At 46.6% G+C, this 142,116-nt stretch overlaps 2 protein-coding genes across 2 annotated transcripts; one reads left to right on the top strand and one right to left on the bottom strand.

The window, feature by feature from the left end:
* Positions 1–43,806: 43,806 nt before the first annotated feature.
* BMP2K (BMP2 inducible kinase) lies at positions 43,807–88,804 on the top strand. Its single transcript, XM_086611705.1, has 16 exons — positions 43,807–43,960; positions 55,800–55,918; positions 57,148–57,253; positions 58,945–59,087; positions 59,315–59,436; positions 60,465–60,546; positions 61,061–61,193; positions 63,771–63,874; positions 65,989–66,068; positions 67,680–67,840; positions 69,086–69,264; positions 70,246–70,341; positions 71,107–71,294; positions 72,476–72,633; positions 76,915–77,028; positions 86,433–88,804. The coding sequence occupies exons 1-16, from the start codon at positions 43,807–43,809 to the stop codon at positions 87,860–87,862; spliced, it is 3,369 nt and encodes a 1,122-aa protein (XP_086467831.1). The 3' UTR covers positions 87,863–88,804.
* A 7,549-nt stretch (positions 88,805–96,353) lies between these two features.
* PAQR3 (progestin and adipoQ receptor family member 3) lies at positions 96,354–100,679 on the bottom strand. The gene is made up of 6 exons (XM_086611566.1): positions 100,495–100,679; positions 100,254–100,416; positions 99,049–99,204; positions 98,138–98,335; positions 96,865–96,955; positions 96,354–96,544 (listed from the first exon to the last, which is right to left on the bottom strand). The coding sequence occupies exons 1-6, from the start codon at positions 100,677–100,679 to the stop codon at positions 96,402–96,404; spliced, it is 936 nt and encodes a 311-aa protein (XP_086467692.1). The 3' UTR covers positions 96,354–96,401.
* Between the last annotated feature and the right edge of the window lie 41,437 nt (positions 100,680–142,116).

Genomic DNA, 142,116 nt, shown 5'->3' with positions numbered 1-142,116 from the left:
AGAACAGCGCTTATTGATTCTCATCCTGTCGTTCATTGACAGGAAGTACCCAGGAATGCTTGGAAAAAGGCTGTGCCTGAAAGGCTAAATGTCTGTAATGATTTTAATACACAGAAGGAAGGAGTTGTGTGGTTGTGACCATGCCAAGGCGTTAGTGATATGTGTCTTACCTCGTCTGTCATCGCAACCCGACGTTTGAGGATTGCTCTTACTTCTAGACCCTTGCCACTTGCCACTTGTTGCTCATTCTTTTGATCTCCTAAGCCCTAAAAAGGCAGGAGATCTGCACCCGCTCTACTTACACATGCACTAAAACAAGGTAAGAAAAATGAATGGTACTTTATTTCTAAATGCAAATGTCCACCCTAGTTCATTGTAATCCAATTAATCCATTTTATCTCAGCACCTTTATGTCAGAAGACCCTTTCTGAGTGTCCTGGAGAAACCAATCTGCTGGTGAATGGTCAGCTGAGGCTTTCGAGGCTGCTGCTGTACAGCATCCCCCTGTATAGCATCCTGAGGGCCAAACGGAGACTGGAAACGATGCTGCCTGATGTAGCCGATCTCATCATCAGACAAGCTGCTTCCAAAGAGGTGGAAGAGCACATGCCACTGAGGGACTATGACTGTGCCCATCTACTTCTAGAAACCACCTGAACTGACACGCACATACTGCGCACGTGGAATGAAAGCGTGTGTGCTTGGGGCTTGTTGTCAGGAGGCCACTTCCTCGCTCCAGCTGCTGGTGCAGTGGTAGCACAAGCTACCGTGAGCTGCAGCCCTCTCTTTGGGGAACGGCGCAACAGTCCGTACGCTGCAGAACATGAGCTTTAGGTCGCTGAATCAGCAGAAAGCTGGTTTTCTTTCACCTCTCTAGCTGCACGATGTTTCACAGAAAAATGTTTTTAAGACAGCACTGAAGCATTTCCTCTTGGACCGGAGCTTCCTGTTTTGCCTACGTGGTCCATCTCCGTGCTTCGCACTGCCCCCTCCTTTCCCCTCCGTGTCTGGAATGGCTCTGACTTTTTGCACCTGTAGTGTCAACGTGCTGAGCGCGTGAAGAGAATTGCAACTCCCCCTCCACCATCTGAAAAATAACCCTCTCAAACACTGAATTCTCTGCGTGGCTGAATATCAAGGTGGTTTCAAAGGATGAAAATAAAATTTTTCTGTAGCTTCCAGCAGATTTTATACTTTCATCGCCAAGCTATTTTTTCCAGTTAGTCGATTCGATAAGGGAAATGCATGGTTGTAATGAGGCCTCGCTGGGACTCACAGGTGTTCGTGTCTCGGTGCAGGTGTACAGAGAGACACCGAGTTCAGAAAGCACGGCACATCCTTCCCCCTTGCTTAAGGGGTGGTTCGTAATGGGTGACTGGGCTTTTAGAATAATAAAGTTTGCGCACCACTGGATAACAGGCTAACTGGTGCGAGCAGGAGACTGCCACCAGCTCTGCCACCTGAGGTTGTGCGGATCACTTTGTTCAGCCCTGCCCTGCCCAGAGAGGATATCAAGCCCTTAGAAGGGAAGGTTATGTTACAGTTACGAAGTGACTCCGCTGCTCTGATTGACTCTATGGCTCGAGAGTGGTGGCTACCTAAGGGATGGAGCCCCAACTGAGGAATTGCTTAACTTTGGCTACAGTCGCCTGCGCTTTAGTCCAAGCACCCTGCCAAAGGCTTTGTAGCCTGTAAAAATATGATGAAAGAAAGTGATTTTGTGCTCAGAGCCAAGAAAGGAAAGAAGCTGGGACTACCAGTTATAGGTGTGCTGCACTAAGTGGAGCTCAGCGATGTGATGCACTTGAGATCTGGTTTACGTTATTTAAAAAACGCTTTTCCTCAGAGATGGAGTCTGTGAGGAACCGACTGTGGAAAAGGCACTATTTGGTTTTAGGGTTCAAATGGGATGTGTAAAGGTTTCTGCTCCTTTTCACCCAGCATGCTGAACAAACAGCCAATATTACTGTAATTCCCAGCATAATCGTGCGAATGCCGCTTTAATGCCTGTCTCCCTCCAGAGCAAGGATGGGTCAGGACCCCGGATCTGACCCGCGAACAGTATAAAGAAGCAAAGCAAAGTAAGCAGCTTCCTTGCTCTTTACTTTCTTTGCGGTGAGTCGGCTCAAGGGAGATCATGTCTATTTGTGACTTCATGCTCTTCTCCTGTAAGGTATTGTGTAACTCCTCATTGCACGTAGATGTGAGCTTGTGCAGTGCCTTCAGACTGGGCATCGTAGCACGGACGCTTGCGGCAGTTGGTTCTGAACCGGTGTGTTCGCTGGCCTGTGCTTTGGTTGTGTTTGTCACTGGAAATCGCTCCATCGACACCTGAAACGGTGTGAGCAAGAGCGCCTCAGTGCCGTAATCCTAAGGATCCTGTGTTCATTCTAGGGGCAAATCCAATCAGGGCTGCTGGTTTCCTTACTGCTGGTAGCTGGTCCTGCTATCCTTTCAGCAGAGCCTGCAGGAGGCATTTGTGTTTATTCCTGAACCGGAGAGATTTTGCTTAACTGACCTGTACCGAGTGCTTGGGAACTGCTGGACATGGCGCCGACGCAGGTGAAGGCTGCTTGTGAGCTGCGTTTTGGTTTTCCTGAAGGGAAGAGGAATGAACAGAAAACCCCAGAGAACATGTATACTAGAACAGATGTTGGCTCGGGCTGTACTACGGCCCTGAATTAGGCAGTGAATCTGTCTGGGGGAGCATTGCACCAGAGACTGGTGAGATGACACCCAAGCCACGGGGTGGGGTGACGTGTCTCGGAGCAGGGTGGCCGTTAATGCCGATAAGCGATTATGGCACGCCGTTCCCTCCAGCGCTCTAGCTAGTGCTTCTGCTGGAACTTATCTCTGGCAGAAGGACAGCTAGACTGCACTTAACACAAGGTAGAGTTTTCCCTGAAGGACTTATGTAAGTAGGGAGTGAATGACTTCTACTTCAAAGAAACAGTGCTGCAGGGACGAAGCTAAAGGAGCTCAGAGAGGCAATCGCACCTTTGATGTATCCTTATCTTATCAGAGTATGCAGATACAAGGCCTCTGTAGAGGCTGGCCAAGTGGCAAGTTGTTGGCTGTGTAAAGACGGAGCTGACGGGTCTTAGTTCCTCAAGGTGAGCTAGTCCTGAAGGACTTTAATCCTGGAGCTTAGTTCCTCAAGGTGAGCTAGTCCTGGAGGACTTTAATCCTGGAGCATTAAAAACCGAAATGACATTGCAAACTATGAACTGTAACTCCCTCCCATAAAGCAGCAGACGTAAGTAGATGGGGCAAAGGCCTGGGCTGAGACACACGCAGCGTGTTGCACCCCCGGGGATATTTCAAGCCCTCCCAGCATCTCAAGCTCGAGATCACCATCTCCAACCCCAGATGGCTGCTCTTTGTAAACAAGATCCTGATCCACTTGCTTCACCTATTACAGAAGAGCCAGCTCTGTGGCTGCCTGCCAACCAGGAGTCTGGATTGCACTTCGCTGGAATAGAGCAAACCACTGTTTAATTTCCAGTATAGGGGGGCTTCCCCAACGCACTTGCCCGTGAATCTGTTTGCTTGTTTCAGCTGTCCAGGGGAGAAGTGGTTAATGGGGAGATAATCACTGGAAGACTTGAAGGCTTTACTCTGTTTTGTTTTGTTTTCCTCTTTTATCTGCTTAGCAGCTGAACCAGGAGGTTCTGACTACCTTTGTGACTTTGTGATGCTGCCACCCTTAATCTGTTACAGGCTGTATCTGTGCCACCCTGGGGATGGCTGTTTTTCCACGAGACAGAACAGCATCACTTGTGGACATGTGTTACAGTGCTCTTCTTCCGGTATCCTAAGATCGTAGTGATTTCTTTCCGTGATGTCAGGGAGAATGTTTCCTCTGAGAAAACAAGTCTCTTCTTCTTTGGCCTGCTAAATCCTCAGCAGTGCTTCTGATACACAAGAGCCACTGGGCACACTGTGCACCAATGCCTAGTGCCTGCTTGGATGCCCTGGGCATGTGCAAAGAAGGTCTGTTGCCACGCTGAGCCTCTGCGTGGCCAGCAGCTTGCAGAGGACAAGCAGGCTGCCCAGCACTGATGCTGGGAGCAGAGTCTGGATATCCTGTGCGAAGGGCGGTGGGAAGTGACAGAGACCACTGGCTCTCGCCCTCCTCCGCGCCAGGGTTGCTTTACAGCAGCAATTTTTTGCCCGTCTCTTCAGTTTACCTGCTATAGGCTCGGGGTGAGCAGAATCTCCAGTAGCTAAGCTCTGCAGGCTCCGCTTTCTACCAGAAAGGAAATTTCAGCTGTGCAGAGACTGTTGTCTCATGACGTGTGTCACAGCTCTGGTGAGTCTTCATCTATAGATGATCAATACTCCAATGTCAGACCTGTACCGTGTCAACAGCAACTTCGGGAGTGGTACTTGACCAAGGAAGGGACATATCTCATTAGTCCTCTGATGAAATTAGTTTTGAAGCGACAGTAGTAGAATCTTTTTTTTTTATGATCAAGGAAAAGCAATGCATTGTTGAAATTAATTTTACTCAATTTAAATGCTCAAGCTAAATCTCAAATAGAGAAACACATAAAATTGTCCTTTCCTTTTTTTTTTTTTTTTTCCAAAAAGGGAAAAGCCCACAAAAAGATACCTCATCTAGGTTAAGACATTTCCCAGGAAGAGACCTGGCACACATCTGAAGCTACTTTCTGAGCAAGTGACTCTGAGCAGAGGAATGGGCGTTGTGCCTTACTGACACAGAATTAATAATTTTGGGAAATACCATTCAGAGCTGGGCAGCCTGATTCGGGAGACGCTATCATTTGCCCTCAGACCTCCTACTTGAGCAAAAATGGATGACTGAGCAGAGCACTTCTGAACAGAGAACGTCCTGGTTATCTATGTTCTTTCAGATCAGCTTAATTTTCCAAGTGCCCTCCAAAGATAGCCCGAGTGACTCTTGAGCCAATTGTGTGCTCGACTCTTGAGCACACAGTGCTTTCTCTAGGTGCCTCAGCCTTCGACAGCTGAACTGGACCGGCAGCTATCAGCTCTTGTGGGCGTTGTGTTCTTGGCTAATCGCTAAGCCCAAGCACTCAAGGTTACATGGGGAGTCCAGAGCAGAGGGAAAGGCCTGCTAGCTGCTGCAGTGCAAGGTACGGAATGCCTGCCTCAGAGCCTCTAATTTTAATGCCTCTAGTCGTAAGGGAAAAGGTCTTCCCTTCCAGTTTGCTGAAGCGGAGAGCCCAGTATAGGCCGAATTAATGGCATGGCGCTCGAATGGTTAACAGCTTTGTTTTTCCATCTGCATGGGAAAATGACTGTTCCTCTAAAGCTATTGCTCTGTGCAACAGGCTGCTGTCCTTCCTGACTCTCTGCATCCGGCGGTAACTTCCTCCCTGCAGATAAAGTGAAGTTTATCTGTGCAATTCTCAGTGACTGGAGGAACAAGCAAGAGGGGCAGTCATGAGATGTGCTGGCATGAGCTGGCCTCCCAAAACTGAAGTTGAGTGTGCCTTCCCTCACCAGTCCCCACAAGAACAGACAGAGGGTCCTTCTACAGGGAAAGGCTCCGAGAACTCACACAGAAGGTTGTCATGCAAACCAGTGTCAAAATGCGTATTAAATGCGGTGCAGTGGAAATGTTACCACTGCTGTCTCAGTTTGTGTACTGGTGGTGGGGTTAATAAATGAAGAACTTGGGGGCTCTTGTTATCTTGGGATTTTGTGGCAAGTTTTATAGTCCTTAAAACGCACTGCTGTAACCACATATAGAAGCACAAATTCTTTGTACATGAACTGTGCACTTAGCTTCTAGTCCTACCCTTTGACCAGGAGTCAAAGGTCAGGGTTCTGGATGATGGTACAAGTTCAGCTTTAAATTACGCTCTGAAAGACGTCCCTGTGTGTTTGTGGCTATTTGGAGACGTTGCAGCACTAAGTGCATAACATTGGCTCTTACTTACAGAAAGGAAAAAACTGAAAAGGAAACCAGATTCAAAATGCTTTCAAACATAAGTAAGATTTTTTTGAAAATGGATTTTAGAATCACTTTGCTCTGGTAGTGGCATGGGCTGTCTGAACCCTCAGGACTCTGGATCTGCCCTTGGCAGATCCATATAGCTGGAACCAGTTGCCAGTCCTGTGCACTTAGGTCTCCACCTCCCATACAAAAAGAAATTATTGTCTGTAGTGACAGTCCGTGTCCTAGCATTTTGGCCAATGCTTTTGTTTTTGTTGCAGTTACAAGGCCTGAGCCCTACAGTGGGCAATGGGAAGAGGCGCGTTGTTTAGTACCCCCTTCAGATCACAGTTGTGGGGTACCTGGATTAACGCTGTCCTCGCTGCCGTCCCATTCTCTACAAACGGGAACTGGGTGGAATTCAGAGTCTTCAAAGGAGAACACACAGTGGTTCATAGGAAAAGTGCCCAAGATAGGGAAGAGGTTCTGAAACCACCGTCTTGACAGAACAGTGAAGCTAACAAGCACCTGCTTCGATGGACTTCATACGATACTGATGTCTTTAGAAACAGGACTTTAGGCCTCAGTAAGGCAGGAATTCCAGTTTGGTTCTGTATTCCTAGGGCCATTGGGTTCTCTCTGCAAACCTATAACAAATCTTGTGTCACTTAACACCAATCTGATTCTGCCATCTCTTCTCTGTCAAGACTATCAGCTTCTTCAGACAGATATTTCTTCTGCTGTGATAGAGCCTTAATGTCCTTTTAAAGTAGTAAGTTGTCTTAAAAAAGGTAATGTAATTTACTTGACGGAAAGAGGGTGTAAATCAGACAGTGGCATTGTGGCATTACTTTTCTATTTCTGCCTAACAGAAAATGAATGGCTTTGTTCTGACGACAGAGCACTCTCATACCGATTTTCTGAGACCGGCATTAAGAGTTGTACATGACATTTGGTGTTGTACAGTGCATGATCAGTACCTGCTGCACCAGGTGCTATACGAGGCAAAAAAACAATTAGGTAGTAAACAGCTCTGAGGTTGCTGTGGCTGCGCTGCAACACCATTGAATGTCCGTGGTTCTCTAGTGTCTGACAAGCCGAGGGCGCTTTAGAGGGGACTACGAGAGGGTCTCTCTCTTCACCGCTCCTGATAACAACAAAAGTGCAGGACCTGAATGTCTGCGAGACACCTGTCAGGTGTGAGCTCACCTTTCAAGCCACGCTTCACGAGGATCTTACCTCTGCTGGCAGTCGAGGTAGGGACTTGGGTTAGGGCGGTGTCGATGCAAAGCGGGCAGCTCGTCCTTGTTCTTTTTGTCCCTGAGTACGCTGGATTCGTAAGTTATTGAAGAGGAAGGGGGAGGAGGTAAGAAATGAGAACAGCTCTAACCAGCTGGAACTAGATCTCTCCGAGCTGGACAGTTACAATTTGTCAAACAGAAACAATGCCTAACTGTTTGCCTTGCGAGTAAACAGGACCGGAACAAAGCCTCGGCTGTATGTGTGCGTGCTTGTGAACCTCCTTGCACGCACTTTACGGCTGTCCACGAGCCAGTCAGTGCGTGGCTGGTATCTTTAGCCAAAGACAAAAGGAGAGGGCAGGGCAGGCAGCGACAGGCAAACACGACCCTACGCACCGGGAGACCCGTGGTTTATCTGTGCTGGGCCTACGGTGTGCCTCTGGTGCGTCTGAAAGATGGCTGTATGCACTTCCAACGTTAGTAACAGCAGAGCTGGCAAGCAAGTTCAGATGAATCAGGATCAGCTACGATGATCGCATAGAGCTCTACAACACGACAGCTGCCCTAGTGATGCTCATGAGCATTGCTAATTTAGTTACCAAGGTGGTCATTGGGGCTGTGACCCAATGGTGACAGAGGGTGCCATCAGCAGCTTGGTGCTGCTCATGCACCTTTATTCTGCGTGCACCGCAGCACTGCTCAGCTGCCCACTATCTCCCGTAGCGGGCTGGGGAGTGACTTTGCTGCCTGAGTAGTCTGAAATTCTGATTTTGTACAAAGGAACCTCTCAACCATTCATCTTTGGTTAGTAGGGCACAGAGCCGGGGTTGCTGATAGCGAATCCACTCCTCTGCTTCATCGCTCTGGGCTCACAACACGGCTATTCTGTTCCGATTGTGAAATCTGGAAGCAGTGAGGTTGATGCCTTATTTTCCAATGTTGTTTTCAAATGTGGAGTCTCGAAACAGTAACGATATGTAACTCGTTTGTCACTGCTCCTAGTGAAGGGAGGGAAGAATGAGGGGAATGTGTCCCATGGTGCCAGAGCAAATTGGAAACAGAACAGTGAAGTTCTGGTGAAATGAAATAAATTAGTCTAATTACTCTGCCCACTTAATTTAAATTATTTTATTTGTCTCAGTTTGTCTAGGTGAAATGACATGAGCGGGGAAGAGCTGATGTGTGTCTAGGAAAACTATGGAAAACTATGACATTCTGGAAAACTATGACATTAGGGAGAGAAAAGAGGTGATCACGGAGCGGTGAAGGGTATAAGAGGGAACAGGAATGCTGGAACGACAGAAGGAAGTATTGAGAGTGACGGAGATTGGACGCTCAGTTTAGTTTACTTGCAGACAGTGAAGGATTTCTCATTCAGGGAAAGACACAAAGACTCAACGCTTCAGTCTGGAATAATACGTAAAGGAGTTGCCCTCCCCAGGGGTGCAGGGACAGCCTGCGTGACTGAGTCCCTGCAAACGGAGCATTAAAATCCCCACTTGTTTTCTGTCTGCTTCCCGAGATCCTTGAGGAAGCCGAAGCACTACGTTCTCCAGCTGTGCCTTAGCTACACCATTCTCTTAGAGCCCTTCAGCACTGAGGTCTCTACTATGACAGTAGTCTCCTCCTCAGCTGCCACCTTTCACTTTGTTCTGACCGTAGAAAACGATGCCAAACGGCAGCACAGGCTGATCCTTGGCTCACAGTACTTGGCAAACCAAGCCTCGAACTGATTAGCCTTTAACTTCACTTATCTGCTTAACAGCCCAGCTCTCTGAAGTAAGAGATTGGCACTGGCGCCGGCGGGCTCGGGAAGGTGGCACTGTATGGGCTCGTAGCGACTCTACATCCATAAGGTTTCCCCAGGGTTATTAGGAAAACACTTCACGAAAGCTGAAGAAGGAACGGCTCGGTTTCTGACATGCAAGGGACTACGCTTGCCAAGACCCAAAGGCGAGTGAGGTTTTTGAAGCCCTGTATGATGAAACGAAAGCCCGGGAACATTTAAATAGCCAAAGGTATGCTTTAATGGGTTATACAAAATTCCCAGCACAAACGAGGCCAATGGATTTTGTGTGCACTAACCAGGCGCCCAAGTTTAGCATCTTCGGCTTCAGGAGACGCAGCCACGGTCCTCACACAGTTAATGAGCAGTCTTTCACCCATCTGACACACGTCCTTCCCGGTGTACTTCACTAATTTCCCCTTAGGTCTGCCCTGTCCTTTAAGGCACTTGCACTCCTTTTCCAGCCTGTGTGTTGCAAGCCTGGAGTTGTGCGGTTTGGGGATTTTGCTGGGTCGATCACTGTAGAAAAAGCAAAAAGCTTTTGAAACTAAAAGAGGTAATTGTGTCAGAACTGAGAAAGAGGGCATTGCCAGGCTCCTGCCATCGAGGGGAGCAAGAGCAGGACGAGGGAGGAGGGGGACACGGAGAGAGAGCACAATGGCAGTTGGTGGCGAGTCCTCATGCGGAGTAAGACTGTCTCCTGGCAACGTGCAGCGATCGGTGGACGGAGCGAAAGCAGCCTGAATGAGGCGCCGGGGTCCATTTCGAGTGTTTTGGAGAAATGTGCTGTTCACTTATTGCAGACCTGCCTAGTATATTAACAACACTGCCTTCTGATGTAATCCTCGCTGCTACAGGAGCGCTGACAAGAAGTGTATGCAGGGCACAGATCTGCCCACAGAGGAGTTGGGCAGCGATTTGGCTTGGCCCTCTTCTAGACCCGTTCCTTGGCCGTGGCATTTTGTTGCCAAGCGTTTGGTTGCCCTGCCAACTTTTCAGCATTAAATCATAATCTAAGCACAGCAGGAGGCCAAAAGCCTTTTCAGGTCTAGCTCCTGTTCCCTCCACGTTGATCATATAACTGGTCGTGTGAGCAGGATGGGCTGGACGCTCCGATGGCTTGTCAGCAACAGCCCAGATGAATAATTACCAGCGGGGAAATGACAGTTCCCTTTGGAAATGGGTACAGAAGTTAATGGGAGTTATGCCTGGGAGATTTCTGGCTTTCCAGCTCTGCCACCTGGCTGAAATCAAGCCCTCTCCGTCACTCGGCTCGCAGCGCTCCACTGCCGTGAGCTGCTGTGCAGTGCCAGGGGAACACCGTGCGCACAGCCTGCTCGGGTGCTGAGCCAGGAAAGGCTTCCGCCCTCCAGGCTCGCTGCGTTCATTAACGCCTGCTGCCATTAAGCTACTGCACAGATCCCCTCCTTGTAAGACTGTTTCTGAACTATTAAAGATTGTCAGGATCGAGGTCTTAAATCAAGAAATACTGTCGATAACGACGTGTATTAGATCATTAAAATGTTGGAATTTCTTGAGTGCACAGTTCATGTGTGTTTTCCTTCCACAACAGGTCAACGAAGAGGCACATAGTGATGCTGAAACAGCTTAAAATGAAGAATCTGTTCTGGGAATGACAGAACTGAAAGGATGGTTAGAAAACCTATGAGCTCTGTTTTAGCCGGACAGCATGTCCTGTCATTCCTATCGTACGAAGGTAATTGAGCGTATATCTGGATATAACTCGGAGCTCGTAAGAGCAGGCTGCTGAGTAAATGAGGAGTAAATCAGGGAGTGGAATCAGAGCAATTCTGGTGAAAAAGCACTTGGTTAAAAGTAAGGCTGTGTTTCGCAGAGAAGAGACGGGACTCGAGTTCTCCCTCCCAACTACTTTTTTAAACTGTCTTGCAGCAGAAGGGTTTTTGTTTGTTCCTTTAATGAAACGGAATATCCACAGCTTGGAAATTAACAGGTGCATCAAAACTCTGGTCAAAAAAATAGGAAAGAATTTTTAAATGAGCTGCGTCAGAAGAAACAATTTGACTGGCCCTGTCGAAGCCTTAGCATTCCCATCCAGGGTGTCAGGCATCACTGGGGAGCACTGCATAAGAAGTTGGTATTTTTGAAATGCTTCTAATCTCACCCTTAATTTTGGTGGGGACTTTCTTGCATTTCAAAAGTGAATGGAAGATTTATTTGCCTCCCTCTGGTATCATACCATTGACATGAAGAGCATTCCAACAATCCAATTACATTAGATTTTTAATTTCTATGTAGGGATTCCTGTGAGTCAAATATGACTTGGGCTGTACTTTACCTGCAGGGTGGGGCGAAAGCAGAGCAGCTCTGCTTGCTATTTTCCTGTTTACCGCAACGTTGTTCAGTAACGATCGATGTGATCTCTGTGTCAGTCTGCCCTAGATTTTACCTGATTTTCCACTTAAATTACTTTGCTAAAACTTTATTTGGAACTGAAGATAGTGCTGGGTAATGCCTATGTGAGAAAGAGCAAGAGTTGTCCTGGCATTCAAGAGACTTTCTTCTCAGTCCCAAGGGAGATGCGCTCTCGGGGAGCTGAGAGCCTGCTAATGCTGTTGAACCAAACACAAAAAGTTGATGCCGTCTTAAGTCTGTGAATGACAGAGAGAAATCTGAATCCTACAGGTCAGGGGTCCCGAGTAAGTTTTTGTGTGCTCGCTGAGTTTTTCTCATTCAGAGAGCACATGCGTGTATCGCAGTCCAATCGATGGTATTTGTTCCCAACACGGGCTGTATGCCATACACCTGACTTCCCACTGCACCTCGTGCTGTTCTTTCAACCTGCTCAAAGAGGGGGCACAAAGCACTCGGACTGCTTTGGGCTCCTCTTGTGCTACAGTAAAGCCAAATGACTTTCACTGGCATGATCTGGCATGTGGGAAAGCAATGGAGAACTGGCCCTTGTGCTGCAGGGAATAATGATCTTTTCTTTTGCTGCCTTGTCTGAAATGCCATCTTAGATGTAAATAGAGAACGAGAGAAAGAAAAGGACTAGTAAATACGTAGGACAGAAGGGTTAAGTGTCAGATGTTACCACTCTGATCCAGATAAATTTTCATGTCTCTCTGCGCTGGTACAAACAACTACACAAAGAACAAGACACATGAGCAGGGGACAAACCTGTTAGACACAGACACTCAGGGAAGCCTACTATTTAAGGTCAAATGCAGACTGATAACTTTTGGACCTGGCCTGCTGCCTTGGCTCAACAAATCCACACCACGTTTACAGTGAACACAGTACGGAACTTGCTCTCACTCTCCAGTTCTGCTCAAGAATACACCAGCAACTGCCGCCTTCAAATACCGAACTGCACTGCAGGCACCACATGAAAGGGAGCCTAACACTGCTGCTTTTCTAAATGGCACCTTTTATTTAAAGTAGTGGTAAATGAAAGGGCTCCGTTTGTCCTAAAATGGAAATAATCGGGAGTCGTGCAAAATGTAAGATCCTCTGAAGGACATAATTCCAACACTAGCAGACGAAATGGGGAGTTTTCTTAAGAACAAATACTGTGGTAGTTAACAAGAGCTCTGGTTGTGAACCAAGACCCGTTGTATATCAATGTAGAATAAAGACAGCACTTTGAGTGTCCAAATCCTGGGTTTTTCTGAAGCTAAAAATACCTATTCAAAAGTTCCAAAGATGCTCCCACTTAAAAACACATGTTCTTAAAGAAAGTACTACTTATGTGGTGGATGTTAACTGTAAAGGCACATGTTGGGAAGCTCTGATTTCACGCTCTCTAGATAAGTATAGTTCAGCAGCTTGGACATGGTTTGTTCTTTTCAAAACCAGAAACAGTCTGGTGAAGCATAAGTAGTAAAAGGTTTTGGTATTTTGATCATAATTGCAAGGGAAAGCTTGCATGCTAGTTGTATGTGTATTTTCATCTAGGATGTACAAAGGTTCTCGAGCAAAATAGTAATTTCAGTTTGTATTCCACCTGTACTTTTACACCGTTAATCTTGACATACCTCAATGAATACTGAATTATTAGCATCTTGGATGTATTTTAATAAAGCCATTTAATAATTAAATGTTTTTAATTATGTGAATTAAGGGGGACTTTGACTTCAAATGCTTTATGTCATAATTGCCAGCCCTGGCGTATCATTGAGCAGTCCTCCAGTGCTTGGTTCTTTCTTACAGACTAACCTTCCCTGTCAATACGCTGATAGGAAAGTCATGTTTACCGTGTTAGAAAGAACGAGGTGAAACGGTTCAGAAATGTGGCTGACGCTTTCCTTCAGGGCTGAGAAATCAGAAGAGCCCTAGAGGGGAAAATAAAAGAATTTTTATTAATGCTGCCTGACTGATGTCTTCAATGGCTGCACTCTGAGAGGCTGATATTGGCAGCACACGAATGCGAGGCCATGGAAGAGACTGCTTGGAGTTTTGCCACTGCTTTTGGCATAGCAGAGTCAGGCCTTGGCGGTGGCTGACTCTTCAGGACAAGGTTTCCTAGTAATTGACTTTGTTAATTACCCTTCAGCTGTTGTGCAACATACTATGGTACTGAAACACAGTGAGAAATCAGAGGAAACACCTGTAACAGCACTGGGTAACCACCGCCTGGACTGGTGCACGTACATGGAGATCACACATGACACTGCACTCTTCTTCATTTTCGTGGTGTCCAGGAGATGGTTCGTGCAGCTCCTAAAGCCAGAGGGCAGTCTGGCTTCCGGGGAGCCCTTATAGGCAACCGGATGGGCAAACACGCTGTACCAGCCGTGATCCTGTAGAGCTCCCAGTCTAAAGCGGCACAAGGAACACGCTCAATTACTCAGTTTCTGATCGGTCAGGCGCACGGCTGGCAGCGTGAGGGTATGCTCACTTGCCGACCAGTGTCCCGTCTTCTAGTCAGTGCTACTTCTTCCAGTCGGGGTTCCCATGAGCTTAAACAGAAATGCTGCAATGAAGCCGTAGAGACTGTGGAGATGGCGGTGTGGGGGTTTTCTTACTGTACAAAAAAAGAAATGTCTCCAAGCAAAAATTCTGTCAGAGGAGAAAAGGAAGCGAGAAGTAGATTGCCTTTACGCAGCAGCTCTGTTGCTGTGTTTTGCAGAGATGTTGGCATGATTACAGAAGCGTAAGGAGGATCAAAGAGGCAGTCCTGCAGACGACAGCAGCTCTTGCCAAATCCTACTCCTTCACAGCCTTTGCTTCAGGGAACTCTGCTAACAGTGCTAAAGCTCTCCTCTGATCAGGTGTGGGTTAAAGGAAAACTTGTCTTGCAGGCTCCACACTGGAAATGCAAGAGCCTTCTTTGCCTGTGGAGTGGGGTCTTTGCCTTAAAGGTTATACCCTTTTGTACACCTGACTACAGGGACAATTTAAACTGACTTTCCTGGAGGATTAGGGCTCCCAGACTCAGGACCTTCAGGAGGAACAGGATGACAAGCAAGAGGCTACTCGAGGCAGAACTATCCCGCGGGACTGGGCTATTTGAATGGTTGGTCTCTGGTAATCCATCACTACAGCTAGCTTCAAGACAGACTCTTGTATCTCACGGGGGCAGAGCCAGGCAGAACTGCCACAAGCTTCAGCTAGAAGAAGTTATCATAATCCTTGGCGTGTCAATCAAGGCGTAAACAGAAATGCCATGTCAGTAAGGAATCATAATCTCCATCATGTGGAGATGGGATGATTTTTGTTTTGTCAGGCCACACGGCTGAAAAAGAACTGTCTCTAGCTGGGTACAAAGTGCTCACTGTACATTGCGCTCCAGAGGGTTTTTTTTGGAAAGCAGCTGTTGGAAACGTGCACTCATTTTGTGTGTATGTGCTTCCCGCTGTCTTTGTAGCAGCTGTCTGTAAGGCTGTCAGCAGGCACCACGCACTGCCTGGCCACAGAATGCTAAAGAGGGGCAACCTCTAGAGCAGGAACAGAAACACTGAAAGCCACCAACGGATTCTTAGCGAAACTCACTTAGCAAAGAGGAAGCTATCCTTGGGCAAGGCTCTGTCAGCCGAGCCAGGAAACAAGTCTGGTTTTCAGCCCTTGCATAATGCTGGGTGCCGCTTGACCTGGTGGATTTAGATGGGAGTGGGAGGACAAGGAGTAGGCCTGGTAGTGTTGCTGGTCTCGGTTCTAGGTGAGAGATGATATACAGCAGGTTGCGTCTTTATTATGTAAACTAGTATCACTGGACAGGCAATACTCCAACGGTAAGGCACACAACCATTTATTCCCGTCTGACACAGAAGCAGTAAATTGCAAAACCAAGGCAGGTGCCAAGGATTGTATGGGATATCTAACCTGTCAGACCCTCAGAAGTCCGCTGGGGCTTGTGGGGTAGGTGGCGTGGTGATGAAGTAGTTAAGTCCTCAGGGAAGGAGAGAGGGAGCACTGAGAAAAGGGACTGACTGGATAATACAAAATAACCTATAATGAATATGCTTGCTCTTGAGCCAGGGGAAAGGAGGCGGAAGGGAGAGGCTGGACTAGTTCAGGTAAAGGGGGAGTACGGATTATGGGGCTGGTCAAGAACTGCGTTCTAAAAACACACTCGCACCCTTGTTTTCACTTGTAGAAGAAAGGAGGAATTGAAGCTGCTCGCCATTCGAGGTGTTTCTTCTAGACTACGAGACAAGTCTCGAAGGAATCCCACAGCTCATTCTGTTTCTCCTCTTACCCCAGAGCAGGATTAACTACACTTGTTTGTCTAACCCGTTTTGAAAACCTCGCTGTGCAGGAAACATCACCATCTCCCCAGGCGACTCATTCAATACTTAGTTGTCCTTGCAGCTACAAAATTTGTCCGTGGTGTTTAACCTACATTTCATTTGGTATAACGTCGGTGCACCTTTATCTGCCCTGATCAAGGGGAACATGGCTGCACAGGCTGCCCCCTTCCCATTTGCCATTTTTGTAAATAATAGGCCATGTGCTAACTCTGTCTTTGCTTTTCTAGACTAAACCACTCCTTCCGCTTGGTATTTACTCACAGGCCTTGTGGTTTCCAGACTCCTGATGGTTCTCACCGACGTTCTGCTGAGTTGATCCTGTTTGCCCACACCTTGTTTGGAAGCGCGGTATGCCACTTGGACACAGCACTCCTGCGGATATGGAATAAAAGGGAAGGGTTACTTCACATCTCTCGCATCCTCGGTTCTTGTTTAACACAGCCCTACCCAGCGCTTGCCCCTTGTCAAAACCACACGAGGCAGCTGCCTTGGATCCAGTCTGTGATCTGCTGTGACCCCTCGAGTCCTCCCTGCGGAGCAGTGGAGCGACTGCTTGGCCCCTTGTCCCGCTCCAGCGCAGTCAGCACTTTGCTCTGGTTCGTACTTTGCTGTACTCTTGTTTACCAAGTCACGCTTAAATCTAGTTCTGCTCTTCTGTGGCACGTGCAGGCCACCTGGCTTAGTGTCAGGTTTTAAAGGCATGATCTCTTTTTTTTTTTAAATTTTTCATTACAAGTATCACCCAGATTTTCTGTGGAAATATTTAACAGCACTGGGGTAGGACAATACCCCTCTGGAAACTTGCAAAATACATTTTTCCATCTGGACAGTGGATTATTAATAAGTAGAGTTTTCTAGCAGTTTTTGCACTTCTATTAAAATGTTTTCCTGTATACTGTATCTTCTCCTTGTTTAGAACTTGAGACAGCCAGGTCCCGGGCCGGAAAGGGAATGCTGCCCTGTCCTCACTTATCTGTACCCCCTCTATGGAGTTCCCAGGATATGATTCACAGCAGCTGTTGCTTTGCAGGCAGCGCTGTGCTGACTGACCCTCCCGTGCCTACAGACTTTGGCTTGTCGGGATTTTCCCAAGGGGCAAAAAGCAGGAAAACAGTTGTCTGGGGAGCTGTGGCTCTCTTAGTTGTTCATATCCCAACTAAACCTGATGGCTATTTGTGGGGGTAGGAAAAGGCACTTCTCGGGCCGCAGCGCACATACGCTGACGAGTAGTTGGGAACGCTGTTGTGCAATAGGAGCACCAATCCTTAAAGGTGGATTTGTTACAATGCAGCGTACCGGGCCGACCTGCTCTTCCTTCTCGAGAGATACGAGTTAGTACAGATGTTGCAGCACTTCTTGCTGGACTGTGATACTGGTATTGTTACTTCTCTTAAGCTTAAAACAAAACCACTGTATGACTGCCCAAACTACACGGGAAGACGGCGCTTTGCAGCATTTCTCAGCAGCTGGATCTGAGACCAGTTTCTTTTTGCGGTTGCTGAGTAATGGGTTCGGCATTTCACAGAACCCTTGGAGCTTTTCTTAGCCACTGTCTCAGTCTTCTCCAGAAACAATTTTCTCTCTCGCAGCAGTCTGTCAATGAGGAAGGCGACCTTATGTGACTGGTGAAGTGGAGCCCCATGCCAGACCCCGTTGTCACTGGAGCGGATCCGGGTGAGAAAAGGGAACATGTTGCTTTCAGAAGAAACCCAGTGCCTTGTACAGATCATTTATCACAGAAAGCTGTATTACCAAGGCCGGAGCCTGTCTATCTAGCGTGGCTGTGTGGGGAAGGAGTTAGATTTTTTACCCTCTACCTGTGCCCACAGAGCAGTGAGGAGGGACTTTAGGCTTGTTTTATCTTACGTAGTAGGAGCGATATTCACATCTGCACCTACAAACGCACCGGTACCGGGCTCATTGCTGGGAGGCACCCCTTCTCTGGAGCTTCCCAATGCTTTGATCACGGATACTTGGGGTCAGGTGGGGGAAACATGTAACAAAACTAATATGTAGGGATGAGCATGTTCCTCAGCTGCATGTTCATCTCCTGCTTCTGGCTCAAGGGCTACGTGTTGTGCGTTTCCCTTCTCTCCCTTCCCTTAACTCTGATGCAGAGATGTGGCACAGGACTGATGCAGAGATGTGGATTGCGGTCACTTGCCAGGTCTGGCCGTATGTTGGCGGTGTGACAGGCAGCTCTAGACTCTGTGAGACCTCAGGACCCTGTCCAGGTCCAGAAGAGTTACAAGGTGGTTAGGGGCTTGACTGACTAGTTTTCTTAGAGGGAAAAAGACCTCTTTTTTTAAACCTAAGAGGTTTAAAAAAAAACCCTCTTGCAGGCATCACGTATATGTCCTTCAGTTTCATTTCAGTAAGACCTTTTCTGTGTTTTTCAGAGAAGCAGTGCTAGACTTTCCAGGAGACCTTGCCCTAGCCGTGTTTATCAAGCTTAGGGCATATAACACCAGAACTTTCCCTTTACGTGCTTCGCAGAACCAGGAACCCTTGTTCAACCTCACGCTGAACGCCAGGTAGGTTGGCCCTAACCCCCTACCCCCCCTACCCCCTTGTGCTCATAAAGGTGAATGTGAGAGGTGTGTGACACAAGCAGCGCTAAATACGAACATGCATTAAAAAAGCAGCACAACTGAGAGCTGACTCTGCTGAGGGGGATGCTTTTGACCTTCCTCTGTATCACACTGCGGAGGAAAAGTCTGCTCCGGAGCTCTGGAGCTGAGGGGCCGGGTGCATCCTCCCTCTTGCCCTGCCTTCCCTCTCCTATCTGAAGTGTGTGCTTGTCTAGTCAAATGAACTTACAGGCAAGCCATAAAGAAGGGAAGATAACTATGAGTTCCTGGCCTTTTGTTCATTTCCCACTCCAGTGAGGAGGTGGTTGACCTTAAACCTCGTCAGAATTAGCGCTGTGGTTTGGAAATCGCTTTAGGATCTTCTAAAGTAGAGAGTCAAAAATCCAAATAAAATAGATATTTTGACAGCAACACATTACTTTCAGTCTCGTAGGAAAGCGATCATCCGTTATGCCTCTGTTAGGTCTTTCCTTTATGTGATGCCCTTGGAACTTTCCACCTGTAAGGCTGATAATAATCTTGATGGTTGTCTGCACACACCCGAGATAATGCAGGAGGGAGTCTCCTAGATGATTGCCATGTCCAAGACAAAAGGCATCTGCCTCCCAGGGAACCGTCCTTTAATTGGAAGGCAGTCACCTATATTACCTAGAGTGACTGCTACTGCCTGCTCTTTCTGGCAGTAGATGATCTCACGCAGCTTTCACTTCAATTTCTGGAGGATTTTGTGCTTTACAGGGGAAAAAATATCCTTTGTTATGTCAGCAGAAGAATGTGAAGCTACTGAGAGGTGTGGCAGGTGGGTATTATTGACTCTGTTGCTGTAAACCACAAATCTCATGTGAGCTGTTCCTTGTTTGAAGTAGCAGCTCTGGAAATCTCATGATTAAAGGAGATTTTTTTCTGGGGAATTTTAAACAGGCCTCTTTCATGACGGTGAAGAGAAGCTGAAAAAGTGAATCCTAAAAGCACAAAACTTGGTAATCTAAGAAATATTCCTGCTTGAAAAAAGAAAAAACAGTACGATATGGGTGACAGTTGGGACTCTACGGCTTAACGAGTACTTGAATACACGATCTGGCTACTTAAAGCACATTTAGAATCATAGAATCATAGAATGGTTTGGGTTGGAAGGGACCTCAAAGATCATCCAGTTCCAACCCCCCTGCCATGGGCAGGGACACCCACCACTGCACCAGGTTGCCCAAAGCCTCATCCAACCTGGCCTGGAACACTCCCAGGGATGGGGCAGCCACAGCTTCTCTGGGCAACCTGTGCCAGTGCCTCACCACCGTCTGAGTGAAAAATTTCTTCCTTATTTCCAATCTAAATCTCCCCTTTTTCAATTTAAAGCCATTGCCCCTTGTCCTATCACTACACACCCTTGGAAAAGCCCCTCTCCAGCTTTCCTGTAGCCCCCTTTAATTACTGGAAGGCTGCAATAAGATCACCTCGGAGCCTTCTCTTCTCCAGGATGAATTATTTGAGTTATTGATGTGAGGATGTGGGCATCTCGGAATGGGAGGAATAGGCTACTGGTGTAATGCTAACTAAGTCCTCTCCTAGGATTCGCCATTTGCCCTCCGACCAGTCTCTGAGTGTGCAGCCCGGCCAAGAGAGCACACCTTACTCTTCGTATTCAAGGATTATGGCCTTGGGAAATGTCAAGAGACCTGAAAAAAAAAACGTTTTGCCGAGAGTCTCTTCTAGTAGGTAGCAGTCAGGATGTAGAAATCTGCACGTTAAGGCAGAGAGACAACTAACTAGTTAAGAGAGTCAGTAACATCAAGGCTTTTGGATGTAGGGTAAATGATTTCCTGATAATTGGTTTTTTTTTTTTAATGAAACGAGGTAGCTCCTGAAGTATTTACATACCCCTTGCTTAAGAAGTCACCAGAGTATAGCGAATTTAACCATCTGTTGGTTGTAACATTTCTGCTCTGCTACAGCCATCGATGCAGAAAAAGTCCGTCCCTTAGGAACGCTTGGCCGAGGCTGGGCCCGGAGCTGAGTTATTGCTCCATGACAGTGCTCCTCTCTGTCCCACAGTTGCTTCCAGCTGTTCCTTGAACAGAAGGAATTCGATGCCTTTTCTAAGCTGACGGGCAGCCGGGGTGGCCAAAGAACATCTCTGTCAAAACAAGCCTAAGACCCCACCATGTTTGTTTTCTTATTCGCAGTGGGGAGTTTTGCGCTGCCCTTTGCTGAACAGTTTCTCAAAAAGCCTATCTTTAGTCAAGCACTTCCAGTAGAAAATTTTGAAATGCAGTCACAGTCCTAAAAAAGACTGTTTAAAAAAAAAGAGGGGGACCCCACGCAGAATTGAAGCGTTGAGCAGTTCTCTGGGTATCTCCCGCAGGCAGACCCCAGCAGCTCAACAACAAAAAGTTTTCTTTTCTTTCTTTACCTGTCAGCGTTGCCATGTGGAAGCTGATGTTTCAACTAGGTCTTCATGCACACAGCCGGAAGAGAGAGAGAAAAAAAATCTTTCTGCATTAATTAGCATCTCTCACAGGTGAGATGACAGTGGAATAAAATTCTGCATGCTGTGAATAACAGTACCGCAAGCCATTCCTTGGCAATGCGAGATGAAAAACGTCTCGCTCCTGTTACTAGGTTTGTGCTTCAGCTCCAAGAGGAGGAGAGAAGCAGGAGACTCTCCTTTTGATCAGTCAGTGGCTGCGGACGCTTGCAGAAAAGAAGCAAAAATAAACAGATAACTTTATGCACCGACTCACTCTGCAGGGTGAAGCTTCCACTCCAAATTGTGTGGGGAACTCAGGAACAGATTTTCTTTGGAAGCAGGTGTTAGACTGAAGCTCGAGTCCGTGGCCTAAATAGTTTTTTAATGAGTTACGCACATTACAACGTGACATGAACAGCTGACGATTTTCTGACTGGGACCGAACCCTTTTGCCTCCCACATGTTGTAGTTCTAGAAGTTACTCCTGATAAAGTAATTGCTCAAACTTAAAACTTGCTTCCAAAACCGTACACCACGTGCAAACTGCTTCAGGACGTGAATCTGACTGTCCCCTCTGGAGTCAATCTAAAATAAAATTTCCCCATGGAATTAGTGTCTGTTGCGTTTTAATGCTTTTATTTACTCCAATGTGGACTCGATTACTGACGGAGGTGAAACATATTAATTGTTTATGGACATCTTTCCTTCTGACAGATCACTAGAAAAAGCCTCAAAAGAAATGAGTCTGGCCCTCTTTCTTTTAGTGTCTTTAAGCTCAGGCAGAAAGCAAATATTTTTATTCTTGTGACAAGTTACAAAACAATTGTGAATCTTTGCAGGAGATCAAACACTGGGACTAGACCGTTATTTACAAAAGAGACTGTGATTGCCTGTCACCAGTTTGTCATTGCAGCACCGCTCTGGCCGACCTTCGGTTTATCTTCTGTCCAAACGCGACACATCGGTGTGTCCTGCTCGGCTGCCCATTCACATTTGCACGCGTTCTATAGCAATTAGCTGCTTCTCTCTTTTCTCTCTCCCTTCCCCCTTTCTTTCCTTTCCATGTTAAGCTTCTTGAGTCATCTGCTTCCTGTCCAAAACTCACAGAGAAAACTTTTGCAAAGTGCTCAAACAGAAACAGGTATCTAAAAACAGGTCTGTTACCTTCCCAGAGGTTACAGCTTTAAGCATACAAAACTTCCAAATTAGCTGATCAGATGGAACATTGCTATTTTTTGACTGCTTTTGCTGTGTGTCAAGTCTTGACACGGAGCCAGTCTGAATTGGCAGCAGATCTCTGGAATAAGCCATGGGGAAAGCAGCAAAACACAGTCATTTATCTTTGAAACAAAAGCACTGAAGACGGAATGTCTGATTCTCCTCTCATTTAAAGCAGGCACAACGCCTCTGAAACGGAGAACAGAACTGCAGGAGGGAAGAAACGAGCACTGTACGCTTCGGCAAAAGGGAAACGGCAATTTCGTAAGACAGAGAAAGATCCACTGCTTCACTAAGGGGAATGGTGTAAAACAAACCCTTACATCCCTTAGAAAGCTTGTTTAGATCGATTTGGGGTTTTAAGGTGCACGCTCCTTACACTGCTGGTGTAATTTCACGATCAGTGAGAGCTTCCCTAGATTTTTGATGGTGACACTGACAGAGTTTGGTTAATGCTGTTCAACTCTCTTGATAACAGGATTTCTTGTCTTATGAAGTGACAGACTTCAAGAATTTGCAGAATGGTGTTTATACTTTTTGCGAATGAGTTTCAATCAGCTTTTCACCTCTTCTATCCTAATAGCAATCCAGAGCAACCATGGACCTTGCTGGCTTGGTGCTGGTGTGAGATCAGAGCTGGTGCTTAAAACTGTCCTGTGTTCAGACGGGCGCTATTTTGAAACGAGTCGATCGTGACTGCTAGTACGTACAACGCGGAAGCGAGAAAACGCTGAGGAAGTAAAATGAGCTGTTGAATGACACAGATCTCATCAGATCTTAAAGGGGAACTCCAAGGTTTCAAAAGAGCTGTTTTGAGCAGCTGACGACTCAGGGTTAACACCGGCGATGCGCAAGTCATCTAATACAGGCTAACTTAAAGATGGATCCTACACTTACTCAACTCGTTATCACACGCAACTCCAACCCAAGTCAGTAAAAGGGACTTGGGAGGCACCTGTCACTTTCTTTTTACAAAGAGGAAGGGAAGGAAGGGGATTTTTCCAGCATCATCCAGCAAGTTAGCGGCGGAGCCCAGGCAACCTCAGTACTGCACACGCTGCTCACATGGGCACAGTCTGAGTGTGAGCACCCGGGTGACCTCAGTGCTGTGTCTCAGTGACCTCAGTACAGCACACGCTGCTCACACACGTGCAGTCTGAGTGTGAGCACACGCCGTGCGGTTTGCAGGATTGGTTTGTTTCAGCTTCTGTGGTCACCTCGTTATGTCAGAAATGTAGCTTTTCTCTGTGTGTTTACACACGTAGGTGTGTTGATGTACACACACAAGTAAGCTGAGTATCAGAGGAAAGGACACACCCACAGGCAATTCGAGACGAATGAAAGCAGAGCCAAATTTTTAGTTCAAATATGCCATGTATGTTAGACTAAAAATATCACATATTAATGAAGAGTCTTAAAGCAACTCTTGACTTTTTTGAGGCTTTAGTGTGATTTTTCTGTCTAGAGTTAAGTGATACAGGCGATAGAACTCTGCTGACAATGCTGTATGTCCTACTTAAAAAGAGAAGAACATAAAAACCTTTTTTTTGTTTTGTAGCTAGCAGGGGATATGTTGATGGTCTGTTCCTAAGTGCCCCGAACTGTGCTAAAGCCCGGCTAAACAATCCTCTCGTCACTTTCAGCACGGTCACTTTATCAAGTAGATGGGAGCCAATATGACACAAAGTCCAACCACTAACAGGCGAACTATGCTTTCCAGTGGATAATGGTTTTGCTCATCTCTAGCATAAAGAAACTGTGAGTTTTTTCCTCCTCTTAATCGTCTTTTTTACGAAAATGCAGCTACACCAACTACGAAATGGGCCCTGTGCTAAGTGCTGTACAAAGAAACGGAGAAAAACAACACTGCAAAATGGGCACAAGTTAAACCAGAGCTTTTAAAACACAAATTAAGCCAGGAAGGTAGCGCCAACACAATTTTTGCTATCACCTAATTAAGTTTTCTTCAGCTCTACGATCGGGTCGAGAAGAGGCTCTGCTACCGGGGAAGGAAAGTGCTGTAAGCTGAAGGGAAGGAAGTAGGACGAAAAAGGCAGAGGAGAAGACAGAGGTGGATTATGTTGTGCACCGCTATTAGATTATTTACGCTAAGGGATAAGATAAAAGGGTTATTTAAAAAAGAAAACTTCCAAGATGGATTTTTTCTTTTAAAGCATTTCCAGAATAATTTTAAAGAAAATGTGGCTTGTCAACCAAACCGGGAGCTGTGTAGTTCCCTGGGAGAAAATCTGGTCCTACCAAAGAGAAGAGGAGTTTTGCTCTGTCTTGTCTACGTGGCAGGCACGTGCGTAAGCCTCTTCCGGAGGTAGCTAAGCCACCGCAGCTTCTCCGGTGGAGGTTCTTGGGTTGGGAATCACTGTCAGCTTTGTCCAGCAGCTCAGTTCCCAGCGCAATTACCTGGCCAGTTCAACCAGCCTGGGTGAAGGATGGGATTTCACACGGTGAGAATGAAATCTGGGGTGGGAAAGCCAGATACAACTATACCTTAACATGGTGTTGCCTTCGGCAGTTTGGGCACTGTTAGGCTTAGGTTGCAGTTTGGAAATGCCTACTCGAGCCCGCAGTTTGAAGCGCTGACTAAGCTGGGAAATCAGCTCGCTACTCTCTATTTATACTCCGTGCCTTGCGGTATTCACAACTAAGAAGTTGAGAACTAAAAAAGAATAAAAAAAGGGTCACATGCTTTAGACCTTTCGTTTCAGAGATGCAACATAAACAGATGTATATGAGTTGATATATGTTTCCTTAAGTGAGTAAATTTCTACCGTTTTTGGCTTTTGGGGAGGGGAGCAGGGAACGCTCTTTGCCTGAGGAACTGTCTGTGGCTTTTTGCGCTTTCAGTCTTGAACAAATTTCTTATTTACAACGTAAAAATAATAATGAAGTTGCACATTTTTTATTTTGACACATGAAGGCGAAAAACATTGTGCTTTACATTAGTAGGCCGAGATGATAACATGCTTCTGTTGTCTGGGCTCTTTTCTAGTTCAGGTTACAGAAAGTCTTTTGCACGGTGTTGGGTGCGTTGCAAAGCTCTGTTCCGGACTTATCTCTGTTCCCATAACAGCGTCAGCAAAGGCTGAGAGGAATTTTCGCCATGTCTAGACAGTGGTGTAAGACATAATGTTGGCATGTGCCAGGACAACCTTTCATTTGGAAACGAGGTCAGTGAGTGCTTCTGGCATCGCTACAGATAATTATGTATCTGAAAGGTGACAGCAATATCAATGGACAAAAATTTTTTACATGAAGTGTGTTCAATATGAAAATGTAATTTAGCTACCTATTTATTTGGTATACTCGGTTCTCCTTCCAGGGAAAAAAAGAAAAATGGCCTTCTCTAACTCTGCAATGCGACTAGAACCTAATTTCCATGCCAGTCGGGCAACTGAGTGATATCGCAGACAAGAGAAAACGGAGTATGTTTTCTGTAAGGAATATCTGGCACGCAAAACAGAAAAACCTCTGTTTGAAAATCTGGCAGCTCACCGTAAGGCGTCTTAAAACACACGAGCGAGCACATCAGCAACTTCCTGCTGCTGGCAGCGCTGATCAAGCGTATCCGAACAGTATGGAGAGATAATGCAAAGCCCATCTGGAAAGCACGCGACGGCCTCTTCAGAAGCACTTTGCCTTGGAACAAATCACAGCCTATCGCTCTCAAAAAGCAGAGGACTATGAGAGCAAACTGTCTTCAGAGATTCTGTTCCTGTGGCAAGAGACAGGAGATCATCTGCTCCTACTAAAATCACTGTACTCTTCTTTATATTTGCAGATTTTGTGGTGGCGAAGTAAATTGATGCACAGAATTCTTTTTATTTTTCAGCCTAGACAGCCGGATCACAGCCTTCTTAGCCTCGTGTCCCTGCAGGTTGTCTGCAAAAGCAAGAAGAGCACCCGGGTCTCCTCGGCGCGAGTCCCACGCACGCTGCGCGGCACCACGCGCTCCTCTACCGTGCACTTCCCGCGCACTGCTCAGCGGGTGAATACGCGCGTCTCGTCTCTGCAGCCCGTATTCTTCACGGAACAGAAGTCTAGTGATCGCGCGCGTGAAAAGAGTACAGTCTGAAAGGAGCTTGCAAATAATTTTTTTTCTGATGCAGATCTGTCAGAGAACTCGTGATCAAGGGAGGAACTGAAAGCAGCGCTCCCTGAAGGGACAGAAAAGCTGTGACATCTGAAAGATCCTTTCAGGAGCAGTTACCGCATTGGAGACGTGCAGAGCAGCGTTCCCTACGTTTGACAGCTACTCTGCATTTATAGCCCTACCAAAGACTTTTTTTGGTAACTTCGTTACCAGAATGAAAGGTTCGGTTTTGGCACCACTGCCGCTTGTTTGGTCCTTCTTGTTGAGACCCAATTCTGAGTTACTCTCACAGAAGCAAGAAGTGAACATGATGAAGTGCTGAGGCTCAGTCGAGCTTCCTTTCTGAGGCCTGCAGTGCTGCTGCAGTTCTGCAAGACCGTGTTTACGCTGATTTGAACCTTGTTGCAGAATTTTAATTGGCCTGGGGAGTCATTAACTGAGGGCAAATAAAAAAAGACACCATGCTTGACTGACCCCCGTTAACAGACAAAGTCTTTGTAGGATCCCTCTTAGCACTGCTGCAGCATCTGATACGGTGGCAAATGATTGTCCAGGTCCTGTGGCTTTGGCTTCTAAGGTGCACCTCAATTTGCTTTTGCTGCTGCCATCTGCAACGTGAATCCCTCGGGAGAGAGGAGCCGAGAGGAGTTAAACAGGAACTGCAGAGTAGGGCCAGAGAAGCAAAAGAGAGAGTCAAGATGAAGAGGTGGAAGTGGAAGGCAAAGTGTAAAATCTAGGAGCGCGAAGGAAGAAGAGTAACATGCAAACAACTGAAGAGAAGCATGACATGGAAAAGAGTTGGATCGAGTCTTATAACAATCAAGAAGGTACAGCTGAGAAAGAGCAATGGAGGAGGAGGGAGTGACAATGGATGGGTTTTTCTCTTTGGAACGCTTCTGTGATGAGTTATCCTAAATATTCTCTTAAGGGAGACAGGAAAGGAACAGGAGGCCATGGTTCTATAGGAAGACAGGAGGTTCGCTTTGCTGTCCCCTTTATGCACTTCTGACCTCCCATCTCTTCCCCACGCCCCGTTATAAGTGTTCTAATTATTATCAGACTGGTTGCCCTACCCATGGAGAGATTTCACCCCTCCTCCTTAATGCTACAAGTCATTTTCCCCTTCTTGGCAAAACCCTCCTGTCTGCGCTCGTAATTGTGTCTGTGTCGTTATGGACAAGGGTCTTTTCATTCCAGGGCTCAGTGAGCTATTTTGGCCAAGCACACTGAATGAAGCATTTATTGCTTTCCCTCTAATGCAGTTTCCTTTTACAGGACACTCCATTTTTAAAAAGCTGAGATTAAATAACCCAGGAAACGTTGGACCAAAATATTACAGAAGAGATTGCTTGTCATCGCATATAAAATATTCCATGGTGCTATCCCATGAGGGACACTGATACTCTTGCTGAGTCTGAGGTAGATGAGGTTCAAGAGACATACACATTAAAACACACCACTTAAAATAAAACAAACGTGTCGAGATGAAAAGGCAGCGTAGAAGGAATCCAGTTCTGGAAAGGACTTTGGAGTGCAGAGAACGGTTTGGTTCATCTCAGTGGGAACAAACGACTTCTATGTGTGCATTTTTTTTAAAGCCTTTGAAATCAGGTTATTTTGGGAAGTATCTATTTAGAGAGATCTGTGTAGGCTAAATAAACTCCCTTATTAAATTTGTAATAGCTTCACTGGGTCTCGATCTTGTGGTGCAAAACACATGCCTTCCTCCTGGTAAGTTTCTAAAGAAACAGAGGCACCAGAAATTGATAGGGCAACACAACTCACTGGACGTTACCAATTAAACCAGAGAGACTGGGTCTTTGGTCTCCTCCTGGCTCGCACCGTGTCCAGCTGGAGCACCTCATCTGTACAGGGACTGAGCCAGTCACTGGCTCTGTCCTGTTCTACGTGCCCTGCTGAAAGCTTGCTGCATTTCAGCCCCGTGGAGTCTTCTACAGGCAATGGTACCAGAGTGCTTTTGGGCACCAGTGGTGGACGCAGGCACGAGGCCAGTTAGTTTGAAACCTGCTACTGCTGTAGTGTCAAGTTTTTTTAAGAAAACTGTGTTACATGAAAATCAACTCCTTCAAGAACTTATCTGCAGGCGTGTTTTGTAACACGGTTGCTCCCTCTCCGCCCAACCTGAGTCTAGGGAATCGTGTTCAGGCTTGCACCAGCACGCCGATTGTCTCACAAGCACAACTACGCTATTGCTTTCCCAGATGGAGTTCACTGGCAAGCCGGGCAGAAAGATGTGCCTCAAGAGTCAGAACTGGAAGCAGGATTCATATGTTAATGTCGAATTTGGAAATAACCAGGTAGATACACTGCTGGTGCAAACATACACAGCTGTGTTCTACAGCCTCACGTCGGTCTACGGCACTGTGTGGATTTAATTAGTGTCATTAGAGAGAGGTGAGAAATGATGTAAAACTCATGCCAGCAGTGTTTTGAAGGCTGCAGTAAGTGTGCCATCACTGGGGTGGAAACGACCTGCCGCAGGGAAGGTACTCAGGTTTTATCTCTGGCTATCTTAATATGGTTCTCCCAGGAGGAGGTCATCTGGATTTGTTGCTTGTTTCAAAAAGCAGTACCGACCTTGACGTAGGATCCAGGCTTCGGAGCACACGGCAGCATGCTTTGGCTGGGAGGGGACGCCTTTGGCTGCCTTTGTCACTCCCAGCACCCCGAAACGCGTAGGGACTGCTTGTCGCTGTCTTCTGCTGAGCACTGGTTTCCTAAAAGTACTGCAAAGCCAGGGAGCAGCCGTATCGTCCCTGTGAGACAGTGCAGCAGGAACGCCCTCCCCCCATTTCCTTCTTTTATCCCACAGTTTTAGTGCACGTAACTTGGACGGAATTCTCAGAAGAAATGAGATGAAGTTGTGGAATTAGTAGTTCTGATAACCCCATGATCTTCTTTACTTTCAACAGCAGGGCTGCTGTCTTCCTACATTCATTTAGAGAATGACTCAAGGAGCTGTGTGCTTTCCCAAAACGAGAAATTATGCTCCTTCTTCAAAAGAGTTCACCAAACGACAGCAAAGGTAGCAAGATGGAAGCTGCAGGAGAGAGAAAAATAAACCGATAATATCGGACCGGTTAACAGCGAACTGGACTCTGGCTCTAAGACTGATTGGAGTATGGAAAGGGTGGGGTTCTTCCATGCACATACAGCGCGTTTCATTCCCCTTTATGTGTTCAAGGAGCTCCTCCTATTAGAGCTAACGTAATACTTGTGGAAACCTGAGCACTTTGCACCTCCTGTATTTGGGGAATGAGGAGAGAAAGAGCATCGAAATTTTTTAACCTCCCTGTTTCTCATATGAAGTCTGGTAATTTTTTCACCCTTTACGTTGCGGGGAAACATCATGTTAGAAGATACTAAGAATCCTTCAGTCTGCAAACAGTAGCGAGTCTCTCTCTTTAACGTGTCTGCGCAAAATTAATTTTTGCAAATTGAAAGCATGAATGTACGTCAACACAAATCTCACAGTAGCGTTAAAGGCAAATAAAGCCTTATCTTTTAAAAAGCAAACTAATGAAGAAAATCTTTACCAACTTTATCCAGCTCTGCTCAATTGGTAGGCACTAACAAAGGTTTTATTTTCTTTTCGGAAGAAATGCTTGCTGGGGAATGAAGAAAACACTGTGCTGTGGGAAGGATAAACTAAGACAGCTGTTTAAATCGCTTACTGTAGTATTAAGCTGTTCTTTGTACTTTTGTTTTATTGTTTGTGCATTTTTTTTCTGTTGTTGCCTAACATTGACCGGTGTATGAGGTTACGAAACAAATGGCTGCAATTATATTTGTGAATATGGCTTAATTCTCCACTTGAGCAGGCAGCGGAAGAAATGAAGAAGTTTGAGATGCACTGCCTGGTTTAATTCCTGTAAGCTTGCCTGGGCAAAGGGAACTTTGCTGCTTAGGACAGCGATCATGGAAACGAAAAACAGTGTAACAGAAGCCAGTTTGTGCGTTGATACCAGCCGAGAGAGACACCAGAGCCATCAGTCTTCATTGTTCAAAGTACAAATGGTTCACAGGAGGCCAAGTAGTAATTTCTGTCTTAAAGTAATGCTGCACATTTGCCTGCCTTATGCAGACTTGAAACCTTCTTTTAACTTTCTGTCAGTTAAAAGCAGACACTTAGATGAGCTGTTGCAGAGCTAAATGACACAATAACGGTCACTGAGTTTGAGGGTAAGGATGGCTCAAGCTCAACCTCTCCTGAACCCCCGCCCTCCGAAAAAGAACTGATTCAGTACAGACATTCACTCTGGGAATCACGATAGTCAGCAGTGAAATTCCCACTGGGTCTTGCAGCAAAAATGTAATTATATATGCCGCCCGGGGGAGGAAAGCTTAGGGAATGGTAATGGCAAGCTGAGTCTGCCACCTTAAGCCTGTTCTTCTGTGCGTTAGAGTGTCTTTAATAATGTGACATATTTTTTCTCATCTAAAATATATTGGGCAATTTATTCTACACTTTTAGATATGCTGTGTGTTCTGGACTTCAAAGAACATCAAGACATTCTTTATCTACTTCATCAATGACAGGGCAAGCTTGTATCCCGCTTTTAATGATGCCGCACACGCGTTTTTCCAGAGACAAAGCACGTTTGGGGAAGAACTGCGGAGCACAGCTCAGCAGAAGATTCATGCTCCCATCAGATTAGGGTTTTGTGGTGGTTTTTTATCAGGCTGGTACTCTGTGTAGCATGATTTTTACCTTCTCACAGGCTTTAGCTGCAGGGATGGGTGTACTATGTGCTCCGGCCCTCAGGGTGGGGAGGGCCCCACGGTTGCATTCGTTTCTCACTCATCACCCTGGTTCTGTCTCCTTCGGTGCCTTTCGGAACGCCCAGGCTTGGCATTTGCGTGTCGGAGCATTTCAATACCTGCGGATGTGTGCGACCAGCAGAGCGGATGGGACACACCAGAGGATAAGCTGAACCCCAGAAAGGGTATAAGCTGCCGCTGAAGGATATACTCGCTCTACTTTCTGTGCCTAAATGGTGCTGGTGAATACAAACACCAGTTTGGTACTGTGGTAAGAGCCTATGATGAAACTGGTGGGCAAACGCTTCTTTCTGCACTTTTGCAGAAAACGGTGCAACCCCTCTCGGCCTTCTGTCGCTGGGAGCGGCGTTAGTGTTTCTGAAAGGCAAACCCACATTTATGGGTTCGTTTGTCTCCAAGTTGTGCAACTTACCCCATTTCAGATGAGGAACGAATTCATTTGATAACGGAACGTAGCTCTGAGCCTCAGACTCAGGTGAGAAAACCTGAGCTGCACTTCACTGTCCTCGACCGTTTTCTGTCATGCAGGTTTTTAGTGTGTCTTGGTATTGATTTCTGTCCTAAACAGGCACGTGTCCCACGTGGATATGGAAATGTTCAAGCTGTTGACTTGTATTATGTTTCCCCCTTTCTCAAAAAGCTGAGTTAGTACCCTGGCACAAATGACAAGTTAGCTCCTCACAACTAACTTTGTATTACACAAAAGTTACATAGCACTAAAAGAAGGAATTTATTTCTTCTTCTCTGGAAAAAGAGGCGACTTGCAAATCCCTGTATTGATATCTAAAATGTACAAAACATCCCACTTTGTTCCTTTAGCATTCGTGAATGGATTTTGCAAGGATAAAGGCCTGGATCCCATTTTTGTAGACTACTCAGAAGTTACATCACGAGGCTGCGACTTTTGCCACACAGTTCTTAAAACAAGAGCATCATAACGTGCTTGTCTGGTAGACACAGGCGTCTTCGGAAGAAGGCCTATGCTAAGGCAATCTAGGCTGTGTGTCCTTCCGTGTCCTAAAGCATTTTATGTAGGAAAGCATAGTGTCCACAAATGGAAGCAGAAGTTGTCATCTCAGCAGCAGCTAAGGCTGACAGAAGCCCAACTAGATATTTCTGTATCTTACCTAAGGAATGATGTATTTCCAACGTAATATATACTAGGGAAAGGGAACTTCCACAATGCAACGTGCCAAATGCAACACTTGCGTGTCCAGCGTTAGTCCTGGTCCAAGCAATACCTGAAGAAGTGAAGATGATCCCAGCAAGAGTGATTCCCTACAGTGTTGCCTGCACTTAGGAGCCGTGTCACTGCATGTGCTCCACGTGGAAATCCTATTACAGCTCAGTCACGTTAGCAGGCTCGGAGAGAACCACAATCAAGGCTGAAAGGCTGTTCACACCCGAGCCCTGGACAGGTGTCCATTTTAATAAAGGACATGTCAAAGGCACGAGAGGGAAAATGTGCTCAACTGCCCTCTGCGCTTTAGCACCGTGTCCCTTGTGATCTTTAACTATAAACTTCTTCCTCGTGATCTTTAACTACCAAACTTCTCCCAGCTTCTGACTGCTGAGAGAGCAGTGCAGTTTCTCGAGCTGTTTCGTGGGTCTAGACATTTAAGCGTGGTTGCAACCGCCAGTAAGCACCTCTTTGTGATGGAGAAAAGCAGGAGGATACGTAGGAAGGTTCTGCTTTCCTAAATCACAGCTCATGTTTTTCATTGCCAGAGGACTCAAAGTTATTAACCAAAAAGTAAGGTGTCTGGCTTCATAAGAACAGCGGGGCTTGGAAATGCGTTTGGAAACGACAGTTACCGAATCAATGAATCTAAACTAAACGACACACAACTACAACATTTCCTCTCGTTTCTCAAACTGTATCTAATGTAAGAAAGGCAGGAAAACAGTTAACGCTGTTTCCCTTGATAGAAGATAAATCCCCTCAAGAGGTTTTGCTTTTAAATAAATGGACCATTTTTTGGAAGAATGTTTACATCTCATTGCTGTTTAAAAATTCTGTTACACGCAGATATGTGTTGTGTAGATAATGAGCTGTTTAGGTAAATTAGAATGTTTATACAACAACATTAGAATATATTGTTGTATGAAGAATGATTTGGTAACTGACAGTGATTCGTCGAGGCTTTGAAAGTGAACCGCATCAGTTGCTAAAAAGGAGAAAATAAATAGTATAGATGGAAATAATGAAGACACTTTTTTCATTACCTGGAACGAAGTGCTGAAGTTAATAGAGTTCATTAATGACTGAATAATTTATCAAGCTGCTTGAGGTGATTGCGACTCTTCTGACTATGAAAATAGATGTCTCCTTTGCATACACTTAAACTTTCATCTCCATAGCCTTAGTTGCAAAGAGTTCTACAGGTTAGTCCGGTATTATATACATCCATAATATTATTTCTATGTATATTTATGGATTTCTGCTGTTGTATATTTGTATTTTTACCAGAAGCAGTTTAAACTGTTCGCTTTTGGGTTTATTCGGCTGTCTTATTTTTGGAATACAAACACAGAGCATGCTAAACAAATACTCATATTATTCATTGTTTTGTAGACCAGTACCAGGGTCATACCATCATTTTATATACCATAACCAGCGTTAACAGCATTGCCCAATCCAATCTTTACTAATTTTCCTCACATAGGCTTTTCCTGGGGCTCCTTACAGTAATGCTCACAGATATTAGCTATAGAAATAGTTGCCTCAGATTCGGATGTGGTCCTTGGCAGAATCATTTTCTAGGAATTTGAGTTTGACATAGGGCAGGAGAGCTACAACTACACAGGAACGCTGTGCTACTCCGGGTATACCCACTGCTCACAGGGATCAGGGGGAAAGGATCCCTTTGATCACAGAAGAATTGCTTGAGCGAGAGTTTGAATAAAGACTTTGCCTCGACTGATTTAATTAAATCAGTTTAGAAGGTGCTTGAGCACTGAGCGTGCTGCACGGATTTAATTAAGCTCATATCTAAACCAGTGCTGCTGCACTGGATCGAGCGTGAGCCCCAGATTCCAATCACTACAAGCAGTGGCAAGCGTTCGAAACGTCAGCTCACGTGTCGCGTGTTTCTGTCGCTGCTGGATGTTGCTGTCAAACCTGGACTCGGCACAGCGCACAGCTGGGCTGTCCCTACGGCCAAAATGAAAGACAAAGACAATGCCAAGAGTTTCCCCTCGCTCCCCCAAGACAAACGGCTGTGCCAAGCCTTCATCCTTTCTCTCCTAAGTGCCTCTCCGTGCCGATGCTTCTCTGATGGCGCACGTGCGTAGGCATGCCGTCGATCCCGAATCAGCTCCGCTTCCTTGTGCACCAGCTCACCGTTCGTGTCGATGAGAAGGGGAACTGCAGCCCAATGGAAGCTACTTTTGCCAAAACTAAACTCAGTGTGGAAGACACAGCATTCCCTTTACGTCCCAGCTGGAGCATACAACGATAGATGATAATCACAACTAACGTCCTGGGCTAGTTGGCATCTTCTTGTCTGATCCCGTGTTTTCATGAATGGTCAGAAGTTCACAGCCTTTTAACCGTGGACAAAATGATCTAGAGATGATGCAGCATCTCCATGAGGCAAGAGGTCGGGAATAGAGATGTCACAGGAACGGTCATGACGCTAAGCAGCTTTTGACAATTCTGTCTGCAAGATGAAGAGGACTGAAAAAATACGTGGAATTTAAATGCTAAAAACCTGTGCGTGGTGTGTTTCAAGGTCTAGAGGTGAGCAGGAATTGCTCACGAATGAGAAATTGCTCGCTGCTGGAGAGCCAGGCTCTGGTGGTTGCAGTCTAAAGTGCTCATGGCTTTTTGTTTCTTTCTGCTTTTGTCAGCAATAACTGTGTTTACGTGGGCAGTGCCCGGGTTTTTTTCACGGCTCGTCGGATTGCTTTTACTCATCTTCTCCCAAGGACGCTGCTGCGAGCCTTAATTTGTCACCCTTTGTAAAGATGAAAAGCGTTACGGTGATTTGGTGACACTCTAATTAAACAATAATGACTAGGTGTAGGCATTTCCTAGAGACTAATAAAAAGCTGGAAGGAAGTGATGGGCCAAGATCCTGCAGAAAAATTGTTATCGCAATCGTGAGCTGAGGAAAAACATGGGAAAAAAATGCGGACAGGATTTTTTTAACGGATTACACGATTTTATTGGCATTGGAAAGCCAACGCATGCTCTGAAAAGAACGTATGTCCTGAAAGCTTGTCAGATTGTTTCAATCATCTTTCAACTTCCTAGCCAGCTTAGAAAGTGAACTTGAAAAACATTTTATAGTTTTGTTGGGTTTAGCTCACAGTCCCTCCTTCCATACACGTCCTGTCAGAAATCTTTATTTATGGGCCTGTGTTGGTATTTCTGCCACACAAGTCGTTTTTCCTGCTAACATTAAATAGTTTGCATGTGTTTGAAAGCTAACCTACACTACTTTACAGACATTTCCATAAAAACTGGAATAATTTCCTCAGTCAAGTCGACATTTCCGCAGTCTGAAGGCTCGTTCCAACCAAGCACGAAGGAACACGAGAGCAAACGAGAGCAGCCAGCACGTTGCAGGCTGGAGCCGTTGATTTGGAAGTTCTGTGACATCTTTGTCAGATATCACGTTAAACTGGATTGAGTTAAACGTTTCCTTGTCCTGCGTGCGTGTTGGAGTACAGAGTTTAGAACCACCTACTCAGGATTATCACGTGTATCTACAACTCGACTTTAATCTTTTGTGAACTGATAATTGTCTATTTACCCTCTAAAACAAACCCAAATGAAACGTTGAAAAGTTTAAAGCTTCTGCAACCTTTTTGATTGCGGTGCTGCGTTTCATGACTTTTCTGTCACTTCCTAACTCTAGGAATTATAGCAAAGGTTCTTGTGCTGTTTAGTTTAAATTTTCTCTCCTGTAAATTAAGACAAATTATTCTTGTCTTCCTAGTAGTAAATAATGAGAAACATCGATCAACTTATTGTAACTAACGACGTTTCCGTTCCAGAAAATTAACTTGCTCTTTTCTCCTCTTCTCCAGAGAAATATGACTTGGTTAACATTTCTTCAGAGGACATCTTTTCCAAACTTCTTTTATTTGCTGCATTTCTCTGATCTAATTGATGTAAAATAACTGGTGTCAATGTGAAGTACACAAAACGGGACGTGGTACTTTGGATGAAGCCTCAGCAGTTTGATCCCCTTCATGTCCTACAGACACCATTTCTTTTGCTATGTGCTGGGCGGAGTTTTTTTGCCTTTGTCTCTCTACTGCAAATGGCTGTTTAGACCCAGAGCTGCTGTAGCCCTCAGACCCTTTTCGACAGACGTGCTGCCTTGTCAGATACTTCTAATTCTGTACTTAAGAATATTTTTTTTCCTCTACTCTTAGCTGTAGCATTTGTTGAATCTTACCGGGTAATTTTCAGATCATTTCTTTATTGCTAAAGTTCCCTCTGATTTTGGGTTCTCCCCTCCAAATTACTTTCAGCTCCTTTCAGGTACTGAGTCATCCCAACAGTTTGGCAGTGTGCACTCCTCCGCTACCCAGGCTATCCAGTGATCTTTAATAAAATCTGTTCCTCCGGAGACTACCCCAGTGCCCAGATCACAGTCAAACGAGGCAACGGTAGCCCTAACATGAGATCTTCCACAGATTTACATAATCCTTTAAAGTGTTTCCATTTCAGATTTTTATATCATTTCCTTACTACGCTGCCCATCTTTCCACTGCATCGGAAGATTCTGCTGCAAAGTCTGTCATGTACTTTTCAGAAGCTATCAGGTGTCCTGCAGTCTTTTATCCCTTGACCTACTATTCCAAGATCTCATCCACAAGTATCATGATACTTTATAAAGTTTTCTGAAGTCCCTCACCTGTGCTTTGCCACTCCTCGTCCTTTCTTTACATGGTGAACTCCAGTGGTTCGTGATCACTTTCATTCAATACACTTCACTCTTTTAGATTTACAGCTCCTTTCAATGTACTATTCAAAACCAGATCCAACATAGTTCTTTCCCTAATAACTTCCAAACCAGAAGGTTATTTCTGTCCCGTGCCACAGACTTACCTACCCTATTTAACACGTGCTCGGGCGACAGTCGTTAGGATATGCAATAACTCTGCCTACATCTCTGCGTAGTGGAACAACCGACAGCCTGTCGCAGGAAAGGCTACTGCAAGATGATGAACAATTATCACAATATTTCTGTACCTACTAGACCTGGCACAAATCTGCAGCAATTCTCTTTTCTCCATCTTTCCCGCCACTTCTGTTGTGGCATCTAACCTCAATTACGCTAACGGCAGGTAAAATTCTTCCCGTTCCTTAGCCTGGACGCAAACGCTGTTGGCCAAGCAACTCACAGAAGTCTTCATGATTTTTCTAACAAAACCAAAGTAAAACTCGAGTTCATAGCTCCGTGGTGTGTGATGTGTACTTCCAGGTAACAGCTTGTGAGGGGAAGGAACCTGTCTGCAAAATTAAACGATTTATAAGCAATAGAACTGTATTTATACGTGGGCTTTTAAAGGTACGAGTCAGGCGGCAATGACGTCGGTAGTCACTGCAGTTACACCATTTCAACGTTCCAGTGTGCATCAGCACAAAGACTGGTCAGTTGTGACCCCAAAGGCATTCTTTCTGCCCGGGTTCTCAGTTCCAAGGATTTCTTTCCCTCCCTTCAACCTATAAGACTATATAAAGAAGTAAGTATTTTTAGAGTAAGGACTATAAGGAATATTTTTTGCATGGCTTTTCCATGACTTTTTACTGCTACAAGTAATTTTGGTGTGTACTGATGCCTCTGGGGGTTCTCAGTGGCGCTTGGATTTATTTTTGCACTGTAAATTAACGTATTTTCATCTCAGAGGTACTTAAATGAAGGATGCCATATTCTAATTGGTATGCTGCTGAAATTAAGATGCCATTCAGACTCGCCATTTGTGCTCGACCTTCAACTTCTGTCCTTGAAGCAGAGAGGAGTATCACTGTTGGAATTTGGGCATTGTAGCTGTCTTGTAACAAAGTTTAGCTTTCAGGAAGCAAACCTTGTGCCATCAGCCCGATCTCCGTGTACTATGAGTGGGCCCTTTGTAAACCATGTACCACGGTTGAAGAATTGCCGAGAAGGGTCATGTGTTCTAGTCACAAGCCTAACTTTTCCAAGGAAGAAGAAATCTAAGACTTATTCATTAAATAAGTTAAGATGATAGCATTTCTTCGAAAGGCCTCACAGAGTATGCTTCATTCCTCTAAGAGAAACTTCTCAGGTGTCTTTAGGACTGCAACAGTCAGATGTTAAAGCAAGGGTGAAATTAGGTTTTCTTTGTAAGAGAGAATGAAATCACCTCCACTTCTGGTGAGCCGGGAATAACCAGAAACCTGGACAATAGAAGGTGGGGAAGAGTTCAAGAGGTCAAAGACGGATCTAAGAAGGCTCTTAGAAAGTGAGCAGGAGTATGTCACCCTACGAAACAAAGCAAGAGTCCTGATCATCAGGACAAACACAGGAGACTGTTCTCCTCCAGAAAAGAAACAGATTATTACTAATGCGAAGCAATTTACCAGGTCAAGATGCAAACAATTTCGAACCGGTTGTAACCTCTTTACTATTTCCTCCAGGATTTCTACCCAGGACTCTTACAAACACCTCTGCCTTTAGGATTTCCCTGCTTTCTGTCGCTCTTTCGAACCGCCCAAGGGTTGTGGCATCAACAAGCACTTTATCTCTGGTTTGGTCCCAGCGCCGGCCGTAGTACAAACGACTGAATCTCACGTGGCAATAAAAGACTCTTGATCTCAGCGTCAATGAGAATGGCACTGGGTGTCACCAGACCTGATGTCAGCCATTTGTACCTTCAATATTTTCACCAGCTTCCTCCTCTGTTTCCATTTTCATGTCAGAAATCGGTGACTTAGTTGTTTTCCACAGCTCCTCTTGTTTCTCCCCTGATTAGAACAGCTGACAGAAACTGAAATGAATGAAAACGTGTCTGTTCACAAGGTCAATGCAAAGCCTCCACTGCTGCTCAGATCTTCAAGACCAGAGGAGACATCAGAGAATGCACCGGCTCTCTCCCCGAGCTGTGCCATCCCTCTGCATCAAGTGATTTCTATCTTTTTCTTTGGTTTGGTTTTTATTTTTTTCCCCCATGTCAACATATTTTCTATGCCAACATGTTTCACAACATACCAAAATCTTTCTGCTCTTTTGTACATATAATTAAGCAAACAAAAAAAGGCTTTCATTACTGCTACTGCCTCCGTGACGTGGAGCTGGGAGATGACTTGATCCTAGGAAAAAGCAAAACCAAACCCAAACCAGTTGTCTCCTGAGGTTTTCTTAACTTTTAGCTCATCATGGACATTTTGTCTGGTTTTAGTAACTGTGTCTAAAACAGACTCCGTCAGGGTCAGCAGTACGAAATGATGAAACAGTATTTATTACAATATGGAGGTTGTGTAGCTACTTCTCTGTGTAAAATGATGTTTCTCACAGTTCCCACGGGACTCGAAGGAAAATAAACATGCAACAATGAGGCGATAAGAAGGGAAAAAGAATTAAAAGTGCTTATTGGGGAAACATTCTCTCTGGCAGTGCTTTGTTCACACTGACTGAATTATTACAAAATAGAAACTAACTCTCAGATACCCGAATAAGGACAAAAAAAATCTTCTGCAGTAATTGCTGAACACTTGAGAGTAGAAAGACACAGATCTGTGTGTTTTAAATGAAGGTGAAGAAGAATGAAGTGACACTTCAAAAAAAAAAAAAAAAGTTTTAATATGTAAAGAATATATTTCTAGAAAACCAGAAATTATTCTTCTTTTGTTTCTAACGCTCAGCTTGGGTAATTAGAAAAATTTCAAAAAACCCACTCACAAAGTTTTCGACTTCTGTTTTGCCTTAATAGCCACTTTCTGTAAGGAATATCTAACATTTTTGCAGGCAGCTGTTTTATTCTCAGGGGACTGATTTAAACCCAATGTTTTGAATTGTGCGGAGCACAGAGTTATGAGCAGGGAGGGACGTAAGGAGAGGAATGCTTCAGAAACAGGAACCAAGGCAAAAGGCGTTTGAAGTGTTCAGCAATTTAGAGAGGATTAAATAATCGCGTTTCCAACTCCAGGCGCACGTGAAATACCTGATGATTCTTCGTTTTCAAGGAGTGTTCTCACCCAGAGCTTTCCCCCATAAATCTTCATAGCATTTCACAATGGAGTAAATAATCCTTACTCTGATTTTACAGATGGGAAAACTCTTCACATACGGAGGTGAAGCAGCATCCTTAAAGCTGCCTTATCCTGATTTTATAGGATAAGGAAACTTTTTGTACGCTGAGGTGAGGCAGCACGCCCAAGGCTGTCGAGCAGCACAGAGTCAGGAGGGGGACTGAGATTTCCAGCACTCTGAAAGCCACGGACATGTTATTGGACACAAGATGTGACTTTTGCTATCTTGCCACTGAGAATATAGACACTGTTGTATTAAAAGAAATCTCCAGAGATTCCCTTTTGTGACTGTAACTGTGAGAGGAGTTTCAAGGTGCGTATTATGTGCTGAATAAATGCAATTAGTTGAATAATTTACATCCTGTTATAGATCTGCCATTATGCAATTGTTAAAAAAAGGAAGAAGGTATCAGCATTTCAGACGCCAGGCAACAAAAGGAAGGAGGAAGCCAGAGGCACCAATTTTGTGATGGAGACATACACAGCATGTGACCGGGACTTTTTTGCTTCCTCTCCTGTTTTCAGGCAGTGAAAGTTCAGTCTGACTCTGCAGTCATAAAAAGCAGAAGCTGACCTGTACTGCTTTTGGTTTTGACACTGAAAACTGAGTATCTCCTACGAATTCGCGATTCATCCAGCCAAAGGTGTAAGAAAAAAACATTATATAGCAATCTCCCTCCGCCCAGTAATGATAAGTGGTATCTCAGCTTCGGTGCAGCCCATGAGCTAAGATCCCCCATCTTCTCCCCCTCTGTAGCTGGAATTTCCTCACTTCAGGATTCGCACTTCTGATTCTCTGCTCTTTGTCACTGGATTTTTCTTCAGATCGCCTACTATTTGACATCAGCTGGAAAGTAACTGTGCTTGTGGGTACTTTCGAGGTTTTAAAACTTCTTTTCTGTTTTTGTTGTGTTTTTTTAAGTAGTGCAAAGACCTTTCTGATCTGCTTGTCACACTGCCAAGCATGCGTTGCATTAAATAGCTTGGGTTTACTGCACACATTTCAGACGCAGGAGGCCAAAGCATCCCTGCCCTGCCTGAGCCAAACGACGGGTTTCATTCCAGTAAGGGAAAGCAAAGTTTACTTTGGGTTTCACACTCTGAGTGAAAGTTGTCTTACGACTCTTCCTTTCCGGAAATTAATATATCTTCTAGAAATGTCAAAACGTCGTTCTGCTCAGGTGAGGAATTAAATCAAAGCCAGCGGGCCTGTGTGAATACTCAAAATTATCACTCAGCTACCTGCTTGGAGGATCGGGCCCATTTTTTTAAGTGACCTGTCAAAACAATCTCTAATATTGAACTTCCTTGATCTATACTTCATGAAAAGGAACCATTAACACGAAACCTCCTCACAACATGCTGGCTTCTTACAAAAACAGGCTGTCTGGGTGCCGAGTGTGCGATTAAATGGGTTGTGGAATGCCGAAAGGTGGCTGAGGCACTGCTCTTGGAGAGACTGCACGGTTCTGCGGTCACCCACGTGTCTCTGACCACAACTCGCTGAGCACCACCGCTGCACTTATTTGCTGGTGATACCTCGTAGGTGACCTCTGCGTCCTCTAGTATGTCAAGACGCAGATTAGTGGCGTTAATCCCAGCATAACAAGAGCGCTCGCTTTGTCCAGCCTATAAATAACTCCAGCAACAATTCTCTCTCTCACTTGAAAAAGAACGAAAATACACGGGCAGGAACAGGGCTGCGCAAAGCAAATGAACACTAACCAGCTAACGTAAAAGCCAAGCCCACCCTCTCGCAGTGACTTTTAGAAAATACATTATTTTTACTGAGGACGAGCAAAATCGTATTACTCACTGGCACTAAACTTATGTGCTTTTAACCGAGCTGGATTTTCCCTCAAAGCCATCATTAAAAGAGTATATCTAAGCAGCACAGGAATCTATCATGGTGAGAATGCCCTCGTTAGCGAAACGCCATTCTTCTCACAGTGTACTCTTTTCATCTGCAGTCAAAATAGCTTTCTCTTCTAAGGAAACCTGTGAATTTGAGCGTCTATATGCTGCTGAAAAATTCATCTCCACTTACTGAAAGGACGGCAACGATTCCAGAAAGGGGACTACTAACGCAAACAGCCGTATCGGTGCTCTCAATGTATGACAAGTTCAACAGAGGAATATTGTAATTTTGGTACCAGCTAAGAGTACAGCAATACGGTTAAGTCAAAACTAATTTGGATATTGAAATGTTACCCCGAAGGTTTAAGCTTCTGACTTCTCAAGAGGTTTTACCTAACCGATGCCTGCAACTGATGTCCATCCAAAATGTAGACGTTCAGTGTGAAAGGCTGTGCTGTTAAATTCCCACTACAGATGCCAAAAATGCAGCTTCACTCATTCATATGAGGAGCCGGCAGGAGATCCCACACAAGTGTTGGGTTTATTATGTGATTTTACTTGGTAAGGAGAAAAAAAATGCACGAGGACCTCATTTGGATTTGCACGGGGAGGGACTATGGAAGGAGAACAGGCTTGGAAAGCAGTTACCTTTCAATGACTCTAAACTCTCACCATTTTTGGACACCTAGATTCACCCTTTGAGTACAGCAACTGTACGTCATTGGCATTTTGGACGGTCTGACATTGAGTTTCAGTCTGAATGTGCGTTTGAATTAGAAATATGAGATAAATGGTTTGGAAGTGTAGGGTGTTCCCCAAGTTTTATTTCCGGGGAACCGTGTCAAATATTGCCTCAAACCGCCAGACGTGTCACGTGGCAGCAGGGTGACGGTAACGTACCTCACGGGTAGCGCCCGCGCCTTCGCGGCCGGGCTGACGCTGCAGCGAGCGGCTGCGGCACGCGGGGGCCCTTCACCAACCATTCCCCAATTCCCAGATCCTTGTGAATTTCGCAGGGGAAGCCAAGCTGGCGCTGGAACATTCCCAGGCTGGCTGTCGGTGTCCGTGTCGGTTTCACAGGGCGAAACTGACCGCCGGGGCCGGCTCTGCCCGGTCAGTTACCTCACGACCTGTGCTCGGCGCGCGAGCGGACACCCACCTCGGGGGTTTACGCTGCTACCTCAGCGCTCTGGAGTTCTTTCCTCGGCGGGAAGCACCCGGCAGACCGCGGCCGCCCTCCAGCAACCCGCGGCCGCCCTTCCCCGCCGCCGCCGCCGCCCTCCCGGGGCACCTCCCGCCCGCCGGCCGGTGTTTGCACCGGGCGCCCCGCGCGCTCCCCTCAGCGCCTCAGCGCGGCCGCCAACCGCCGCCGCGCGCGCACGGCCCGCGCCCCCTCCCGTCCCGCGCCAGCTCCACGTGCTCGCCCCGAGCCAACAACCTCACTTCCGGCCGGGCGGGCGTGTGTGCGCGCGCGAGTGAAGGAGCCGGGTCTGCGCATGCGCGGGCGCCGCCGCGCACTGGCGGGGCGGTTTTTCCGGGCGGCGCGCGCTTCCCCGCTCCCTCCCCGCCCGCCTCCCCCGTCCCGGCAGCCGCGGGGCTGCGGCGGGGCAGCGCCCGCCTCCTCCTTCCTCCTCCTCCTCCTCCTTCTCCTCCTCGCAGAGCCGGCGGCTGGTGAGGAGACGCGGGGCGGGGGCCGCGGCCGGCATGTGAACCGAGGCAGCCCCTTCCCCGCTCGGCAGCGGCCGCCCCTCGCCTCCGGGGCCGGGCAGCTCCTTCCTCGGCCGCGCGGGGCCGAGCAGCCGCCTGCGCCCGGCGAGCGTCCCGCGGCCCCGGCGGGGCCCCGCTCGCCATGAAGAAGTTTTCTCGGATGCCCAAGTCCGAGGGGAGCGGCGGCGGCGGCGGCGGGGCGGTGTGCGGGGGCGGCGGGGGAAGCGGCGTCGCCCTGGGCAAAGTGTTCGCCGTCGGGCGCTACCAGGTCACCCCCGAGGAGCTGCTGGCGGAAGGTAACGGCGAGGGGGGCGCGGGCCGTGCTCGGTGCCCGGGGCGCAGGGCGGGAGCGGCGGAGGCCGAGCGCGGCCGCGGGGCGAGGCGGAGGCTCCCCCCGGTGCTCCGCTCCCCGCCGGGACGGCCCCCCCCCCCCCCGCCGTCGCGCTCTCGCTGTCCCCGGAGAGCTGCTTACCCGCCGTAAGCTGGTTACGGGGGTTGGGGGGGTGTTTTGGTGCGGTTGCCGGTTGGTGCCTGGGGTTGTTGGGTGGCTGAGGGAGTTTTCCTGGCGAGCTATCGTGACAGAAGCGATACGAGCAGTGCGAGGGAGCGGCGGGTAGTTAGCGGGGCCGGCGGTCGTGCGGCCGGTAACCGCCGCCTCGGAACGGGCGGGTTAATCCTGCAGGAGGCTTTTGCCGGCTAATCTGGAAAAAGAAAAAAAACCCGCAACATAAAACCGATGATGTTCCCGGCTGGAATGCAGCCGGTTCCTGGCGGCGTCACGAGTGAAGTTGCCGTGCTCCCAACTTGTGCCGTAGGGAATCGCTGTCTTCCCGTTGGCGCGGGGAGCTCGAGCTGGAATTACCGTCGCTTACTTACACTCCATGTCGCCGGAGCTCCGTTGGGCCTTCGGGACGAGTTCCCTGAATCCAGGTAGTCACGGAATTGCTGGAACTGCGGCTTGAACAGGCGCTGATCTGCGGCGCGGTGGGAACGGCCACTTTGGAGTTTTCTCGGCGTGTAAGTGCGGTGTTGGTCTCTCCTCGCTGGTGGCAGCCCATGTTGTGTGTCAGGTGTAATTGGCTGCTCAGGTTGCTGAGCAGGGGGCTCTTTCTGTGCACTCGGTGGCTAATGAATTTTGCGGCACTACAACACGCTGCTTAGGATGTTGTGGGTAAAATAATTGGTCGGTTTTATGTCCGTGTGTTGCTTAGACTATGTGTAAGTGTCCTAGTAAAGTTTAATTTTCTTGTGTGTGTTTCTTGGTGAAGATGGAACATGTGGTTTTAACGAGTCCATGCAGATACTATAGCTATTGAAAATAAAAGCCTATAGGTGATACTTAATTTTTCATTGCTATGTGGAAAATGTTTAGTAGAGGGGGAAATTGGAAATAGAACAGGATGTGTTGTCTTTGGCTTATGAAAATGAGCTCAGGTGTTAGCCAGCTGCACACCTGGTTTCCTCAAGAGTGAGTGGTCCTTGCAGAGAGCTCCTTCAGAGTTCTTGTGCCCTGATGGAGGTTGTTTCTCTGCAGGACTGGTTACAGGTCAGAGAGTTCTTAAAATTGTGGACATGGACTCCTGAACTAAGTTAGGAGGTAACACCAGCACTGTGTGTAGAGGAGAGAAGGAAAATGGCACGGTGCTTGGGTCAGTTCAGCATGTTATTCAAGGTTTTCTCATAATGTGCTTTTTAAAAAGTCACTTCAGCTCACAGTTTTTTTCTCTTCTTTCTGTAGCTTGCAGAAACAAATTCGTAGCCCTCAAGCGCTTGGGGGCAGCGGGAGTATGAGTTGTAACAGTTGAGTGTTGCACAAATTGGCTTCTGCTACTTTTGAGACTGAAATTGGAACTTTTCTACAGCTTTTTTGTAGTGTCTGAAATAGGGGTGCCTAGAACTGTCTTTGGAGCTGATAAAATGGTGAGTTGGGAGCTTTGTGGTGCTGAGGGTTCTGGTGCTGTATCTTAGGAACCTGTTTTTCTACGTGACCTTGTTTCTAGGTCTGGAGAGGCAGAGAACAAGTCATGGAAGTGGTGATTACTTGTAAGCTAATTAGTTAATGTTTGTGTAACACATGATGCTTGATTCATTTATTTAAGATGATGGTGTAAAGCATAGTTTTCTGTGAAGAGGGACATCTTGATAGGGAGGACAAATGAAAACCTGGAGTCTTCCTTTTATAAAGTGGAAATTAATTCTCTATTTCTTGATAATTTATCTCACATGACAACTGCTTGGAGTCATTACTGACAGACTAGTGAAGGAATGAGCTTTTCCAAGCTCTGCCATCCTACCTGAATCGAGTCTGCAGTCTTTGCAACTACTTGATTACTTTAATTATTCAGCTGGTCTTTTATTTTCACAGTTTCAGTGAAGGCCTGAGTAAATGAGCACCTTAATGGAGAGGAATCCAAGTTCTTTTTTGTGAGAACTTGTGCTGTGCATTTGTAGATTGTCATGCTCTTAGTTTTTAGTGCAGGTGGTTTTTCTTGGAGGTTTTTCTGTAATTAATTGTTTAAGGGATGAAGTGGAGTCTTAAAATTTAATCATCACAGCTGTGGTAAAGGTTGAATTACTTAGTGTCTGGAAAGGAGGCCTACTAAGTTTTTCTTATATCAGTCCTAAAATTAGGGTAGTCTTTAAACATTTGTTCTGGGTGGTTTTTTTCCTTAAGTGTTTTAGTAATAGCAGTTGAATTAGTAATCAAAACAGACAAGCTTTCTGATGTGCATAAGATTTTTCTCGCTCTTCTCGATGCTTTGTTAAGCCCGGTTTCAATTACCCTTTCATAGATTGATTTTTAGGTATTTGGAGTAAGTTATCTTGGGGATTAGCAGCTCTGGCAGCTGCTCTAAGTTCTTAAGTGTGCTGCTGGACAGTGTACACTGCTTTCTCTGGTGGGTTCTTTGCTGTGCTTGGTTCTGAAGAGACAGATGACAAGAAGGCCATGGCCATGGATCTGTTAAATTTACTGCTTTGTGTGGTGTGGACCGACTTTTGAACCCTGAGATGCTGACTGTACAGTGAGAGGGCTTGGTTTTGTGGCAGGTGTTAGGAGTACAGCTGGTGCAGGATGGCTTGTGACCATGTGACATGGCAATGGCCTCGTACGTACAAGCTGACGTGCTCGTTACTGGTTTTCTTCATTAGTTGGGTGGTTATGTAGCATGTGACTTGATGCTCTTGGCAGTAACTACAGTTTTATTGTCAGTTGGAATCTAGTTGTGTAGTGCAGGTGGATTATGAGCGGGTCGGCTGTCAAATTCCAAACTGTCTCAGACAGTTTTACTTTGCTAATATTTGAGTAGAAAAAATGGCGTGTTCGAGTTGAAAAGATGCAGGAAGAAAGAAGCAGCATGAGTACTTGACACTTTCTGATTTTCATTTTGGATGAGTATGATGTAATAACGTGAAGCTCTTCTGCAGTCCCGAAAATAGGCAGGTCTTGAAGCTGCTTGAAGTGTAGCTTCACAATGGCGGGTGGAGAAATGCTGAACTGAGTTTTGAACTGTGAGTAATGAAAGATTGGGAGCCTGTGCTGTAGTGCTTGGGATGGATCCTGGGTCTCGTCAAGCCTCAGGAGACAGCTGACAACTTGAAACAATAGTGTTGTTTTGCCTGTTAGAGGATGGGGCTGTGTTCTGTGTCATGAAAAAGAGAACGCACCATGAAGCAGTTTCAATTTTACATCCATATGCAGGTGAAAAATATCTTTTCATGTAGTGCAGCACAAAATGAATGCTTCAACTTCAGCTTTGTTCATCAGGTGACTAGTGCACTGGCTGAAATTTGGTGGTACTTGGTGACAAGAGTCATCTTCGCTGCATTCTCCAGAGCTGTCGTGTGCCTCTTCTACACAGATGGAGACATCCACAGGTTAGGAAACATCTGTAGGCTGACCAAGGTGTCTGTGGTACAGCTAAGATGGAGTTCAGCTCCTCAGGACACGTGGTCTAACACTCTGTGACTGTGGAGTTGCTAGTGTGCCTGTTCTCTAAGGACACTGGTTTCTGCAATGCATTGTACATGAACGTGTAGTGTTATGCCACTGTTAACTGCTCATAATACTTTCATTCTATCTCAAGAACATTATCAATTTCACTTCTGTGTGCCCAGAAGTAGTGAAATACTGAGCAAGGACTTTGGAATTGAGTAATTCTGAAGTAAGTCTTTGGGACAGCGGCCAAGAGTCAGAGGGCTATATAGGAGAAGCAACTTGATTTGTCATTTTATCCCATTAATACGATGTACAAACTCAAGCCATCTTTCCTTTGCCAGGTTTTTGCAGAAGGCAGATGTAAGAAATGTCCGTGCCATCTGCTTCCTTTTTTTCCTGTGGGTGTGTTAGGGTAAAGCGTGCTGATATGACAGCAGCCCTAAAAGGGTGCAGGTGTGTTCACTGTGAAACTCCTGGACACACTGGAAGGGTGAGGCAGCATAGAATGGTACAGGATATATTAGCTTTGTCTGTGAAAGACTTAGCCTGGCCTTAAAAGCTGTGCAGGACCTTCCTTTGGGTGTGTGGGTTTCCTTGGTTCAGCTGAAATGTCATGTTTTTCTTGGTTTATTAGACCTCAGTAGTTTGCATGTCAACATAGAATAGAAAAACTTTGTTGGCTAATGAAAATAGGATTGGTTTTCAGGCAGGTGCTAACTAGAAATGGATGATTCTGGGAAGAGTGTGTTATTTCTCTGGGGTTTTGTTGGTGTAATATCAAAGCTGTCAGTCATTAACTAATATGTTGTCCGTATGGAAGTGTTGGTGCAGTTCTGTGCCCAGTGAGCTGAAGGTGGTGCCAGAGGTGGAGCTCTGGGTCTGCAGGGCAGCCTAATGACAGCCTGGCTTGCCTTTTGTAGCTGGGAAGAAAGAACATGCTTTAATAGAAACACATGTTAACTGTGTGTGCTTAGACATCTTTCTAGCTGTAAATGTTGGTTTGTTTTAGCTGTAAATGTGCGCACGCGTGCTGCCTGGTGAGTGTCTCAGCTCTTGCTAAACAGATGTCACTTGGGTTCAGAGGGAGAGCGTTGGAGGTCATCAGTTAGGTTGTGCTTCTTGTCTCTGCCATTGTTTTGGTTTACATTGTTCATTTTGAAGTCTTTAATCTCAAAAGGGGTTAATTTTTTTAACCTTGGGTGATAAATTACTTGTGGCTGATTTTTTGGCTCCGTAACAGTCTAGATGAGTAGGTTACCACAGTGGAATGAGTTGCTGTTTGTAGGCAGAGCTGTGTTAGCTGACACTATGAATGCTCCGTGCCTGCCAAAATGCCGGGTGTAAGAGTGTCAGGTAGCAGGTGGTTCTAGGAAACAGATTTTATTCGCTATTTGGGATGTGATCCATCACCTAGTTGTAACTTGATTGCTTGAGGTGCTGTCCTTTTGCTGAGAAAAGTTTGCTGGACAAGTTGAGAAGCTTTCTAGTGGAAAGTTGGGCAGGAAGCACATCCTGCATAAAGACATCACCTTGGTTAGATCGTGAGTAACGTGATAGGTGTAGTGTGCTGAAGTTTGGGAGACGAGAGGTGCAATGGCACAGTGAAAGGGAATAGAATTAGCTCCTCAGCCCTAGGTTACACAGCATAACCTCTTACACGAATGTTTAGTCGACAGTATTGACCTTGACTAGGAAGAACACAGTGTTGAGGTTGGTTGTAGGGTTCTGATGTGTGTTTGTATTTGTTCTTGAGTCTGACTGTTTGCAAAGAGAAGCATCAGTGATGTGAAACTGTCTCTCGGAGAAAAATCTTGCTTGCTCCTGCGAACAGCTGTCACTCTTGACAAGTGTTTCTTGGCTTCGGAAGTGTGAATTGTCTTTATTGACCTTGTATGTTTTTTCTTTAATTACAGAACTGGTTTATGCCAGTTAGAGAGATTCTAAAAATGCTAAGTTAGGGATGCAGTTGTGAGTATTGTTATGTACTGTGGATGGGAAACTAAACAGCAATACTCGACAGAAGTTTGTAGGCTCGTGCAAGGGAAACTCACTTAAAAAACGCTGTCCTGCTCTACAAAGAGAAAGAGTGTCTGTTGAGGTGTACTGGGATGTGGGAGAAGTTCATTTGCCAAGGGAGTAAGTATTTAAAGAAAATAAATGACTTGGTTGCGTTACTGTACATCTGAAAAGTAGAAATCACTCCAAGATTCTTGCATTGTTGGGAAATAGTGTTTTTCCCAGGCTGGAAGATGGTTCCATGAGCACTGAACTAGAAGATGCAGAGCTGAAGACTGTTTTGGTTTTGTTAGTGATGTGCCTGTGAACTAGTTGTTGTACTGGTTTTGTACGGTAAACTCCATAAGGTAACTCTGACAACTCTGCCTTGTCATAGTGTTTCCTGGGAGCAGACAGGATTAGTGTATCAAAATGTAAGTATCTGCACTGTTTCTGTAAGAGAAAAGCTGCTGTTCTTTTTGTTAGAAGATCTATAGTACCCTTCACTCTCTTCATTAAAACTTCTGTTTTTAATAATTCCAGTAGCAAGTGTCTGCATGACAGCGTGGCCCTACGACTTTAAGAGCTGGCTTTGTGAATGAAGCCCAGTGAGTTGTGACTCGTTGCCAAATTTCACCATTATTTTCTACTTTCAGTTTCTCTTACTCTAAGTAGTGGACCAGTTTAATACTCTGAAGTAATTTCTGTTTCAACGTGATTTGAGTATCTGGAGGTGACAAGAGGTTGATGTTTTGATCTTCACAATCAGTTGGTGGTCTATTAGTCACGTTTGGTGCTCTCTTTCTTATTGAGAGAAGGTTAAGTATGAGTTGATTTAACTACGAGCATCTGTAAAAATACAGTTGTAGAGGTAAATGTTTATTTTTTCCAGTGAGTAGCAAGAGGAGGTGATAATCTGACACATGTAAGTAGTACAGTGGTGGTGCCTAATACGTGGGCAGCTTGAATAAAAATTCAAATGTAGGCAGGTTTTAAATATTTTTTTCTAACAAGAGTATGGGGTCAAGAAGGCATCAGTTTTGTCCTAAGAAATACAATGTTTGATTTGTGGTGCATAAGATGTGTTACATACAGGGTGCATCAAATTCTTGCCTTTTTTTTTTTTAAGAGCATGTGTTAAATCAACTGTTCAGTCCGTGTGGTTTTGTCTTCCTGAGACTTGATAGAAGATTGCATGGATTGTAGATGGGTCTGTTTCAGTAGCTGTGTTCAATTCAAATAGTTTTCAAGTTTACCTGCATTACTAAATTGGAGTGGTGAGGTTTTTATTTTGTTTCTCTAGAAGCAAAATCGCTCAGGCAGGCAGAAGATGGCACAGAAGTAGTGTTGTCATTGTGGCAGCCAAGTGTGGATAGCAAGTCACCTGGATGCTCTGAGAATCGGGTAGGGTGAGTAGTAGGATTTTCTCGAATGCAGGATGCTCAACTTTGTTCCTTTTGCTGTTGGCTAGATCAAACTGAGCATCTCAGTGGGCCAGCTGTCAGACAGAAGAGGCTTCAATCTGGAGCTGCAGCATTAGCACCTCAGTTGGGACATTGCATGTAGTTGGTTTGTTGACAATCCAGAATAGTGTTGCTAGACTAGCTGACTAGAACAGGTTTGTTGTATACAGAAAAAGAAAATTCTGAAGTCATTATCGCCTCATTAAATTATATTTTTAAAAATGTGATTATTAGGGGAGTGACTGAATAGATGTCTGTTATAAGTCTTTTCATGCATGGGAGAACTTGACCCGAGCTTCTCTGGGATGTTCTCACAAAGAAGTCAGGCTGCCAACTGCAGCAAGAAAAATTCTATCTTCTGGACTCTGTGGAGGCTTGCAGGTTAAAAGGCCAGTTAACAGTTTCTTAGTTTCTTGCCCTCACACAAATAACACGAATGAGCCTAAGGCAAGCATGTGTCTTAGAAGTTGTTTTTCTTGACAGAGGGGCACGTCCTGATGGAGGAGTGGAGAGCTGAGGCTTTACAAAGGATAGCATATCCAAAATTTAGAGAACTTCACCCAGAGAGCTGAATTGTCTGTCTCTTGGCTCTTCCAGGCTTCCTTACTGGTCCTTACAGGCCAGGAGGGAATGGCAGCCTCATCAGAGGTGATGGCTAAAAATTCCCGTTAGGGCTTTTTGATGAATAGTAACCTCAGTGTGAGGAAAAATTGTCGAGGTCTGTGCTGTAGGAACACTTCTTGGGATTTAAGAGGAGAAAAAAAAGCCAGTTTGGGACTGATATTTTTGATGTTCTTCTGTGTTCCACCCCCTCGTCTGTCTTACCTATTGTGCATCTTAATGTGATTTCCTTGATTTCTGGGTAGGTTCGTGTAGCACTTAAATTTGCTTAGAGTTCATTTTTTGCCCTGTAACGGGAGTCTGGGGTCTGTGTTGAGAGAAGATATGTTGAAGTCTCTAAAGTATGTGAACTTTGCCAGGCTTGCAGCTTTACTACTGCTTCGTGATAAAAAACTCTGGTGCTTTTTTGCCTCGCTGGTGTCTGTGGGTTCTGGTAATGGTTGCACGCAGGCTTTTGGCCTTTGCCTGCTCTCCTTTGGCACATAACTGCTTCTCCCTTTCCCTTTAAGATCACCGCATGAATTTTTTTTTCCCACGTTTGGTGCCTGGGAACGTCTGGTGCACAGGGATTACGAAATGAGAAAAATTTTGACAAAAATCTGTAGCAGACCTTAATTCCATCTTTCCCAGAGCACCTGAGTATCCTCAAGTGTCTCAGATGCCCCGAGTAGTCTTAAGTGAAAGCTTTTTGCTAAGTTGGACTGCAGTTAGTGCTAGGAGAAAGGAAGAGTGAGAGTGCTGCTCATGGGCCGGGTGGCCGGTGCGATGAGCGGAAGGAGGTGTGCAGAGTGGAGGTGCTCCTGGTGGGGTGGGCAGCCAGGTCCTGCTGGTGTGCCATGGACAGCTGCTGTTCTCACAGCGCTGCCTTCCGAGCAGATGCTGGTTTGGAGAAAGTACTGCTTCTTGTCTGAGCTCCCCCTGACACTCAGATGGTTCCACAGTGGGAATTTGTGTGGGCAATGGGAAAAGGAGCAGTGGTATGTCCCTTGGAATGCATTGTCTGCGCGCTTAAAATAACGTGGAGGACGATTGAACTCCAAAACGTGTGTGTGTAGAGATGGATTATTTTAAAAGTAAAGAGCTATTTCTGCTCTTGTTTTTGGGAATGCTGAGCTCTTGAGTGTGCAGGCAACATCTGCCGAGTGCTTCTCTGGATGGAGCTGCGTCTCAGAGCCTTGTGTTCCTGACGGAGACTTGGGGGATATGCTGTACTAAAAATACACACGTGTGTGTGCACACGAGGGCATGTATATAAAAATATATCAAAATGTCAATAGGTATACATGTGATTCGTGTTGTTGATTGCTGCCTTTACTCAGGAGGAAGGCCACTTTGCAGCGCTTTCTGGCCAGAGGGCTTGCACCCGTGTTCCCGTGTCTGTTGGCAGCTGTACGGCTGGGGTGGTGGGACAGATGGTGTCCAGGACCTTCCCGGAGCTGGAATGCTCGTGCTGGGCTTGGGGCTAGTGGTGACTGCTGCACTGTGGTCTTAAATGTGTTAGTGGCAGTTTTTAGATGGTATCTAAAGTGGTTTACTGACAAGTAATCTGGAAGAGTGGTGAGGTTCGTCTGTGTTGCCAAACCTGTTGACAGCCTGAGCACGTGTGCAATTTGCTGGGTTATTACGTTTGGTCACTGAAACCCTTTCTGTCAGTTTTTGAAGAAAGATATTGTAATTTTTGATGCTGTCATAATAAGGCCACCCGAAGTTGTGTTCGTTGTTGATGGAAAGGCCTCAAAGTTGGCAAAGCTGTTGCTTGTTTCCCAGTAGGTGATCCTTGTGTGCTACTCGGAGCCCGCATGACCTGTCTGGGGCCCAAATGCAGCGTGTTGGGGTCCTTCCCGTGGGGAGGTGCTCGTGGGATGCTGGGGGGCAGCTGTGACATGGCTGTGTAAGGAATTGAAGGTGGCAACCAGAATTGTCACGATAGGTGGTAAAGAAAGGAAGTGTGTAGAGAAGATAGTGGCTGAACATCTTGAACTTCCTTGCTGTCTTCTGTGTGGTAGTTTTCTTTTAAGATTTTTTGGGTGCTTCGTGTTTTGGAAAATTGAGTGGTTTTTTTGTGTTCACTGATAATGACATAATAAAAATGTATTTCAGCTTCTTAAAACCTTGGTGAAATGCCAGCCTCGATGCTGACGGGCATCGGAGGCGTCGTTCTGTTGGGTCTGCAATCCTGAGTCTCTGGGCAGGCAATTAGTGGTTATTTCTGATTGAGTTTCTGTACAGGACAAGCCATGTATGTGCCCTCCTCCTTCCCGTCGAGGACAGCAGTGTTCAGTAAGAGTTTCCGTCAGCATTAGCAGCACTGATGATGGCTTGCTTCGGGGCTTTCCGTGAGAAGTTTAACATCAGAAATGCCTTAAAAGGTTTAAAGTTTAATGGGTCAGGGTTTTGCTGCATAAAGATTTCTGAAACATTGGTGGCTATTAATTTTGCTGTAAATGTATTCGAGTTTTGGTCAGAGTTATGACTCTTGGAAAGGACTTTTATAGCAGTGACATTTACTGACGGCAAACCATTCAAGGTCACGGATCTACGCCTTGGGAAAATGGGCAGTAAGGCTGTTTTTATGGCTCTTGCAGGGCTCAAGTCTTAGCTAATATTGCCACCTAATGGCAAGAAGAGCAGTTGTCTGAGTGTTTCGGGTTTTTTCACTACTTTGTTCTGTTTGGTTTTACCCTGTCATGTCTCTTGTGGTTATGTAAAAACAATTGTCAGCGAAATTTGAAATCTGGCTTTTAGTTTTTGTTCTTCTGCTAGTCATAGAGATCTACGGCTATGAATGTGGTTAAAAAGATGACGAGTGGTATTTGTCTTAGAATGGTTCGACTTTGGTGCTTTACCTGAGCATTGCTTTATGGTTTTGGTCAAGTCTTGGTTCTTAAAAAAGAAGCATCTTTTTATTGAGAGGGTAGTAGGACAAATCTTCCACTAAGGAAGGTCTGCACATCACTCTGAATGTGGTTCTCCAGGCTGGTGTGAGGGGAGACCTGTAGGGTCATTTCAGCCCCAGCTGGAGTTTGGCGTGAGAGCTTGACTAACTTAAGAGCAAGCGTCGTGTTAATGTTTTGTGAAGGCCATGTGTAAGCTCAGTTTACTATGATACTTGAGTGTTGAGACTGTTGTATGAAAATGGGCAGTCATGCTGTTGTGAGAGCATAGTGTCTCATTTGGCTCATGAGGTAGGCTTCCAAAGGCTGCGGGAACGGGGTGCGTGTGAACCTGGAGGTGATGCGCAGGTGATCTGCCTGAGGCCCTGAGCCGTGGTTAGGACTGAGAGGGGTGTTTTTGGTTTGTCTGAGCCTTTGCAAGTACTTTCTGTGTAGGCTGTTTGACTTGGTTCTGTGCGTAACGTGTGTCTGCATGATTCTTCTCTCCCAACGAAGGGAAGAGCAACCACCTCATACCGGGAACTTGGCAGGTGGCTCAAGTCCCTGGCGTACAGTTCATGCCACTGTTGGACTAAGAATGCTCCTGAAGGGTCTAATTGTGGGAAAATGCTTGTTTCTTAACTCTGTATTTGTTATGGGTTTAAGTAAAACCACCACTTGTAAGAGAAAGAGTTGATAGGTTTCACAGTCAGTGATTGCAGGGAGGTTCTACCTGTCTTTAGGCTGTGCTGAAAAGCTGCAAGACTTCCTCAGTATCTCTCAAGAGTTTCTCTTTCCTTAGTATTTTAATTTTGAGGTTTTAAAATGTAGATTTAGGGAATGAATATTAACCTTTATCAAGTATTGAGGGCTTTAGAAATGGTAACCATCTGGAGAACACTTGCACTTCGTTTCAGGTTTCTGGATGACTCTGAAACTACCTCAGGGTTGGTAATGGAATACATAGAGTTCTCAGTAGGCTTTAGAAATTTATTTGAATGTGAAAATACTTTTCAAACGTTTTCATTGCATGTTGTAACAAAAAAGTAAGATCATTATGTTTTTGTCAAGAATATTTCATCTTTGTGAAGTGCATTGAGGTAGCAAATCTTGATAACTTTTTACATGTTTGTTACTTCTCACTCAATGACTGACACTTCTCACTCATTTATGACAGTGTAGTGTTGTTGGCTGGAGGAATAACAAAACCTCAAGTAGCTTCATTTGCTTGTCGTTGTTTTTGCAGGTGGCTTCTCCACTGTGTTTTTGGTACGTACCCACGGTGGGATACGCTGTGCGCTGAAACGGATGTACGTTAATAATGTGCCAGATCTCAACATATGCAAGAGAGAAATCACAATAATGGTAAGAAACCTGTTAGTTGTGACACACAAAATGCCTCTTCAATGGCAATCGCTTTGACACCACCTTTTCTTTTGGCCTTGCCGTTCTGATTTTGTACAGTTAGTTTCCGAAACTAACGCTGAGTTTACGGTTGGTGTGTGATGAACTTGTAAAGCAATTATGAAAAAATGTTTGATACCACAGTCAATTTGATGGGTATGTCTGGTTCCCAGTCAAAAGAAACTTCTAGTTCCACAGCGGTAATTTAAATTCTGCAGGCCTCTGTGGGATACAGCTCTGTGAGCCGAATGGTGCCGCTGGTGGCTTCCCCGAGTATAGTCACCTTGAGTAGAGGTATGTGTGTTCTTGGAGTTGCAGTCCAGTGTTGAGGTAACTGGTATGAGTGTGTCCGAACTCGGCTGCATCATCAGAATTTCTGCTGGTTTTCAGCAGGTGACCAGCAAGTAAGGAGAAGGTAGAAGGTTTAGTCAGACACATTTGGGTTGGTGACAGGGGGAAAAAAAATTAAGTACTTGCCGACTGGGCAAGTGAAAATAAGTTAGATAGCCTCCCAGCAGACGCTGTGATAACTTCCTCAGTCTGTTATACTCACAGCAGCACGGATTTAATTACCTGATAGAAGAGCTACTTCTATGTTACCCTTACGTTATCTTATAGGCAGCATCTCTGTAGTACGGACAACAACACTTGTGTAGTCAGATGTGAAATAAGCATTGCCTAATTCCACATGTAGAATGGTTCTTAAGTTGTTTTTCCTTGGGGACACCTCCAGTTGCTTGTGTGTAATATCTTTGTAGACTACAACATTTGTGGCTTTTTTTTCCAGCTACTTTTTTAACTAACCGAGAGACTGTTTTTGAGTTTAGCTTATGATGGACACGAGTAGCTTGACTCTTCCGTGTCTCCTATAAATTAAGACTCTAGCTAGTACTACTTGACAGCGTTGTTTTAGAATGCAACAGTTTGGATGTGTTTGCACTGTCCAACAGGTAGGATGTAGATGTTCTTCTCTGAGTAGTCATTGCGTTGCTTGATACGTAGCAGTCGCTGTGACATGGCTGGTGGTGATGAGCTCATGTTGGGTGTTTGTGGTACTTGATCAGGAATGGTGGATGTGGGACAGAGGCTGACTTAACCTGAAATCATAAGTGGTTGTCTGAAAACTTGTACTATGTTTTATTGGTTTAACTTTTTCTGTGCTGAAATGTGATGTGCTTTTTCTTTTTCAGAAAGAGTTATCTGGGCACAAGAACATCGTGAGCTATTTGGATTGCGCTGTTAACTCCATCAGTGATAATGTTTGGGAGGTACTCATTCTCATGGAATACTGTCGAGGTAAGAGACAACTCGGAGGTTTGCAGAGGAAATGCAGGGAAAATGTTTGTATTGATCACGTGGGATTTTTCCTTAATAGAAGAAGGTTAACATGTATATCTCACAACTGGAATTCCAGTAGTTGTTATTTTTCTGTTCACATTGTTGCTGTTGAGACACTGAGCTGTTGAACAGTGAGAAAATGTACAAGTGAGTTTCACATGGCTTTGTAATTTAAGTATGATTAGAAACAGGGAAGTTATTTGTAGAAGTAGCGAGTGAAATTGTTCTGCTCTGCTGTCTGTGTTAATCAGCGCGTAGCCAAAACATAATTCAATCGGAAAGATTGGCAAGCTTCTCCCTGCTGCTGTCCCTCTGCTATTTTGGTGTTGGAGAACTATATTAAAGGTGCTTTATTCTTGTCTGACAGGTGACTTGTTATAAAAGAGCGTAGGATACTTAGTGTTGATAGTGCGGGCCGAAAAAAATAGACTTGTGGTCCTGCTTTCTACTCTAACTTGGTTTCAAATGTTATGTAAAACCAGGTAGTTGGTAGATGATTTTTTCCCCACCTCACGTATGCATGGAAATAAACTTGACATTGAGTTCAACTTCTGAAGCTTATTTAAAATTTGGGTTAACTAGGCAGTGACTTTGTAATACGAAATGGTGGGGAACCCCGGTAGGTGATGACATCAGAACATGTGCTTCAAGTACCGAGTAAATACTTTGAGAGCGGAAAGAAAAGCCACCCCATTGTCCATCCTGCTGGAGGAATACTTTGACTTGAGATGTGCATCAGTTTTACTTGCAGTAAAAGCTGCCAACATTACAGCTTGTGTGATCTGTACGGTAAGGAGCCTAAGGCAGTCGTGATGTATGTTTTGGGGAAACAAGTAAGGAGATGATTGGAAAATTTTTGGTTCTCTACCCTGCTTGTATGGGTCTATTGCTGTACCTTTGAGAGCTCAGTGCTGACTTGTTATTGGTAGCACTCTTCTCTTAATTATAATGGTGAATAGCTGTGTGGATCTCAACTCTCAGATGTCTTGACCATGGTAGGCTGATCCTTTTCAGAGTATCCTTGGTTCAGTGGAATGCTCACCGAGGCCTTGCAGATACTGAGGCTTGCTTAGTCTGTTAGTGATAAGTGAGCATTGTGGCAGGAAGAGCCTGGTGTTTTCTGGGGTAACTACATGAAGAAACAGGGCAATAATGATTACTGATCTTAGAAAGGAACCCATGAAAAGGTTAAGTGAGACCTTTCACAAAGAGTGGGTTCAGGGCGCTGCTTTTTCTTTTTTTCCCCACTTGTCTTCCAGAAAGACTGAGAGAGGGTGTCTAGAATATGAATTGAATCTAGAATACAAATGGAATTGAACTGGCTTGACTGATGGGTTTTGGCTATGGATCTAAAGGCAAGAGATGAGTTTGAGCTAACACCTTTGTGTGATGGATGCTTCCTTGCGTTTGTGACAGTCTCAAACTGGTTTCAGTCACAGGGAATTTTTTTGCATTTGAGAAAGTCATTTTTCTGTGCAGGACGATACAAGGGTGTGCAGTTGGAAAACCAGGTTTGTTTTATTTAAATACAGTGACTGTGATAATCTTGCATCTTGTTTGTTTACTTTTTGCATATCAAGAAGTATTTACTTTGTACACGATATTAATAACTAAAGAAAAAATAACAAAATACTTTGTTGTTTCTTTAGCTGGGCAAGTTGTTAATCAGATGAATCAGCGGCTGCAGACAGGCTTTACCGAGTCAGAAATAATGAGAATATTTTGTGATACCTGTGAAGCTGTTGCCCGGTTGCATCAGTGCAAAACACCTATAGTTCACCGGGATCTAAAGGTATGAACTTCATAAAAAGGAACATTTGGGTTAAAATCAGTCATTTAATTAGTCAGGATTGAGAATATAGGAGGTATTTCACTAAGACTGACTTGTAGTTAGGGAAGCACCTACTGATTTTTCTGTCAACTTCACTGTTGGTGTGTGCGAATGCATAGTAACAGGAAACTTGGAAATTAGTGCCAATATTTTCATCTAATGCTTCTGTGTGGTGATTTCCTTTCAAGGTGGAGAACATTCTGTTAAACGACAGCGGCAGCTACGTTCTCTGTGATTTCGGCAGCGCTACTAACAAGTATCTTAACCCTCAAAAAGATGGTGTGAATGTGGTCGAAGAAGAAATTAAAAAGTAAGTTCACTTGGAAGTGGCCTATCGTAAGTAAGGATTGTGCTGCTGGGAAACTCCATGGATCATTGTGCAGTGTGCTTGTATCTTAGGAATATGAATTTAGTTTAATGATTGAATTTGAACTAATGTTGGCATAAATATAGTAGAACACTGGAACTGTTTGGTAACGTAGGTTTCTGCGACCTATTCACACTCTTGTATTAGCAAAACTGAGACTCTTGAAAAGAAACCTGTTGAGGAAAAGCATGTTGTTCTCAAATAAAATGTTCAAAGGTACATCTGGCTACTGGCTGTTTTAGGAGTTTGAACTTGTAAGATTCTACTGTTTTAATACAGCTAATGGTATCAGAGGAAGAGAACTGATGAAAATGAACATTGGAATGGATTTATGTAGAGTCTTACTTGTAGATTAAGGTCCATGTTTGTTCTCCTAAGACTGATCAGAAAAATATTTTGACTTGTATTACAGCTGTGCTCTTGAAAACATCTTATTAGTTTGATTTTGCCTCTTCAGGCAAGCTGCTCCAGAGGAATAAAGAGACTACTTGTTCTCAAGTTACAAAGTGATACAGGTGTTTGGTATTTTTTCCAGCTCTGACAAGTACTTGGACTACCAGTTTAGTAATTATTTTGAGATGTTAGCTTTTTTCCAAGTCCACATTCTGTATGTTTCAATATGCAATAGGCAATACTGTGGTAGGAGTCCTAAGTTACATCTGTCAAATGACTGGTTATTGCCATGTTTCAGCCAAGTGACTCTTGCAAAAGTACATATGCTGGGGAAATAACATTAAAAGCAAATTTTCCCTGACTTGATATTTTTTCTGGTGTGTGGTAATTTTATGTGGCTACGCCAGATAGTCTCTGTGATGATGCAAATACAGTAAATAACAAGCATAGCATGAGACAATGCCAGGTGGGTATCTGAAACTCGGGTGTGAATGATGTGCGCGTGGCAGATGCAGGGAAACGCGCTTTGGTTTGAGGCACGCTTACCATCCATGTCCTCTTGGATTATATCCTGCCAGGTATACAACACTGTCATACAGAGCTCCCGAAATGATCAATCTTTATGGAGGAAGACCAATTACTACGAAGGCAGATATCTGGGTGAGCAAAAAATCGGGTATTAAGAAATAGTGGAACAAATTAAGAGGTGGAGGGGGATAAGTGAAAAGCAGCGTTGAATAAGAAGAGCTAATTTTTTAAAAGTGAAATATGTCAAGTAGCAGAGTATGGTAATCTTTGGTAGTTATGTCTTCTGTAAATGAAATTAATGCCATGGGTGAGGACCATTTTGAGTTAAGAGGGGCATGATGTAGAATTTTTCCTTTTTTGTCAGCTCAGATTGCTGCTTGATAGTCACCAGTGACTTTTTGTGGAAACCCGTTCGCAGCGTGGTAAGGACAGGCGTCTTAGGTGATGTGCAGTGAGGTAACTGAAGATTAAATTCAGCAGAAATGCTGCTGGTATCTGTGGGTGATAGGGTGATGTGACTGCAGCTCTTGGGGTATGTGTAAGCATCAGCTGTAGCTGGGATGCGATTTGTTTCTCGTTGGTGCCGCTTGGTTGTGCACGAGGTGTCCTCTCATCCCTTCACGGTGCCTCTGTTTGTGTTTTACAGGCACTTGGCTGCTTGCTGTATAAACTTTGTTTCTTCTCACTTCCCTTTGGAGAAAGTCAAGTTGCTATTTGCGACGGAAGCTTTACCATCCCGGACAATTCCCGGTACTCTCATAGTATACACTGTTTGATGAGTAAGTGTCTGGGCAGCGCGGCAAGTCTTTGTCTTGGTAAAGCAAATAAAACACAGAAGACGCCTCCAGTGTAAACGAGCGACTCGGATGGGAGGTGCAGACTGGCTGGCTTCTCGAGTGACCGATGGGAGTTGCTCCTGGCTAGGGTTTGTCTTGCAGCTCCTGCACTTGCCCTGAAAGCAGGCTTGCTCGTCCCTTGGCTCCACAGAGGACTGTGCCACAGGGTACAGTACTGAGGTGCCAGTCTCGAGAGGAGTTTGAGAAACCTCGAGTAATACTTTTTGAGGTGGTGCCAAAAGTGAGCCAGGTGCAAACAAGTCTTTCTGTTGGACAGCTGACATGTTAAAACTGGCTGCTGTCTTCTGGGCATTTAGGGGGTGAGTGGATGATCACTTCAGAACTGAAAGGGAATAAAACACTGCAGAGATCGGCCAGATGAAATTGTACCTCTCAATGCAGAAGAGTTTTGTTGGAGATGAAACAAGTTTTTGGTTTTGGAGTTGCTGGTTTATTTGCGAGGCATGGATGGTTTTTTTTCCCCCTCCTTAGGTGGCCATAAGGCACAGAGGGACGAGGGAAATGAGGAGAGTAGCTCTTCTTTGATTCGTAGTTTCTTTTTGCTCTTAAGTGTGCATGTTCTGTACTATGTCAAACCTTTAATAGTGTTTTCTATCCAAGTTGGCTGAGTTGTGCTTCAATGAATTTGAAGTGCCACTTTAGCTCAGAAACATAGGTGTGCTGGTATGAGTTGCTCTGGGGAGAATTTTAGAGTAGTTTGGTGGTTTACAACAGAAGGAAAATCTGCTCAAGTTGACACATCCCAGAGTGTCAGAGACGAACTCTGACGGAAGTTGGAAAGCACAAAGAGAATGAAGGAAAACTTGGGACAACAAGAAGCTCTGAGTGTAGCGCTTAGTCTGTTCTCCAAGTACACGGGTACAGGAGCCAGTGGTTGCAGTAATAATGAGTATTTTCGGTTGTCTTTGTTTTCAGCTTAGAGCAGGTTAACTCAAAAGAGTACAACTCCCGATACAGAAAATTCAGCAACCTTGAATAGGAGCTCTTGTAACTCATTACTGAGTTACCTTTGTGTTGATCATGTAGTTTATGCTTTTATATAATAGGCAATATCAAATCCAAACCCCTTTTTTAACCACGCATTCCTAATTGGGAAATAGCAGTTACCACGGTAAGCATTTACCTTCTGCAAATGCTTAACTGACAAAATGAGATTAATTTTAAGTGATTTTGAAGTTCTCTGTGGCAGAGGGCTGCTTTTGGAACAGTGCAGGTTTTAATTCTGCCTCCTTAAACGTATGAATGCTGATTTTTTTTCAATTTTTTTAAGATGGACTGAACTGCTGTGCCTATATGAGTGTTATTGGCATGCAATAGATGTGAGTGGTGAAGGGCTTCTTCCATTCTTTCCATGTGGATGGAAGCAAAAAAAACCTGCAGTTGGTCATAAGTATTTCACGGGCTTCTGGCTTCGTCTTGGCTCTTATGTGAGATGAGGATGAGGAGCAACAAGCTGAACATTCTCTACCTCCTAAGTCTGATATTTCTTTGTCAAGTGGCAGGAGTCGCTTTATAACTGTTACGTTTCCACTACATGGTGCTGTCACTGTTAGTTTGTCTGCTTTATTTTTTGAAACCCATGAAAAATAAAACTTACTGTGAACTATATTGTCCACGAAATAACAGAATTGAGTAAAATTCTAAGACCTGTCTTAAAATTATCTTTTTTCAATTACTTGTTCAATCTTCATTTTTTTTGCAAGACCTTGTTTAAGATAGGCTGTACTACTGAACAGTTTTCAGAATGTAGCTCAGTTTTCCTGTAAAAATTTGTAACTTAAATTTTCATATTTTGTTCATTGTGTTGGTAGCTGAAAGTATTTTTAGAGGCTTAGCGTGTTCAGAAAATATATTTCCCCGTTGAGTTAGGGTCTTAGGTAGTTTAGGCTTAAGTTTGCTGATAATGTACTCCCTATCGTATTGTAAATAATATAAAGAAACTTGTATTTGCTTGAAAAACATCAAACCTAATTTGGGAAGCTCATGTTTGAGAGGGACATCATAAAGATTGTGTTTTGTCTTTTTATCCATGGAAGTACATAAGTAATTTTTTTAGCATACAAAAGTGTGCATAGCCAACAAAAACCTGCAAGACAAAACATGATGGAGGACCTTAGCCTGATGCACCCAGATAGATCTGTGAATCTTTCCTTAGCAACTTTAGTATTAACCTTAGAAAACTCGAGCACTATGAGTTGGTTTTATGTTGTTTCTCTCTAAAGTTATTAATTACTACTTGAGTTGAGCTACCCTTTGCACAGCTGTGTCAAAATATCAAAGATCATATGTCTTATCAAATTATATTTGATCCTAGAAATTATTTGACTTGACAAAAAGTATTAAAAAGCCCTCCCAAAACCAGCATAACAATAAAAATGACTTATTCTGGGGTGGGCTCATCTGACAGAGCTGTTGAATTTCCTCCTGGTGGTAGCACGCTGTGTCAACAGGCTTTTTGCCATCCAGCAGTGGTGACTTACTTCTCATGGCTTTCTGCAGGATATATGCTTGAACCCGATCAAGAACAGAGACCTGATATCTTTCAAGTGTCTTACTTCGCCTTTAAACTTGCCAAAAAGGATTGTCCAGTGTCTAATATTAATGTAAGTAGTCTTTAATTTTTTCTGTGTTTTTAGTATATTTTGTAGGGAGCATTGGGAAAAAGCTCTCAAATCATCTGAGAAAGATTTTCAGTTGCTTCATAAACCTGTTCCTAAATTTAAAACACAGAGCGGCGTACGCTTCAGTTGGCTATTTCGTATGTGCAGTATTAGCTCCCTACACAAAATATTAGTTAATTTTGAGGGCGTAGCTTCATCAAATACATTTATACTGCACCAGTAACTGACTTGTGGTTTGAACCCTTACTAATCCCTTGTGTCTCGTAGAAATAATAGGAAATATACCACAGAAGGTAACCTTGTCAATGGAAGGTTTAATGTCTTAACTGTAGTGTTGATAGCATTTATGTGTTTTTCTGGGTAAACCCTTCTTTAATCATCCTTAGCAATTAGGTGAATTCATTGGAAGAACTTTTGTGAACTGAAAGGCAAACAGCATAGTGCCTCGTTTAGCTGGCAGCCCTTCCCTTACTTGTGATGTGAGTTTGAGCTTTGTTTGAAAGTCCAAACTTTCTTGCAAAGATCATCTCATTCGTAGAGTTAATTCCTGTGCAGTGGCATTTGAGGGCTCAAGATAGGTGTCGGAAAAATCCATCTCAGAACTCGTCTTGGAACTAATGTCAGTTGTAGTAAGTTCAGCCCTTGGAGGCAGACAAGTCAACTTAGTGAGATCCCTTTGAATTCCTTCGTCATTGACCTTTGTAGAAGAAGGTTCTCAGTGAATGTGAGTGTTGCTTTTTGGAAACTTCAGTTAAAAAAAACCCGAGAAAACCTTGAAGATATTAATAGTTTGTAGGTAAAGGCTGAGTTTGAAGTTTTGCGTTATGCTGTTGCAGTGTGTGATTAGGAGGTGGCGATGATGATAGTTCAGAATAGTTGAAGCTGGAATACAAGCAAGTATTTAACTTGTTCTTGACATAATATAATTTGAGAATTTAGAATATGACTCATTGAAGGAGTAGTATCACCTCAGGTGACTTGGCAATATGTCTGTTTGTTGGATTTTTTTTATTTTCCCCTGCGGATAGGAAATGCCTGTTTACTTGGCCCTTTTCTCCATGACACACAGAGAAAAGAAGTGCCTGGAGTATTCTTGAAAAGCGAAGCTGTTCCACGTGTGGTTTTCTGGAGTGTTACGACAGCTCTAAGAGCAGCAGTGGTACCTGTTGCTGTTGGTTTTCTCTGGTAGCGCTTACCTCTCCAGCACCCACGTGTGTCTTAAAAGAGAGGCAGCACCAAAAAGTGCACATGGACACCCCTGGCCCTCTCACTCGACCTTTTGTGACAATTGAAGAAGGACCATTATGGGTTAGAAGAGAGGCTGGCTGGGTCCAGTGTGCTGTCTTTGACAGCAGCTCATTTGTCAGGGCTAAGCTGGAAGTGTTGTTAAACTCTTGACTTATTCCGGTGCTGGTGGTGGTCTTCAGAAGCAGGATTTGATAACTGGTGACTCTGTTTCTCCTCCTTGTGACCAGAGTTAGATGCGTGTTCTTGACTGTGCGTAAGGAGGTAGTACATGCGTAATGAGAGATAATATTCCTTCTCCCTGCCCCAAAACGGCCCATTTCCTTGGTTAAATGTGATTTAGCTGAAATGTACTTCACTAACAAAGTTGACTGTGATGGGGATAAGTTGAAGGACCATACAGGCTTAGATGCTGCTTGGTTTTCTGGAAGTTTTATTGTGGTGGAGGAGCTGAGTGGACTAAAAACCTACTGTTTCATCTGCAGGTTAGGCTTGCTTTTAGCTCTTAAACCTAAGGCTGAAATAAGTCTCTGTTCTGCACAGTTAGTTACAAGAAGACATCTGGAGAGAGTGTTTTACTTCGTCATTGGTAGTTGCAAGTGTGTAGGTGAAGTGAGGTAGTCGGCAGAACAGTCAGACCAGTAATATTTTTGTTTTACTTGAGTACCAGATAAGAGAACATAGAGATACTGTTAAGCTAAAATAATTTTATCTACAGCCATGTGAGCGATTTCTGAATTGAAGCCTTGTAACATGAACAACTTGAACCCGAGTATTCTCCTTCAATATGTAATGGTTTTTTTCTTTCAGGATTTTGTTTTTTTAATTTATTAAAATTTATTTTTCCCAAGAATTCTCCTGTCCCTTCAACTCTTCCTGAACCCATGACAGCTAGTGAGGCAGCTGCTAGAAAAAGCCAAATAAAAGCAAGGTGAGCAGCAGATGTGGCTTTAATTTTTTTTGTTCGTGTTGTTAAGCTACATGTTTGTCTGAAACTTGTTTCCATGTGCTTGTTAATAAAAGAATAAGTATCTTTGTAGCAGAGGTCATTAGAATCGATAAACTGCACTTGTAAGAAATTTTGGACTCTACCCCATGGCTTTTTTCACTGTATTGAGAATCCATGGAGAGCCTGTTGTGTGGCGCAGTACGTACGTGCTCGCAGTGTGTTTGAGCTCCCTCATTTCCTCCTAATGTGAGGAGTGAATTTGGAAATAAAAGGTGTTCAGTGACAGGTGAGGATAACGTGGTACAGGTAAAATTTTCTTAGGAGTTTTACTTAAACGTTCAAATCAAAGCTGATGGAAGGTAAGTGGATTTTGTTCTCAGAAAAATTTCTGTTTCTATACCAAAATACTCCTGTTTTGTACTTGTTAATAAAAATAAACCCAAAAGCTCAGGAATTCCTTTTCAAGCCATTTACTTTTGCTGTGGTATTTATTGTAGGCTTAATACTAATGCTGGAAGAAACCTTTCCACTTCTACTCCTTGTTAGTGGAAATGGTTTGGGTTTTGAATCTGCGGGCACTTGGGATGTAGGTACTTTGGTGTCCAGCTGTGATTATCAGCTCTACTTAAACTCTGAATTTGGCCTGTTGTGAGTGAGAAGCAGATGAAGGGCTCCCCTGAGCTGTGTCTGAGCAACATGGATGTGTCTGTGCCCTTTTAATGTAATGTCATCATCTGAAGGTGGTTCATGGTGCTGGCTCCGCTGTCAGTACCGTGCGGCGGAGTGCAGGTGTAGGGTGGTTATGGAGTAATGTTTTCAACTCCAACATAACCTACTAGATGATAGTATGAGGATTCATATTTCTTCCTAAATAAGGTTCTCCTGATGACCTTAAGCAGGTTATGGCAGCTGGTGTCTTGATGCAATCTGGTAGGCAATAGTATGAGGTGTTAAGTGCTGGAGCTGAGATGGTGAAGTAGTGTTTTTAAGCAGTTGGACAGGTTAAAAAAATGTTTGTACTGTAATCTGATAAAGGATTAAAGCTCAAAAGCACTTCTGTTTTGAACACGTTCATTACCTTGGTGGACTTTTACACAGCTCTCAAGTACTGTAGGGAAGACACAAATATTTTAAGCGGTTTATGGATGATATAATGGCTAAACCCCTAACAAAAAGTATCAACTAGTGAACAGGTAAAACTTTTATTTATCCTATTTTCTGAATGTGTGTACAAGAATAGTATTTCTGGCCATGGGCTTGCTGAGCGAAGAGCTGCACGTGATGTTCACTCACTACGGTGAACTGAGGAAAGTTTGTACAGAGAAATTGCACCAAGTGCATCGTCTCTTGGGGAGTAATACTGGTGTGCAGCTCCTGGTTAATGGTGTGCTGCAGCAGCTGTCTGTCCTCTGGCTGCACGGGGTGGTGAGTGGAATTTTAGCAAGTGGTTGTTGAAGTATTAAAACTCAATTTAGATACAGAGCAGCACATGATTAAGACATAATTGAGCCATTAAGAGAAAAACTGTGTCTAATTTGAAGATGAAACTGTCTTTTTTTATCGAGTATCTCAATGGAAAACTTGCCGTTTCAGAATTACAGATACTGTTGGACCAACAGAAACCTCAATTGCACCACGACAAAGACCAAAGGCCAACTCAAGCACTGCCACCTCGAGTGTGCTGACGATCCAGAGCTCAGCAACTCCTGTCAAAGTGCAAGTTCCTGGTGACTTCGGTAATCGTGGGCAAAAAGGTAATATAACAAAGTCTACGGATGGGCCAAAATAAATCAAGAATGAGTTTTGTCTTTTTCTTTGTTGCTTTAGTGGGGATAACATTTAAACCCCAAATTAATATGCTTTTCCTATGCCAAAACCCAAATATTCATCCTTTCCAAATATGCAAGTAATAAGTTTGACGACAAAAACTAAACGCAAATGATTGAGAAGTGAAGGTGATTTTTTTTTTTTGCTTAACACTGAGTTTGAACTTTACCACTGTGGACTGAGAGAAGTGCATGCTCAGTTTTGTCATAAAAATAGTACACTAAAAGCACTCAACTCTGTGGTAACCAACTGCTTTCTTTGTAGCAGGAGAAATATTTTCCTTGTACCTTAACAAGTCTTGAGATATGGACAATGTGTTGTTAATATTTGTAGGCTGGAAGTATGTAAAAATTTCATGTCTCTAAGGATTGACTGATGTGTTTCATGTTGGTTTGTGGGTGCAATGGAGAGGCAGCAGAGGAGTAATTAAAGGAGACTCAAATGAAATGGGTTTTCAAGAAATACTCTGAGTTTTTGTTTATTTTGTTGGGAAGGAGTTATAACTCAGATCAAGATTTAAGTAGTTTTTGTTCATATCTTGAATACTTTTAGTTGTACTTTGTGATGTTGTGTGTCCATTGCAGTCCAGGAAGAGTAGCCACAGGGATTGCTTTGGGAAATCCTCCAGTCAAAAGACCACTGAGAATGTTTGTGTCGCAGCTGTAAACAACTTTTACTAGACAGGATCTAAATGACATCCGACTTGGAAAGCTTTTCCTCTTAGGACAAGGAACAGGTTGTTCCTGGGCACTTCAGAAAATAAATACAACATGCAAAAGAGATTGATTTATGTTAGTAGCTGCTTGCTTGAAAGGCTGCAAAAACAATTGAATGGCAAAATTGATCAGGTGTTGTGTTTAAGGGAATTTAACAAGTGAGCCAATAGTTCCTTTAAAAAAAAAATAAATAGTAAGGCAGGAGTCTTGCACCCAGCTTGCTCTGTTTTGAGACTGAAGGAGGCTTCCAGCGTTTTGTAAGGAGCAATGACAGGCATGGAGTTACTTTTGGAGAAGTCCACTTAAAATCTGCCAGCTGTACTAGTTGTCAGATTAGGAGGGGAGGCTTACCAAGTATTTCACCTTGAAGCATTAAATGAAGAGGTTAGCTGCCAGGGAGGGTTCTAGCTAAGCTTCAGAAACCAGAATGTCAACAAGGGTGCCTGAATATTGCAGGAAGCGCACGACCAGGGAACGGGCCGGAAATCTTGCAGTCCCAAGGGAGCACCCAGCACCCCCCGCAGCAGAACAGAGTTCTCCAGCAGCTGCAGCAGGGCGACTGGAGACTGCAGCAGCTGCACCATTTACATCACCAGCAGCAGCAGCCTGCCGTTCAGGATGCTTATGTTCAGCAGGTACGGGTCAAATCCGTTAGGCAAGTTGGTGAGATGCTTGTTAATAACACTGTGTGCAACGTTTCTGCTGTTCCTGCATGGTTTTTTCCTGCTTGGAGACAAAGGAATTATAGCTCCTGGCACTTCTTTTTATCTTGGATTTGTCTCTTCCTAGGCCCTGTAATGCTTATCCCAGAAAGCTACCTTCTTTTTGCAGTGTAACCCTGAATCCCAGCTTGCTGTCGGTCAGCACCGTGTGGCTCAAAGACAGGTTTTCTGTATGTGTGAAGGTGTTTGAGAAGAAAGTTAGGAATTACCTGGGTGAGGATACTGTGCTTGCCATGGATGGTTGTACATAGACCATCTCAGTAGAAATCTTGCTGTTTGAACTTTGCTCAATTCTTCTTCGTCATTGAAGAGTTTCCTTTTTGTAGTTTTTTTGTCTGCCCAGTTTTTTCCTGGATGCTATGTGTTCTAACACTGTCCAGCTTGCATACCATCAAGTATAATTGCCTAAGTTGCATACCATAAATAACTGTAAAAGTAGCAAGAACTGAGACAAGAACTTCTAGATGCTGTCTGCGAAACCTGTTGATATTGCTTCCTGCCCGCCCCCCCCCACCCTTTGCTCCTCGAGTCATTTTATTTTTTAAAGCACAGCTGATTTATTTTCCAAAGGGGCTCTGCACTGGTGAAAGTTGCTAAAGTTGGGAAGTTAGTTTGCCTGCCTTAGGAAAGGCAGTGCTGAACATAAGGTCTAATTTTTTTGTTGAACAGGCTGGTATAAACTGGGAGCAAAAAAAAGGAGAAGCTTGCAAATAAGGAGTCATTAAAATTCAGTGACTGAATTGCAAGCTGATTCTTGGTTTTGTGATGTCTTTACTGAAAAATGCTGTGAAGTAACAGGAGTGATGTTGTAATTTATGCTTTTTCAAAATACCTGAATATTTCTAAAGGGAGGATCATGACTTCTTAAAGCTCTTTTCTTCTTTTGAATTATAGTATCAACAAGCAATGCACCAGCAGATGGTCCAACAGCAGCTGTTGATGCAGGCTGTGTACCAGCAGCAACCTCCCCAGTCTCAGTATCCTGCTATGGTATGTCAAGGATGGAACATACATGGTACAGTCTTAAAACATGTGCTGTGTTTTTCAGAGTATTGTGAAGATGCAGTAAGAGAAGTTTGGGAGCAGTTGTAATGAGCTGTGGGTCTGGTAAATACTGTGAAGTTCAGTATCTAAAAAGATATTCAGCTGGGGAAAAAAAACAGTTAACCCAGACTTGGTTGCAAAAGCTTATCTGGAGTTGCTTTTCTGTATTAATCGAAAGAAATAAAACCTAAACTCCATTAAGTAGGTAGATACTAGTTTCAAACATGCTGTGGTCACTACTGGAAACCTTGAGCACCAAGTAACAAATGCATGTTATGCTGCAAAGTGATGGGAGACATGGGGGCATAAAATGCCAACTTAAAAAGCAAAAAAGCTAACTGCCATCATGTATGTTTTGCAAGTCGGGAGAAACTGTGCTGAAGTGTTGCTTATTAATGTTTAAGAATAGGGCGTGATGAAAACGAACTTCAGAGTGCTGCAGTGGCATACGTGTAGGTTGCAATAATTAGAAAAAGCGGCAGTAAGTGGTCATATGTTGGAAATGAAGAACTGTCTGTGTTACAGGGCAGTTTATCTTCACCCGTATAAGGGTCAGATCCGGCTTCTTCCTCTTTCTGTTGAAGCTCCCAAGCTGTTCTGGAGCGTGGTGGTGCTGAGTGCGTCTGGCTGCACGGCCAGTACTGTTAGTTGGCAGAAGAGACTGGCGCTGGCCCGTGTGGGTTTCAGTGATGTGATGATGATCTTCCCTAGGTGCAGCAGTATCAGCAGGCTCTCCTGCAGCAGCAGATGCTTGCTCAGCAGCAACAGCGGTCGCAGCAGGCGCAGTCTCCTGAGTATATCACTTCCCCACAAGACTTCTCACCAGCCTTAATCTCCTACCCTGGCTCGCTACCAGTACGTGCTGGAGCAGTGGCAGATTGTCCCTACCCTGCAAACAGGCAAGTAGTCTGACGTCGATGTACCTGAGGGTTAACCCTAATGGCTTACCTTGCTAATCGCGATGAGCTCTGCGGAATCCTTGCCTCAGAAACTACTTGCTTCAATAGTGAGTTACTAATTCAAGCAGTTGGATAGTTGTTGTTTAGTGGCAAAGGGTGTTTTGGTAGTCAAGTGGGACACTTGTTAACAGGTGAGCCTGATGCAACTTCTTAAAGAACCTGTCTTGAACTCGTTCTTGTTCACAGACTTATTCCAGGTCATATTCTGAGTCTTGTGTCTATTGATCAGAGGTCTTAGTTAAATATGTTATGTGATGGAGTACGCCTCATCAGCGATATGGTGTCCCTGTGGGGTACTGTGGACTTACTCTTGCTTAAAAAAGTCCAATAAATAATGACTTTCCCACAACTTTGGAAATAAACCCCCCACCCTTACTTTTCTGATTGAATAATAAAAAAATCAGACTTGTCTGGTTTCACTCATGTTATGAACTAGATGATATAAGTTCCCATTCTACTCTAGTGAAAGAGAAGTCCTTTGCCATTGTGGCAATGCTGCACTCCGTGGTGCAGTCAGTCTTGACACAGTCAAGACTTTCAACACACAGTCAACACTTTCAACACACAGACCATGTGTTGAAAGATTACAAGGTGTAATATTTTCCTGCTGTAGGCTGAATTGATATCATATATATCAAAATCACAAAATATTGTCACCAGTTTGGCTTCATCTCACCCATGAGGTAGTCTAATCCCTAGTGGAGAGTGTTGTCCTGCACTTGTGTGCCCATTTCTGACTCACCAGCTGTAGTTATGTCAGGTCTATTGCCAGAGTACTTGGAGGCCTGTTTTTGAGGAAAACGAGGCAGTCTATGTCAGTATAGAAACGACCACAGGCTAACGAGTTTTTGCTCTTGCACATCAAGGAGTATGTGCTTTGACCTCTGTTAATACGTTGTAAAATAAAAAATCTGAGAATTATGTACAGAAATAATGCAATCAAATCACATGGTTAAGTTATCTGTTTTCCTTCAAAATAGCTTTCAGAATCTTTTGGGATAGACTGTGACTGCATATGTGTTAGTAGTATGTATGATTTTGGCATGAAGCACGTTGTAGATTTTCACCCTGGTAAACAATCCACTGATGTCTCTATTTGCTTCTGTGAACTGACTTTACAGGTCAGGTGTTCCTGATGCTGAAGCAGTTGCCAGTTACCCAAAGCAGAGCATCAACAACCCCCCCGATATGTCGGGCTGGAACCCATTTGGAGAGGACAATTTTTCCAAGTTGACAGAGGAGGAGCTGCTGGACAGAGAATTTGACCTGCTGAGATCAAGTAAGGGACGCTTGAAGGCTTATTTTGCTTCCCAGTAGATGAGGGCGCTGTAGTTGCTCCGCAGTTCCAACACCTGCCTTGCGGAAGGGCCACGCGGTGTGTGTACGGAAAATTCTTTCTGAGCATTTGAGGGCGGAGTTGGGCCTCTCTTCTTTCTTGCCTTTCCCTTTCTGGAAACGCGTGCACTGGGAACTCGCTGTCTAAAACTGGTAGTTACTGGCGCAAACGCTGCAGAAACGGTGATATCTTGGCTCTTAAATACTGCTTGTGGCATGTCGCTTGTTGAGAAGCTGTGGGCAGCAGAGGGATGTTGTCAGATGGGAAGGAAAGTTGGGCAGCTTGCTTTATTCCTTTCAGCTTGTTGCTTGCACACCACAGGAGAAGATTCTGGGGGTCTGATATGTCCTTTGAAAATGCCTGAAAGAAGATTGATCTCTTACATTACGTTAATGTTTTGTAATGTCCCTTTCGATGAGTGGCTACGTGTAAGGGCTGCTTTATTGTTCTGGTATGGCAAGAGTTGAATAAACTTTTTCCTCTTGAAGTCAGTTATCTCAATGGTTTTTACTTGGGATTATTTCTTTCTCTTCAGTGCTTAACACATGCTCGGTAGATGATCTTTCTGGAACTGGTGTTGTCAAGATCAGATTTATTAGTGAGACTTTCAAGGCGTGACAAGGTCAAAAAAACAGATTGTATATACTTGGCTGACTATCAGCCAGCTCCTTGCAATTAAACATGCAGTAAAGTTGAGTTTAGAATAATCGAAACAAAATCTATGCTTTCGAGTTGTCGTCTTGGATTTCTTTGTCCTTCGATGTAGTTGAACAAGATGTGCGTGTTACCTGTTAATTGTTAAGGAAAATTACCTTTTTTCTGAAACTCCGATTGATTATTTTCACTTGTATCCTGTGTTGATTGACTGAGACTCCTATTTTTGAGGTGTGGGTGTAGCCTGCTTGACTTCTACAGTAAAATGGCTGATATCTGGGGAAAAAGGATTATGTACCAGCTGTCAAGTTAAGCATTCTTTTGGAATGTAAGTTTAGAGTTTGGAAATATTCAGTAGTAGAATTTAATATCTTTAGGCATGCTGCTTCCAAATGAAGCCTTAGAAGCCTTTTGAAATAATACACGTCTGAATCTGGAGAAGCTTAGCTTGAACCCAAAGGTTAGCACAGCGTCACCCATTGCCAGAATCTCTAATTGACTGTTGGACTGCTGACTGCTGCTATGGTAAGTTGCATGAGATGGATTTGGTTAAGCCACGTTTCAATCACAGGTGAGAGCGGATCAAGACGCTAACCAAAGATACATTTCAAGTGGCTTTACAAAAAAGTTGGAATTTGCTACACAAGAAATAGGTTTGCCTGGAGTAACTCGATAGGCAAGGTAGAGTAAGCTGGGGAAGCAGAAAATTGTACAATCATTTTGGTTGGAAAAGACTCAAGACCATCGAGTCCGACCGTTGACCTGTCACTGTCAAGTCGACCACTAAGCCATGTCCCAAGTGCTGTGTTTTCACCTACACGTCTTCTAAATTCCTCCACGGGTGGTGGCTCAACCCCTTCCCTGGGCAGCCGGTTCTAGTGCTTGATAACCCTTTACGTCGAAATGTGGAACTGCACGCCAAGGCTTAAACTTAGTAAAGGATGGAATATCTTGGAGTTTAATTTTGCCAACTGCTGTCTCTAAATGTCCCGCAGAACGACCAGTTAACTACTACTACAGTTGCATTGTCCAGTTTTTGTACTACATGTGTGGAAATAATTGGAAGTTCCTGAACACTAAATGTAGTTGAGCCTGTTTTTGGCTCACCTCCTAGTAAATATCATTCAATGCACAGCAGAGCTGAAGGTGGTAATGAACTTGATATGCTGCATTGGATGAGTAAGTGTAACAGCACAGTTTTGCTTGGTAATAACGAGCATGAAGGTTTTTTAGTCACTTGAAGACAGACTGTAAAAATAAAAAAAAATAAATCACTTGACAATCGTGCACGTCATGGAGAACTGTTTCATGAGTAACATGAGATGGAGTTGGAGCTTTTCTTAGGCCCGTCGGCTTCATTTCTGGTAGAGGTGCAGTGGAGGGCGAGCAAGGCTCGTTGTCATGTCAGTGTGTGTTTGTACGCGTAGATATGTACGTCAAAGACGTTAAAGACCTTTCAACTTGTGTTTTTGGTAATAAGGATGTTGTGCCAAAGGTCATATGAACTTACCTTGCAGTATTAGTGCCTTAACTGCACTCAAAGCATAAATACTTAATTTTGTGTATTGGTATTTTATCAAATTTAGGTGGATTAATGAGAAGTTGGGAGATGTGGTGCACAATTAAGGCTAATACCTATAAAATTGTCTTTACCTGTATAGTACTTCCTGGAATTTCTTCAGATGTACCCTAAGGATCAAGGCTGAATTCTCTGTAGGTGTAGGTTATCTCTTATGAAACAACCGTTTACTACTACGTAACGTCTTTGCTTGATTTTGGAGTTTACTGTGAATCATGTTGCCATGTAGAGGAAGGAGAACTGAAGATAAAGGTTTGATGAGTTGTTATATTTTCTTTTTGTGAACCTGGTTGCTGTCCTGTGCATTTAAAACTCTTGTGCAGTGTTATACAAGTGTCTTTTTGTGGTTACATGGTGCTGAGAAGCGTTCAAAACATTGATCTTGTCTTTCCACTTAGAAAAGCCTGCTTTATATTATTGACCTGATGCTTTATACATAAAATAAAAATTTTTGCATCTGTCAGATATTTTGAAAGCTTCTGTGTTCATGGCAGTAATCCACGAGTAACTAAATATCCACAGCCTTTGTGAAAAGATCAAGATGTCATGATAATTTCTCAGGCTGACAGGACCATTTGATTTAATGCATTTAGTAGCTTAATGTCGTCGTGTGTGTGGTGATGAGTATTGCCGTGACGATTAATCACATCTCCTCTGAGAAGGGAGCTAACTCCTGGAACAGAACACCTGCTTAGGCTTTGTGCAAGTTTTCACAGTAAAAAGATGACATTTGCACTAAAGTGTAACGTGCAATGGAATGAAGATTTCTCAGCCGAGAAGCTTTGTGGAGCGCTTGGGTACGGAGTTAGTGTGGAGTTCCTGGTTCTTGTGTGGGCTTGATTCCTCTGTTGTTGTTGTTGTAATCATTGGTATTAATGATGGTCCAGAAGGAACACATCATGCTGAGCTTTTGGCAACACGGTGAAGAAATGGATTTCTTAAAAAGGACTTGTGTAACGGATCGACAACCTGTGCGGAACAGAACGCCAAGAAAATGAGTTGACTTTCTCACCAGGAAAGAATAACAGCACAGCCTTTGCACGGAATTGCATGATGGTCGTTCTGGGGCAAAAAGGAAACTCGTCATCTTCGTCTGCTAATTGTTGAGGAGGTTGTGCTGCAAATGGTTTGGGAGAGCGGCTGCTGGCTGTGAAAAGGGGAGGCCGAAGGCTGTGTTGTCTGCATGGAGGATGTAGGACGTTAGCTGAAGGTGCAACACCTTGTCCCAGTGGTACTGTTGAGTGGCTGGTGGGCCTTGCTGGACCCTCCTGAGTTGCAATGTGGTAGTTGGGCTGAATGGTCTGGATCTTAAGTTGGAAGTAATATTAGAATAAGAGCTTGGACAGCAAAACATGCTTTTACCATTTTTAGTGCTTTGAATTATTAACTGTGTTAACCAACTTGTTCAAAAAAAAAGACTAAAACAAAAATCAGTCTTCTAAGGGTTGAAGACTGTAAAAAACAGACACTGCATTTCTCTACATTACATGACACTCAAACTGTTTTTTGATTACTGATAGATGTTACATCTGTAATAGAAAGTACTCCCAGCTATTTTGCTGTGATTGTCAGCTTTTCTCTTTTGTTGACAAAAGCTGGCCAAAACTTGGATAAAATGAACAATTTTGTTTTACGTAAGCATAGTGCTTCTGACTTAAAAACCTCAAGAGCATAGAGGACCAGTAGTTACTATTACCAAGTGTGTAGCCTGCGCATGAGATGTAAGAGATCCTCATTTAAGGTATTCCATCACCAAATACTTGATGCTTTTGGTGGGGCAGGGGGATTAACCAAAGTCCGTGCAGGTGAACCTTCCTGAATGATCAAGAAACATGAGTTCAAGATGTAGGATATCTTTAAAATGTCAAAAAACTCGTAATGGAGAGTATATCACTCCCTCACCCCGTAGAGTAGATATCTTTGCCTAGGCATAAGACCTGCCTTTTTTATTTTACTTTATTTTTTGTTCTGTTTCGTTTTGTTTTTTACAGATAGGCTGGTGGACAGGAGAGCATCTTCAGATAAGAATGTGGAGCCACATTCTGCTCCACAGAAAAATCCTCCTGAAGATCCCTTTGGTTCTGTTCCTTTCATTTCTCACCCAGGCAAGTTACATCTGTAACATCACTACCTCATACATATATATATATGTAAACATACCTGTGTGTATATATATGTGTATGTATATGTTCAAGTATGTACATCAGGTTAAATGACCAAAGAACGATGGTGTCAGCTGCCTCATGACTGTAGATGGGTTGAACAGATTTTTTTAAGATGTTGATAACCTCCTCTTCTGCATCCAGTTCCTGGTACGCGTACGGACTGTGTAGTCTTTGCCGTGCAATCGCATGGGACCGGTGCAGTGTGGATCACTTGCCTTGGCTGAAGGCAAATCCCTTGCTAAGACCATATTTTGCTGCTTCTTTGTAGTCTGCGTCCAACTCATGCTGTTCTTTGGGTCAGTTCTCCAGCCAAGTGAAGATTGTGAGCTTCTGCTGCCCTTAATGCATAGTCGCTGTTGTAATGGAGTCAAAAAACCCAAAATATGTTATGTATACACTTGGAGGGGAGGGACTCATTGCTGTGTTTCAGTTCTGCTGTGGCTGTTTTTACTTTGGATAGAAGTAAAAATAAGGCTCCGTGTTAACATTGTGACTGTGAAACTGCATCGTTCTGCAACTTGAGGGCCAGTTTTAACATTTGCTTTATCAGCACTTCAGTAGTTTTTGTTGTACCTGTGGCAAAGTAAAACCTACACGACAGTTCCATGGTAAGCAGAGCTCCAGTTAATTCTGCAGCTACTTCAGTGCCTGCCTAAGTTGGGTGAGAAGTGCTTGTGTGATAAAGGTGCCTTAATGTGACTTGGAAAAACTATTCTTGTGGAGGTTGAAAAGCTCAGATAAGTGCCTTAAAATAAATCATGTGAGGTCAACCTAAGTTAGCAATCTGTGCTTCCCTTCACTTTCATCTTGTGTTCCTGGAGACCTTGCAATAGTGCTGCGTAATGCTCCAAGTGTTCTTGTACTCCCCGTGGGGACGAGCGAACGGGATAACACGGCTGTGTTGAGCAAGGCAGTGTGGAACAACCCCTCTGCTGCCGTGTCCTCTCCTCTTGTTACAAACTTGAATTCATTCTGCTTGGCCTTTTGATGGGTTCTTGGTTGTTCTTTTTGTTCTGCTTGTTCAGAAAGGACAGGTTTACCTTGTGTCATCCTCTTCTTATTCAGTAGTTGAGTACAATGTGATGGCAGTTCTCGAGTGAAGAAATGGTCGCTCTATACGTGCAGTCTATAGGTGGCAGCTGGGAAGGATTTACTCTGGAATCTCCCTTAAAGGGGTTGCTTGGCTTTATGGTGAGCATAAATTCGCTTCCAAATGAACAGTAACAGTTATTCTCCATGTGAAATGATGATTTTCAGGTGCTTAGTCTGCTGCCTTGATGATTCATACCAGTCACTAACATTTTTTTCTTTACTCACTTTATGTTTTTAAAAACTTATTTGCTCACTACTGTTTTTCAGATAGTTATCATATAGCTTAGATGGTAATGAATGGTCTTGCTGAACATGTCATAGGTATTATTTTTGTTACTTGGAATCCAAGCTTTAATTCTTCGACTGAAAAACAAGGGGGCATGCCTTTTTTAAGGAAAAAAAAAAATAAAAGATCAAGTTCAGTCATGGCAGAATAACCAGATGGCTTCAGAAATGTTGAATTGGTTGTGAATTGGGTTAACTGTTGCGTTGGGGAAAACATCGTGTTCGAGTAGCTTTTTTCCTACTGACTCTTGACTGGAATTTCAACAAGTATATGTACTGACTGGATTCCAAGGAAGGTATTTTAAATTCTTTGTTAATGGTGAATTAACACTTAGCAGACAAATCTGGTATGAGAAATCTTCACATCTCAAGATAAGTCTTTAAAAAGCTGGTTTGCTTTGCCTGTGCGATTGTTGGTGGAAATATCTTGAAATGAGGTGTTGTAAGACAACTAAGATGAGGAGAATGGTCTTGACTTGGATGCATTTTATATCTAGTTGAGGGCTTTCTAGGACAAGCTTGACAAATGTCCCTGATGTTTTGGTTTCCTCTTGTACTTCATGTTTCTGTAATATGTTCGTTCTAGTTTCTTCTTTGCCATTGTAAACGCTTGAACTGATAAGTAAAACCTGTGTACCTCATTCTGGGTATCAAAGGGAAGGTGATGGAAGAGAAAGTGGAACAGATTGAACACCTTGAGCGCAATTCCATGGTTTGGTGAGACTCTGTTGTTATCTAGTTAGAGCAGAGGTTTCCCTGGTTATTGTTATGTGTCTGTAGTGCAAATTCGGAGTGTTATCGCTATTCACCCAGGCTGCTGACTACTGAATTTCACCTGACTTATTATGTGGAATTATTTCACCTGACTAATTATGATGATGTGGAATGTTGGTGTTATCGATACAGACTGTTTAAAATGAATAAAAAAAGAAAATTTTACTGTCTTGCAAAGTGATGGTTCCTATTGAAGATGTGTTCTTCTGTATTAACAAGGTTTTCCATTGGAGCTGTGTCGTTTTGTGGATTTTTTTTGGCTGTGTGACAAGTCTCAGGTTTGCAAATGTTGTTGGACTGTAGCTGAGTCACCTGGAGTATTTCTTGTATGTCAGAGGCTTAAGGGTTCTCTGCTGCTGGAAGCAGCACTTAACAGAAATGAGTTAAATATGTAGTCACCTGCTGTGAGATAGCAGCAAGAAGCTGAAGATGACGTGTCATATTGTGAGTTAAGGCAAGGCGCTGGTAGTCCAGCGTAACAAGGGCTGTCAGGTACACGCGCACGTCTCCGGGGTGGTGCTGGAAGGGAGATGCAGAGGTTCAAACAGTTTGTCGTTGCGGGAAAGGACTGTGGATTGAGCGCTTGAGATGTTCCCTGTGGAGCTCGAGTGTGTTTCAGGTGGCTGCTGCTGCAAGGATCACTGGGAAGAGGAACCTGGAGCTGGATGGAGTGCGGCTGCTTATCCGGCAGAGCTCCTGTGCTGGTTCTTCGTAGGTGGGAATGGGGAGTTGGCACCTACGTGGATGTCACTTGACCTGCTATGCGGAGGGCCAACAGCTGGGTCAAGTCAACTAACATTCTTCTGGGTTGCTCTTACAAGAGTGGGTAGGAAAACAGTGTAGAAGTCCTTAGTGTGGTACTCACACTTGGTGTACATCCTGCTAAAAGTCATTTCACAAGTAGTGCATGTCAACTTGCTATATGTGCTTTTGGATGCCTAAATGTTTGTGGAAAATAGTGATGGCTTAGGGCTTGAGACAGCTGGAAAACAATATTGGCTTGAGAGGGAATTTCAGTGCTCCATCTGATGGAAACAAAACTAACATTGCAAACGGGTTACGAAAAAGAAGGAAGAAGGCACAGTAGAAGAGCCAGAAATGGGACATTTAGGGCAGGCCCCTAACATGTGGACATCAGCTTCTGGTTCTTTAATGGCTGAAGCACTGGATGGTGATGGTGGAAAAAAATGGCTCCTGCAGTCAGCGTTTTGGAATGGAAGTTTTGGATTCACATGTGAGTTGAGCAGCTTGTGTTGTAACATCCTTTGTGAAAGTAAAGTTGAGTGTTTCAGAAACTCAGAAGAGATGCGCATTTTCTTCTGTCTTCATATTATCAAGATAATTTTCGACTTTGGCTTTTCCAGGTAACACTTCCAAAGTAATTCGAACTTACACTTCTCAAGAATAAATGGTATTTGTGGGCTGTACCAGTTGTGTGCTTTTTCTCTCCAAAATGATTGATTTTATTTTTTTCTCAAATCTTAGAGCAATCACGATCACCCTTTATCTTTTTTATTTTTCTTTTTTTTTTTTAAAACAAACTTCAACTTCTAGACTAAGTATTTAAAAGAGTATCTAAGCAATAGATGCCAGTCAGAAGTATTTTCTTATCCCATTTTTCTTGAAAATAAAGGTGGTAAGGAGCGTAAATCCATTAGAATATTCAGCAGCTGCTGCTCTGGTGGTTGTCAAAGAAATTGTGCAGATTTAGTTGCAGCATGTGGGTAATCCCCTGGCCTGACATGTGGCAAATTGTTCTGAAATGATGGTGGCAGTATGTTACCAATTCAAAGAAAGCTTAAAGCCCGTATGCCCCCCTCTTTTGCCACCCCCACAATACCCTGAAATGATGAACCAGCAGAAGGCATGTAATCACTGCAGTTGTTGGGGGGAATTCATCCTCTTGTAATCGGATGTCTCGAAAAAGAACATCAGAAGAGAAAATTTCCTTGAAGGTTGGGATCTTCTTATGCGATTAAAGATGTTCGACCTGCCTTGCTTTTGAGTGAAGAACAATTGTCTCCTACAAGATGCAAACCTGATTAGAAGTGTAGTAATCTGAACAGTACATTACCAACAGATGTTGCTCAACATTTAGCAGCATTTTTTAATCAGTATGTGTCTGAACAGTCTCTGCAGCAGTTCAGATTGAGAAGATTGCGTGAAATCAGCATGACAGAACGCTTCATTTTTTTTGAAATCTATTTGGCCAGGGCATTAAATTGTCATTAACCAAGGAATTTTCCCTTTTGGGTCATTGTTTCTGTTTGCAGTGCTCTTTGGATTTCTTCAGTTAGCTAACTTCTTAAGGAGTGAAACTGTAGTATAGAAAAAGAGAACATTCCTGTCATGGATTGAAAACTGACAGTTCTTCAGAGGTTAGTTTTATTTCTTTGGTTTGGTTTTGACACAAGTCAGCAGCAATTGTCTCCCTGTTACTGGGATTCAACCGAAGATGCTGCAGATGAGAAGGTACGTGCACAGATGGTTTCTTCCATGAAGTGTGGCTCTGTTAGACTGCCAAGTGTTTAAGACTGGTGTCTTAGACTAATGTCTGCTTGGAGCTGATGGCTGAAGAAGGAAGCAAGATTCTTGCTCTTTCCTGAGAGAGATGGATGTGGGAGCAACGAGGTCCCCACTCTGTAAACACTTCAGAAATACAAGTGCGTTGTTCAAAATGGTGTAGCAGGACCAGTTTCCCTTCCTGGCATCATGTGCTGTTTGACACTTGCTTTCCTGTGCAAGTTGAGCGTGTAGGGTCATACATGCTGGTGCTGAAATTTTCGTAGGATTGAGCTGGTACGGTGGCAGGAGAGTTTCTCATGACTGCGAGATTGGTTATCTTTTCATTAATTCTGATTCCGTACTCAGTACACATAAAGAAGGTAATATTGATAGCTGTGGCAAGGAGCTGGTGGATGAGGAGCAATGTCAGGGCTGAAGAGCTAGATGTTCAGGAACCCTGTTGAGCCATCATGTGCAGTGAAATTCGGTGGTTGAAGCTGTTGAGCTAATAGGAGATTAATTGCCTGGTCCTGTGATAATGTTACGGCTGGAAAAACAAATCTGCTTGCAGTATCTTTGGGTCATCTCGGAATGGAGATGCTTCAGAAGATGTTTTCTCACGGGAGGGACGCACATTGCCAAACACACAGGCTCAAGCTTCCTGTGCTCGTGTGCTGCTTCGTTCTTGCCATCAGAAGGGGTGTAGTATCCCGTACTCGGTGGGCGATGGCTTTGCCCAGTTCTACCCTTCGTAGTAGAAGAGGCCAAGACCCAACTGGTGCTGGGACAGGTTGCTGTGTGGAAAGCTTTGTAAAAAATGAACAAGTACTTCAAATTTTTCAGTACTCTTAGTGGCTCTTGAGGAACCTTCAGTGCTTCTGCCATGGTCCATGAGTAAGGTGCTCAGCATTCCCTTGGCAGAGTGGTTCAGAGCTCCGATAAGGGAACAGAAGCCGCAGCTTCACACCTAGCGAGCACGCAGGCTCTGTGTTGACTGCAGAACACCAATCCTGAGCAAGCAGGATCGCTCCATGAATCGTTCCTGACTTCATCCCTGTTTTTCTGGAGATGGTAGTTGTTAAACTCGAGAAAGGAAATTTAGGATGCTAATACAACTTCCTTAAAAATGAGGTTGTCTGGAGAACCCATTCCCAGAATCATTTGCTGCGTATTGCCAGCAAGACTAACAGTCACAGGTGGGTCCATTAAGAGGTGTGGGGATGGCTTCTGTGCCAGCTCCAGTACAGCGAGTGTGGTTTTAGAGAGTGCTTGAGGGGGTTTGCCATGTGTTGTCCAGTCCTGTTTGATATGGGTTCTGTCCAGAGGAGTCTGCTGCGAGAGCTGGACGCTGTGTGGCCCAAATGACTTGTGCAGAAGTCAGCAGCTGTGGGTAGAGGTTGAGTTGTTGTGCCTTGTTGGTGTCCTTTGCACTTGGTTTGCCAGTGGGTGTGAACATGGCAGCAATTAAATCATATTTAAACCGTTTGGGAAGGCAGCGTGTATTAGATAGACTGGGGTTCAGTTCTCATCTTAAAAAAACCTGCTTTATAAATTGTTTTCTGCGTATGGAAACTATATATAAAGATATAAACATTCCTTAGGAGTGTGAACTTGTGGATATTGCCATACATGTAAAGGTTTGGAGTTGTTGTTGCATAAGTGATGCTAACATCTAACCTAGAAATATTTCCTGTTTCTCCTTTGCCATCTAATTGTGTTTGTGCTGACAGAGTGCTTCAGTAAATATCAGAAGCAGCAGGATTTGGAAGATAAGAGGTTGTCTAGTGCCATGTGAAGGCTGTACCTTTGGGAAATCTAAAGGAAGCAGCGAAATAATCCAGTTTCTAATTTAGTGGGTAAAGTAAATACGTAGTATTTAAAATTACAGGAGATAAGACGCAATCTGACACCAGAAGCAAAGAAGAAACAGCTCAAAGCCCTAATCACCTGATGTTTTTAGCCATTCTGTTCATCTTGTTTCTAAATCCATATATAAAATAGACTGCTGCAGAATTTTTATTGTTATTTTCAGTGTCATTTTAGAGGAGCAAAATGGCTACTGGGTGAATAAATCGGCTATTAATTCCCCTTCAAAAAGGAAGAAACTGTACTTGTAAAACTCAATGTTCTGGTCTAAACTGGAGCATAGAAAGAAAAAAAATCTGACTTGGCCTGGAAGTTGTGTGCTAATTTCTTTGTGAAAGAAAAAACTACTGGAGAAATGATCTTGTGTGTTATGAGAGAGTCACGAGCTGGATTCTAGGTGAAGGTTTTATATGGAATACTGAGTAGTGCACACATCCATCTCCGTCGATGCTGTGAACACATCGGGTCGGTAAAATTTCAGCATTAGTTGAACAAAAAGGTAAATGAAGATGTTGGTTTTGGGTTAGGTGAGAGGGGCAGCAGTGGAGCTAGTGCTGTCAGTGGAGCTCGTGAGGAACGGTTTTAACGAGGACTAGCCTCTGTCCCCAGGTTAGTGTCACACGAGCGAGGTGCTTGTCCCCAGCACTCGGGCTGTACTGGGCTCCACAGTATTTCGCTACTGAAGGACGTTAGGCAGGAAGCAGTGAAGTCAGTGTGGCCGTTGGGCAAGCACAGGCTGCTGGTCAGTGCCAGTCCTCGCTGGTCCACGCGTCAGCGCAGCTGGTTTTGCCTTGGTTCCAGTCGCCATCTGAAGGGTGGTGCCCACCTAACACGGAGCCCGGAGTGGCTGTAGTACGGCCTCACTGCCAAGTGTTGCAAGATTGTCCATAGGTGCTCCGTGTCTGCCAAGAGGTGAATGATCATGGCTGTGAGTAGCGTTACGTGTTCGGTTACACCTTCTTCAAGCAGTGGGGCTGCCCTGGCATCTGTGTCCTCGAGAAAAGGTCGTCTCGAGAACAAATACGCTTTCCCCAGCTGAGACCAAGCTCTTCATCCTACTTGTTCTCTTGAAATAGAAATCCAACAGTCAGCTGCTCTCCTGAAAACATCTCTGCACAGCGGTGGGGCTCCGACATGGAGAGAAACATGTTGGGTGTAAGTCCGATGACTGCCGTGCCGATGGCACTGTGCAGGCTCCTCTGGTGCCTGTGCTCCTGCCTGCTGATTCGTTTAGTGATGCCAGGTTTTTTCTGCTGCTGGTATTTCTAAGCCAGCCACCCCATGAATGAGTCACCAGGCAATTGTTCTCTTAGCTCTAGTTGTCAGATAGTAAATAGTGAGGATGAAGGTGTCCGAGTAAAAGGAGTAAGTAAATTTCCTTTCCATAGAGAAACTGAGCTGACAAATCCCAGTTAGAAACCAACAAGAAGCGGCTTCTTTGCAACTGAAGTTAAAGCAACAGCTTTTTTGGCCTCAGTTGGACAGAAGAAGTGAGAAGGGGCGGAAGGTGGAGTGTCACTAGAGAAAGGGACGTTCCTGAAGCATTGGTTGGACAGGCCGAGGAGGGAATTGCTTCCAAAAGAACCACCACGTCCCAGCTCTGCCGTGGTGCTGTCACCGTGTGCTTTGGGGGCATATTCACGGGAAGGTCCTGACGGAGAGAGGCTCTTTCTGCTGCAACCAAGGGGAGCACTCGGGGAGACCTTTCAAGTGCCCAGATGGCAGTGACCATCAAGTTTAATTCCTGATGGATTTATGAGTCAGAATTATCGTTTTGGTCTTGACTGGGGGGAGGGAAGAGGTGTTTCAAACCAAGACACGTGTTGGCAAACACGCTTGTCCCTGCATCTCTATCTCCTGATGACCTTGCGATCTCCCGATAGTGTGTTGTCTTGTCCATTTCCCTTTGGATGCCTCAGAACACACCAGGGATGCAGAATCCCCCCAAACCCTGTATCTTTGTTGTGACTATTGGCAGGCCCCAAGTCTCACGGCTTCAGCTCGTGTAAGGAGCTGGTGCCCTCAAGGGCAGGACAGAGATGGCCACCTCATGTGTTCTTCCTTGCCTGTTGGACAGGAACTAACTACTTCTGCTTCACCCACTCCCTGATTTTTGTAGACCTCAGAGGAACTTTAGTTATCTTGGAAATGTTGCATAGGATTGTCTTGAGTTAAGGAAAGTTGACTGTGTGGGAAAAACTTCAGAACAGTGGGTCGTTCTTGGAGGACCTCTTCAAAAGGCACCTGAAGGGATGTGTTTGTCAGCAAGGTGCTTGTGCTTTCTGGTACCCTGAAACTGGGCAGAGCTCTCCAGGGTCTGGTGTTGCTGTAAAATGGTACCTGAGATAGAAAGTGAATAATCTGAGATGGTGAAATACTTTTGATTAATACTTTTAAGTTGGTCAGAGCAGACAAAGCAGAAGCACTTCAAGAAATAGGTAGTCTTCTTGGAAAAAAAAAAAAAGTAAAAACAATCTTGTCATCACGCTGCCTCTTGTTTCCCTGGAGAGGGAGTTCCCTGCGTAATGAGTGTTTGAAGAAGTGGCTCTAGAGATGGCCTGTGTCCATTGGTCCCTCCTCCTAAAATGCCCCAAAAATACCAGTATTGTGTTTGCAGACATGGTCTGCCTGACCAGTACAGGTAGAAGGTCTGACTACTAGTCATTTTTGTGAGAACTGTGTGAAGTGTAAGATCTGATTTCAGCTTGTTTTTCTCAGTAAGTCCAGAATATATGTTTGCATCAGTGCTTGGTATGTGTGGAATAAGCGTTGACTTAAAGAGTTTTTCAAGTTTTGTTTTACGTTTTTCTTCGGACCTGCAGGTTCCCCTGGAAAACAAGCGGATAACTCAGCCAGTGATCAAGGAAGAAACTCAGTGACCCCAACCAAGGCTGGAAAACTGAGCCATGCTTTCAGAGATCCCCGACCGGGGAGGAAAACTGCAGAGGGACAAGTGACAAAAGGTGGCGATGAGTCTGAGAGCGATTTTGAGTCTGATCCTCCTTCTCCTAAGAGCAGTGAAGAAGAAGAAGAACAGGAAGATGAAGAAGTCTTGCAAGGAGAGAATGGAGACTTCAATGATGACAATGATACCGAACCAGAGAATTTAGGCCACCGTCCTCTGCTCATGGACTCTGAGGAAGAGGTGGAGGAAGAGGAGGAAGAGAAGCAAAGTTCTGACTCCGATTCCGATCGTACCAAGCAAAAACCTGTGGAAGGGCTCCTGAGCAGTAGGTTCAGAGATGGTGTGGGCAGCGGTGAAAGGCAAGAACCTAGTTCAATGCATACATCTGGGTCTGAGGTGCCAAGTTCTGCAGTCAAGGTGGACCCTGGCCAAGAATTTGATGTGTTTGGTGCAGTGCCCTTTTTCACTCTGCAGCCTCAGGCCAGAGAGATGGACAAGGATGTTTCTTCTCAGACGGCTTTTCCTGGCCTGAACCAGGAGCAGGATGACTTTGATGTTTTCACAAAAGCCCCCTTCAGCAAAAAGGTGTCTCAGCAAGATGGCCAGGTACTGGGAACTGAGCCTCTGCTCTCCCCCACCTCTCCACTGAGCCTTGATATTTTTGGCTGCATCCCGTTTCAGCCTTCCCTTCTCCCCAAGACTGGTGGGAGTAAAGAGGACCTGTTTGGGCTGGTTCCTTTTGAAGAGATCACAGGGAGTCAGCAGCAGAAGGTGAAGCAGCAGCGTAACCTGCAGAAGCTTTCTTCTCGCCAAAGGCGCATGAAGCAGGAGGTCTCGAAGAGCAACGGGAAGCGCCACCACGGCACCCCAACCACCACGAAGAAGGCGCTGAAGCCGAGCTACCGCACCCCTGAGAGAGCCCGCCGGCACAAGAAGGCCGGCCGCAGGGACTCGCAGAGCAGCAACGAGTTCCTGACCATCTCGGACTCCAAAGAGAACATAAGCCTTGCGTTGACGGACAGCAAAGATCGAACCAACCCTCTGCAGACGGACGAGAGTTTGCTGGATCCTTTCGGAGCCAAACCCTTCCACCCGCCAGACTTGATGAGGCATCCCCAGCACCAAGGGTTTGGGGACAACCGCGGGGATCACGGCACGGTGGTAGTGGCCGGTAGAGCCAGGCAGAGCTCCTTGCACGGAGCCGTTCACGGCGCTGACGGGCTGAAAACAGATGACTTTGGTGCGGTACCGTTCACGGAACTGGTGGTGCGGAGCACGCAGAGCCAGCAGCAGCAGGCGCTGGAGTTAGATCCCTTTGGAGCAGCTCCGTTTCCTTCCAAACAGTAAATGCTTCCAGTGGGTGGTTCCTCCTTCATCTCTCTGAGTTAATTAGTGGAGTAATTTATCTGGTTGAATTGACAGGGACCTGGGTTGTACACTTTCTTCAACTTAAAGAAGGCATGGCCAGCGTGCACGGTGAGGTTTAGAATGATTGCAATTTTTTTTTTCTGAGAAAAATAGGTAAAACAAACCAGGAGCGTCATTTTCTTATGACAGATGGTTCCCAGAAGGAAAAGAGGAATCAGATATGAATCGTTGTGTGTCACTGACTTGGGGCCGTGGAACATATTGTCATTCTGCACTTGTGTGTTGCCTTTTCAGTCCTCCGAGATGTGCCGAGATGGAGGGAGGGGCACAGGCAGAGATCCCGTCAGAAACCTTGTCCATATCTACAGGTGGGTTAGTGGAACTGAGGTGGTTCTTCACGTCTTAGTCGCAGTAGAGCTAAGAACCAAAATGTGCTAATATCCACACGGAGCAGCTGGAAATAGTCAAGTCTTGGCTTCCTTGGAGAAAACTCCTGTTATTAATCATGAAAATTAAGAAGCCGAGTCCTCCAGGGGCTGTGGGCCAGAGTTCCAGAGCACGGCTGGGGCTTGGCACCTGGTAGACATCTATGCAGCTGCAGAGGTGAAAGGCAGATAATTTTTCTGTGTGCCTAAACATTCAGTTTTTTGATTTTTTTTTTCAGTAAGTGCCATTAATGCAGAATAGCAAACTGAAAGTTTAGAGTTAGAACTAAAAACAGGGAATATAATGGTTTGCAAGACGAAAAGCCTGAATGTTGGGGAGTAAACCAGCAGGGATGCAGCCAGGGTCTGCAGCACGTGGAAGACTTGTCAAAACGCTGGGAAGAGGGGCTGGTGTACACAAGGAAATCTTTTGGCACATGTGGAGTAATTCAGGTGACTTGTACAATGGACTGCAAGATGTGACGATCGGTTTTATTTGATTGGGATTTGTGTCTCAAAATACCTTTTCTTTTCCTCTTGGATTTTCATTGTGAAGAAAACGTGTTTTCTTTCAAACCTGTTGCTTTTTTAAACAATAAGGAATTGACTGTAACCTGATGCTCTTAGAAGTTCTGATCAACCTGTTGTACTTAAGTGTATTTTTTAAGCAAGTTTGGCGAAATGCACTGAGCTTTGAAGAAACCTCTCTGAAGTGGGATTTCTTTCAGAACAGAAGCAGTAAGCAGCAGGGAGCTTGCAGAAGCTGATGGTGACTGTGCCAGTAAACTGCATTTCACACCACGAAGCCTTACGGGCGGGACGTGTGTCCTGCCACACGGTGCCTTTGGGACAGGAGGTGCAGGAGACGTGGCCGGGAGCGTGCGGTGCCAGCAGGTGATGGGAACGGGCTCGTGGAGGTCAGGATTTGCTTACAGTGATGTAGAAGTACGTGCTGCATGTAGATGGGATGGCCTCTCCGCTGCCTCGTAACTTGTGCCGGGCCACGTACACTGGCTGCAGAGGGAGTCCGACTCACAACGGTCCCACTTGTCCACCTTTTTTCCATGGCAGTTCTGAAGAGGGAGTGGAAGGGAGGTAGTTGCTCTGCTTGGCTCAAGTGGACATCCTGCTCTGCTGATTGCTCATGAGTAGGTACTGGGGTGGTTATACATGGAGGATGTCAGCGTTTGTGGCTGTGTCCTGGTGTTCCCCCTGTCACAGGAGGTCCTATGGAGTATTTAGGTTGTGCTTTCCCTTCTACCCTCAAAGGCTCCTGCTGGTTATACAGTCGTTCTGAGATCTGTGAGGGTGGGGGGTAGATTCCTTACAAGATTTGTGGAAAACAACACACGACAAACAAGTCACTCAGCTCCTTTGGGAGTTGGTTTGGTAAAACACTCCCACAGAGGCATGTGAGATGGCTTCCTCTAGTCCTGGAATTGTTTAGTAGCTCATACGGATCTGTACACTTTTGTTACCTTCATCTTCCTCGTTCTCATTTTTCTCACAGGGTGACAGTGAAATACTACAGCTGTGCTTGCTGCAGTAGTGTGCCTTTGCCAGGCTTGCAAACTGAGCTCTTAGGAGGTTAAGAGTAGAAAGGTTTCAACTCTATTTGCACAGGAGTTTCTTAGGCTTTATTACTGCTGTACTCACTTGTTTTTTTTTTTTTTGTGCCAAAGGCTGTAAGAAGCACACGCCGAGTTTTGTAGCATCTTCTGATACTCAGGTTAACTGTCTTGTGTTGGTTTGTTTGTTTTGACTCTGCACGTGCTAGGAGCTGCCTTCCTGCGGTTTCCTCCTGAACTGTTACCTGCCTGAAGAGCTGTTGGAACAGAAAGATGGGACAAACGGGGCGGGTGGGTGAAAACAAAGAGGAGAATCAAGTAACAGGCAACTCACCCGTGGTCTTCAATGCGGCTGGTCCTCGCCGGAGCCGCACAGCCACGGCTTTCCTTGGTGAAAATGCGACTGGGGAGTTTGCTTGGCTGTTGGGTGCCAGCAGAAAGGGTCAGCACCGTGCCTGGGGTGGGGGCTGAGCTCCGCTGCCCTCGAGGAGGGACGGTTGGACACGGGGAGAAGGCTGCGCGTCAGCACACGGAGCGTGCACTTAATTAATCCGTTAAAATAAGAGTAGAAGGAAGAGGGTTTGGTTTTTGGCTGCTTACCCTGAGACGTCGGGCTGCTGCAGCTTTGCCGTGTGCGGTGGGCTGCTTGGGCAGAGAGTCTGGAAGGGGTTTTGCAGGAGAGCTGTCCTGAGGCTGGACACAGAAAGTGGGAGACGAGGTGAGAGCCGACTGCCAGCTCGAGTGACTCCGAAACCGGCCTCAGCCCCCGGCTGCGTGCGAGTTACGGCCGATGCTCTTGGCTTTCCGGTGGCCTTAATAACACTGTTCGTCGTGTTTCAGTTAGGAAACCGTTCTTTGCATAAATGTAACTCTCTTGTTTCTAGAGTTAAAATTATTTATCCTTTCTAGTGGCTGAAGAGATGAGTATGCCTCGCTAAGTCGACTTGGCGTGGTATGTACACTTTATACCCAACTGAACCCGGGTTCGGGTGTAATTCCAGCTAAGATCCGCGGTTCAGCAGAGGTGGCATGTGGTACTGTTGGGAACGGGCTATCCCATTGCCTTTATTGGGTGAGCATGTGTGTGTCGGTGTGCGTGCTGGCCACGGAGCGCACGGTGACTTGACCCGAAGTACAGGAAGGCTGTTGGTGCACTGGACACAGACCGTGCTGTCTGCGCAGGCAGTACCGGCACCGTAAGGAGCTGATGCTTCCTTCCCAACTGGAAACACCCATGTTTTTTACAGCTTATCTTTGAGGGTGCTGATTGAGTGAACCACAGGCTTTTTAGAATCAGCTGCTTGACAGAGAGATTCTGCCAAAAGGTACTAAGGAGCCCTCGAGGGTTGTGGTCAGGGGAAGAGCAATGAGACAGTCGTGTTGTCTGCAGCCTCTCAAACCGCCCGAGGTGTGCGCAGCGGTTTGGGCTGACGTGCGGGACGTGGGACCCACGAATGCCAGCTTTGGAGGCACTAACTTGTAATGGCTTTGGGTGTTCCTGTTAGTAAAACCAAGTACTGTGAAAATAAGTTGATGTATTTGCTACTGTGAGAATAAGAGTTTATCTGGAGTTTTTTATACTATATTGTGTATTTTTATATATGGAAAGTATATATAAAATATACACATGCTCGCACACATCATGTATCTCTTGGAGTTGTTGTGTTTCTAGTAACGCAGCAGCCACAATCACTTTTGTGTGGCTTAAAGGAGTAAATATGAGTGAAAGCTGCGAAAGAAAAAAAAATGCAAAGGGTGGCTGCTGTGTTACTTATCAATAGTGCTTACTTGGAAAGGAAAACCAAGGAAATGGCGTGGATAGCTACGTTGGTGACTGAGGCATCACCTAATATTAAAGAGCATAAAAACTATTTTGAAATTGCTGGCATTCAGCTTTTAAGTGCACTTTCCTGAACTACACTTCCATTTCTTGTTAGACTTCAAGTTTCTAAAGCTTTTTTTGTGTACCACTAAACAGAGAACTTTAACTTTTTTGTGAAACTTCTGTATGTCGTAAAACACTTGGGGTTGTTAAATAAACAAAGGTGATAACAGTGACTTTGCAGATCTCCTTAAATGTTGTGTTATTGAGTATTCACATTTAGGCTTGAATTTTCTCATTATGAACTGTGTTCCTTCTGTTCATTGCTTTTGGTGGCTGTAGGCTGCTGTCACTCTTGTCAAAATGTTGTATAATACTTGCATTTGCTGCCCAATGGTCTGTCTTTGTTCACCTCGTTAAAAACCTGTTGGTCATGAGCTATTTTTAATCCTTACATGGAGTGTTACTCTCAAGCCTTCCTGCAGAAGGGTTTGGAAAGGCTGTGTTGCGACTCCTGCGCGGGAACTGAAGCTCCGTCCCTTTTCCGTAGCCGAAACATGAAGTGTGGTTCCTGACGTTACCTCTGTGGACTCGGTTCTGCACCTCAGCTTCTAGACGTGATTTTCATGTGGTTGGTCTCCCTTCTAGCAACGCTTCACCACAGCAGCTTTGTGGAATGCTGCTTGTACTGGCTTTAGCCTTGGGTCAGATGAAGTGGGAATGAGACTGGCCAAGATGCAGCAGCAGTGGGACTTAGTTGTTAATTAGGAGCTCCTGTCCTGGCTGGTCTGTCTTCTGCCTGTCGCCCATTTCGGTCTAATTTTGTTACACCCGAATCCACAAGGAAATAGAGTTTAATGGGAGGATTCAGCTTAAATGAAAACGAACAACCTTTCTCAACACTTCACTTTCACTCACTTTGAAGTTAGTTTTTCATGGATAATGAGGTCTTTGGATCTTCATGCTGCCTGTGGTTTAAAGGCTTACAGTGCGAGTGAAGGAGGACTGGGGGCAACCCTGAGGGTTACTGGGAATAAAGGCTCTGCGAGCGCCGGCCCTGTGCCGCAGGATGGGATGAGAAGGGGCGCTGGTGACGGAGGGCGCAGGGCCGTGCCCGCTGCAGGTGCTGGCAGGACGTGGGTACAGCCAGAGCTGACAGAGGGGTTGGTTTGGTTTCGGACCCTGCAGTTACAATCATAGAATTGCAGAATGTCATGGACTGGAAGGGACCTCAGAGACCATCTAATCCAGCCTCCCTGTCATGGGCAGGGACACCTCTCAACTAGACCAGGCTACTCAAGGCTCCGTCCAACCTGGCCTTGAACACCTCCAGGGAGGGGGCATCCACAAGTTCTCCGGGCAATTTATTAGAAAAGCGGTTTAAAATGTTCTGGCCATGTTTTTTTTCAGTTGGGTTTTTGCATCGTAACTGCTCGCACTGGTTTTCTCCTCACTGGTTCTTGCATGCAGTTGTAACAGGTGTGTAAGGGCACGAGCACGATGACAGGGTTGAGGTGGGAAAGAGTGCTGCTGTTGGAGCTGAGGTGGAGTCAGGACCAACCTTTACTTCTGCTTAAGAAGCAGCAACAGATGGGGCCAGAGAGCTTTAGACAGCAACAGGGTCTGGCGTGGGAACTGTCTCCACGTAAAGACAGGAGGTTGCAAAGCTCTTCCAAAACACATGGAAAACTACCACTAGTAGAGTGTGCAACACAGAGTACTGAAATAGCACTGTTCCAAGGCCGGCCCTGCCCCTCCGTGCTGTGGGAATTACAGGGACAGATGGTCTCCCCTGCACTTAAACCCAGGGGAGGTGGCCGAAGTTGTGTGGTCGAAAACTTCAAGTGTCATTTCCTTATGTGAGGTGGGGGAATGATGTTACTCCAGGTAAACATCCAATGAACTGAAATTTATTTACAGGTTCAGTATGTACGTAACGTAGCACAATGCAGCTTGGTACAGTTGGTCAGGGTAGTAAAAATGTACAGCTTGGCAGTCAGTTTCCTTACCCAGTGGAAACTGCTCAGTAGCTAAGAGCTTAAGTTAACAAAAATGCGTTAGTGAACTATTAAGTCAGTATGCTTTCAACACACAAACACAAATTCTTAAAATGTTACTGTTAACATAACACTGGAAAAGGGCTTTTACACTTGGATACTTGCAGGTTCCATGTCAGGCTTCAGTAGTAGTAGTTAGTGCACTTAAAACTTGCTTGGCTGTCAAGTTTAAGGAAAAAAAAAAAAAAGTAATTGGTGTTGCCACTGAGAGGCTCAAAGGTCTGGGAATTGAATCTTAAATGCAAAGTCTGTTCTTAACCCTACTTGTTTGTGGAGTTGCAGAAACCCCACAAGAACTCCCTGAAGGTCACAGACAGGGTTACTGCGCCGTGTATCACCAACACAGTTACTAACACGCCTGCTCCACCCCTGCTGCGTGTCCAGGGGCCGGACGGGAAGTGTCGGGCACTACTTGGTGTGTGGGTGGCACAGCCCTCATGGGAAGGGCTGAGGCAGGTGGGTTTGTTGAGCCGGGGGACGAGGTGGCTCTGGGGGGGACCCGCCAGCAGGATGCCCACCGTGAGGAGGGCACGGCAAAAAGCCAGCCCCTGCCGCTCCGAGTAACTTAAAGCCCTCCGGAGAGGAGGAAGGCAATGGCAGAGCATGGACAAGGCCAAGGTTCATTAAGGGCTTCTTGTGCATGATGCAGCTTGGAGCACGGCCGCTGAAGGCTCTCCTGCCGGCTGCTCGGCAGGGCTGGCTCTGTCCTGGTCTCGGGGGTGAGACAACTTGTTGGAAATCGGACAAGCCCCTGTCACTGGGTCATCATCTCACCGCTGCCAGACCATCGCAGAGTAAGAGAAGACGATGGGACACGGTTGACGGCCACGCTGCAGGTGACACGGGGCACGACAGTGAGGTCAGCGGGGACATTTAGAACCCCAGACAAGAACTTTTCTGCCTGTAGACAAAGCAGCAACAGTGAGGGTACCTCCTGCTCTCTCCTGCTTGCCATGCCCATGCCAATGCATCCTTCAACAGCTCTACTCTCCGACTTTACCCACGTGGGATTAAGTCCTTCGAGCACCTTGAGGCAAGCGGAGAAATCTCCCAACAGCTAATGCTGACCAACACTTGATCTTGTGTAACAGCAGCATCTGCCACTGCTGCTCACTGGACTGTGAACACAAGCACAACTGCAATACAGAAGTCACTTAAAAAATGCTGATTTTAACCCCAAAAGCCAAAGAATTCCAATCCTGTTGGAAAAACTGACACCCATTGAGGTTTATCACGCTGAGCTACAGCTATCTAATAATCGCGTGTTTCATATCTCCCTCGTGTTGAGTTGAGATGGCTTCACAGCAGATCCTAAACCCCAAGGCAACCTTTTTGCTGTGGCAAGCTTCTGGCCAGAAGTCATTTTAGGTAACAAAGTCTGCAAGATAGGATAACATACGTCAACACACGAAAAAGCCAAAGTTCAGCGAGTTCCATCTCCAGCAGGTTCACTACTCAGGGCGTGTTATTTCATCCTGTTAAAAACATGGAACTTAAAATGAAGTTCTTGGCAACTCTGCTGATTGCAGGATGGTAACAAATATGAACATCCAGGCCTGGTGCTACTTTCCCCTTATTCGGGGAGGCGATTTTCCAGAAGTGAAATGAAGATACAGTTATGGTGGATGACATGATCTCTTTGTCCAGAAAGAGGAAAAGAGCTTATCCACAAAAGTACAAGACTTGACTCAGTTCCATTCCATACGTTTCTGTACTGATGCTGAAGCGGAAGCATGTCGTTCAGATGAAGCCGCTGAAGGATGCACCATCCCACACTGCTGTCGTGTAGAGCCAAGAGCAGCTCCTGCAGCCACCATGGCCTTAGGAGCACGCTGTCAGGAGCAGGTTATTAATTACGGATCTGAACAAAACCTGAAAACCTGGTATGTGGCCCTGTGAGCTCTGCAAGGGTCATCACTTCTGTCATTTGTGTTGACCAAGCCAAAAAAAAAAACACTGCTAAGTTTTACAGCCCACCTTTCCTTTGTCCCACTGCAGGAAGACGTGTCATGTACTTGATTGCAGAACAGGAAATGAATGTCAGATCCTGTTGGTTTTTTTCTCAAAAATCCTACACGGTCCCAGCAAGTGGATAACAGTCGAGAAGGCAGAAAAGGAACTGCCTCAGTGCTTCATAGCTCAGCTCATCAGGTGAGGTCCAGACTCTCTAAGGCAGAAACTTCATCACAGTGCCTCTGAAATACAACGGGAAACAACTTCAGTCACTTCCTGTGCACATGAAACTTTCAGCTCTTGGCTAATATCCAAAAAATCCAGGTCAATGCTTAGTAGGCTGAAAACCTGACAAAAGCTGGAGGAAGAGGCTTTTTGAGAACAAATGCCAACCACCTCCTGAGGCTCTGAAAACTGTGCAGCTCAGCTGCAGGACATCTGGGCAACCTCTGTCCTGCCCGTACGGCAACTCTGCTCAAGCGTGTTGCCGCCTGGTGGAGTTAGGCAGTCCGGATGAGCAGAGCCTGTGCCAGGGAGATCACTCCTTTTTTATTTATAAGCAAGTATTGCACCTGCCAGCGTTGTCTTTGGGGAAGCTAATTAGGGAGATGAAAAGTTAAAACCAGGATTATTTAACCCCGAAGTTGTTGGAACATCTTGCTCCCCCAAGTGTGAGAACTGCTCTACCTTCAGTCACAAGTCCGCGCTGTACTCGGGACAGGGCTTGCTGTGTCGGTACTGCATGATGTACACTGTGGACTGGTGCCACCAGTACAGCATCACCACTGCCAGGATGTGCCACACTTGGTGACTCGAGCCGAGGTAGTTCAGCTGGCCTGGGGGGAAGAAAAAGGGCAAGTGGTTAAGTTGTTAAATTCGGCCGTAACTCGCGCAATGCATCAGCAATGGGTCTCCTCCAAATCTCAACTCTACGCTCCGCCTGCTGGGAGGCAGTGCAAGTTCTTTAACGAACTGGATCAGAAGCTGTCGGCCTTCCTTTGATGCAAATAAAACATTTGACTCCATGGGAGAGTGCTTCATGTAGAACACGCTCAACCTGTTTTCTCACAGGAGGTTCAGGACTCAGACTAAGGCCTGTGACCCTGCAGGAAGCTTAACTGCAGGAAAAAAAAACACCCAGAAGAGTATTTCCTACCTGGGAAGTATCTTTCTGGAACTTTGGAAATATAGAAGAGAAAAGCTACAGCAGCGATGAAGTACATGACAACTACACGCGGAGCAAACTCCTGCAAAAGAAAAGGAAGCTCTCCTATTCTGTTAGAAGGCAAAAACAGGCAAAAAAAAATAAAAGAAAATCCCTAAAGATAAAAAAGCATGACAAGACTCAACCGCCTGTGTTTCCTATGGACAAAATCCAACAGAGAAGCAAATGCCAAAGTTGGGGAAAATCTGAAGGGCAAGAAACTTTTTAGGAGTTTTGTTACCAGAGGCAGAGCAGTTTTCGGAAGTACGGAAACAAAACGCAAACCACACCTACTGTTTGGCTCCATCAGGAGAAGCTAACTGGGGGGGGACGGGGAGGTGACAGCTCCTCTTTAGCTGATTCTTGTAAGGCCAGTGTGAAGTGCCCTGTCTAAAGATGGTACATACTAATGGAAGTTGCTCTTTGACTTCAAACAGCAGCCCTGGACTGGGTAAACCATCACACCAGTGGACAGTCCTCCAGCAGCCCCAGTATAAGAATATGAGCAGTTACTGCTTACTATGAAAAGACAGTGTTTTTTTTTCAGCACAATTAGGTCCCTGGGTGATTGCCACGATTGCTGGGGGTTTCAGACTGGGGCGCGCTTCTCTCTTACTAGTGGTACTGGGCTGCTGCTTTTTCAGAGCATAGTTCTCAGTGGTACAACACGAACAGGAAAATAGTTCAGTAATTCCCAGGGATGCTAAACGCAGGTTGTGTGAGACACAGAGGGCTGAGCAGGCAAATACTCATCTTTTGCTACCAGCTCAGGAAACAGAAGAGGAAGCAAACAATCATGCCATCAGTGCCTGCTGGTTCCCCTCTCCGCGGGAGCTGTGGAAGCCAACAGCCCAGAGCACTCCTGCAGCTGGACAGACTGCTTCCCGTTCCGTAGCCGCCTCACCCTTCGCTCTGCCTCTGGCCTCGGGGTGAGCCAGGGCGGATCCGCTGCGCAGTCGGCTCTGTCCCGCAAGCAGATGTGCTCAGACAAGTCTGTAACCAGTTTTCCTTCTCAGGGCACCAAGTTAAATCAGTGAAGCAGATGAAATCGACTCATTTACTGCTTCTGCAACAATTTCTAAATGTTGGCATTGGCCTTGTGTCAAGATTGGAGGAATTTTCATTACCACTGCCTGCACCTCATTTCCCGAAATGTAAGAGCACTGAAGGAAGATGGCAAATGGAAAGCAAAAGCCAATCTCCTTTGCTTCCCTTTTTCTTTTACCTGCACGATAGAGGCACCGATGCCGCCGTTGAGCCAAACCCAGTGGATGGTGGGAATAATTCCATAGCCAGAGACTGAGCAAAAGATGATGGAGCGCAGTCTGTGCCACTGTTGCGTGAGGTAACTGGGATGAATCTGAGCAAAAAATACTGCCAAGATCATTGCCAGCACAGTGATTAAATAGACCTGACGCCAGTACTGAGAAAAAAAGAAAGAAAACCAAGTTTGTGGGTGTTCTGACAGAGTAGCAAGAAACTCTGGGTAGAAAGTTTAAGTTACTAAAGGTGATGATACATCTATTCTCCTGTCACGTCTGCGAACACAAACGGTGGGGTTGGAATGAAGGAACTGGTGTTTATGAACTGACAGGGAGGGAAAAGGTCTCGACTGCCCCAGTACACCCGGTAGAACAAGATCGGTTCCAGGCAGTGCCTTCACCACAACACATCAGATAATCTCTGCCTAGGCAGCCTCCATCCCATTGCAGACAGGGATGTGATCTCAGCCTTGGCAGGAACCTCATTTTGTCTGTCCTCGATTAGACCAAGAGAAAATAGGCTTGTTTCTGTCTCACCTGAGCTACTGCGTGGGAACTGACCCTCGACTCGCTGGCGACGGGCACGCATCCCATACCAGCCTCGTGGTTTGACACAGGCAGGACCTGCCCCCTTCACCCTGCCTTCCCCTGAATTTAAATATTTTCCTGAGGTTTGTGAGTGACAGCTTGAAAGGCAAACCTCCATTTGCCCACCCCTCTGCTCTACTTGTGCCACAAGGAACTCGTTTCAGTTCCGTCTCCTGGCTAATGTTCCATGTGAACGCTCTGGAAGGAACCCCCTTCCTACTGTGTGTAAGTGACCCAAGGAGATTGTAGGAACTAAACGTCACATCAACGAGCGTTTTACACTTACGTTGTTACAATAAAAAGCATAAAACACGCCTGACACATAGCAGCCCAGGATACCAATGGAAATTCCCGCGTAATCCAGTGCCATCCATCGTCGGCTGGTCTTCTCGGAGCGGTGGCAGCAGAAAAGATGATATCCTACTGAGCAAAGCATACAGACCTACACAAACGTTCCAACAGGGATGCATTAGTCTCTTGAAAAAGAACAGAGAGTAGAGTGAGCGTAAAGTCTGAGCGTGTGACTGACCCGTTACGTGTTTTGCACTGCAACTCAGTGTAAGCAATTCCTGCCAGAAATCGTGGGAAACAAATGTACGTTTCCCTGGCAGATCAAAGGAGGAAGGGTAAACTGTGCAAGGCTTGATAACCCCAAGGTGCCCAGCTTAGAAAATTGGGCCATTGAGGTCCAGACCGTGAGGCCAGGCGAAAAGCCAGCGGGCAGGGGAAAAGGGCCACTTGATCCCCCAGTCCAGCGGAACAAGGAATTCTGCTCTGCCAGACTAGCACAAGCAGAAACCAGAGCCCGAATCTGCTCTGACTGCCCAGCACCCCAGTTACTTCAGTGAGGGCACACACACGAAATTCAGCTCCTCTGCACAGGCTGCTTATTTCCTTCGAGACGGGCACCGAATTTTTCCCCCAAGAACCATTTTTCCTGTTTCTTTACCCCGCTCCGCAGGAGCAGGGCAGAGCACTGCGCTCAAGGAAGAGCAGAGCTTTCCAGCCCAGCGGGGCAGTTCTCCCTACTTCCAGCACTGCCACAGCATCCTGTACTGGTCGGGGAGGACACAGGGTGGTCTTCACCTCCTCACGCTGTTTTAGGGAGGGTGTGTTCACAGGAGCTGCTGTGCTCGAATCACAACACCCACCCGACACCAGTGACCCCCTCCCAGCCCCACTGGACCAGCGGGACACGCCGTGCACCAGTTACTTGGTTGCCACAGACTCTCTCCTGTCCAGTGCTCCCTGGTTTGCTCCATGTATGAAACAGGTCAAAATCCACTCGATCACCGAGCGTGCCAGGCACCTTGAAAAGCCGTGCCACTTAACCCATGCTGTCCCGGGCCTGCCCCGAGCCCCCCCCGCCCCGAGCCCCCCTCGCTCCGCACAGGACACACTGTCACGGGGGTTGCGGCTCTCCCTCGACCAAGCCGTGCCCCGGAGCGAGCCCCCGGTCCGACCCCGTCACCCCAGGACCCCGGCCCGCACCTGGAAGCAGAAGAGGCAGACGGCGCAGATGACGAAGTCCTCGCGGGCGGCGCGGGCCGCCGGCAGCACGGCCGCCAGGTCGTGGATGCCGAGCGCGAAGAAGAGGAGGAAGCCGAGCAGGTGGCTCCAGATGTTGACGGTCTCGTTGGAGAGGATGAAGAGGCTGCGGAGACACAACGGGGCGGCGGGCGGGTGAGCGCGGCCCGCGGGGCGGCGGGCGGCGCGGCGGGGCTGCCCTCACCTGCGCAGGCAGAGGCGGGCGGGCAGGAAGGCGCGGTAGCCGTCCGTGATGTAGGGGTTGTCCTTCAGGAACACCGGGATCTGCTCGTAGGTGTAGAGGCGGATGCCGCGCGGGAGCAGCACGGGCCAGTGCTGCGAGCCGCCCAGCTCCATGTGCTGCGCGCTCCGCGGCGCCTTCGCCGGCATCCCGCCGCCGCATCGGGCCGCCCCGCCGCCGCCTCGCCCGGGGAACCGTCCGCCGCGGCGCGGAGCGATGGCGTCACAGCGCGGCAGCGACACGGCGCGGCGGCGTCACGGCGCGGTGGCGTCACGGCGCGGCGGCGTCACGGCGCGGCGGCGTCACGGCGCGGCGCCTGCGCGGTGGCGGCAGCACGTGGCGCCGGCCTCGTGCGCGCGGGGGCGCCCGTTCCCGCCGCCGCTCCCGCCGCGCGAGGCGGCTGTTCGGCGCGGCCAGTCAGTCACGGTAACGATCGCTGCGCCGGGCGGTCCGTCACGGTCCCGGTTCCGCCGCCGGTCCGTCACGGCCCGGTCCCTCCGCCGGCCGGTCCGTCACGGTCCCGGTTCCGCCGGCCGGGCCGTCACGGTCCCGGTTCCGCGGCCGGTCCGTCACGGCCCCGGTCCCTCCGCCGGCCGGGCCGTCACGGTCCCGGTTCCGCGGCCGGTCCGTCACGGCCCCGGGCCCTCCGCCGGCCGGGCCGTCACGGTCCCGGTTCCGCGGCCGGTCCGTCACGGCCCCGGTTCCGCCGGCCGGTCCGTCACGGTCCCGGTTCCGCGGCCGGTCCGTCACGGCCCCGGTCCCTCCGCCGGCCGGGCCGTCACGGTCCCGGTTCCGCGGCCGGTCCGTCACGGCCCCGGGCCCTCCGCCGGCCGGTCCGTCACGGCCCCGGTCCCTCCGCCGGCCGATCCGTCGCGGCCCCGGGCCCTCTGCTGGCCGGTCCGTCACGGACCCGATCCCTCCGCCGGGCGGTACCGATACCTCGGAGCCTTCTGTGGGAAACCGGTCCCAGAGAGCGGCGGCGGTTTCAGCGCGTGCTGAACGGTCGCAACGTGGCGTCCGTGAATTCCCAAAGCGCGGGGAAGCGGTGCCGCGTGGCACTCACCGGTGGGCCGTCGCCGGTTCGGCAGTTACGGCTGCGCCGAAAGGGCGCAGCGGCATCCCGGGGCACAGCTGTCCCGAGGGAGATGCTGCCCGTCCCTCCGGAGCTCCTGCAGAAAAGTGTTTCGTGGGAAGAAGGAGCCGTTTCTCTCAGGTAGGCTTGAGCGGTGCAAACCTTTCCAAAACGGGCCCGGAACAGACTTTGCTGTTCCAAAGCGCTGAGAATTCCCGTTGCTGTCGGAACTGTGTTTGCGCCTTGCCCGTGCCATCACTGGACAGTTGAGTGGTGTAGGTTAAAATAACGGGGAAAATGGAACAAAATTAGGGCAGCTTTGAATCCATTACTTACACTGTTTGTTTGGAGCTGATGTTGTGTTGTACGTGTGAGCGGTCCGAAGTGGCCACCTGCGCAAGGTGCCTGTGGCCCAAACGGACCCTGGTGAGTCCCTCGCCCTCATCCTGCGCCGTATCCCGGATTTTCCCGGCAGATACGCTTAACCGGGGGTTAAGGGTAAAGATGCCTGAGGGGTGCCACCCGTTTCTGCTGAACCTGCGGGCACCGGTGCAGGGCAAGGGGAGGGTCAGAGGGCGCTGCGGCGGTGGCGAACGCTGAACTCTGCCCGGTGACCCGCGACCGGGGGGCGGAGGGCGGGGAGCAGGGTGACCCGAACATCAGCGCGAGTGCTCGGGACGGAGCGGGAGCGAAGAGCCCGTTCCGCCGCTCGGGAACCGAGAGGGTGGAAGTGCTCGCGGTGCCCAGCCGGCCGCCGCCGACGCGGTCCCCCGGCTGCCCCCAGTAGGAGCGGGCCCGGCCCGGAGCCGCTCCCGGCGGCTGCAGCGGCCGGCAGGCCACGCCCCCCCGGGCAGACCACGCCCCCAGGGCAGGACCACGCCCCCAGGGCGGGGCGACGCCCCCCGGCGCGCGCGCGGGTCGCCCGGCAGGGGTCAGGCTGGCACCGCGCTGGCACCGCGCTGCCCCCCCCACCCCGGCCCTGCGGCCCCGCCGGTCCCGGCAGCGGCCCCGGCGGCGCGGTCGGAGCGGCGGGGAACCGGCACCGGTCCGTGCCCGCATCCCCGGGCTGGCCGTGGCGCGGGGTTGGATCCCCGTCCTCTGGCGTGCCCGGCGAACCGCTCCGCCTGACCCGTGCTGGCGGGGTCCTGCCCTGTCACATCTCTGTGCCAGGCGAAGAGATGGCAGGTGCCCCGGGACTCCTTTTCCCACTGTTGGAATTGGTGCCGCTGGGGAATCCGGCCGGCTCCCAGTTTTGCAGAAAAGGCGGTTCAGTGCCCGGGAACGAGATCTGTCATCGCTCCGACCGCAGTGGAGAAGATAGATTTGGGAATGGTGGTCGAAGGGGTGGCGTGGCTTCCGTCGCGTCGTGCTTGCAGCTGGGCCAGTGTGCAGCTCAGTTTTGCGTTGCCCGGGATGAAAACCAGTGGTGTTTTCCCGGGACAGGCAGGAGGAGGTGTATTTCGGAACACCGTACCGGAGCGGGTTTCACTGCGAAGCCTCTGAATAAAAAGCAGGTACTGGTTTGTGACTGGGAGCCCGTGTGTTTGTTCGTGTGCGTGAAGCGGTGTGCAAGGCCCGTGTGTGGAACACGTGTTCACGGAGTTACGGCAGGAGATCCAGATGGTGAAAGCCCCTTCTCCTGTAAAACAGCTGGATCCTGCCTCAGCCTTTCCTGGAAGGAGCCGCAGCATCTGTGAAAGTAACTTGTGGCTGTTGATGTGCGGCAGAGCCGCGTGTGAGCAAATAAGGTTCAGAGCTCCGTGGAAGTCCGAGAGTCGTGGGAAGAGTGCGTGTGTAAGAACAGCTTGATTCGAGCCCCTTTTCCCAGAGGGAAAATCCTGCTGGGATTTTCGTGGAGAGGTTCTCTGTGGTTTCCTGAACCGCGCTCCTCAGCAGAGCCGGAGCAGCTTCCAGGAGTGCCCGGAACAGACCGCCTGGCATCTGCCGCGGGGGCTCAGGCTCTCTGTCCTCCCCCCGCAGAGAGATGCCTGTGCGATGTGTGCAGTGAAGTGACTTCTTCTGGTAGGGCTCTTCCTTTTTTTTTTTTTTTTTTTTTTTTTGGCGTTTTTGTTTCCCGATTCACTCCCTTTGGCTTTCGGCTCCGACTTGTGAATCTCCGCATCTGCCAGTGGTGCGATAAATTCTCTTTGGTGCTAAGAGAACAGCTGCCAGGAGCAAGAGCACGGATGGCATTTGGGCTTTTTCCTGCCGTGCAAGAGCTGGAGTCAGCAAATCTGCCTTGTGCACACACGGAAGAAGAAGGCATCTTGTCTGCCCAACTGGAATTTTTTTTTTTTAAATTTAGCGGCATCTTTTCCCTTCGTATTAAGCAGACGTGCATGAACAATTGTGCAGCATAATAGAGTCCCGAACCTGAAGGACTGGAATTAATTGGCAAATGGCTTTTTTTTCTGGATAGGTTCTGAAGGTGAAAGTAGGGAAGGGATAATAAAGGAATGTTGGGGAGAAATTAGGGGATTTTCAGGGAAAGAAAGAAGCTGTTTGGAAAGCTGCTTGATCGTGTGGGATGGTGTTTCCCAGCACAACAGCCTGCTCCCGGTGAAACGGGTAGGGGGAAAAATGAACTCCTTTCTGCAGAGTCCTGAATTTTAGGAGCACAGGTTTTTTTTTGTTTTTTTTGTATTTAAAGGTCCCTTGAACTCCAGCTTGCCTATAAAATTTTATCACAGCTGGAATTCACGCCATGACAGAAGGCATTTATGGACAAACTATTCTGACCACAGAGGTTTTGTTTCTCTAGTTGTCCTGAGTTTAGTTGATTTATTTATAACCAGGGTGAAACTCCAGGGGCAGTGGACAGCTTTGGTCGATACAGTCATTTCGCTCTTGGACAACCGTGGGGGTTTCTGACTTTGCTGAAGTAGGAACCACACCATTCCCGTGAAAGTCTGCGTCTCCCCTTGCTCGGGCCAAGACTGACGGTGGATTTCCCGGAAGGGGCTGGTGTTCCTAAGACACTGTTACAAGGCAAAATAGCCTTTGGGTAAAGTAGTCCTACAGCCGTGGTTTCCACGGTTGGAGTTTCTCAGAGGCTTCTCCATAGAGCACGAGGGAGAAGAGAGGCTGGATTTTCAGCAAGGGTCAAGCATGGTTTGGGCTGCGCGGGCACTCCCGATGATTTCTCAGTGGCAAGGGGATTGTGAGGTGCCCTTTCCAACACTTTTGTTGTAAATCCATACCCCGGCTGACTGACCTCTGTAGGGGTTTGGATGTTGTAAATGGGACAGGAGACACGCGTTTTCGTTTGGTTCTGATGATGATTTGTGTGCTTACATCTGTTTGCCCTTTTGCAAAATCCATTCCAAACTTTTCATGTGCTCTTAAATTTGGCCTGTGGAGTGCGGCTTTCATCCCCAACAAGGCCTGAGTAGTTGGCATGTGGGATCATCTCTCTGCACTTACTTTTGTCTCGTGTTTTTTTTTCATCTGCCAAGATGAGTGCATGCAAATCATGATTTTTTTTTTCTTACTGTGCTGCTTATTGCCAAGATCTCCGCTAAGGAGCAGTGGTATGGTTTGCCTTGCCTCCAAAAATCCTTCGGGACAGAATAATCTGGGAAACAGGGAGGAAACCGTTGTTCTCCTGACTGTGCCGTGGGTATTGTTGCCAATCTGCCAGGATTGGGTTTTTCCCCTCGCTAGTCAGTTTAATGAGATTTTAGGTTTTCCTTAGTTATCTAGGTCACTAAAACTGGAATCTCATGAATGAAATGTTCAAAAAGACACACAGTTCATGTTCCCTCTCCCGTCCTCATTGTCGATATGGCTTCTTTAAGTCATCGAGACCTTTAAGTGCAAAGACGTATGGAGGAGAAAATGTATTAGGAAGGGCTGGGAAGAGGGAAGTACAGTAGAACTAGAAAAATCCTGTGGCCGTTTTAAAAATATTATTTTGTGATGTCTTTTATGTGCTTTTTATTCTAGTAGATGATCCAGTCCCATCTCGATGTGACCCTGGGAGCCCTAGAATGCTTCTTTCCAGCAACCACTTGGACTAAAACTTCTCTGCGGAAGAGAGAGGTAAGGGAGTCGGTAGCCTGCTTTCCTGCCTAATTTTCCCCCTTTTCAATCAAATTATTTGACTGTTTCATCAGTTCATTCCACAAATTTAAGCTATGTGGGTTTGTTGGGTTTTTTTAGTAATCAAACGTTAAGCAAGGTCCATACGAGATCGTTCCACAATCTTAGAAGCCTTTGTTAGAATTCTGCCCTGGTATTCTCCAGTTGTGTCTTCCTTGCCGTTTCCTTGGATTCACAAAACCGTGCATCATTCTATATCTTGTCGGTCATATAAGACTTATCAGTGTATCCCAAAGCGACTGTAGAGCGCTGGAATTTGACCAGCCTTGGGAATTCTGTTGTGCTTCTGCTCCTTTTCCTGTAACTTGGAATCAAGATAATCCAGTCTCTTCTCGCAACACCGTATTTGGGTAGACCAGGCTGTGATTTAACTCCGTGCTCGTGCTGTACACCTTAGGCCATAAGGAGTTAGAGATCTGTTGCTGGTGCCCAAAGCCCATGTTTGTTCTGGTTTGTGTTTTCCTACACTCTGCAAAGCTGATGGATGCCTTCTCGGTATTCCTGCCTGCCGAGTGACTGGTGCTTGAAAGCGTTTTACTGTGCAAGCACAGACACATCACTAGAGCTGCTGTTTTGTCAGCTTCTGCTGTGTCACTGGGAAGCCATCTCACAAGCTTTGAAGAGTTCCTCTTCCAACATCTTTTGATTCTTGTGGACGTGCTGAATGATGCGAGTGAGTTGTGCTGCTCTGTGCTGCTGAGGAGGGATTTTGCGTGGGAATGCGAGTGGAACAATAGGAAGGGAGCAGAGCTCAGCAGCGTCTGTGATGGTCCTGTAGCCATGAGGAGAACAATCTAGCTTGGCTGTTATGGAAACTTCTGGCAACGTGGCGTTTTTTTCCGCAGCCTTGCAAGGAGTAGAACAGCCAGAGATGCTTTCTCCTGAGCGGAGCTGGAAGTTTGAAGGGCAGCTGAATTGGCTAATGTTGGTGCTTTGATGCGGAGTGTGAGAGATGTTGATGAGGCATGAGGCAGAACAGCTTGCTCTGTGGCTGCTGTATTGACTCCGCGCTGCTGACAGTAGTTAAAAAAATGGCTTTTGTACATAAGCTTGGTTAATATATAGAACTTGGAAAAGAGCTGGGAACAGCTACGGACCATGGCCACTGCGTCTCTCCGTCTCTCTCTCTCTTTAATAGAGTTGCTTCCCTGCCCAGAACTGCACTTGAATTTTCAATCGCTTCAGCATCGTTAGGAAAGGCTGACATTTTGGGAACATTTGTGCAGTGTAAGCATGAATGACAGTCTCCATGGTTTGGCATACCGGGAGATGCACAGTGAGGCCAGGGTTATTCTCCTGGTTGTTAGCAATGGCGACGTTTTGATTTCAAGTATAAAACATGGTGTTCTTTTTGGTGAAGAGTTAGTCCAAAGCAAAGGGCTCCCCTGGGGTCTTTTAATAGCAAAGACCTACTGAATGGGCTGTGCTTTCTTGGGTGCTCTGGACATGTTTGGTGCATCCCCCTTGAACTTCCCTGAGGAAACCTCTGCTGGGGCAGGGAAGCCGTTTTAACAACTGTTGAGTAGGTTCTGCACATTCTGTGCTTGGCCCTCTCTTCTGCGTGTCGAGGAGGAAGAGCAGATAACTACCAAGGGTGACAAGTCTGGCTGGGCATGACGGGAAAGACCAAGCAGAACACGGTCACCAGCTCTGATGTGGGGACCCGTCATCCTCCTTGTGTGCAGGTAGTCCAGTCTGTCGCCGTTCTCACATCCCCCAGCTGCCCTTTGCTGTTCAGAAGCCGTGTCAGCCATTCAGGGAGCGAGACCGCTTAGCTCCTGCCTGGCCATGCTGCTGCCGTAGGGAGAAGCTGGACAGAAACGTGGCCTGCCCGCAGCTGGGCATGCCCGTGGTGTTTGTCCGCTCGTGCAGAGACCTGCCAGTTCCAGCGGGGAGGGAGAGGGATGCAGGACGAGCAGCTGGTAACCTGGGAGAACACATGACCTTGAGCGCGCGTCCATCTCTCCGTAGCCAGGTCGTCTCAGCTTTATGTCGGAGTTTTTCAGGTAATTTTCTCAAATAATGATGGCAGACACAGGATCTGATTCTAAGGGGGATCAGATGGTGAACTCGGCCACTTGGAGTAGTGACTGGTCATTCCCCTGGTAATCCTGCTGACTTCGGTGGGAGTGCTTGTTTGAGAGGGAGTTTCACCCCTGACAACTGGGATCCTTCCCGGGGGGTACCAAAGGCTGCCCGCACACCGTGCAGGTGGGTGAATGGTGGAAGTGACAGGCAGTTTGAGTTTTTGGTTTAGCCTCAGAGTATTCACCTTTTTGTTCTCCCAGTTAAGATGTGCATCGCTCTTGGAAGTAGATAGCAAATACCCGTGGAATTGCTGAAAGAATATTTATCAGCATTTCTCCCTCCACCATGTTTCAAAAAAAAACCCCAAAACAAGACCAACAGCCTCATTATTTCGATGTAACTTCTGACATGAGGAGATCAAGCAATTAGCTCCTTTTTGGATGTCGATCTCCGACTGTCAGCGTGAAGAGACCAACTGTGGCCGTTTGTCAGAGCGAGTTTCTGGGCGCTCTCCTGGAGGGGCACTGGTGAGTTTCTTTCAGGCTGCTGGAATGCTTTTGTTTCTTCTTTTTTTTTGTTTTTTTTTTTTGATGGACTAGGAAATTATTAGGATGTGGACTTGTCAAACAGACTTGCCAGGTTTTCAGCACTCATCCCAAGTGGACTGCCTAAAAAAGGGCTGGCACTGCATCACATGGAATGACCGATGATGTGTCATCTATTTTTAATGGGCAAAATGTTGTAATAAACATTCTCCCTTCTAAAATGCTGGATTTTAAAATAGGTTTTAGCCTTGAGCCATGTAGCTACCCAGCTGTGAAGTTTGTAAGGCAACAATCTCCACATCGTTAGATGTTACGACTGATACACCAGCGATGGCAATAGTAAGTGCTTCCACACATGAAAAAAGTTTCTGATAACAGTTAAAGGAAGCATGGCTCTACTCAGAAGATTTTCTCAGCTCAGAATTAAAGCTGCTTTCTAAAATTACCAAGACAGGCATGTGCTGTCTTCTCATGAACTGCAAGCATCTGGTTATTCAAGCCATGCTGATTTTTGCACCTGACAGCCTGAATCACGTTGCCTGACACTTTGAAAAATCGAAATTATTTTTCTTTTCATGTGATTTCTACATCTTTGGCCAATCGAGATTCAGCAGAAACGTTGCACAATGAGGCAGTTTAGAGCCCAGCTTCATCTACCATAGTCGTATTGGTTCATAGGAGAACCCTGATTGTTTGTTTTTTCTTTTTTTTTTCTTGGTTACAACAGTTGTTTTGTTTTATTTAGAAGCATGTGAGACCAAATCTAGAGTTGAAAGATGATCCGGTGACCTCTCTTTGGGCAACCCACGTCCCTCCTCCACAAGGACTTCTGTTTGGTGGTCAGTAAACCACGTCACCGTTCTGAGGTCTGTTCTGCTCAGCCTAAACCTGCTCCGAAGTGGGTCCGTCGCACCTCTTACCGTGTCTTACGTGTTGCTGACCACACAGAGTGAAATCGTAGGTCTGTGTGTCTGAAAGACAGAGTTGGTGGAGGTGCAGCTCTGCTTCATCTCGTACTTTGTTGCATCCTCTTTGAACTGTAGCCATCCTTTACACATGGGCTGAGAGATTAAAAAGTAGAAGAGAAGTGGTGTTTCAGAGCTTTGTGCTCTTCGCGGTGGAATAGAATGGATGTGTTTTCTGTGATTCTTTTAAAGTAATTATTGAAGTTCATTGCTGGGGCCTTTATTTACGTGACAGAAAAGGAGTTCTGTTACAATTCCGGAAACTGCAACAGAAATTTGGAAATTCTGCCTAAAGTAACTCTATTGATAGTTTCCAGTTAGTTTCAGGTCGTAGAAGTCAGCGACAGGGCGGGAGGAGCAGCACAAACACTGCTCGGACCACCTGAGCAGGTTCCATTTTGGAGCGGTGTTCCTGTGAGAGCGTGCCCAGTTTCGCTCAACGGCAGCGCTGTCAGCCAACTCCTGAACTGGGATTGCAGCTGTGTTGGAGAGTTTGATGGTGTAGTTGCATCACGTCGGGGTTTTCTTCTGCTGTCAGTAAAAGGTACTTGCATCTCTAGCAACACAGGAAGAAACTTTCCATTCCTGGTCCCGTGGTGGTTTGTTTTACCGGCGATTAGGTATTCCACACAGTTAGGTTTTTCTTTTCAGATTTGGTATGTCCATGGTTTTGGTGGCTAGACAGAATAAAGATACCTTTTTTTCCATGTACAACTTTTTGCTCTGTCCTAGCGCTCTGTAGGGCTGGGTTTGCCACGGGCCAGCGTAAAGCCTTCCTCCAGGTCACCTCTTGCTGCAATCTCATTTCTTGCCGCTGGCCAGGTGTCGTCGCGCTCCCCGTTCCTCACGTGGTGCCTGGAAGGAGCAGCTAGTTAAGTGGCAAGTAAATCTGATTCCTTTTAGATGAAAAAGCAGGTCGGGCAAGTTGCTGCTTGTTTTCGCTGTGACGGCTGTGCCCATTCGGCAGTGATTTCTCGCGCTTTCTCTTGCTGCTGTCACCCCTCATAAACTCCGGTCCCAGGGGCCTGACAAACTCGTGTGGCACTCGAGAGCAGCGTGGCACCTCCGCTGCGGGATGGTATTCCTGCCCCGGCTGCCTTCCCTCGCCATGTTCCCCCTCTGGAGCCTTGGCCAGGGCAAGAGCCAAGGAGCCGGTCGCTCTGCGCTGGCGCGGCTGGTGGGGAGCGCAGGGTGCCAGCGGTGGGGAGCGAGCGGGTGGTGGGGAGCGTGGGATGCCAGTGGTGGGGAGCGTGGGGTGCCAGCGGTGGGGAGCACGGTGCTGGCGACGAGGAGCGTGGGATGCCAGTGGTGGGGATTGTGGAGTGCCGGCAGTGGGAAGCGCAGGGTGCCCCGGCAGTGGGAAGCGAGCGGGTGGGGATGGGGAGGAGAGGCTGCACTTCTGCTTCTGCCCCTCTGGTGTCGAAACCAGCTTGGGGGTGGTGGTGGGGAGGGAAGGAGCAGCGGGCCAGGTGAGATGGTCCATGCCCTCTCCTGGTGTTTCTTTGTGTGGTCAGATGTCCCTATGGCCCTTTGATCTCGAGAACCAGGGCAGAGGCACCCCGGGGTTGGGTAAGCGTTCGGAAGCGACCATCTCTTCCTCTCTAGCACACGACGTAGGGATGGGTGAATCCGCTTCCTCCCTGGAGGAAGAAGAGCTGTGCCAGCGCCTCCTTTCCCTTCCGTTTGATGGCGCGCGAATACCTGATGTCCAGGGTGGAACCGGGGTGGCACACGCTGCCTCGTGCCCTGTTTTGGTACCGGGAGGGGGGCACGGCAAAGCGTAGCGTGATATTTGCGCGCCTGGATTCCGTTGAGTCTTGAAAGACTTTGTGGGTTATGACATTCCCCTAAATGTGCTGAGCTTTCTTTAACCTTTCATAAAACATTGTGATCTTTATGGACTGTATCATATTGTGCAGTAATGTGCTTTATTGTCCACAGAATAAGCTTTTCTTAAAGATAATTGGAAAGCTGGAAATGGCTGCTATCGCCTGATTTTTTTTTTTAATACATTATTTCTGAAATGGGCCTGGTGTAATAATGACCCTATCTGTTCAAGATTTAAGATTTGTCTTGGCAGAGAAAATTGATCCATTTCACCTTTGTCTAATGGAAATTTTTATCTGGGATTATCTGTTTATGTAAATGAATGTTCCTCTGAAAAGAGAACTTGAGGGGGCTGTAAATCTCAGTGACACTTTAGTTTCATGGGGGGAAAATTGGAAAGGATTCTAGTATTTATCTGACTGAAATTGGTTATAAAAACAAAATTATCTTCATGTACCTGCTGCATCTGATGTTTCCTGGAATTTCATTACCTTTTTGAATAATGCAGCATTACACTGTATACAGGATTCGGTGTGATTAGCCCCGAAATTGTTGGGGGGTCGCTTCCTGGCGGTGTAATTATCGGGAAAAGGCAGCCTGTCTGGGGCAGGGGGATTCTGATTCAGTGCCCTAATGGGCACCAATTAGCACAGCCGCATTATTCATAGCGGTCTGGGCGAGTAGGGAAAACAGACCACATGACTTTTTTTTCCTTATGAGTTTTTTGTGTTTTTTTTTTTTTTAAACCTAGGCGTGAATCTAATTACAGGGGGAAATATCTTTGGCTAATCAGCTTTTGTTTACAGTTTGCAGAGCAGGGCTGTGAATGTAGCATTTAAACTAATATTTTAAACATCATCTTTAAAAGCAGTTTCACTGTTAAAGAGACAGACTAGGTTTTTTTGCCAAGTTTCCTCTTGAGATCTGTGTGACACAGGACCGACCAGGCTAGATCCTTGCTGGAGGAGCCGTGCCGAAACACAAAATTTGGCTTGTGTGTGCTAGGAGTGAAAGCAGTTGTCTAACCCAGCTGCGACCATCCTCCCTCTTCGCTGGCACTCGCTGGGATGGGACTGACAGAAGCACAGAGAACTGAGTTGATTTTGTAGCTGTTATGGTATTTAAAAAGGCGAGATACAAGAAGATGCTACTTCTTTGATTATTTCAAATTAAACAGGATGAAAACCCCAGGTATTTTTGCATGAAGCAAAGCTACTTTGTAGATATGTAATCCCTGCCATCTTTGACGAGCTGAGAAGGATTTCGATGGCATGGTGACATGATAAAGTCAGTTGTACCTGCCCAGAGGGAGCAGAAGAACACGCACTAGACATAAACATGCATTTAACATGTGAAACTTCTGATGCCATCACTTAGGTCCAAATTGCTGCTTTCCCGGAGCAGAGGAAAAGCAGTTTGTATCTTCACCCTATGAAAGAAATTACATGTCCTTCAGAGTACACTTCAAGGTATAAAATAGTGCCCCGTATTTTTACATCTGATCAAGTGGCCTAATTTTCAAGTGTCTTTCAGAGCTGCTGGTTGCTTAGAGCCTTTGAAATTAACCCGCTCGCCCCGCTGACCGAGCGAAAGGTGGGAGCCTGTCTTGGGAGACTCGTCGTCCGAGTCTGCCCGGGCTGACTTCAGTGGGAGTTGGGCCAGAGGCTTTAATGAAGAGAGGATTTCCCTTCTGCTAGTAGAAACCATAGCTGTAATTGATGCTGTGCTGAGGTGCATCAAGACTTCCTCAACGGCCCAGCCTGGCATAGCAATTAGTCCTAAAAATATAAAAGCAAGTGTTAAAAAAGGAAAATCGGCACTTGACCATGGCTTTCAGTCTGTGATATCTGTCAGATTTCTCTTGAATCTTCCATGTCTTAGTGTTGCTTAATGTTATTTCCATAGAACTTCAGGCAGCAATGTTCCCTGCCCAAGTTCTTTACTTTTGTGACTTTCTGCTCTGCGTTTCAGGCAGTCATTTCAGCTGGAAATATACATTATTACTAGCTCATTAAATCCAAAATAAATGAAGTGGAAAATTGCAGAACTCCATGGATTACAGTGCACCCAACTCAAAATAGAAGTGTGTGATTAAAAACAAAATGGTCTGCGTTTTAAAAACGGATTAATAGTTTCGGGCCCAGCTGGCAAAATCTCTGATGAAATGTGTTTTCAGAGTTGGACTCATGTAAATTAAATCTCACTAAGGGTGCTTCAGGTGGGCCTCTACAAGTGCAGGAATTCCCAGTGTACAGGCTCAAAGGAGAAAAAAAAAAAAAGATGAAGGAAAAGCTGTACTTGTAGTATAAAGGAACACAGTGCACCACAGCCACTTGGAAAACGTAGCTCAGCAACGGCGGTGGCACCCCGGGGTAAGCAGCACGGGCAGAGATGGTGGCACATTCCGCCTGCTCCGGGGCGACAGGGGTGAGCATGCGGCGAGGCAGGGCTGGTCCTGGGAAATGCGTTGTCGAAATCACAGAATCACAGAACGGTTTGGGTTGGAAGGGACCTCAAAGATCATCCAGTTCCAACTCCCCTGCCATGGGCAGGGACACCCTCCACTGCACCAGGTTGCCCAAAGCCTCATCCAACCTGGCCTTGAACACTTCCAGGGATGGGGCAGCCACAGCTTCTCTGGGCAACCTGTGCCAGTGCCTCACCACCCTCAGAGGGAAAAATTTCTTCCTTATATCCAGTCTAGCACTGACAGCCCAATGTTAAATACTGACCTACAGGTAAATAGCTCAAGCAGTTTGAAAGAAGCAGGGGTGTGTGAGTACATGTGTATGCAGAAAAAGTTTCTTTCATCTTCTCTCTTTGGCTCGTTTCCCCAGCTTTTGGTCCAGTTTCACCAGAGCTTAAGCAAAATGAATCTGGATGAGTGGTTAAACAGGTCTTCTCCATCTTCTGTGTGTGACTGTGTAATAGTGCAGAAGGAAATAGAGAGTTGGGAGTGGGGAAACGTGAAAAGACCGGTAAATGTTTTGCAGCACAAACAAAAGTGCAGCTCGATTTCCTTGTGATATTTCCCCAGATCTTCCAGGCTTTGTAAAGTATTCCTCGGTTTGGGTAAATCTTGTTATTCCTCATAAGGTGCAGAAAAAGAGAATATTTTGCAAATCCTGGAATGAAGTGTATTAAACCCTAAAGGAAAAATAAAGATCTGCCGGATTTGTTTTCGGGTTTGTCCGACAGCAGAGGTACGTCGGGGTTTGAAGGTGCTGTTAGGTTGTGCTTTGCGTGCGAGCTGGAAATGGAGAAACAGGGTTTGACAGCGTGGAGTGGACAGTCTGGCAGATTTGGAATTTGGATTTTCGATACTTGTGTTGGATTTAGTGTCCACCTAAAAGTGTCTGCCTTTTGTAGCAGAACACGGAAAACGCGCGTTTCTGCCTCTCTTTCCTGCAGCCTCGAAGAGCTGTTGCGTACAGTGGGGAAGGGAAGGGGGGAGAAGCAGGACCATCTGTGGATGCAGATGGGGATTTGTGGACGGTGTACAAGTCGCAGTCACTGAGTAAGCAGAGATGCCCAAAATATGTCATCCAAATTGACCCATCCGGCTGGTGAGGAGGACATCAGCCCGTTTGGACGGGTGGCCGTGCGGGCCCACCCCGGCAACTGTGCCGCTCACGCAGGCGCCCGGGCACTCCGGCAGCTTCTCTTTCCCGCTGCTGCTCCGTGGAGCTGCTTTTACCTGTCAGCTTAGCTCAGACCTCATTTTGGGTTTTCAGAAACTGTTGCAGGCAATCTCTTTTCCTCCTTATTGTTTGTGTTGGGCTTTTTTAAGGGGCGATGCAAGATCTTTTACGGTATCGGTGTGCTCTGCGGTCTGGTTTGGTGACCAGGTGTTGTGACGCTGCAGTTACCCCATGGATTGTGTTGTGTTTGGCCAAGTGACGGCTACGTTTGCTTCAATGACTTAGATGTCTTTTCCGTTCTGAAAGATGACAAAGCCCCCACAGCCTTGCATTTGTTGGGGAAGTGAATTCTGAGAGGAAAAGATACTGTTTCTGTCCTGTTCTCGGGGAAGGACTGCCTTAAGTTGGAAGATGTAAGCGTCCCTGGACGCCCAATCAGTCGGCTATTCTGACCTGCCTGGATGCCAGTTAGCTTTTTTTCCGCTTTCACTTCCAGAAGAGGTCATCAAACCCAGTTTGTTTTCCATAGGAAGTTTTTATTTCTGTTGATAGTTGCAGGTATGCGTTGTCCCGCTTCAGGAGAGGGAAGAGCTGTAGGCAGCTCTGCAGTGCTGGGAGGTGGTGGCTCAGCAAGGTGTCTTCTCAAAGCAGGTTTGGGCAGTGCTATAGGGGCAGGTTGCATTCCTGCCCGCTGATGGGCTGGTATGGGTGGAGAGAAACGGGGTGAGAGGAAGAGTTGGCTGCTGGGGTGTGAGTTCCCTGTATGAGGAGAACCTCAGTGAGGGTGATGAGCTCAAGGAGTGGTCTCTCGGGTGGAAATTTTGCTACCTGGATCTTTTCAAACCTGGGCAGTACTCCAGAGAACTTCCTGTGAGGATCAGACCTGGGCTGGCAAGAGGATGGATGTTCATCCCTCAGCATGTCCTTCGTGCTGATGTGTGTGCAATGTAAAACATGACAACCGACGTTCACTCGTAGGGTGTTCTGTGGAAGCCGTCGAGCGTTCAACCTGCGGGACAGAAGGTGGGACAAGGCTTGTAACACGTGAGGAGCACTGCCCAGGGCTGTGAGTCCGTCGCTGTGACACAGTATCCGTCAGTTTGTCAGCTACAGGCAAACCTGACTGCAGACCCATCAGCTCTGCGGCCGGGTATCTGAGCCCGCTTGGATGGGTTAGCTCCAGCCTTACACCAGCACGATGAGATGGCAGGTTTCGTAAGTGAGCCGTAAAACGCAGCGAGTTGTACAGCTCGTCCCATCCGTTGCTCATTGCCAAGTCCCCAAGGGGTTTTTAGGGTGTCTGAGTAGCTGATATCTTTCCTAGCGATCTCCCGAGACCAGTAAAAAGACTGGTGTGGAGAGGACGGCGGAGGGCAGGCGAGGGGAGAGCGGTGCGGCCGCCGCTGCTGGTTTTTCCGCAGCCACGGCGGGCGGGCGCTCGCAGGACAGCTCTCCTTGGGGTGCAGCTGGGAGTCAGACATCCACGAGTGCTGCCCAAGGTCCGTTTGGAGTTTCAGGTCTCGACGAACAGGAGTCACAGCGCGGGTGCTACGCGGCGTGCCCAGGCTGCACTTAGGCATACTGCATTTGTTTGCCCAAGTATCCAAATCCAGTTTTATTTCAGAGAGGGCAGTTGTGGCTGTGGCAGTTCAGCCTTGCAAGCGTTTTCTCCGTTAGTATTTCATGCCACTTCTTCTTTTAAATGGGCCTGGTGTTTTGTGAGCTGGAAAGAGTCTCCGAGCCTGCTTACGCAGGGCTGCAGAGCAACAAGCCTCCTTGTAATGCCTTTCAGGATGGCTCCATTTATATTAATTGTGTCACTAAAAATATTCCCTTTTACTTAGGGGAGCATAGTCTGCCTCACAAATCATCCAGATAAGAACTATATCCACAGTGGGTAGTGGTTTTTTTTTTTTAAAGTATGGAATTTTTCTCTGGCAGCTTTAAAATCACACCCACTCTTCCCTCTCTCGCAGGAGCTGGTGCAGAAGGCTGGTGCCTGTTTCTGGCTGGCTCCCGTGCTTGGCAGCAGAAGTGGCTGTGTTTCTGCGGTTAGAAACACAACTGTGAGTGTGGCCCAGAGTCATTCAAAGCTTTATCCTTAAGAAATGGAACAGCAGGGAAAAGAGAAACTCGGGTGCCACCGTGCCTGGTGCGGGACGTCACGGTGACGGTGCGTCTGGTGATGTTTGTGTTAGTGGCTGTTAACTGAGAACACTGAAACTGCAGGGGCCGTTTCCGAAACGTGTACCAGGGTCGTCGGGCAGCTTCAACCTCAGCTTAGCCAGAGTTTTGTGTGTCAGACATCCGTGGCTGATCGCCGTGGGCAGTGCCGACTGGGTCGGGGCCGCTCCTGCTCGCCCAGCGTCCCGGCCGGGAAGCAGAGCCAGCGAGGTGAGGGGCTGACGGAGGGTGCGCGGCGAGAGCCGGCGGCAGAGCCGTGCTCGGCCCCGGGGCTGCCGGTGAGCGGCAGCAGCTTTTTGCTTTCCTGGAGATGTTTCTGTCTCCACAGGACCTGGGATTGGTGAGAGCCGGCGCACAGCCACCGCGCTGGCTGTCTGCCTCCGCCATGGCACGCTGACCGCCCAGCTGGGGTCTGGCCCTGCTGCCCGTTCTTCACCCACGGACTCGAAGTGGAGGTTCTTCCTCCCAGCCTGGCTCTGATTCAGGCTCCCCGCAGTCAGCATGCGTCTTCCCTGCTCCATCCAGCCTTCGGCTTTGGGGCCTCTTCGGCGTTCCACAAAAGCCTGTAGAGCAGTACCGATGCCGATGGCTGCATCAGCTTCTGGGTGTTGCTCTCCCCTCCCACTCTTTCCTCCTTCTCTGCTACTCACTCCGCCTTCCTGGACTCGTGCTTTCCCCCTGCCTTCTCCGAATGCCTCCTCCTCTTCCTCCCCCTGCCCCTCTCTCGCCCAACAGAGTCTTAGGTTCTTCCCGCTTGTAATTTGTCGCTAATCAGCTGTCAGTGTTGGAGCAATGATGAGAGGTTCATCTCTTGCTGAGGGTAATGGCCTTAAAAGTCACAGAGTCAATGTCAATGGGATGGCTCCAATTCAATCAGAGACCTGAATGAGAAATGGCCCCCGCTGACATTAGCACTCATTTTGAGTCCAAGCATCTGGGCCCTAGTAAATAACCATCAGTGGGTGGGTCCGGGGGACAGGTCATTAGCCCCACGAAAAATAAATATCGTTTCCCTTGATGGCTGCGAGTAATTTAGCTCAGACGAGGAAATTTCACCCTAGATTAAGTATGATGAGCCAATATCAGTCAGAGGAGGCCAAACAGTGAGAGCTTGATGAGATAGAGGGAAATTTATATGCAGCTGGCTGAATGCAAGATGAGTTTAAAGAAATGATGTTCTCTTCCGCTCTTTAGCCATGTGCGATGCCAGGCACTGCGTTTCCTGCGACTGACGCCCCCTCCCCACGCCCTCGGGGGCTCCCCCAGCCCGTGGGCACGTGTTTGTGCGCTGCACGGCCCCTCCGCTGCCATCCCCACCGCCTCCAGCAGCACCAGCCTCTGTTTCCAACAGCCGCCCTCGCGCCGGCAGCTTTCCCGTGCGATGCCTCGGGGTCAGCGCGGCGGCGGCAGCGGCCGGCAGCTTGCGGAGAGGAGCGTGCCATGTCTGTGGGCTGGCACACGAGTCGCAGCCGCGGCCGTCCCTGCCTCTCTGGAAACAGCGAGGGGCATTAATTGCTCCGGTGGCCCTCAAGGCCCCTCGCCCGCTCCCTTTCTCTTAATCCATGTAACATAATCAAGACTCCCCTTGTAGCATTGCTCTGCTTTTTTGTTTTGTTTTGTTTTGTTACTTGTTTGACCCATCGTTCTAGCACGTGATGTGCTCAATGGCTATTAATTCCACCCCTCCAGCCCCTCTTCACTGAGAGCGCACATTGGGAATCGTGTTTTACGTCTGCTGGAAGCAGTAAGCAAGCAGCTTCTCTCTCCCTCGCTGGCCCAGTTTATATCCTAAAGCTGTGGCTGGAGGCTGGGGTCTGTCCCCAGCTGTGCTCTGAATACAAATCAGGCACGCTGTAGTAACCAGTTGGGCTCTCCCTGTGTCTCAGCTCTTTCAGATGGACCCCTTGGGTGGCTGAGAGAGGAGCGTGGGATGAACCCGTTGAGCTGGGATGCCAGAGGAAAACCGAAGCAGGCCAAGAGCAGGCAGAAATCAACAGAAACCATGTGGAGAAGTAGGTTATTTTAGAGTAGGCGTGAAGGAGGAAACTGAGTGGAAGGAAGTGAGAGGCCTGGCTACAGCTGGGGCATTCTTTGGCTTTCTTGTAGGAGGCCAATTTCTTGGTGTCCGAGGTCTGTGCTAAGAGCAGAAGTCGGACTAGTTATCTGGGAGAGCCCAGTGGCTTTGTCCTTTGTTTCTACATACCTGGTGCGTTTCCTGGTGCTTGAATATTTGTCTCCCTTTGCTTACATCCTCTGTTGCCACAGTGAAATTTGTCAGCCACGAAAGACCAAGCAGGTAGCAGGTTCAACAGAGATACAAAAAAAAACAGAAAAGAAAGGGTGGAAACCTACTGGGGAATACAGTTGTTCTTTTACAGGATGGTCCTCTTAGAAGCTAGTGCTTTCTTTCTACCAGCTCACCCATTTGGACACGGTACTCCCCAGTAACGACAAGGCACGATTATCCCATATGCCTGTGAACTTACTCTGTCGTCGTGCTTGATGTCACCACAAGCAGCTTCCAGTGGGTCGCTTAGTGATCAGCAGCAGATATATGTCGCTTACGGCAATTATTTTTTTTTTTTTAAGGAACAGTGCTAAAAGTTCATATATGTCAGCCTTTTCTTTAATGCCCAACGGAGCAGAAGCAAAAGTATCTTTGTAAATATTCTGCCCTCCCTTGCAAAGCCTGTGTTGAAGGTGGGTCTCCCCTTGTGCTGAAGGGCTACCCAAACTATGCAGAGCGAGAGCTCGAAGGGCCAGAATAACTGCAGGAGGCCTTCAGTGTTGCCTCTGGCCTGACAGAATCTGATCAGCATGTCCGAAGTATTCCTTCTCTGACGTAGATCCTGTGCAGGTGTGGTCAGTGGAATGAGGAGAGTTTCTTCAAAACGAACGTCTGGGCGAGACAGAGGGTCTGAATGCAAGAAAAGAGTGAAAAGCAAAGCTTGTACACAGATGCACCCCGTTCCCAGCCACCCTGGCTTTGAACGGTGTTTGGATTCTATCCCCACGGCCCAGGAGCTTTGGCAAGCACAGCCAAATTGTGGATTATATCCTCCTCCCATGCAGGGGAGGACCAAAGCGAGCATTATCGCAGCCGGCTCCGGCTCCCGTTGGTAGCTCTTTGCCTCCCTCAAGTCTCTCTTGCCGAGGAAGGTCCCGGCTCACGCAGCGGAGCCGCTGTGGATTTTTAGTGTCGTCGAGATGTGCGCACCGCCTTGTTGAGGCTGCGTCAAGTCACCTTCTTGATGGTGGCAGGCCTCTCTCTCTGACTCGTGGCACCTTCTGTGGGGAGCTGTGTCTGGCTTGTTAGTTTGTTCCATGGTTTACCACATATTACTTTTTGATTAAAAAATGGAATCAAGTATTTAGTTCTGGAACATGTTCCGAGATCTTAGCTTTTTACCCCAAATCAAGGTAAAAAACTATCAATCTGTCTGTCTGTCTATTTATCTATCCGTCTGGCTATTTGTATTTTTAAATTTTGTTTTAAATACTGGAAATTTTTGAGGCATGAACATTCTGATTTTCACTTTTTCTGCTTCTTTCCTGGTGATAGAATGTTAGCTGAAGAGAGAGGCTGCTTGTAGTGGAGCTGATTTTTTCGTTGAGGCGAAGCACTGTAGCCAAGAAAAGTAAACGTGGTGACTGATCTGCAACACACTCTTAAAAGTATGGAAATCTTTGTGTCCTTCTACCTTCTACCCCCCTTCTGGGAGCTGACAAGTCACCCCCACAATATACAGGGTGCGATTTTAACGTACACAGTAAAAAAAACCAACAAACTGCAATAATAATTTTACGTGTAGTTTATACACAATAGAATCATAGAATCATAGAATGGTTTGGGTTGGAAGGGACCTCAAAGATCATCTAGTTCCAACCCCCCTGCCATGGGCAGGGAAAATAGCCTTTTTTCCCCTCTCTTGTCCCTGTTTTGAAAAAATCATTTGGCAGGATTTCTTGGGCCAGATCCCTTTGGAGGGCGATGGTCTGTGCTGGGAAGTACTGGCAGCAGCTGTAGTGGTCTCTGAGGATCAGTGCCTGGGATGGACCACGGTTCCGTGGCCTGTCCGGCAGTTCCGAGCAGTGCAGTGGAGGTAGAGAGATGTTTCTGTGGGCTTTTAGCCAGGGCAAAATTGTCCTTTCTGTGCAGTGGGCTACATACAGCAGAATTTAGAGTTCTTTGCTGCGTTTTCCTGCAACAAATGGACTTTTCCTTATTGTTGCCTTTTGCTGGGATGTTTCAGTCTTAACTATTTCTTTTTCTTGTGCTTTAAGATACAGCGTACCCACATGGGAAGCCTGGGCTGAATTCTGACCTAACATAAGCAGGTGTAAAGTTAGCAGAGTTATAGCCACCTCGGCTAGACCTGACTCTGGCCCTGAGCCTGCCCTCTTCCCTTGCCAAAGCAGAAATTGCCATTTCTGTATTTTGTTTTTTTTTTTTTTTTCCCTTTTTTTCCCCCCTGGTCTGTGATTCTTCTCTGTGATGCTGTATCTGTCTCCTGATCTCGCGTTGGCGTACGAGCAAATTGATGAGCAAACCATTGACAAAGTCCTGATGGTAGAGAGCGTGATGATGAATGGGGGGCCATTATAGCAGGTATTGTGCGCGTTCTACCAGCTGACACCCAACTTCCCTTCTAATGCCAGTTGCCTTCTATCATCTGGTAAACGGATTGGATGCAGGCTTCTCCCAATTAAAGCCAGTGAGGTCATATTCTTCCTAATTACAGGCTAGCCCATTGTGTCTAAATGTGACAGACATGTGCTTGGAAAATTGCTTTTAATGCCTAAATAAACACGATGAACTAAACGGCGGATTTGAATTGTAATTGAAAGTGCTCAGCCTCTTGAATTTTGCCCTGACTTTCCGACAGCCGCTTGTGCTGCCGGCCGCCCCCGCTTGGGGATGCTTTATTCTTGGCATGGCAGTGCTGCTATGTCGCCTGTGGGCCCTCACCCTTTCCCTTTCTCTGGAACAGGAGTGTTTTCCAAGCGTGTGCAGCAGGATCGCACAATGGAGAGCGATGCAGCCCTTCTGGAAGAGGAGGAAGACTGCGGTAAGAGAGACAAATGGAGCGTGCACCAACAGCGAGAGCGGGTGAGTGCGCTGGTCTGGGACAGTGCAAGTGCAGCAGCACGGCTCAGGATGGTTAAACAGAGAAACTCTGAGTATTCCTAAGAAATCACAAGTGACTGCCGTTGCGGTCCGGGCTGGGAGATGTCTCCACATGGGCAAATCCTGCTCCCAGGTACTTAGGGAGAAATCTGGACTGTTTCCAGACCAGCAAAACCAGTCGCTCTTAATTCAGACCACAAGCGTAACGTTGCCCTCCCGTGCTAAAGCTTTGTACGAGAGAGGATAAGATCTGTGTAGATATTCAGGAACAATCTTTTGGGGATGTGTGAATGTTAAATAACACACTTAATGCTGGAGCAAAGGCAATTTGAGTGTTGCGTTTTATCTGACACCGAAGGCCAAACGCTCAGTTTCGCAGGCAGCTTGCTGTTGCTTGCATATGTATTAGTTTGGGTTGGTGGGATTCCCTGCAGGATTATCTCAACTGGCTAAAGCCTCACTTACTATTTTCCCGTGTTTTATAATGGTTGGCAATATTCAGTGCTCACCAGCAGTCACAAATGCCTGCTGTGCCTGCCTCTGCTCTGCTTCTGCTCCGTTCGTTCCCTAGGGCTAAGTCTGTGTCTGAAAGTTTAAATCTGAGTAAGACAACTGGGATTATCTGTGGAGATCAATGACCCTCCTAACGATGTCCAGAATAGATGGTGTCACTGCAGGATGAATATGGAGAAGTTCTCCAGCTTTTGTGATCTCTGGTCATGATTTAGCCAGCTGCTTAGATCCATGTCAGGCTTTAGCGTGATGGCTAATGTGCTTGAGGCTGGGCCTGTGATGATGTCCTCTGCTAACGTACAGCCTGAATTCTTTGAACCGGTTTAGGTTGACATCCCACCAAGAACTAGATGATCTTTGAGGTCCCTTCCAACTCTAACCATTCTATGATTCTATGATTCTAAGCCATGAAGCTTTTAACTTGAAGAAAGCATGCGGTCTTGTTGAGTCCCTCTGAGTCCTGGGATCCCAAAGTCCTTCCTGGTTCGCAGACACAGGCAGGCTCTCTGCCCAGGTACTTGTTGGAGAAGGAGCTGAATGTACTGTGTTTCCAGCCACATCTCTTGCTCTGTGTGCAGATGCCACCAATGACCTCAACAGATCACACAGGTACTTTGAGTTAAACCTGAGCAGAAGGATTGTGTCATAGCAGGACGGGGGAAAAGTTTTGGAGTTTTAAAGTGAGGAATAGCTGAAAGCCAAGGCTTTCTGTCAGCTCAAAGCCCCGTTAAAAATCAGGACTTTATATAAGAAGTGACTTATTTCTGTCTTCCCTTCTAAGCAGTGCTAGCATCAGGAATGGCTTGGATGAGGAGAGTGGGTATCAACTATGGCTTGTATCGCTCGTTTTCAGTGTGTGATTGTCACGAGAGCCTTCAGTGTTGTACCCTAGTTGCTGGGTGCACGTATTTGCTGGCTTTAAAACAATGTATAATCTCATCAGGCCTTCTGTTGTTCAGAAGTAGGCAGCCTTCCCGCCAGGAGCAGGGAGGTGCCGTTTTCGCATCAGTGCAGTTGGTAATGGGCACGGTGACATTTGGGGGGAAATGAAGACTGGGTCCGGAGGCAAGGAATTTCAGTTGGTGTGTTGGAAGCGCTGCGGCGAGGCGGCGGCTGGGAGATCCTGTTTTAGCGTGCCCTAGTACGGATCCAGCCTAAGTACGTGCACAACCTGAATGTTGCAGGCAGCTCTCTTCAAATCAGTGCTTGAGGTTATGTGCCAGCGTAAGCACCCAGCTGGACTGAGACTTATCTTGACAGGTATTTTCCTGTAGGACAGATCAGCACATTTGCCTCGTGCTTCATTGCCTGAATCCTTGAATGCTGCCTGGACAGAATCCTGTCTTCCTGCTCCACGGTAGGGACGAGCTCTCTGATGCAGGGCCAAAGCGATTCCCTTTGCAAGCCGTATTTTACTTTGAGCTGATGGGTGTCAAACTTACGATGGTGTCAAGACAGATGTGAAGTGCTTGAGGCTCGCGGTGATAGATTGTGCCCTGTTGTTTTATGTTGATAGCGTGCTGGTACAATTTACGTCAGCTATTCTGTCTTACCTTGAAGTGCAAGGTACAGCAGCTGTTTACTTCTTATTTACAGCACTGTAACTGTTGGGGCTGTGCTTTTGACAAGCACACACATATTTCATGGTGCTCTGCATCCTCTCGGACTCCGACAGACCGATCGCGTGGACCGACGACGGGATGCTCGGCAAGAAACAGCAAGCGTGAGACAGTCAGAGAAGGGGTCAGCTCTGGAGATGCGGAATGAATTGCTGTTCCAGTCAAATGTTTGCTCTCTCCAACCAGCCACCTATTTTCCTGACACTTGCAGGAGCTTAGCTGTCTTAGAGAGTCAGTGCTCTTTCAGATTTGGTTACAGTGGACTAGTATGTGCAAAAGTTACCGCAAAAGTGGAAGGTGCAGAGTCTGAATGTTTTTTGTTTTCTTTTTCCCATGAAAACTGGCTTACAAGTTAAAAATGTGAATAAAATGTGGGGGCATTCGTAGCGAAGCTAGGTGGGAGCTGTTGTTGAATCCGAGCCGTCATGGAATCCATTGCTGAATGCGAGCCTTAGGCCAGGTGTGCTGAAGCACGGAATGAAGGCTTCATTACCCCAGGATGTGTGCTACGTCCTGGCATGGGAGAAGGGCTGTTTGTTGCAGCTCTGCAGAGGATTTCTGTCCTTTGCAAACGATGTGACAACACCACTGTTTCTTTGGCACAAGGTAAGGACGTTAGAGGAAAAAACAGGTCTTGCCAGTGAGGGCTTCGTTCCTAGGGTGTAGATTTAATAGCATCAACCGGTCCATTTTAAATGACCTGGCTGCTGCAGGCACAGTGTTTTCTGGGAGACGAGGAACGCTCAGGCAGCCAAAATAACAGCTCTGATCTCTCTCTCTTAACTCTTTTGTAAGGCTAGGTGAGTGCTGTGCAAATGCAGGATGCTCCTGTCCATGGTAGGTCTCTTTGTCCTGGCAGGAATTAAAGTGAGATTTCCCTGAGAACGTGGAAGTTAAGTCTCCTGCTCTGCTGCAAACTCCTTGTGTGAGCTTGGGTTAGTCACAGAGGTCAAAATCCTCAGAACTATTCGCATGTTGACTTCCAAGTGATTTTCTGTGGGATGTAGAGGCTTTGACAGTCTGAGTCCTACTCCCTTGAGCTGCACTGACGCTGTTTTCCATGCCATCCTCGAAACGTATCCAGGCAAACCTGCTACTGCCTGCGGGAATTGTGTTTTCCCCCCTCATCAGGGTGTTGTGACGATAAACACGGCAAAGACTACAGAGTGCTTACTTCATGTGTAACTACCTGCCATGGATCAGCTGCTCTTTTGTGCATATGTCTGGTGAGAAAGAGTGTTATTTGCAGTTGCAGCGTCCTTTGAGAATCGAGAGCTCCCCTCGGGCTTCACCTGATGCCTTTAGGCTGGTTACTGCTCGCCCTGCAGCCCTCCTCTACCTTATTCCCACGCACTACAACCCACCCATTAGCTCTTTTCCTCACTAGAATTTATTTACGGTGGCCACCACCTCTGCTGCATCATGTGTAGGACCCTTCTTTCTATTTCTGCAGAGCTCCATTGTACAAAAGCAAGTTTGTGGCTGGAATTTGCTGTTTCTTTTCTGACCAGATGGTCACTCTGAGCCCCACTTGACCTCTCAAGTACAGGCTCCAGACTGAAAAGCAAGAATTAGCAGCCTTCATCTTCTCCTTTGCAACAAACTGTGAAGAGCTTCAGCAGGAGGTTGGCTTCGGGGAGAGGCAATGTATCGGAACACATTGCAAAAGACACTTCATGCAAGAAAACATGGGCAAATAAATGAATTATTGTTTTTCTGCCTGTGTCTGGAACTTGCCCTCCTGCAGGATCGGAGGGGCCCAAGGCCCCTGCTGAAAGAGAGAGCTCTCTCTCGGGAATTTTCTTTCACGGGGGTCCCCGTCTCCTTGGCTGGGGCGAGGTGGCACTCTTGAGTCCTTTTCACTCTGCCCTGCCTGCCCCCTTTGTGTCTGTCCCTGAGAGCCCCTTGCCTGGGGTAGGTGGCACAGTGGCTACCGCTTGTCGTGACTCTCTCGTTCACGCCAGCGGTGAGTGCTGGCGAGGGACACGGTGGCAGTGAAATGCTGATGGAAAGGGTAGCACTGGCACCTCTGGACTAAATGGCAAAAGGAAGCAGCTAGAGTTTTAGCAATACAGGCAAAATGTGGCCCGTGCGTAACGGCAGACTCTTGTACAGACACTTAAGGTGGGTCATCTGCAAATACTCGCAGCACTGTATGAGTTTGCAACTGGACTCGATGGTTTGGAGCGTACCTACACGGTGGCAGAGAAAAGTCACTCTTGACACCACCAGCAGCGTGTGGATGCTGGAACAGAGTCCATCTGGTATTCATTCTACCTAATTAGTGTAAGGCTACGTCGTGGTTTGGTACTCAGCTGTTTGTTTGTGCATTTTCTCCTGTAACAGATCTTTCTTTCCTAAATGCTTTCACGACTGGAGTAAATAAATTTGTCTTATATTTATCACCCGGTGCACATATGCACGTGTGCTGTTTGTTCCGTTACCTGCTTTGGGCTTCCTACAGAATATGGTAAGGTTGCTCTCTCCTTCCAGAGAAATGATTTCAAACAGCCAGTGCAGAGTTGAAATAACATGCTCTTGAGTGTCAGAGGCACCTTTGGCATCTGGAAAACTAGAGACAAAGTCGACAAGTGTAAAAAGTCCTCGAGTAGCCTAAGAACGTGCGGCCGCTTGATATTCCTTGTTGCTTCTTGTTCTCTTTGACTCAAATCACAATTTATTTTATTTTTTTTTTTTTTAGTGCAGAAGGTACCATTTAAAAAAGATGATCTCCTGGGGATTTTTATAAAAGTGGTCTTTATGTTTACCATAATGTGTTTCAGCCCTGGTTCTGTGCTGGTGGGAGCAGTTGGGAGTCAGTTTCTGTTTGCTTCGTTTGTTTATTTGTCTTCTATCATCACAGCACAGTTTTGGATCCTGCAGTATCTGCTTTTGCTCCCCTTGCTTGGTGATAGTGTCAAAGCAACTGTTTACCTCGGCAAATCTTCATCGGCTCAAAGTTTTGAAAATACTGGATCAGAGCCTGCTGTCATTTTTAGGGCATACAGTTCCAGTGAAAACTTGATGGCTTGTCACTGGAAACAGAAAGATTTCCAATAGGTGTGGGTGTAAACCCCAAATTTGACCGGTTCCCTTCTAAACCTCCAGGCTGGATTCTGGAGTCAGACACAAACCTTTTACTAAAACTGCCCCTGCTGTTGTCCCCAGGCCCTGAGCAGGTGCTGTGTGAACTGGGAGGATTTCAACGCTTGGCCCTACAGCGAGCGGCTCTCCTGAAATGTGGCTGTGGAATGTAGGAGCCAGCAGCCGTGCAGGGAAAAGCATACTGTGGAAGTCAAAGGGTTCCAGGTAAGACATTCTTAAATTTGAAGTGTCATGATCAGCACGATAGCGTGGTAGTGCTGTCTGCGTGTGTCAGCTCAAGGAAGAGAGCGCCTGTCTCCTGAGCCGCTGTCCCATGTAACAGCAAGATCATCCTGTTTGTGAAACGATGGCATTTTAATCAATTGGAGAAAGCAGCTTGAGCTGGCAAAGTTCCTCTTCTTTCTCCCCCTTTTTTTCCTTCCCTTTCCAGCACTCGTTCAGTGCAGCTAAACAGCATCCAGGAAGATTTTGCAGAGAGCAGTTCCAACGATATTCTCTCCAGAACCGAGCCACTCTCCGCTCCTTATTTCTGCCAGCAGCAAATTTTTAGGAATGATTTATCAAGTCCCAGGCCTGGGGGCTTTGTAATGGAAATGCTGACAGACCCTTAACTGTAGCATTGTGAAACGCAACGCTGTAATACAATGAATAATATTCATGAATCTGCCGTAACGCTGGATATTATCACTCATTACCATTGTAAGAAAGGGGTGATTAAACTAATAGTTACTGAGAGACATTTCTGGTGACAGGAGGCAATGATTAGAATGAACTGACTTCAATATACATTTAGAACTGGGAATAATGGGATGTGGCAGGAAGCCAATAAGTGAACATGGCCCGCAGCTCTGATCAATGAATTACTTTTTTTCCGCTTTACAGCAGTACATGGTGTTTAATGAAAAATCAATAGCCCCCTGTAATTCAAAACCGTAATCAATCGTTTGACCTGAAGCTTTCCCTTTTTTTCTTTTTTTTTCCTCTCCCCGCCTCCCCTGCCAGGGAAGGTGCCTTCAGCTGACGACACAGTTCAATTGCAAGGCGCAGTACTTCACGAGGCTCGCAGAAGGAACCTGACACAGGTCTGCTGCAATTTATACCAGCTGCAACGTATATATTTATATGGAAAATCTGGAGATGGACTCAGCCAGATGCTGCTGCAGCCTCGCCATCCTTCTGCCACAGCCAAGAACGGAAGGTGAAAGGAGAACTCTTTGCTCCTGCTGTACACTCTCATCACTAGCCACCAGGACATTCGTGCAACTGGTCCCACTCAGATCCGGCGTGAAGGCATCTGTGGCCCGAGGCAAGCTGAGAGCAGTTGGCCTCTTTCTTTCAGGCTGCAGCCACTCGTGCAACCCAGAGTCAAGGAAGACTTTTGCTGGCCCAGGCTGTCTGAGAGACGGCCCGTGTCTGTCCCTGCTTTTCACCGCAGCTGCTTAGAACTCCCTAGTTAGCAAAGCAGCTCTCTGGAGAGCTCTGCTGGGGTGTCCCCTAAGGCCTTCCAAAACTGCAGATGATGGCTTATAGGTGTTCAGTGATGCTGCCAGCATTGTACTGTTTCTCAAAGGGAAGGTCTTCCCACTTGGAAATACTCGGGCAAAGTAGGTCCTTCGGATTCAGCGGCGCTCTGTCAGTTGACACCTTTGGATCTGACCTGTTAAACTTCTGCTTAAGTGGTGTGAGTTAATTCAGCTTTGTTTTGAGCGCAGTGACGGAGGCACGAGTGAGAGAAAAGTAATGCAGTTGAGTGTCTTTCTCTCAGAAAAGTCAGAGGCGTGCTTTTGGCACGTAGGTACGTCATGTCACCATGGGCATCTCCTGGTGCCCATCAAGGCTGTCAGAGGGTTTATTTTAAACAACCAGGGAAGGGAGGAACTCAGTGTGGGAAGGAGGTGGAAATCCGCCCAGGCAGTTAGTACCTGTTGGCTTAGGAAGCAAGATGCATAACTGTGGGCGTTGGGGCAGGTTCTGTTAGGTATTGCAGGAAAAGGTTTTCTCCTGGAATTTTGCTGTAAAGTTGAAGAGATGTTGCTGGTTATGGTATCTATCCATCATCTTAACAGGGCTGAGATGGTGGCAGGTGTGATGTTGGGCTTATGCGCCATTGCTTTTGGTTTGCATCGGTGAGAACAGGCAGAAAAATATCTGGTGTGTCTCAGCAGCACCTTGTTAGAAAGGTTAGTGAAGCTGTTGAGCAGCATTTCCAACCGATATAAAACCCTACTCTCAACAAATTCCCAGAAAGCACAGATTTTATTTGAGGTTTTATTCTAAGCTTTTAGTCGAGAGCTACTTGAATGGGTTTTTTTCTTTCTTTTTTTTTGATGTGTCTTTCCTCTCCCTTGCAGGCTGCTTGCTCTAGTCATGTCACCCACTACCAGAACTAAATATCATCTCCAAGGGAAGAAAATGAAGCCTCAACAATGGCAAAGAGCTGCCTACTGCGGGATTGTTCCTAACAGCCTGTTCCTGACTGGTTTAGTCAGTCTGCTTCTAAACAACTCAGTGACAAAATGTGGCTCTTTTCCATTCCAGGACAGCTCGTAAGTGGGAAGGTTTTTGTTCATAACCGAAGCTCTGAGCTACCGTTTCAGTATGTCGGTTTTGATCCCTCTTTAGCCACTGACTAAGCATTTTTTTTCCGTGATGCATAAGAAAGATAAATGGGTTAAGCTAAAATTTACAGCGTTCCTCTGGTTCCTCACTCCCCACACCCACTCCTACCCCCCTGCTATTTGTTGTTGTGCACGAGGAGAAGAGAGCAAGTGTGTCTCTTGGGTTTGACGGCTCCCTTCTGCTTCTCCGTCTTCTGCGGCCGCCGCTTTGCCTGCGAGCTGAATGGCTGATTGCTGGCACCGAGACAGCGCCGGTCCCTTGGCGGGGAGCTGAGCACACGCAGTATTGCCAAGCAACACGCTCCCATGGATTGTGTGTGCCACAACTCTTGCGTGGTGTCGTGTGCCGCAGCCTTCTGATTTTTCTTTCCATCCGGCGAAAACGCGTATGCCTCGGGGTGTGGGAGCGAGGGGGTAGAAATGGGATCTTAGTGGGCTGGGGTGAATACTGGGATGGGAGGGCCAAGTTTCCCTAGGGGCACACGTTGAGTCAGAAAAGCATACGTATTTTGGTCTCTTTCAGAGCTTTGGGCGGAAGCTGGGCTGTAAAAGACGATTCCACATCATAGCTGCGCACACGCCTGTATGCTTGTCGCGTGAGATCGTCGGTTGCTTCCCTGTCCGTTGGCACGCTGGGCTGGCATCCATCCTGGTGCTCTGCAGACCTCGGCCGGACACGGCAGGTACGGCCCCGGAGGCAGGGTGGCCTCAGGGGAAACCCAAGTGCTTTGAGCAGGTCTTCCACACGGCTGATTTAGGTTCCTGCTCTTTCTCCTTCATTCCCTCAACGGTGCTTTGCCTTAAATGACTAGGATTCCCTCTGTAACACCTTGCTGACCTCTTTGCTTTGAAAACACACGTCTTGGTTTGAGGATGAGCTCCTTGTATTTATAGACTGCTCTTGAGAGGTACTGGTGGGTGGAAGAGGAGTTTCCTCGGCAATCCTCGCAGGACCGCGCAGCAAACCAGCTGCACGAGGAGAACCAGAAGATCCCCTTTGAGTGTTTACCAGTAGCCTTCGTGTTTGTTAATTGTTCTGTTCTCATAGGGAAAATATGTCCCATCCTTGTTTGGTGTTAGACCTTCCTCTCTCCTTGGAACACACTGCAGGTGTGCGTGGCGATATAGCCGAAACGGTGGGTACCAGGTACCACCTCAGGCACAGCGGGGAAACAATAATGCCACCAGTAACAGTGTCGTGAGTCAGGGAGGCAGCGAAACCCTCGGGCTGGATGTTGCCAACCTCATCCTGCCGATGGAGTGAGTGAATTTGCAATAACACTGCAGTTGCTGCAATGGCAGCTTGTCAGGCGGCTGCCGGAGCAACGAGAAGTTCTCAAGCTGTGGCAAATACACTCTGCATCGCAGTCGTGTAGCAGACCACGTCCTCTCCCGAGCCCGTTTGCTCAACAGACAGAGCCAGCTCCTCCAGTGCTGTAAATGGGGGCAGCGCTGCTGACTGGGCTGGACGAGGGCTTACCCTGGGACGGTTCTTGCGAGTCTCACTATCAGTCTCTTCATCTGATCACGTGCCATTTAGAGACGAACCTGTATTTTTGCCTTCTGCTGCATGACTTAATTGATTTCTATTTTTTTTTTTTAAATACTATTTGTTAATTCACATTGTGTATTTGGCCAGCCAATTATATGCATGGCCATATTGTGTGACTGCAGCAGTCTGGTGCAGTGCAAGGAACGCCACATCATGTGAGACGTTCCATCTCCACGAGTAACCCAGTCGCCGTGGTAAATGAATACATGAATACAGCACATCCAGGAGAGAGGAAACGTATTGACCGGTGCCTCTAGTCACCGTACCAATGTCATTGTTTTTTAATTCCCACCCCCCCCTTTCTTGTTTTCCCGACACATTTTGGTCCCCGTTTCGCTTCTCCCCTTTTCCCTTAAGTAGAGATGACACAGATCAATACCTTTGATGGAAAGTAATAATCAGGCCTATTAAGTGACAAAGGTTTACTCTGTAACAGCTGTGCTGGCGGGAGAGGAGAGCTTGTCTGACTAATGAATCATGAAACAATCAGGCAGTAGCCATTTGTGTTTAGATCTGTAAATATGGTGTGGTTCAAGTGCCAGACCATCTCCAGCACTCCAGCTGGGGGCACAGATGGTCCACATTCAGAACAGCACAAGTGTAAAGAAAAGCTTCCCCCCCCTTCCCCCTCTCCTTCTCTGTCCCACACTGCCCCCCTCAAAGGAGCAGATCCGCTCGCCTGGGGATAAACTGGGATTGTGGGCAGGAGTCGTCACGTTGGCCTTGCAGGCAGAGCAGCTCCCAGCAGAACACACGCTCCCTTCTTGTCCGAGGGGGAAAAAAGCCAGGAAAACCCTCACATCCTGTGTGCTGTAGAAGTGCTATGTTTTGGACTAAAAGTCGGGTTTTGTTCCTCGCTTTCCACCCCTTCTCCTTCGTGCTCTGCTGCCGGATTTCCTCTGAAAGGCGCCGTGATGTCAAGTTGTTCGCCCCTGGAGGGCGAGTGGGTGGCACAGCAGGAGTTCAAGGGCCCGGCGAGAGAGGGAGGGAGATGAAGTTGTCAGGGGTCCAAGCTGTTTCCACTGCCCTGACTTCAGCGGAGAGTGCTGCCTCCAGTGCTGGTGGCTGCTGCAGCTTTCCCTTGGCCTGCCACGGGAGGCCAGGGCTCCCAGCTGACACTGGAGATGCTCCTGATAATTATTTTTTCCCTCCCCTAGAGCTGGTACCATGATAATGAATACGTGTCGAGAGCTTTCCCACCGCAAGGAAATGGGCGAATCGAGCAGCCCTGTTTATGCAAAACACGAGAAGTTCAATTTTGACCAGTTTCACTGTTTCCAACTATGGGCTTTAATGCAGGGAATTAGAGACCTGCTTTTCTGCTGTATTTTACAGTGATGGAACTCCAGAGAATCCAAACCGCGGGAGAAGGTGTAACACAGAAATAATGACAATCTCAGGCCACGAAGATCCCCCTTCAACCAGTGTGTGCCGTTGGCTGCGTGATTGCCCGTTGCAAGTAAGCTTACTACTCTGGCACATTTATTGTCTTCCTCAGCATGTGTAGGTGTTGGCATGCACGTGTAGGTGTGTGCATTTACAAATACACACTCCGTGTGCTCTCTGCACGCTCCTTAATCCGAGAACCTGGGAGCTGTGCCTCAGTTCCACCCAGCAAAAGAGGCTGCTGCTGCAGGGGGGCAGCTGCTGTTGCAAATGTGTGTCCTTTGGCGCTGCTTCTGATTTCTTCTGCTGCAAATGGGAGGTTTAGCACGAGATGGAACAAAGAGCTTTGCATATGGCACACGGAAATTCACTTGCTGGCTGAAGCACGGAGGTGACAAAGGTGGAAACAGGCGGGTGTGCCGCTCACCGATCTCCTGGGATGAACACTTTTTGGATAAGCCAGGTTGTGGTGCTGAGACGACGCTTGCATTAATACATGTGTCTCTACCCTGCTAGAATGTTAGGGTGTACTTGAAAGCATTTAAAAAATGTTTTCTTTGTCTTGTTGCTGTCTTCTAATAGAGAAGACGGTGGTGGGATGCCGTTGTCCAGATCAATCAGGGGAGGAAGTGATGAAATATTAGCGCTGTGATGTGCTCTCAGACCTCTCTGGAGAAGGCAGTACTGGCAGAATCATAGAATCATAGAATCATAGAATGGTTAGGGCTGGAAGGGACCTTCAAAGGTCATCTAGTCCAACCCCCCTGCAAGGAACAGGGATATCTCCAACTAGATCAGGTTGCTCAGGGCCTCATCCAACCGGGCCTTGAACGTCTCCAGGGATGGAGCATCCACCACCTCTCTGGGCAACCTGTTCCAGTGTTCTACAACTCTCATGGTAAAAAATTTTTTCCTAATATCCAACCTGAATCTACCTCCCTCTATTTTAAAACCATTACCCCTTGTCCTATCACAACTGGCCCTCTTGAACAGCCTCTCCCCATCTTTCTTGTATGAAATGAGGGTATGACTTGCTGTTCTTATTTATCTCAGTGGTATCGAGTCAGCTAACATCTCTGCTCATCGTTGTTTGTTTCTTTTCCAGATTGCCACTCCCTCAGCAGCTTCCTGGCTCCTGCGGGAGCAGTTACCTGCGAGGAAATGTCTTTCCAGTGGGTCTTGCCTTAGGCTCCAGTTCTGCCTAGGCAATCCTGTATGCTTTTGCTCTTGTTCTGTGCTGCATCTTCTCTGATTGTTCCTGCCCAGACAGCAAGGCCCTGCAAACGTGAGTCAGTGAAGGCATTTTGCCTGTTGGTAGTTGATGTTTGTTTCACTCGTGTGGTATAAGTGACTCTACGGGGCACGAGCCAGTGAAAAGACACATCCCCATTTTCACGTGATGGGTTTCCGTGCGTGTGCATTCTAGCTGGTTCTGACTCTCCGGCAGCCTATGAAGGCCAGAAACACGTAAAGCCATGGGGTTTCCAAAACCTTCCCGTTAAGTCACCCCGTCAGCTGCTTAAAGGTTGAAATGTGTGCAAAGAGTGGAGCAGACTATGGACACTTGTCCTATAAAGCCTGCTTTCCACTATAGGGTAGGAAAGAAATCCGAGGGGCCTCGGCGAAGGGGTCTCTGCTGGCAGGCCCAAGAGTTCAACTTGGTCTTTGCCTCTTCCCTACAAAGGGTCAGAATACAGATCGCTTCACGAGCACACTCTACTCAGTGCAAATGACTTAACACGTGGTGGGATTCCGTCGCCTGTGTTTCGGACGGTATGAAGTACGCTCTGTGAATTGTTATTGCAGGAATGGTGGCACAGTCGGTGAGAAAGGGTGATGGCTGGCTTGGTTTGACATGGTTTTTCATGGCTCAGGACCCCTGTGGAAGGCTGGTTTTGACTCTCATCCTCTCGCTCCTTCGCTTGGGTGAAAAGGGCTTCGGGGCTGAGGTTGCTGCAGAGCAGCACATCTCAGTGCAGTCCGCTCACGGAAAGGAAATTCCTGAACCAAGAAGCAACTATCTGATGTCTGTGTCTCAGCTGAATCGGAGAAGAGTGTATGGCACTGGGAAAAGGACTTTATTTCAGATGACTTCAAAAAGAAAGCTAGTCAAAGTGTGAAACGAGGCCCGAGTGAGCAGAAGGCACTGGTGGCCGCTGGGCACAGCGCCGTCCTGCCGCTGCTGTAGGTTGCCGGGTGGCCCTCCCGATGTGCAGGAAGGGGTTGGCTTCTTGTCCGACATGGCTTGGCTCACGACGTGTACCCTTGCAGGGCTTTTTCACGAGTGTTGAAAAGTCCCTCAGTCTTGGAAACTGAGGATGACTTAGTCTGAAATAGGGATAAAGGGCAAAAGGGGAGAGGGAGTGGACTTTTTTATTTTTCCTTTCTTTTTTAAGCCATTATTTTGTGTGGACAAAGGAGCGAGTTTGCCAAAACCCTCAGAAATACAGATTTTGTGGACTTCAACAATAGTACCATTCTTTCCAAAAATCACATTATGTCTCACCTCATTTGAGCTGTTGAATGGTTATGTCATGCAAAAAGGTGGACGAGAGAGAAGAGCCCCCGAACTCTTTCAGCGAGACCGGTGCAATCAATAAAGCTCACAAAGGTAATTATTCTCTGATTTAAGACCTGCTCTTCTGTTTGCAGCATTATTTGCTTGCACTGACCAAAATGCTTTTGAGAACAAAAAGAAGTTTAAACTCATGTAAAAATAATTTCTCCAGGAAGTGGTTTTCATCCTTCTCTTGTCCAGTAACCCTTCTTTCCTTTCTTCTCCTTCTCCTTTTGGGGAGGGGAATAATTTATTTTTTTTTTCTCATGAGCAAGGCTTAATTTTGCTTTTGAAGGCATCTTCTTAGAAAAATCGACTGGGGCCGTGCACAGCTGGCTTTTGAAAATTGAGTTTCTACTGAAACTTCCCTGCTATTATCTTGACAATCTTATTATTATCAAAGCATGCAAATATTAGGTGTGACAATGAATGCTCACGGCAGGGAGGAACGTAGCTCGGCCATCAGAGGGAGGGGGCCACCAACAGTTGTGCCCCCTGTTGCAAAAACCATAATAATTTAATATTCTCATACTGGGAGTCTCCGTTTGCTTTGGCCTGCACAGAGCTGCCGAGCGCGTTGTCTCCTTTCGGCCAAATCACAAGGGCCGTTCCGTGAACATTTTGCGAGACTTCAAATAGAGGATCATGCTGATAATGACTTCAGGGCAGGATTTTTATTTTTTTTTTATTTTATTTTTTTTTAGCCAAGGAATAAATGATTTAACTATTAAACTGAGTCAGGCTTCTGGCTTTTGAACGTAATTTGTTTCGAGGTTGCGTTAAACTCGTTAGTGGATCAGCTGTTTTTCTTCTTTTGCCAACCTGCTCAGCAAAAAATGGGGAAGACAAACGAGCTAAATGTCATCGACTCGGTATATTTGAAGTGTCACGTATTGTAATCATTAACTACCAGCTGCATTATCTGGATATGGGTTTTATTTTTTAGGACTGTGTTTATTCTCCGCTCCTAAAATTCATCAGGATATAACAGGACATGTTAAGTGTCTCATTTTAAAGACAAAGAACTTGGCAAATTGGTCAATTAGGTGGTTTTAATGAATATTCTCGCTTCTTTGCACGAATCTGCTCGCTCATATAGAAGTCAGGCATCAGGACTTCCATCTTCCTGGAAGACTGGCCCTTCAAACCCAATTTGTTCCGTATCCGCTTTGAGTCCTGTTCCGGTGGGTCGAGAAGGAACCGTACTGAGAGCCTGGCAAAGGCGGCGACTTCGGATGAGTCCGCTCTGGCACCTGAATCGGCAATTCCGTCGTCACTCCCAGCCATGAGAAACCACTCTGCTGGTTGTAAGGCCAATACCTGGGAAATGGAGCCCTGGGCCAAAACCATTGTCTGCAGTAGGGCGTAGATTTACCTGTTTGCGGTATGGGAAGGCTCAGTAGGAAATTCTTATTTACCAACTGAACTCAAGGAGCAGCGGGTACGTGAAAGCCTGCTGGTGGTAGCTGCTGCCAACTGGTCCTTTGAAAGCTGTTAGGAGGAGTTGTCTCTTTTGCCTCCTCACCTTACACCTGTGTGTACGTCTGCGCGTATACACCGCGCGTAAAACCTCGCAAGTAGGTAGGCACCCGAAAAACGTTCGAGGGAGCTTAGGCAAAGTTCACCAATAAATATAGTGTTACAGTTTTAAACGCATGCTGGAGGTTCCCATGACCACAGGGGTCCTGCCTCTTGTTTAACAGCCTGGTGGTCTGAAACATCAAGGTCAGAGTGCATCTCTGGGTCTGTGTGTCTATTGTCTGCACTTCTAACTTAGGCTGGTGAAAAGGATAATCGTGTCTGAGCCGGCTTCCACTTCCAAGCCTGCCCCATTTGAAGCCTGTTCATGAATTATTATGGGGGGATACTTATGCTGGGTGGCCATTTAGAGACAAGCGAGAGAGGCCTCTTTCTCCGAATGTGGGTACCAGGAACAAGGTTTGGGTTACGTTAGCTGGGGCATCGGGGTTAGCACCCTTGATCTTCCTTTGTTGAAAGTTGTGGGATTTTTGGCACGCGGAAAGCCAGGGTAGGGAATTCTTGCATTTCCCTGGGGCTTACCAGTGCCCCGGCAGCACAGATGCACGCCTCTGTGTGTACAAGGTTCATTTTTATCGGGAAGGTGGGACCTGTTCTCCTGCTGCAGGTGTGTCTCACAGACTTGCAGGACACGGGGAGAGAGAGAGCATTTGCAGAAGCGTTCGGAGAGATTTGTCTTTTTGAGGAGCCTTTTGTTGTGGAGAGTAGGAAAAGATTTTCCTTGGTGTTCTTGTGCGTTGCCGCATTCATCCATCCATCCATCCATCCATCCATCCATCCATCCATCCATCCATCCATCCGTGTTTGCCTTTGGAAGTCAGTGAAGCTACAGCGAGGTGCAACTGAGAAAAGAAGAGAAGAGCATGGGTTGTTGCTGCCAAGTAAGGGGATGCTTGAGGAAACTGAGAAGCAACATATTGCTCATGGGAAGAGATCATGTGCCTTTTTGTACTGCTGACCTCAAGCACCTCGTGACAGTCTGGAACTGGAAATGGGTCTTCACTAGAAAGTAGGTTTTTAGCGATGGATATTTAACGTAGCTCTGGTGAAGTCCCTGTGACTGTCCACAGTGTTCCTGTATTGCCCAGTTCCGCAATCAGTAGACTGTTTGGTGTTTTTTTTCCTGTGAGTAAGCTGTTCCCACTGGATGGGGATAAGGAAGACATTCCTTCTGGGAGCAGGTTTCTCTTGCGAACCATCACAAGGGATGCCGGTACCTTCTGAAACTGTTTTTTCTGGCTACTGTGGTTGGCAGGACGGCAGGCCGAGAGGACCTTTGCTCAGCACCAGCTTGCCAATTCCCAAATCCTCCCAGCACGCAACAGCAGGTTAAACTTACATTAGACCTCCCAAGGACACTGTCAGAGTTGCGCTGAAAATGAGACTTGCCCAGTATGTTGGAGGTTAGTTGCATTCCCATTACTACCTTTGCACATCCTAGTTCAGTGGAGGCTCAGCAGCTGTGACCAGGGCATGGCCTTTGATATTCCTTGTGGTTTCATGCTTACCAGTGCTTTCTCTGGGCCAGTGTTGGAAGTCACCCATGAGAACAGCAAGATGTTGCGTTTAGTGAATACCCGTTGCAAGAGACTTAAAAATACGGCTGGCAAAGTCTCTGTAAGAGGGTGTAGGTCCTTATAGGAGCTCTTACTTGAATACTCACAGAGTTGCTAGTGCTTTTCTTCTTTGTAACTTTAAGGATAGCAGCATCTCCAAGACCGCTGGTATCCCGGGATAACTTTCAAATGTCAGCTCCTGCAAATGTCTGCTGTGATGTCTTAATGCTGACCTCATACGTACGTTTCTCCACTCTCAAGGGAGTTATACTGGCTCCTCACTCTGGTTTTGGCTCATTTTTGTAACGTGTCTGAGGATCCATGGACCAAGATGCCATGGAAGGATAATGCTCGGCCCAAGCGCTGGCATTGCCCGTAACAAAGTGGGCTGGGGAGAACCGGAGTGGAGAAACACTGCCTTTACCTGGGAAAGAGGAAGCATTAGTAGAGGGCTGTGGAGCTCCTAAGGAGCCCAGGGAATCAGTGGGAGGCATGCACCGAGCAGCCCCTCTGCAGGGACATCAGTGCATTTTTGATTGTTTGTTGTGGAAATGTTACTTCCCAACTCGGAATCAAAGCCTCTCAGCAGCAGAGACCGAGAGGGTCGTTGTTGCCCTCTGCACTGACAGCAACGTGCCACCAGCCTCCCCTCAAGTAGGGGAAGCAGTTCAATTACTTTCCCCGTCGCACGTCCGTCGGATCCGCTGCAAGGAGCTGGTTTGCTGCGGAAGGAGCGTTGTCTCTGCTCACTCCCTGAAGCTCACCGAGAATGGTTTGGGGAAAGTGCTCTTGGATTTGCTGTGTCAGCAGCTTTTTCTGACTTACGAGGGGAAAACTTGCCAGATAGACGATGGTTGGGTTTGTTCCATGGGTTGGATTTGCCCCATGGTTGGCCTGTGGGGTAATGGGCCTCTGGTTCAAGGCCCATGGGGTACGTATGTGTTGCTCCACGTGAAGGAGAGCATGGGTTCACTTCAGACAGACAGCCCAGTGGCGTGGCATGGTGATATGCTGCTGACTGGCCCTCTGAGCTGCAACGACTGCCTGCTGACCAAGGGCACGAGACGGTGTGAAATCGGTGCTTTGTACCCATGGCAGGATGCAAATCGGGGAACGGTTTGGTCGGTTGGGTCGGGGGACCGAGGGTTTGATCCCGTAGCAGTGGAAATGATGATGGTGGATCTCAGTGCAGAATGGTGGCACCCTGTGGTGCCTGGCAAAAGGAGCCCGGGAAGGCTCACAAAGCACTTTGGTTTGATTTATCCCCCCGCATCCCCGAAGTGACGCTGGATGACAGCGAGTTTGAAACATATCATCTTAAGTGCTTAGAGACTGTGGTGATGAATTTGGTGTAAGCATCGATGGCACGCGATGATGGTCGTCAGAGGATGAAGAAAGGCACCCTGGGCTTAGAGCCAGCTGACTGCTGTTTAGCTGAAAGAAGGTCTGTCCTTGTTGTTGAAACACACCTGGGTGGAGGGAGATGAGAGTTGCATCAGGTCTGATGGAGGTGCCGAATTTTGTGAGGATCTTCTAGGGCTTTGCTGGGTGCTGCTGGGTTTGGGGTACACGCCACTTCGCCACGAGCAGGAGAGAGGGAACGAAAACACTTTAAACGCTTCTCCATCTGCAGAGGGAGCCTGCTTCGTAAATCATGGGAAGCATTTAAAAATCCTGAGCAGATGCCTAACGCACTGCTGGCGTGGTAGGGGTTAACTGGGACATCACCTCCTGGTCCCACTAATTGGGCTCATTTGCTATGGTGTGGCTTCCAACACCATTTGAGAAACTCAAGGGTGTGAAAAAGATGGAGCGAAACCAATGCAAAGTGGGCTTAAAGTGGCTGCTCTCCTGAACGTCAAGAGCACAACTAAATATAACCCCGAAAGCAGAATTGATGCTTTGCACTCCTTGGCTTTTTTATCGTGGGGAGAAAAAAGCCAGGAACTCAGCGGGCTGTAACTTTAATAGGTCATTCCAGCCAGTGCTTACCTTTACAAAATCCTGATAATACTGAGAAGACAATACAGTGATCAGAAGCAGTGATGAGATTTTTTAGCAGCATTAACCGTCATGACCTAGCAAAATGAAAGAAAATGGTTTAACAGAACTGTCAGATCCAATATAGCTAATAAAGGCATGGATAAATGTTTATTACGTACCGGAGACAGATCATTTCTGTACAGAAATTGAGGATGACCTTTACTGATAACTCTTATCTGCCTGATATCCTGAATAAGAAAAAGAGAGGGGGAGAGAGGGCTGCACTGTTGCTGATATTTATGAAAGGTGGAGAAAAATTACAATTTGCAGATGATTGTTTTTAGACAAGGACTCTCAGGAAAATAAAGATATGGAACTGTTCATTCTGCGCAAGAGATTTCGTGCTCGGACTTGGCTGCGTCGAACGTATGGAGCGTGTCCGACCGGGGGACTTTTTGGGAGACGTGATTTTCATACATTTTATATATATATGCTTTTTTTGTGTGTGTGTGTATGTGTTTTAAGGACTACGAATTCACACTGATTTTTCTGTCTCTTTAGGAAGTTCCAAAGCTACTGGAGTAATGCTGCCGTGAGTCATCTTCCTGCCAGGCAGGTTTCTAAGCTGAGCACCCACAGTTGAAAGCAGAGTTCCAAGAGAGGCCAGCTCCCAAAAGCTCCAGTCAAGACTCAATGGTTAGACCTACGGAAGAAAATTGGAAGTTCAAGTCATTTATTTTGGACTGTAAATACAATGTAAGCTTTTTGAGGAAATCTGTCTGCTCTCTTGCAGTTTCATACAAAGCAGCACATGGGTGTTTGAAACACAGGTAATGCCAGTGCAGAACCTGTCCGAGGGGGCTGCAGTGGTCCCGTCCTACCTGACAGCCGCATAAGTGTGGGAGTGGAGAGACAGGGAAGGCAGCAGGCTGCCTGAAGCACGGCGGGGGGGCTGGCAGTGCCCTGGGGGGTCGGTTAGGGGAGTTCTGCAGACAGGGAGATCAAAGAATGAGCTAAACGCAGACTTTCCTCCATTCATCCTAGAGTTCCAGCTCTGCAGACCTTGCTTTCCTGATGTTCACAGTGTGATGTAGAGCTTCACGTGCTGAAAACACAGCTGTCACCGTGCTGGGCGCACCGGAATCGTCACCGGCTACCTGGCAAAACACTGGCTGGAATGAGATGTGAGTGAAATCAGAATCAGGCCTGCTGCATGCAGTTAATCATAAATAATGCTGTCTCGGTAATGGTGGCAATTAGTTGTGAACTTCAATCATGTCTAACGTTTCCATGTTGGCCAATTATGCTGCAGGAATTGTCAAGTAACCCATAGCACATTAGCTTTGTGTAACGCCATTGTTTGGCGCGCCGGGGTCACCAGATCCTCACCAGGATGAATTAGCATCGCTCTCCCTCGCACAATGGTGCTGTGCTGATTTACACGGGCTGAGAAGCTGTCCCTTTGTCTGCTGGAGCTGTCCCAGGAGCCAGTGGGACTCACAGCTCCCCAGTAGCAGGACCCAGCCTTGCAGGCACAATGGTAGGTGTGTTTTCTCTCTCAGCCTTGCAGATGACTTACTGGATGCCAGCAGTGGCTCCTAGGTCTGGTGGTAGCTCAACAGTAAGCTGAAACCCTACGTTAGCGGTGCAGTTTGGAGCTGGGAAAA

Source organism: Tauraco erythrolophus, chromosome 5 (assembly GCF_009769465.1).
Source record: "Tauraco erythrolophus isolate bTauEry1 chromosome 5, bTauEry1.pri, whole genome shotgun sequence".
Taxonomy (NCBI): domain Eukaryota; kingdom Metazoa; phylum Chordata; class Aves; order Musophagiformes; family Musophagidae; genus Tauraco; species Tauraco erythrolophus.
This window is presented reverse-complemented; position numbering and strand designations above follow the sequence as displayed.

Excerpts from the sequence above, each read along its gene's own strand:
- BMP2K (XM_086611705.1), top strand. The coding sequence starts at position 43,807 with ATGAAGAAGTTTTCTCGGATGCCCAAGTCCGAGGGGAGCGGCGGCGGC. Across the intron at positions 67,841-69,085 it reads CGGTAATCGTGGGCAAAAAG|GAAGCGCACGACCAGGGAAC; the intron begins GTAATATAACAA and ends TGAATATTGCAG. Across the intron at positions 77,029-86,432 it reads TCCTTTCATTTCTCACCCAG|GTTCCCCTGGAAAACAAGCG; the intron begins GCAAGTTACATC and ends TCGGACCTGCAG.
- PAQR3 (XM_086611566.1), bottom strand. The coding sequence starts at position 100,679 with ATGCCGGCGAAGGCGCCGCGGAGCGCGCAGCACATGGAGCTGGGCGGC. Across the intron at positions 99,205-100,253 it reads TCTGCCTCTTCTGCTTCCAG|GTCTGTATGCTTTGCTCAGT; the intron begins GTGCGGGCCGGG and ends ACGTTTGTGTAG. Across the intron at positions 96,545-96,864 it reads TCCAGAAAGATACTTCCCAG|GCCAGCTGAACTACCTCGGC; the intron begins GTAGGAAATACT and ends TCTTCCCCCCAG.